At 32.2% G+C, this 144,179-nt stretch overlaps 2 protein-coding genes across 9 annotated transcripts in view; both read right to left on the bottom strand.

Annotated features, from left to right (window-relative positions):
* Positions 1-62,904, bottom strand: part of LOC143224916 (serine/threonine-protein kinase PLK2-like) — a 69,746-nt gene extending 6,842 nt beyond the window's left edge. Inside the window, exons 1-13 of one of the 7 annotated variants that reach the window (XM_076453399.1) lie at positions 62,622-62,899; positions 54,828-54,906; positions 50,378-50,606; positions 42,309-42,416; positions 41,266-41,382; positions 38,321-38,538; positions 35,685-35,780; positions 22,005-22,061; positions 19,523-19,798; positions 16,773-16,878; positions 13,128-13,233; positions 888-962; positions 355-520 (exon numbers count right to left, since the gene is read on the bottom strand). In XM_076453399.1, coding sequence (XP_076309514.1) covers positions 355-520; positions 888-962; positions 13,128-13,233; positions 16,773-16,878; positions 19,523-19,798; positions 22,005-22,061; positions 35,685-35,780; positions 38,321-38,538; positions 41,266-41,382; positions 42,309-42,416; positions 50,378-50,581 — 1,529 coding nt within the window. In that variant the 5' untranslated portion in view covers positions 50,582-50,606; positions 54,828-54,906; positions 62,622-62,899. Of the gene's footprint in view, positions 1-354; positions 521-887; positions 963-13,127; positions 13,234-16,772; positions 16,879-19,522; positions 19,799-22,004; positions 22,062-35,684; positions 35,781-38,320; positions 38,539-41,265; positions 41,383-42,308; positions 42,417-50,377; positions 50,607-54,827; positions 54,907-61,764; positions 61,897-62,621 lie in introns of those variants that run through there. The other 6 variants (XM_076453419.1, XM_076453390.1, XM_076453408.1 and 3 more) reach the window with 6 other exon arrangements.
* Positions 62,905-75,631: 12,727 nt separating this feature from the next.
* Positions 75,632-143,853, bottom strand: LOC143224907 (A disintegrin and metalloproteinase with thrombospondin motifs 6-like). Of its 2 annotated transcripts, XM_076453371.1 has the most exons (20): positions 143,261-143,838; positions 129,736-130,094; positions 128,147-128,291; positions 122,952-123,118; positions 116,272-116,355; positions 106,124-106,266; positions 102,705-102,748; positions 98,488-98,593; positions 97,325-97,471; positions 95,265-95,412; positions 92,906-93,013; positions 91,600-91,745; positions 88,046-88,109; positions 86,012-86,114; positions 84,063-84,196; positions 83,014-83,143; positions 82,714-82,794; positions 79,930-80,093; positions 78,602-78,674; positions 75,632-76,337 (listed from the first exon to the last, which is right to left on the bottom strand). In XM_076453371.1, the coding sequence occupies exons 1-20, from the start codon at positions 143,412-143,414 to the stop codon at positions 76,309-76,311; spliced, it is 2,529 nt and encodes an 842-aa protein (XP_076309486.1). In that variant the 5' UTR covers positions 143,415-143,838; the 3' UTR covers positions 75,632-76,308. The 2 variants fall into 2 exon arrangements, with proteins under 2 accessions (XP_076309486.1, XP_076309493.1); XM_076453378.1 differs by lacking the exon at positions 82,714-82,794 and having other exon boundaries at positions 143,261-143,853.
* Positions 143,854-144,179: the final 326 nt, after the last annotated feature.

Genomic DNA, 144,179 nt, shown 5'->3' with positions numbered 1-144,179 from the left:
TGTCTACATATAATGTACTGTTAGAATTACGTAATTAAGAAGCTTTATTGAGAAGTTAAACCAACAATTACAATTACTTATATATTCTTATTCAAGTATTGTCAAATATTGATTCCATTCTCTTAATCTAAATATAAAAAAAATTATAGTTTATCTATAACCTCTCACACAATCTAAATTAAAATTTTATGAAGTCTAAACAGCTATAACCTAAGGTATATAACAGTTGTTTCATTTCACCTGCAACTACTCATACAGCCACAATACTGAGCTATCTAAATATCATTATTCATGAAATAACTATTACAACTATTCTTAACTGTGTACTATCAACTGATTTAATTTACAACTTACAATTTATCAGCAGAGAGACCAATCTTTGTTGTATCATTGAACAAAACTCCCACACTGTTATCTGACAGCTGGAAACCAAAACCATACTTATTGGAGTAATCAATCCATTTTGTGATAAATAATATTGTGCTTCCAGTCATATAAGGAAGGTTGGCTCCAGTTTCTTCTAGTAAATAAGAAAAAACATTACAGAGGAACTCAAGGAATATAGAATTAAGCTTAAAATTTCCTACATAACAGGCTTTTCCAAGAATAACAAAAACTAACCTGTGCAATACAATCTGTTGAGTATTACAAACTTAAAATTACAATTTACAAAATTAAACATGTAATTTAACAAATCTTAAAGACTATGTCTAACAACAGCTAAACAACCTAAAACATCTGTATAGTGTATAATGATTTTAATAGAGAAGCAAGTAAATAAAAAAAACCAATGACATAGACCCCATTTAAAATTCCCTGGCACTGTCAAATAAGGGATATAATGTAATACCTTTCCCATTTATTTTCAGACCTTTTTCTGTACATACCTTTAGGCATATTTTCCAAACAAGACAAAAGGATATTATACAAGTATGCTGATGTACAAACTTTCTTCTTTTTAGCTGCAAGAAGAAATCAAGAATCACCATCATTCTTAATGAGTAAAAACAAGTAAACAATAACATAGATTTGTTTGTGAAATATAAGCTACTTATAAATAATGTAACAAGCTCAGAGATTAATAATCTTCAGCCTGCAGTAAATCTCTACAAATATTTTCCTAGGTTAAGCAGGCATGATACATCTGGTATGTATTGTTTTCCAAACAAGACAAAAGGATATTATACAAGTATGCTGATGTACAAACTTTCTTCTTTTTAGCTGCAAGAAGAAATCAAGAATCACCATCATTCTTAATGAGTAAAAACAAGTAAACAATAACATAGATTTGTTTGTGAAATATAAGCTACTTATAAATAATGTAACAAGCTCAGAGATTAATAATCTTCAGCCTGCAGTAAATCTCTACAAATATTTTCCTAGGTTAAGCAGGCATGATACATCTGGTATGTATGTATGTATGTGTATTTTTTAATTTCAAGATTAGTTTACCCACCAACAAAAGAAGAATTCAAAAATATGATGGCCAACATTTTGTTCTTCAGCTTGTTCATCTTCCTGATGACATTAAATAAAACATTCTGGATGTATAAATATACTTTCATGTAGTCACATTATATACTGCATATTGAATTTAGATAGTTTTTCCAATCTAGGTTAATGTATGTAGAATAATTCCAAATTTTAGGCCTACATCTTCCTTTTCAAAGTTGTTGACAGCACACTGCTTTCCAATTTCATTTTTAAAACAAATACAATTACAAATTTACCTATTGATAATTCATAGAGATGAAAAAACTTTGAATAGCAACATCAGTAACTGTTGATGTCAACCTAAGGTATTTTTAAGCTATTAAAACTGGAATAAGTTGGGTAGGCATGTTCCTACAACTGCATCTGTAACATACTGTATCACACAGTGTGCCTTAGCATGTTAGAGTAGAGCCAAAACAATAATTGTTCTACCTAAAGCCAGGATTTTGAATAAAAACATTACACAAGATGAACACTTGCATGTAAATGAAGTTTTTAGTTTGAAAAAATCACCAAAATTCAAATACTTAAAAACAATACGCTTTTAACCCACAGTTTACACATCAAGGAGACACATTTTGAGGCCTTGTTTCCAAATAAAATTTTCTGGTACTCTAACATTTGTTTTTACTTTTGAATAGATTTAAGAATAAATTAACCTAAATGTTTCACTTAATCATCTTTGGTTAAATCTGCAAACTAACAGACTTGGCAACGGTTTTAAATTGCCCTCTTTTTATAGGTTTATTACTTTCTTTCAGCACATACTTCTTAATGCTTGAAATAAAGATAAATCTTAAATTAGCACATTCTTGTATGCAAAGTGTCAGTTACTTAGTAGTGGAACCAATACAGCTTGAAGCATTACTAACCAACCACTAGGTGATTAACAGTATTGTTACCAACCTATCTGGTGAACTCAGTATAACCCAAATCATTACTAGCTGCTACATGATTAACAGCTCATATTTAAATCATTTTCAAGTATTAAGAAATATAAACTGCATAAAAATAATTACCATATGAATAGAGAACTACATAATACTTTGCTAAGAACAACTGTGAATAAATAAAAAATTAAATCAAAATTGAATAAGCAAAACAGATAGATTCATTTATTGTTAGAATAAAGACTGAACTCCTAGTAATATCTGGAATATGAATTGCCTATCAATGTGGATTGATTCATACTAGCTTACAAGGTAGGAAGGTGTAAAACCCATTCAAAACACAGTAGTAGTAACAAATATTGACCAATACAAGAGTTGGTTCCTCAGCTCCACAAGACCATTTCCTTCACTGTTTTCATGAATTCTATCAATAAATATGACCAAGAAAGAATTAACAAAGCTTACTTACTGCCATAAAGTAAGTGTAGTAGTTGCATAAACATGAACACTACTATTTTGTGCAAAATGAACAAAATGAACCTAAACTCTGCATTTTCTTGGCCAAATACTACTCAGGAGAGTTCTTTTAGCAATAAATTATTTTTAGTTTAAAAGATTAAGCTCTTAGTACATTTCTGCTGGATATTGATTGAATATTATAAATCATAATATATTTCTACTTCCTACCCAATCTCTCAAAACAATCTGGCATTTCCAGTTACATCAACCATCACTAAATTTTGAACTACTCATGTCAGAACCAAAAGTGCAACTTAACTGTCAATATTACAACACATCCACAGTTGCAATATGTGTGGCAAATTTTTTCTTTTGGTTGTAACTAGACACAAACTATGGAACCTCTGCCCCAGAGTTTGACACATCAACCATTTATGGAACTTCTTCTAAATACTTTTTTTTACTGTACATTCTAGGTATATGATAAAAGCAGCATAAACCAAATAAGAGGGGAATGAGCATTTATCTATATATGTAACATATACTTCAAACACTTTGCCTGAAAATAACAAAATAATATAAACATTTCATGAATATTTTGTTTCATGTTCAACTTTCTCATGCAACCATCAATTACACAAATATCGCTGCTCACCAATCCTAAGAATAAAAACTTGTACAGTAGAGCCTCAACATTAAGGGCACTCATCCAATTGCATCCAAATGCCCCCTATAGTAAGGTGCACCTAATATTAAAAAGTGACCCAAGCAAGGCTTCATTTCATACTGACGATACTATATTTCTGAATTATAAGGCCTTCTATTTTGTTTGGTGCATACAGGATACAGGTGTTCATGAGTTGCATGTTACCATGACACGGAGTATTGTCAATAAGTCTTATGGGTAGATTAACTGTGCCCTTTTTCTTTTTTATTATTGGTCACAAAGTCTCAAAGTACATCTCTACTGGGTTTGACCTGCTAAACATTTTACATTTATTTTACTATTTATTATTCAATAACTGAAGTAGAAATCTGCTAAAAATAAAGCAATAAATCATAGCTTGTGTCATTAGACTGTTTATGTCACACAATAATACAATATTCTTATGAACAACAAAGTATGTGCACAGAAATAAGTCAACTCGAGACCTGCTCAGAGAACACAATGTGAAATTTATCTATTGAAGTATTCTACACTGTTTACGATGAGAATTGCTCATAGTAATAAGATTACACTGTGAACCTGTGAAAATGATTATTACAGTGTATGGTTCAGTGTGATACAAAAAAAAAAATAACGTATTTGAATACTGATCATTTTACTGGCATGTTTCCTATTTATCAGTACACTGTACAAGCATGCAAGAATAACTGCCCACTTTCAGTGCTTGCCTATATAGAAAATAAAACTGAAGGCACTGCCTTCAATACAGAATACTGAGGTTTCTGTTACTGAAAGAGTAATTTTTGTTACAAATAGCAGAATAAAGAAAGAGGCTGAAAAGGTCTGTCCTTAATGGAGAAGCGCTCATTTTTTGAGGTGCTTATTAACAAAGGTTCTGTTGTAATGCTTTCATAGTAAGTTACAGTAAAAATTCTTTATGTTCAATAATTTAGTAAAAAATATTTAAAAAAAAACAACTGAAAATAATTTAGCTTAAAATTTTTACAAAACTGTTGCCTAAAACAAAAGATTTTGCTAGAAAAATAAAACTCTGGAATAAAATAACTAACTACAAACAATTGTAAACATCAAGCCAATAATTAAAAACAGTTATTTTCTATTTAAGTCACAAAATGAATACTTTCATGAAGGGGTGTACCATTACATATTTTCTTGACCAATATTAAAAGCTACTGAATACCCAACCACTTTACCTAATAATAATACCATGTATTACTTATAAATATTATTTCAGGCAAAATTTAATCTATAGTTCTTTTTCTGGCTGCATTTAATTCAGAAACATAAAAAAAGTTCAAAAATACTTTAAGATCACTTTGCAAAACAAAAACACCTACAAATTACTTTTGAATTGTAATTCTCATTAGCTTAAAGTTGCAAATTGATACACATAAACATAATTATTACCTTTACTACAAAAAAAAGTCAGCATAATACTATTCAATTAATTTTACAAAATTCAGCCAAAAAAGATTTGCTACTTTAGGGAATAAATGATGGCTTTCAGTTTCAAAACATAATGTGAATAAACATGGAATAAATTCAGCATAGTGTACTACAAACATGCTTTTGTGCATTTTAAAGTCAGAAAAAATGAACAAGAAATCAAATCTATTATTATTCAATGGTTACATAACTTTGAATTATGACATGAAAAAAGTATGAAAAAGTAAAATTTGGTATATCCGTGGGAATATTCTTATTACTGAAGAGTTTCTTTAAATTATCAAAATGCTTATAATTTTAACAAACTAACACACAAATATTACTGTACTAATTTAACAAGTTTAACATAATAAAGGTCAGTATTTGGCACACTTAACAATATTAAAACTCATGGTCTTCTAGGTGTACTTGACAACACAAAAATGATGGTCTTCATGGAATACTTAAAAATATCAACCCTCTCGCTACAGATTTGACCAAGTTGAACAAGTTCACAACTCCAAAGTGATTATCAGAATTTCCATAAAATAATTTTTAATGTTTTGTGCATTTTCAACATTTTTCAAGTTTACAGTAGGCCTTACAAATCTTTTCTGGACAAAAATCACAATTTTTTACAATTTATTTTTGCTAGAAATTTATCTGTGAATTTATGGAGTCAAAGTGTTGAGTGCTTATAGTGCAAAGTGATTTCCATGTTAAAATTGAAAACATTTTTCATCATCTGAAAATTGTCCAGTATCATTAGCATCATCCCTAAAATATGTTAAAGTAAAATTTTATATTTCATCTGTTATTTTATCTACCCTAACTGTATACAAATTCAGTCATTAATCACCTCATAACAACCACAAAAAATACAAAATAAATCCAAATTACCCTTTCTTTCCAGAATGACTACAAGTTGTAACATAAAGATGCAACTGTACCTTAAATAATTTAAAGCTTATAACGTTATACATGTGTTTATACTTAATTTTATTGCTTTATTGCCATTTGAACTGTTTCCAACTAATAATCCCACCAAACTAGTTTTAAATAACTCAGTAAATGTGCAGGTCATGTTACCCTTTCGAGTTAAAAAAAGAATGAGCATACATCACAAAGAATTTTTATTATATCACCTTATCTAATATACTTCCTAATTTTTACATTTCAGTTACTTTTATAATAATAAAAAACAACACATGAAAAGCTAGAAGTATAATACTTCTTTGCAACTTATTTTTTAGCTGTCAACTGTTGATGAAACTTAAGACTACTATTTCATACTAATGGTACTACAACACTATTTTTTATTTAATTAAGTGTTGCACCTAATAATATAAAATTATTACACATACAAAAAACACCACCATATAACTATCACATTTTTTATCGTTTTCCTACCGTATTTAGAGCCTTTAAAAATTCAGTTAGGTTTATTGATGTGATTCCAATGATAAGTTTTTTTCAAAACTGGATACAAAATGTATATTTCTCTGCACAGAAAACAACATAATATAATACAGTCTTCAATAACTTAAAATATGGCTCTCTACTGATTATAAATAATATAGCCTGAAACATCAGAGAGAACTCTTGGCAATTTGTTGAAAATTATGTGACTGATAGGGCATGGCAAGTAGGTCTGATTTTCTACTTTATGATTCCATACACAAGTAAGATTGAAGGTCATAAAAAATTATGTTTTGCCCAAGTAACATCTATACCGAGTAACTTACAATTAATTCTGTACTTCTCAGAAAGGAGGTAAAATAAATCCGAGAAAGATGTATCTAGAGAGCAAATGCCACAATTGTCAAAGTAAGGAAAACACAGTAACACACCTGAACTGAATTTTTTTTAAATAAAAAAGTATGGTCAGAGGATACTTTAAAAAATTATAACTCAAAAAGTAGGTTGAACACCATCCTGATTTTTTTTGTAGATCATATTCAGAGATGTAAGAATATATGGTAAAAATCTAAAAAGCCTGAATAACTGGTGACATGGTCAAACTGTGGCCTGAAGTAGGGATATTTTTAGCTAAATCATAAAAAGTTGCATGCGACTAAATGTTTTTACAGGAGATCTAACAGACTTTTAACTACAACAATTGCAAACTTATCAACTGATATGTTATAGAAAATTAGAAAAAAAATGCAGCTTTGTATTATATTAAGTCTTAGAGCTATGGCTTATTACATAAACCAATGTTTTTTACAATTTGAGGTTTTCAGGTGATTTTACAGCCTCACTATGAAAATCCTAAGAAAGATAAACTTGGTTTGAGACTATTTTTGAATTTTGTCAGATTAATTTAGTCAGTGTAGCAAATTTCAGCCTTCTACCACCATTACTCTTGCAGCTTTAAGCAGCCAAATTTGCCCAAAAATGAATTTGCCAAAAATACAAAAAAAACATTAACTAAATTTTACAGGGCTGTAAATCAGAAACTATTAAAGATATTGATCTACTATTTGGCAATTTTTCATTACATGGGTAGATGAGCACATGTGAATTTTTTCAAGGCATTCTGTGGGGGTCACCTGCAGCCCCCTAGATGATTTGACATGGAATGACCCAATTATTATAACTCACCAGGTTGACTAATAGGTAGTTCAAACAGCAGTGTTAGTCACCTGAAGTTGGTCTTTCCAGTCTTGGTTTAGAGTTATTTGATGTTATGGCCATTTTCTAATTTCAAATCAAACTTGATGGACTGTGATTCTTAAAAGAGAATCACTTTAAAAATGGTTTAACGTATAAATTAAAAACTTAAATGGCATTAAAAAGAGTAATGGCCTTTAAAAAACTAAAAACATTTCTAAGGTGGACTAAAAGAACAGAACCTTCCCTGGAAGGTCCCTCACTACATAGAGGAATCCACACTGAGAGGCTATCAGAAGAATCAGTGATGATTCAGACAATTGATCTGTTACTACAGGCATCACTCTTAAAACATGGCAAGCTAAAAGTGGTCCTAAGAAAATAGATCCAAGATTTGAAAAAAGAGAATAAGGAGTCCTGGACCAAATACCTCCTCTTAATGAGAACCACATGACACCACCATGGTATAGTCAGAGTGAAACTGTTGATTTTACCCTTAATTAGTTCAAACCATGAAGCATTTCATTTTTAAGAGCATTAAGGACCAAAACATTATGTAGGGAATCCTCTTCATCCTTGCATAGACCCTGGAATTCCTTACTGTTGGTATACATATACCATCTGTGAGGCAATGCATTTGTGAAAAGATGGGACTCTGGACAAGGTAACAGTAGAAGAACCAATGTCACAGCAGTGTCACAACTTAACATCACCTCAAGATTGAATAATGATCCAGATTAAGGAAACTGGAGAAACCAGTGTAATGATGTTTATGATCAGTTGGTCACAAAAACCTGTAAAAGGATCACTTGTATTCTTGCCCCAAAGACATAAGAGATTCAAGTGATGCCCACATTTTTTTAAGAGAAAGAACTATGAAAGTCCCATGGGAGAAGAGATGAGTAAGAGTTTGACATCTCATTTTATAGCTTTGAGCAAAATGGGAATCAAATGAGCCCAACTGAGAACCAATATGAAAAAAATATATACAGACTGATGACATTTGGGATTGAAACAAGAAAAGATATCTGAAACTTGAAAAGTTTGTCCTGGTCATTTCTGAAAGGAGAATCAGAATGCAATTAATTCTGGCAATTAATGATATAGTGGTAGCAAAAACCATGGAGTGGTATGTGCACAATCTGATGGAATGGGAGTGATGAAAAAATTTGTACAACATAGCACAACTCATGAAGCCAATACAAGTTCCAAGATAAAACCTTGGAAAAATACCCAACCCTTGTGCACAAAAAATGCCAATAGTGGTGCAACTCCACCACCATATCAATGTGCAGATAGGAGCTGACTAAAGCAAATGTGTACATCTATAATCCTATTAAAATATTAATAATCTGGATCCCAATCTCCAAGCTACACAGGCCCAACAACTGACAGGAATAAAACCTCAGAAGATCTTGTATGACTCATTACCTACAAACCAACCAAATTCTGATAGCCCATATCCCACTCATCTTGGAGAGATGAAAACCCCACAAGACAGGTGGATAATAGAGGAGAAAATACGAACTGAATGATAAATAATGACTTAAAATAACCTGCAATGTGCTTCTATGTTCATAATAAAGGTTACCACACATCCAGAAATTCTCAGAGCTGAGCTCTCACAGACCCTGAAAGTATACCATAATAACCAGTAATGCTGGCAATCAGACCAAACAGTGGATCTCCTGGATATAGAGAGAATCTATTTTGGGTACCAATGTACCCAAAGGCTGGTGTCATGGGTCAAAAACCCCAAATAGAGGTGTAACTATGATTCCCTGAAAGATTCAATGAAATTTAACCCTCAAAGACAAGGATGAATGCAGAAGCTGAAAACTGAAATCAACACGCATGTTAACAAGTGATTCAGTTCATTATTAATGAAGTTAGTGAACCTGAGTCTTCCAGCAAAGTAAGTGAAAGGAAAACAAAATGGTGGATTTTACAGTTAGAAAACTTACCTTGTCCCATCAAGGAACATAAATTTACTCAGGTTACCTACAAACTTCACATCAAAACCATGAAATTCAAGTAGCAGAAGTATTATTTAATAGTTGGAAAATGCTTCCATTTGGCAGTGGTGGGCTAAAATTCTCAAAGCTCCAACAACATGTTAAATAAGGCATGACTGTTCATTCACGTGGGCCTGGCATGGCCTAGCACGTAAGGTGTGCGACTCGTAATCCGAGGGTCGCAGGTTCGCGTCCGCCTCGCGCCAAACATGCTCGCCCTCCCAGCCGTGGGGGCGTTATAATGTGACGGTCAATCCCACTATTCGGTGGTAAAAGAGTAGCCCAAGAGTTGGTGGTGGGTGGTGATGACTAGCTGCCTTCCCTCTAGTCTTCCACTGCAAAATTAGGGACGGCTCGGTGCAATGGGCTAACAACCTACTCACTTAAATACTTGTTGAAGAATCCACAAGCGATTGCGGCCCTATGTTCCTTGATGGAATCGAGAGGTGAATGAATGAATGAATGTTCATTCATGTACATGAGAAGTAAACCTTCCAGCACTAATCACAATATTTGGATGGAAAAAGAAACTAAAATTTCACTCTGAGACCTTTCAACCATTAAGCAAGGAGCAGGTGTCAAAAATAACCAGGAAAAAAACTCAAAACATTACTCTCCCAAAGAACCAATGAAAGAAAACAAATAAGACACCTTTTCCCAAATTGGCATTTTTTTTGCTTTTTCCGTTATAGACTATGTTGATTAACGCTGAATGGAACAAACATTTTTGATGTAAGTTTCTTTGTTAAAGAAAATCAATGCTGTGCCATCTGCCACATCCACTCATAGGAAGCAAACCTGCTCTGTGATTCCATAAACTAACCACTGTCACACAGGAGGACTAAAACACCAGACTAAAAGATGTAGGAAAAGGAAAATCAAAATTCTCTCCAGAATACCTAGGATCACCCTCAAATGGAGCCTCAATTACAAAAATTAACTAGATAACAATGATAATGGTCAAAGTTTCTCCAAAAATTGTAATACTAGGAAACACATTAGTGACATCTTGTCAAGAAAAAGCGATAATATTATCTGAAAGAGGTCTTGTATACATTACTAGGATAGAGGGTGCATTGATATAGATGAAAAGTCATAAAAGAAATATTGCCAAGGGCAATTAAGTGGGGTATAAAAGATAAGAAGAAGTGAGGAAATCAGACCATTGCTTAAAGGGGCAAAGGAAGAAACCATGAGAGTCAAGTAATAGCCTTAAGTGAGAGTAATGTACATATTTGAATGAGATATTCAAAACATAGATGTGTTAAAGAATTAACTCAGCTTTAAGGTCCAGCTGAAAAACTCTAAATTACTTAAAACTAAAAAATCCAAGTGGTACACATGACAATTAGCATATTTTATCTTAACAGCCAGTAATTAACCTATTTATGATAGACTGGTGAATACAAAAAGAATGGAATGATTCAATATTAATACTAGTATAATTAAAACACCACTGCACAAAGAGTAAAATCATATCTTTAAGGACATGTCGATCTTGAGTGTATCAATTATATTTACCTATTCACAAAATTCTAAGAACAGTTTAAATATTTCATTTCCATTAGTAAAGATACAGGTACCCACAAGCATGTTAAAGCTTTAAGATTTTGGAAGCCGGTGCTAAAAACACTGTTATAATAATATAACTTCTAAAATATAAAAGCATGGTATTATAATAAATACACAAGACAGTAATGAGAACATGGTAAATATTCATTATACAAACTGGCATCATATACTTGGAAAAAAATCATCACTTTTTTGAGTACATCTTGTACTACACAAATGTGCATGCTTGCATATACATGTACTATTGTCATTCTGCAAGCCTACAAGTACACAGAACAGAAGATCATGCCTTTTCAAAATATACCAAGTTATGTTCCTTTAGGATCAATATAAAACTTACTGAAATGTTTTCTTGAAATATGAAAAAATATAAAAAAAATTGGGATGGAAGGTTAGAAACACCAGAGAGAAGTTCAGGGGTTTCACATTTTCACTCCTAAAATAAAGATAATCACTTTTACAAAATATTTATTTAAAACCTTTTTTTTTTGTTTAGGATACCAATATATAAACTGTACTCATAGTTGCTGATCAACATAGGACATGTGGCTTTCCAAATTTAACAGTTTGTAAAGAAACAATATAACAGTGTACAAAATAGTTAGAAACACAAGATTAAAATTTTAAACTCTCATACTTTTCATAAGAAATACCAAACCAGAATCGTTATCATACCCTTTTATATACATTTATGTAGCATACCACAAAATCAAGCCTTGAATTTCAACTCTCTCTTCCACTTTCTCCATACATACTTAAGTCAAAAAGTGTTGAACAATTTTTCTGTAAAAACTAATTCTAAACCTGTTGTTTTGATGCATGAAATTTGATGAGATAACATTTCTTTTGTTGAATTGTGAATAATAAATATATATCTGAAGCTGACTTTTGGTTTCATCATTCCTTTGCTCAATCCCATAACATTCAAAACAATGTTTGTTTTACATGCACTACTTTCAGGGTATGTAATACTAGAAAAAATATCATGAATTTCATGTTGATCACATTATTTTGAACACGTTACTTCACTAAAACCAAAAAAGTCATTTTTTGTTAAGTTCATCCCTCAATACATCTACTAAACATTCACTCAAAACAAACTTGTTTAATGGAATTTGCAAAATCATTTGCTTTTCAAGAGATTTTTTACTATACTAAAACAGTTACAGGTAGCAGAAAATACAGGAAAAGCACATAGAATGTTGAAAATCTGTTGTACGTCATGAACTGATGACGTAGCAAATGTAAAATTAACAAAACAAGAATGAAGAAAGTCTAATTGTAGTCAGTACATGTATAAGTTGAGCAGTTCATGAAAAATTTCCCAAAATCTCAAGAAAGCTTCTGTAACATGATACATCCACTCTGAATGACTATAGACTACGAAATGGATCCTCAGTTGTCTTCTGTAATAACATATATATACAATTATTTCTTAAAAAGTCAGTGTTTATAAAACCTACAGAAATCACTCATTGTGAAAATCATAGTTTGAGTTTGATTACCCTGAAAATTCATATATGAAAGTGAATCAACTATACAACAACAAAAATATTCAATTTTTAAGAGTTTTGTCTGTTGTCTCTCAAAATATTGAAACACTGTAATATCAAAATCTGAAGGAACCGACTATTCTTTCTCATACAGAATATATCCTGTGTCTCAGTTAGAAAAATATACAAAACTAGTGAACATTTCAAGTCATGCCCAGTTTAGAAACCAATTCAACATTTTCACTTAGCAACTTAGACTAACACCATATGGCAATCAAATGCCAAATGTTTATCTTTTTTTTTAAGTTAGAAAGTATAGATAGTAAAAAGGTAAAAATGTACTGCTAGTGCTATCTTATAAACAATTAATATCTAATTTCAAATGTAATAATTCCTACCAGTCACTAAGTGTGTAGAGCTTCAGAAATTGCTGTGATTTTACAAAAAGTTGGAGTTATACAAGTACACAGTAACATACTTTTTTCAGAACAGAAGAAGCTTGCTAGAGAAGACTTGAAGCTTGCTGCCACACCATCCTTTTTGGGGTGTTCTGCTTTTGATGATTGGACACCATTTGCTAATTGCTGGATAGAGAAAACAACTAACATTATATAAAACAACTAAAAAAATACTAGTTGAGCTTTTTTAAAACTATTATAATTTTGTTTTCATAATTAATACATCTTTATTCCTTCATAGCTCAAATACCTGAAATTCTGAATTATAAACAATAGTGAAATAATGAATTTGTACAAGAATATTCAATGTTACTTGACCTTCATTGGCAAGTTTTTTCTAGTGGTCATCAACTAGCTATAGAGAGTCAATCCCACTTTGTATGAATAATTTAAATATGCTATTGCAGTGACTTGCTACCATAGATGAGAGTAATGATGAAACATGCATCCTGTTTAGTACTTATATTTTTGGAAATTCACCTACCAATTGACAGTGCAACAGGCAGAATTATAGCTGAGAGTTTAGACTGAAAAAGGATATTTGAAAAATGAGATTGTTAGATGAAGTGGGCTCAAAGAACATAAATGTTTTTGAGAAGGAAGTCTTCCAAGTTCCCTATGAAAACAGAAAAATTCCACAACAAATAATTTGGTATAGGCTACAAAACCACAATATTTGCATAGCAAAACTTACAGTTACAAAAGAGAAGTTTCCAAACAAAAATCCATTTAAAAAAAAAACTGTGCATACTTCCTGGGAAAATTAATAAGATAATACACATTAGAATTCAATCAAGTTGATGAAAACGCATAAGCTTCAAACCACATTCAAAATTATTAGCTGCTTTTGTAAGAAAGATGAAGGAAGAAGTTGAAATTACAGCACTCCCATTCAACTACATTTCTATCAAGTCCCAAAATGCAGTTCCAATGAATGTATATCTCTTTGTTCTATTCAAACTCAGTTTCAGTTGATGTTCACAAATAGTGAAAGACCTTCACAGAAATTGTCAAGATGTGTAGTCTGAGAATTACCTCACCATCCTATTCTGAAACCTATTATAACAGAAGTGTGTTACAATAGTGCATAAACCATTGCATCAATAGCAAAACAACCTGGAATATTTCTCCTACAAAGTGCAACTAACCTCAGTATATGTCATGTTTGTTTCAAATACCAATTTTCAGTAATATTTATTAATTAAATATTCTTAAGATGAGGCCAATCCTTTCACTTTAAACAAGGTTCACACACTTTCAGAATATTATTTTCCAGGACATTTTGCTCCACAATAATTTTCAAGGACACTTTGCATTGTTTTCAAGAAGTAAATAGTTGAGTAGCGAAGATTATAACATGAGAACTAGATTTACTATTTATATGGATGAACTTGTATTTTTAAACAGAAAGACCAAAACAATAATGACACAGGCACTGATCCTGATTCAGTATCTTCAGACAACCTGGTAGTGAATGACATATGCAAGGATAATTATTATTTTTTTAATTTCAATGAAAAATTAAACATGTACACAGTGTAGCACATGTATGCAATTTTACTACTTCAATTCTTTTAATTTTTCATCTAATTGGTCTTTTAACTCAAGTTCTTTTTCTTTAGCAGTGTGCCTAAAACTGTTGGATTTGGTAATGAAAGTATTTTCTTGATACTTCTACCTGTTGAGTAAATTCATTTGTCAATTTATACAAAACAGCAATATTGCTTTGTATACATTTTCTTCTATATCCATCACAGCCTTTTGTCCATTCTTTTTTGGTTTCTACTGTTCCTTCCATATACCTTTGCCTTGTAGATTCTACTGAAGTTAGAAGAAAACTCTCAATAGATTAAGGTTAAGAACTCCACCAACAATATCAATATGGTCACAGATTAATCTATGCAATATGAAGAATTGTTCTCTTAACTTTTCCACTTCAATTTCTTTGTTGAAATGAAGCATTTACATGAATAGTATCTCATTTTACAGAGATTAATTGTGAACATATTATATCCTCCTTCTACAGTTGATTGTTTATGTGAAATTGGGAGCAAATTTTTTACTATACTCAGGTTTCGTTGGAGTGGAAATTTTTACACTGAAATTTGAACAAAAATTTATCCAATCTGCATTCCTACTGTTACAGACCATCACCTGCTTATTTTGGTCTTGTAACTTATGCTGTCAAAGACCAATACATATCCATCGTAGTGAGAAGAGATTTCATGTATGATGCTATTCCCTGATTATACAAGTAAGCATATTTCTTCTTGACACATGAAAACTGTTTTTCAATTGTTGATTCTGAGAAAATTTCAGCAAAAAGTAGACTGAAATCCAAATGAATTGAAGGAGAAGTGGTGGTTAAAACTTTTAATGCACACAAAATCTGACCTTGATTCAAATGATATCAGTGATTGCAGTGAGGCTCACGTAACTGTGGCTGTGTCAACTTGGGGTAGATAAATGAAGTTAGTTTGAATAGCACTCTTATTTAAAAAAAGACAAAACAGATTTTACTTCATATCAGCAGCTTGGGTGTTTAAAGCTGCTTCCCAATCCCAAAGATACAAAATTCCTTCCTGCACAAAGTGCATCTTGCGTTGTATTTATCCACATTTCAGTTCAACTACATAGAATATTCAGATTTCTTGCACCACCCCTAGTTAAATATGCATTTGCCCCTTCGTACTGTCAATCAATATGCAAGTCTAATGTTTTGCTTAACAGCTCATTGATTCATGTTACATGCACTGAATGAGCTACATATGTAAATCGATTGATCAACAGAGACTCCTTTAGGCAATTGAAAATAAGATTTGTGGTGTGCATTGTGTTCACTATGACAAATGGTCATAATGCTAACACATTACTAGCCAAAACTATGTCTTGCATAAATTGCACCTGATTTGAAAAGGTGTGAATGGTTTAAAAAATAATAATAATCAAACCATTCATGTTGAGATTAGATATCCATTAGATACCAATGAACATTTGACTGTAAAATGTATAGTTTTCATTTTTCAAAGTGTAAATTTAAAAAAAAATAGGACTTTTCCACGGTTTTCCAGAAGTAAGTTGAAATTTCAGAATGTATACACCTCCTGTTAAAAGTTTATTCCTAAACTGACAGAGAAGCAAGTGAGGGTGGATGAGTTTCTGACATTCAGTATTACTAGCATGACCATTCATGTTTAAATTTCAAATACATTTAAGTGTTTGCATATCTTGTAAGAAATATTTTCTATTTGCTTTTTTTCTTAATACAGAGAAATAAAAAATTAAATCTTCATAGCACAAGACAGTTGTGCCTATGTGCCAAATATCTAAGTTTATGACATTAAAATTAAAAACCACACTATATTTTTTCTGTTGAAACTAAAACCCTATCACACAAGTGCTTTCAAAAGGTGGACCTTTCAAAAATGCTTGGGTTACAGAGTTTTTATTTCTTTTCTATCAATCTTGAACTTGTTTTTGTAACATCAAAAATAATTTTCTTGTAAAAGGCTTGTCACACTTGAGATTTATACTGCTTTATAAGGACAATATTTCTATATTGAAAGTGGCAAAATACAATTCTAAAGGTACTGTTTGTTGCATTATAAAGATATACAGACATGTTCAAATTTTAACACTGTCATGATGTATTTCTTAAATCTTACCTTTTCATTTCCATCTTTTGAATTAGCACATACCCGTAATGTTGACACTGTGTGTGTAATTTCCTTGAGGTCTTGGTTAAAACTATCACACTCTTCTAGGCAAAACCTGAAACATTCAATATTTACATTGTCTTATACCAGAAGCATCAAAGCAAAAATGTGTATAAAATAACCATTGAACACATACTTGGAAGAATCGAGAAAACTTGATACAAAGCTTTATATATTAATCATAATGTACTATACAAGTATAGCCATTTCATATTTCTGTTAAAATTAACATTATCATGCTTGTTTCTTCCTTCATTTAAAAAGACAACTGATATAATAACTAACAATAAATTAATTACCATTGTAAAGCTTTAACTTTCATGTTTCATTAAATTAAAACAAATTAAACACTAACTTAAGTAACCTCAGAGACTAGTAGCAAATATCTCCCACACAACATGGACTTCAAACATTATGCTAAACAACAACAAAAATAAAGTGGCAGCGCCGAGAGGGGGGGTGCTGGCTTAAGCCCCCCAAAATGAGCCAAGCCCCCCTCAGCCCCCCAATATTGTTTCCTACATATATATTCATAAAATATGGAAAACACAATCATCATTGTTACTTAACAATTAACATCAAAGACACACAGATCTGTAGAACTCAACGTCTTCATTAAGATGGAAGTACGTGTCATGCGTCCCATAGCAATGTACTGAAAAATAGTTAGCCTAATAGTGACCTTACTTTTCCTCAGAGTGCATTAATTTCACATGGAATAATTTGTTTCTACTAATGTAAACTATGTCTTTATGTTATATTTCTTTTGATTTGTAGCTTTACTCTTAATGGTATATTAAATGTTCAATCTAAGCTAATCTTGATTTTCTTTATTATTATGTATTATCTTGGGTGGAATTTAGGTGAGCTTCCTCTTTTACACATATGCATATTTGCATAAACAGATTATTTCTAATTTGTAATAATGAATTATTAATCAGAGTATGAGTTTCCAATGAAAACTGCATTGAAAACGCAGTTCAAAATAGCACACCTTTCTGAAATGTACCTTGGTATTTACATTATTATAATTTACCATCTATACTTCATATTGATGGCATTTTGGGAAGCTCCTCCATAGTTTACCTCAGCCCCCCTCAGTGAAAAGATTTTGGTGCATATAAAGAACATTATGAACCAAACAAGCTATTTGAAAGATGAGGTAAGACTTGTATCAGAAATCTAAGATTTTCATGTATATGTTGACATAACAATGGATAACTTTTTCTACCCCACAAAAACATCATCCAATACCACTATAATGTGATACTGGCATTATAATGGCAGCAAAGAAAGAATTAATATTCCTTGACAAGTTACTCGGATCTTTTTTGTACAATTGTTGTTGGAGCTTAGGAAAATGGCAAAATACCTAAACTGTTTACAAAGTACAGTGAAGGACAGGTGCAAAAAAACACAACAAAAGTCCTGTAATATCAGAGAAGGTGAGGAGTAGAGAAAAAAGTCCTTAAGAAGAGACACCATAAAATAAATTACCTTAAATACTTAAAGATAATGAAACATCTTCCTTATAGCATTAACAAATAATGCTCAGATAAAAGTTTCAAGTAGAGACTCAAAAATACTACAAAAATGTGGCCTTTAGAGAAAAGTAGCAGCAAGAAAACTCTTACTGCACAAAGATAATACAAAAAGAAAAAAAGAAAACTAGATTTCACAAGAGGGCATTTATCCTGTTCTGTTAAAAAAAGTAATTTGGATACACAAATTCAAATTTCAATTATGTTCCAATTAGATGTATATTTTTGCCAGACAGTAACTGAGGAAATACAAAAGTGTCTCATACCAAAAATCAAGCATATAGGAGGCTCTGATAGTACGGGGCACAATATCTCTGAACTGTGTTTGCCATCATTATAAAATTGAAGGAATCACAGATCAGTGTAAACACTAGAGTATATTAGTTTATTTGGATATACCTTCTGGAAAGAGACTGAGTAGAATTTCATTTATCAAGAAGATATATATCCCAAACACAATACCAATAAATTTCAGGTTTATGTGACAAAGTAAGAAATCTCAAATAATCTTCAGGAAATTAAATGGCTGCCACAAAGTCCAGATCTAAATTCCAAAGAACAAATCTTGGAATATGCTGGACTTTGTTACTTGACAACTATGCTAAAAAAAGCCTCTAAAAAAAATAAAATTAGACAACAAAGATGTTACAAATATCCAGAGCCAATACTACAAAAATGCAAACCATTCATACAACAAATAGCCACATTATATATTAACAAACATATTTTAAAGGCATCACTTGTGTACTAATTTCACAACAGTTTGTGTAATTACTTATAAATAATAAGTTTATTTCTATAGCAAATCAATAACTAATTTATGTGTAATGTACACAAAATAACAATTATTGACGTGTTCTAATTAATTTGTACGTTAATATAAGTATGAAAACATGGAACTATTAATCAATACAATTCAAAACAGGATAAATCTTTCTTGATATTACATCATTTGCTTAGTAATTTCAACTTATTACTTATTAAGAGACAAATGTAATTGTAGTGAATATTACAGTAAAATCCACTGATTATTAGAAAGTTCACTTTTCAAATTTAATCTGATATTTTCCTTATGGATGTCAATGGTCTTTTGAGTTACATTATTAAATGAACTATCTTTACATAGTTTAAATATTTGTTTTCCTTTATTTGACTTACCTAGGGAATAAGCACATCGTAGGAAACTTAGGAGGACTTGAGCAACATGATGAAGGAAGAAATTTGGGCATGTAACCAGAATGAAAGAACTGATCTTGAAGAATTACACTAATTTCAGGTCTGTCTTCAGGTTTACTTTTCAGCATGCTAAATATCAAATTACGGGCACTTTCAGAGATGTTCATAGGCATACAATACGAATTGTTGCTAATACGCGAGTATGTTTCATTGAGTGTTGTAGTCTCAAATGGAGGATGACCTACCAACATAGCATACCTATAATGTAAAAACAAAAAATATGTCAAAAACCAGACACTTCACAATTTCACTGGTATTAAATGAAGATGCTACATAAAATTTGTAGTAGTAAATGACAGCTGTATGTTCCAACTAAAACCACAGTGTCTGGAAATGTGTTTCTAAAATACACACATACTGTATTAAAAGGGAGAATGGAACAAGCTAAAAACAATAGTACTTAATACTAGTAAGAAATAATTTTATAACACCAAATTTGTTTTCTTAAATTGAACCATTCAACATTTAATTTTTGAGGATAATTCCACTTAAACACAACCAATAATGGCTTCAACAGATTGAAATAATAAATTATGTTCAAATCTATAGTGTGCAATTCCTACAGCATGCATTTCACATATTACTGTAAGATTTGTATTTATAAAACAAAATCCTTCTACATGTAACTGAAAGTTCAAAGTTGTACATTGAAATAACAGAAAGGTAGATGAAGAAAAAGTTACAGACATCATTTTTTGTTCCTATTCACAAATGGTTGAGGTAATTCAATAAAAGAGTTTCTTCACATGTTCTAGCAGTGTACTGGGTAGGTTTGGTGGTTTCATGTCACAGATTATTTGTCTGTGAATAGTTTTAAAAAATCTGCAACTATGCTTCTTTGGTGTTGTTTGTAAAGAAAGTTAATACATTTGTAGGCCATTGTTTCAAACATATACATAAATAGCAGCAACTATTACACACTCAGCTAGGGATATAGTGTTTTTTAATCAAAATATCCATATTAAAGGATGAAATATAATATTTCTCTGTCAGTGTCTGTTGTGAGTTCATACATCTTCAACTTATGTGATTTGATGTGAATCCCCATATTACACCCACACCATCTGAAAAGACGAGTAGAACTACAGTGTCCAATGTAAAGAGTACTGTGCTTGTCACTAAGCAAGATACATCCTTGATTTGTGATAACAGATCTTTGTGTACCACTTAAGTGTGTTGGAACACAATTTAGAACTAGAATTAAAACTATATGCATAAGCCAAGACAGACTTTCAGTAGCATTGCTATATACCAAGATTGTGGGTCTTAGTGATACACCTGGTTTACTCTTTGATAAACCATGTAATTCTGAAATGCTACTGTAAGAGGGTTTAAGCTCATTTTGTCTAGAAGTTTTTGCAAGATCATAAATAATCTTTTCAGCTTTCCTCTCATGGAGCCATTGTTAATTATTTAATTTTTTTTTCTTGTTTAAGTGATCAAATACATATATTTTTTTTTTGTAAATGTTTCTGCTCATAACCACAGAACCTTTGTAATTGTCCAATTGTTTGATGATGGTGTTATTATCTTTAAATTATTTTAAGGGTTAAATGTTCTTGGAAATACAAGTTAGACCTGACATGATGATTTGTGTGTCTTTATAAACCCTCCCCATTGTGTTACAGTATGTTACAGAAAGATGTCGCTTTCTACTATTGTTTTTCTTTAGTGTTGTCATGATTTTTGTTTCAATATCTATTAGTATGGTGAAGTTGCGCTTCTTGGTATCAAAAGGGTCTTTAATGAGACATTTGAAAGCTGCATCATTAATTGCTTTAGTTGTACAAATTTCAAAAATATAATTAATGTCTGAATCAATTTTACAAGTTTCAATGTCAACTGTAACAAAGGTTAAGTTTGTGATATTGTGCAGTATATGACAGTTGCTTTCACTGTTGTTCATAATTTATAATAAGAGGTTTAGTCATTTCTCCATTTTCAAGAAATGGTTCTGTCAATTAGAATGAAAAGTTTGTTCAAGGGAAGCCAATGTGTTTAAATATACATAGTTGTAAAGTTTAGTTGTTACTGCAGATTCAGGTCTTTTGGCTAGTAGATTAAAAAAACGATGAGATTGGGATGTCGCTTTCTACTATTGTTTTTCTTTAGTGTTGTCATGATTTCTTTGTCATTATTAGCACTTGTAATGAAAGTCTCAGATTTGTCGGTTTGTTCTTAGTATATACTTCTCCATTCCTTTACAAGTCTGAAATCACATTCTTCCTCTTCTTTATATGAGATGCCTGACCTGATATTCATTATTCAAGTGTAGAAACTAGAAAACATTTCACGGAAGATATTTACAAATACTTGGCCTCGTTGCATTAGTCTTAGATGTTTATTTTTCTTTGCAAATATCATTATTAATTCACTTGTAATAGAAGCAAGCAAGCCAACCAACCTTTTCTGTGATGTCTGATTCACTTTTAATAGCCACATCCTTGGATTATAGGGTTCACTAAGAGAAAATAAATTAGGAATACCACTAAAATCCATGGTTTCAGCATATGGCAGTGTCACTGGAAGTCAATCTTGGCTTATGCATACAATTTAAGTGCCACTACTAAATTATGTTTCAGCACACTTGAATAATACTCAAGACCTGCTGTCATAAATCAAGAATTTATCTTCCACAGTGATAAACACAATATTCTACAATGAGCTTTGTAGCTCTTTACTTATCTATACAGATAGAAGATAGTGTCAATGTATTGTTTGAATTCATATTTAATCACAATTCACAGTTGTTCACACAAATAATAAACACTATCAGGAAAATCTCATGTTTTCATCCTTCATCATGGATATTTTCGGTTTGACAGAAAGCTATATCCCAAACTAAATGGTGTCACAATGGGTATTATGATAATGGTTATTCATGTACAATTTTGAAACAGCACTCAAGCAACATCAAGATATCAACACCAGCCCAGATATCTAGATTAGATATACCAATAATACATTTGGCCAATGGAAACAAAGCTTTTATCTTTAGTCAAATTCTTAGACTTTGTAAATTCTGCAGACTAATATCAAATTCACCTGGTGTTATTCAAATGATGAGAGGAGTATAGATTTTTCTTTTTATGTTACTTTAAGTATTAATAATGACAATAATATATAATTACATTTTTCTTAATTTAAACTCTCATCATTCCAGAGCTTCCAGGAAAGATGCAATAACTGGAGAACTAAAAATAATTTATTACGACTATAGGAAAGTAACAATACATGTTCATTCCATTTGAGCAGCATCTGCCTTTTTAGAACTTTTCAGAGACCAGGAAATGCAAAAAATAGTAACAAGCCTCCAACATGAAAATACAAATTAAGCAGGATGAAGAAAAACAATTTTTGAAATATAACAAGAAGATTAGTTTTATCATACCTTTAGCTAACAAAATTATCACCACCAAAATAAAACCTCTAATTACGAAACCCAAACTGTTAGAGTTATGGCTAGATGCAACCTTTAAAAGCCAATTTTCAAAATCTCATTACATTACCCTACAACATAAAAAGGCCAAATGTCTTACAAAAACATCTTTTGCAATCTGAAGGTGGATGTGTTGTTTCCAATGTTGATAAACTTGCATGTAACATCCACCATTATACGTACATTGGTGAAACAAGAAGCACCTTACACACAAGGATAGGAAAATGTATTTCTTTTTATATACAAGTACAAAAAAAAGTGCTGGTGCATATTATTTTTTTAAAACTAATCATGGACAAATAATACATAATATAAAACCATTATTTTACAAACACATCCTTACCAAGTACAATGAAAAAATTTAAAGAAGCTCTCCTCATATAGGAATTGTGAACACAGATAAACAGAGACAAAGGATGTTATATGTTTTCATCTTTTGTTATTTCAATTTTTAACTTGGATAGAACTTTATTACAGGTAATTATTATTTTAACAATAAGCTTTATTATTTAACATGTCAAATGAACAGTACAGAGTTGCACATTACAGATTTGAGCACAATTTATTATTTAACCCCAACATGGGCTCTTTGTATTCTTAGTCTTAACAGCATTGGTACTACAAACTTACTATAGTATATACAGGAAGTGGACAAAAAAGTGTCCCCCCTTGAAAATGTTAATTTATTACATCTTCTGTAACAGAAAAGTGTGTACATGTTTTTAGAATGCATTCAATTAGATCTGTTCAAATACAATCTCAAATCCTAATTTTAACACTAGATTTTGTAAATTCCAAAGCTTTTAATGATTTTAATTACATTTTCTCATAAAAAGTGTTGTGCACCTGGTGTGGTTTCTTAAATAATATTCCAATTAGCCTACAAAATGATCAAACAAGTTTCTCTGGACTAATTGAACATAAAATAAAATAAACCAGTTTCACAAGTTATTATTTAGTTGTCATTCCTTTGGATTTCAGTATTGCTTCACATCGACATTGCGTGGTGTCAGTGAGTTTGTGCAGATATTTCTGAGTAACTGACTGCTATCTTTCTTTAGGTACTTGAAGTTTATCTTTCACATTTGGCTTGCAATATTTTATTAATTAGTATAATTCAGCCCATAAATTTTTAATTGGATTGATATCAGGTGATTGAGCTGACCATTCCATAACATCAATTCTCTTATTTCTAATATAACTTTTAATGACTTCATAATATACACTAAATAAGTTAATAATAACAATAATACATAATAGACTAATTCTAGTACAACTGAAAAAGACCTACTGACTTGGACCTACATTCCATAAATAACTTAAATGATATTTACCAAGTTTGTATCTATTTCTCTAACAATTTAAATATGAATTAATAATGAGTAAAGCATTCACAAATTCTAATAACTTCTACAAGGTAACAATCAGTTTACCAGGAGAATTGACAAAATATGAACTACATATTTAAAACTGTCTACTTCAGTACTTTATGAATATGAAATATATACAATTAATAAAAAACATTGCCATATACAACAGTTCAAATACCCAAGGTTCATAAAATATGCCTGGAACTCAAATTTTCTTGATTTTTAAGTCTCATGGGTTTTCAGTTTTATCAAACTAAGTAATTAATAAATACATAGAACACCTTTTGTTTATACATTACATACAATTAGAAAATACTGTGCTACGATACAAACGAGTTGAACAGAAAATTGGTAATTATGAAACTAACTGCTTAATGCAAAATTCTGTATATCAATATGATGTTAACAGTACAGTCTTGTGATGATTTTATTGTCTTGAAATTTTTACGTGCTCAACAGTAATTCCTATACACTGGATCTGAAAATATATCCATTTATCTCCATCACGTAGAGTTTTCACAAAACATCATTTCACACAAATGAATCATTTCCAGTGAAGTTTTGTTATGCTTGAAATATTAACAGCTGGCTATAGATTTTTCTAGATCAACTGCAAAGTGGGAGTCTTATTGAATGTTCTAGAACACATAAGAAACAAGCAATTTGTATATAAATGGTTAATACATGATGTATCATTTATGGATAATATTTGTGTGCACACTTTGATATTATGTTTCTTTTCAATATTATTCATTCATCACTTGACAAGATGTCATGTAAATGACCCAAATATTACATTTGTGGTAAAGAAACAAAGACAAAACATCACAGAATTAGAGAAAAAAGCCTATTACATGTACTTTGCAATAAAAATTATGGACCAAGACAAATCATAGACACTGCACAGTTTGCATCGAAGAGTTGAGACAATAGACTAAAGATAAGAAAAAGACTGCCTTTAAGAATTATAATAGTCTGGCATGAACTTAAGGAACTATGGAAAGGACTGATATTTTTGTTCACATTACATCCAAAGCTACAACACTCAAAATAAAAAAAATTTCTTATCCAAGCCTTCAACCTGCTATTTATAGACCCAATATGCCTGGTACCTAAATCCATCAGAGACTCTTCATACAGTTGCATCAGATTCTGAATGTGATGTTAACAGAAATGACAATAAGGACTCTTTTCAACCTGAACCATCTGGTAAAACATAATGTTTCACATGTGGTGAACGTAGTTATTTGATGAAAGTTTTGGGCCTTCCATAGGAGTCTTCCGAGGGCTTTGGGTCCAGATTTTGGGCTAAGAACATAATATTACTGGTACAGAAACCATTATAAATAATTTATGGTATACTTTTCACAAAAAAGTTAACATTTATTGTATCAGTATTGCTGAATTAATACCAATGCTATAAGATTCTTCCAGTCTAAAAGGTGTTCTTTTTCACAATGTTAACACAAATGCATCTGTTCCTATTGCTTATTCAGTTCACTTGAAGAAAAAAAAAGAAATCTCATACTTCTCAATAAAGTCAGATACAAAGAACATTGTTGACTCCTTTGTAGATACTTTAAAAAGTCCTTTTGTATGTCACTGGATCAACAATCTGTTTATACAAGGTTTCCATATTTTTTGTGCAAGTGAGAGGGCACAGCATTAAATCAGCACTGGATAAGAAAGCAATGGCTATACAGAGCCAGACTGATAACATGATCAACCGATATTATATGTGAAAGTTTGGTTGACATAAAGAAAGTCTTATAATCTCCAAATCATATAAAACTGAGCTTGATGAAGCAGTTTGTAAAGGCCTCAGACAATGATGGTAATTGTTTCAAGTATCTTTGTGGGCAATCCTCAGCTCTTTCAGGAGCAAACCTTAACCCTTTTGCAACAGGCTCAGTATGACAAACACAAGTTTGTCTACACATATGCACATGTTAAGTATTTGTGTAATTGCACTGTAACTTTTGATAACATGTATCATCACAAAAATTTGGAAAACTTTTAGTAAATATTACAAGAATTTTGTATTAAAAAAATCTGATTTCATGTTATGATTAAAACACTTTTCTTTGTCCCAAAAATCTCATAAACATCTTGTGAAACATCCTGTATACATTTCAAATGTTTATTTTGAGCATATCTTTATATATACTATTATTTTCTATGCTCTAATTACATAAGGTCTGTAACTTGACCAGACTCATATCCATCATAAAAAATTAGGAAGTACATAGAAATTTTTTTTTTCATGCTAGAATGACTACATAAAGTACTTAGATTAAACATGTATTTTTGTATTAAGTCTCATACACTACATATGAACATATTATTATACTGACCTTCCAGTCATGCCTACCTAACATTACATAACATGCATTAATGCAGTGTACATGCACTCAGGTCAGTATCCAGTAATATAAAACTGACCTTTAATCTCCCCTGTCTTTGATGTGTTTCAGTGTACTAGTATTTTGTAATATAAAAAGTCACATTTCAATTATTATATGATTATTACTATTTAAAAATAATTTTTGAAGCTTATTTTTCTTAAAATATAGAACAATAAATAAAGAAGTAAAGATGGACATAGGTTGCTAAACCTTTTAAAATATCACATGTGGAAGATATATATAAAAAATTTTTTTTAGGTCATGCATCCACACACACACACATACACACACACACACTTCAGTGGTCAAAAATAACTACACTGATACCATAGAATTCCACTATAAATTATAAAGCAATAAGCTTAGTAACTAATATTTAGAAAAATATGAAACTTCAAGCAAACTAAAGACATCTCTTTGAAATCTTGAACTGAAAGAATGTTGTAGCATTTTCAAAGATCAGAATGGCAGAGAAAACTACTCTGCAGCTATTTTAAGTTTTTGATTGGTTATTCACATGTCATATATGTATTTAAGTGTATATAAGAGAACATTCCAAAAGATGGAAAGATTTGAACACGACCACCATGCGTATTATTCAGTACATTAGAGATATTTCAGCAAAATAAAAAGAGGTTTTGATTTTATATTCTAGCTTGACAATATTAGTAATTTCAGCTCCAAATTTGTACAAAACTATAGACTTAGTATTTTGACATCACAAACATCTAGTTTTAGATAGTGCTGCATTCAACATACCATGTGTCTCACTAAAATCTATATTTAAATGTATTCTTTTAATATTTACTTTTAAACTAAGAAATTAACTCATATATAATATTAAAGTTATAATTATGATATACAGTTTGATTCCAAATGTAATGAAAACTTTATAAAATAATAGCTCAATAAAATTTTGTATGCAAGTCAACAAATGCAATGACATGGCCTTTGAACCCCGACCAATTGCAAAAGGATTAAGAAAAGAACTTTATTAAGCCTCACATTGGCACACTGACTTCAGATGGAAGTTTTTTGCACCATTTTCTGTAAACTCTAGAGACTGTTGTGGGTGAATATCCCAGTAGGTCAGCAGTTTGATATGCTGAAACCACCACATTTGGCACCAATAATCATTCCATGGTCAAAGTCACTTAGATCACTCATCTTCCCCATTCTGATGTTTTGCTGAACAACAACTGAACCTCTTAACCATGTCTATGTGCTTTATGTACTGAGTTGCAGCCACATGATTTGGTGTTTGACTACTTGCATTATGAGGTGTACCTAATAAAGTGGCTATTCAGTGTAAAATTATGCACAGTCAGTTTGGAGCTCAATGTTGAATAACACAAATATAAAAATTAATTCAAGTCAATCATATGATAATGGTGAAATATGCTGGCTTCTTTGGCTACATTTTTTTTGCAGAAATTATGAAAAGACTGAATTAAGAATTAAGAAAAAGAATGAGAAATAATTAAAAAAAAGGATGAAAGAATACTGGAACAGAGCAAGACATTAAAATTTCCAAAGGAAATACAAGTATCGCATTGACAATCCACATAATAAGTTGAAAAGAATACATCTTCCACATCAGGTCATGATCAACATTATGAAAACTTCACAAAAAAAATCACAATCAGATGAAAGATGCAACTATTTTTGTACTTCAAAACTTGTATACTGATTTCAGTGCCTTTACCAGTAAAAATGGTAGTTATAACAGCTCAATTCATAGAAAAATTATCAAAAACTAGTCTGAAATAGTGCAGATAAAATTTCTAAGTGGTACAATGACTTGAGAAAAAGCAAGAAAAAGTAGCTACATTAACTCAAGTCTTAGAAAGAGATTCATCTAAATCTATGAAAAAAAAATTAAAGTCACGAATCAATGAGAAGTTGGAAAAATACAGTTATGCAAAAAAAATACAAAATTATATACCTTCTCTCATGTAATGAAACATCAACGTTACTGTAAATTCTTCTCTTTTTGTTTTGTTTCAATGAATATATTCCATTTGACTTTATTCCACACTCTACACCGGTCTATAGAATAAATTCTAAATGTATCTATAACCTGTCACACAAGTCTAGCAGTGTAAATAGTAAGTTGCTCATAAAAAAATGGTAGAAATAAACTGAGTAAAATAAATATAACCTTTTTCTGAAGCTTAATCATTTTTTTAATAAAAAAGTTTTACAACACAAATGGTAAATGTGAAAGAATAAAACAGTAGGGTGTGTCAGTAGGCTAGTATGGGTTTTAACACTTTTACTAAAAAAGCAGAGAACAATGTTTCGACCTTTCTAGGTCATCTTAAGGTTAACAAAGAGAGTTAGCAACTAACCATTGCAAAAAGACTTGCATCATCAGAATAATTTACTATTGTGGACCATACATTATTTCCTATACTAATAAAACAGCCTGTGTCAATTATGTGTCATTTAGTCAGTGCCATGGCTTGAAGAGGAAATTACCAAGAAACCTTGAACACATATTAAGGGAATTTTGAACATGTGTATCTAGGCGTTATTTTCTCCGATCAATTTTGGTAAATAATTTTGTCCTATAGCTATAAAAAGATCACAGCACATCCTGCTACCTGAAGCTGAGTACAACAAATTGTTAGGGGATAAATGTTTAATAACGATAAGTTTTGTAACAATAGGTTTCTTTACAAAATAGAAAATATGTATAAAAGTACTAGAATTGATATCATTGGTAGAAATTACTGTAATTAAATGTTTGTTAATCTGCATTTCTGATTTTGAAATTGATAAAAACTATATCTACATGGTTCACATAGGCCATATCATTGCATCCAAAATTAGAAACAAAATGGTAGTTGAATATATACAAATAAGTTTAGAATCCAATTGAAAATTATAATTTAAGTTTTCATATTATACATTAGTTTTGTTTGTTTTTATATTTCAAAAGGTAAATACTAATACAACACACCTAAATATCATATTTTGTGTGTCACATGGTATGTTGAATGCAATATTGGTTCAAATACAAAATCTACAGTTTCTAATGAATTAGGAACTCAAATTACTAATACTGATTATTCTATTTACTGAAATATTGCTCTCAGTGGTCACTCACCTCTTCCCATTTTTGGAAAAGTTTTCTTAGATACACTTACTTCCATGACATGTAAATAACCAAATGAAAGCTAGAATATCTCCCTGGTGGTTTTAACAGCCATTTTGAAATCTCATAACACGAACTCATTCTTTCAAATCAAAATTTCAAGAAGATAGGTTGCCTCTGCAGTCTGTTTGAATTTTATATATATATAAATATATATATATACACCCAAATACAGCTTACTTACTAAACTTGATAAATTATAGTGGAATTAGATGGTATCAATACAGTAATTTATGATATTTTGGTTATTTCAAATGTATGAATTTAAAATCTAAAAATATTATTTCTTTCCATATCCTTCATGTGCAAAGTTTTGAAAGACATAAAATACTACAGCAAGCAGCAAAGTAAACAAAGTTATTATAACTAGAAGATATTATCACTTCCTATATTTATTTACTGTTCTATATTTTAAGAAAAATAAGCTTACAAACTTGTTTGCAAATAGTAATAATGTATATACATATATAACATATTATAACTGAAACATAACTATCTCACAAAACAGGTCACTTTTATACTCTTCATAACACGAATGGATATGTCACATTGCAAATTCTGTAATGCTAGACCTACATGGCTGAAAAGGTCAATATAATGAAAATAATAAATATACATAAATTCATAATATTAAAAGATTTAAGCAATCTAAAATAAATATTTGTGTTTTCATGTAATATGTAGTGACAAGAATGAAGAAGAAACTTAACTTTTATTTAAAGTCAGTTCATCAATATAACCAACCTTGCAACAAACAAAAAATTAGGACATAAGTTGTGCTTTGTTTCTCCCCATTCTAGACTAACTACATATGACACAAATTAAAGCTTTTTAAATTTATTTAAGTTTTAAGATTACACAAATGATATCCGAGATTTTTGAAATAAAGAATACCTTTTTAATCATAAAATCAACTTTACACTCAGACTACTAATGAAACAGACTTCATATATTTACTAACAAATATTTAATAACAAATACTATTTTAAAAATAGTTTTTCTGTATAAATTACTTGTCATGTTTACTAAAGGTCTACAGAAATGTGACACAATACATTGTGCATTAAAATTTATATTTATACATACTTAACATGTACAAAATTATATATAAAACATATATTTTACACTAGTACTGTTGTGAAAAGATTTAAATAAAAGTTGTTACCACAGTGAAGCTGCAAGTTTCACCAGAAAGTTAGAGAAGAAATGTCTATTCAGGAAGAGTATTACAAAAGTTAATCATTTTTCCATCATGCTCAACTAGCCCCAAATTAAATGTTATTTTAAAACTTATAATGCAGGTAATCTAACATGTATAATGAAACACAAACTTTTATCCAAGTCAAAATACTTTTATTTGCATGCTTTTGGCCCTCTTATTGGGACCTTAATCAGGCAATAATGTACAGATTGGTAAAAATTAGTTAATTGTGGAACTCAGCTTTGGAATACAAAGGCTACAGCCATAACAATGACATCTGATACTAAAGTTATTAAATACACAGAATTTTGATGAATACAGAATATAAATAAATTGCTTCAATATAAAAAAAAACATGAGGAAAATACAGTTATTAGGTATAATGTAGAGAAAAATAAAGGATTTTTTATATTTCAAATAATGCATTGTAAAACAAAAGTTTAATTTTATATCAAAATTACATGGATACTGTGTAGATACTTTTAACTGCCTATCTATCAATACAGTGTATTTATATTTTAAAAAATATGGCAGTTTTTCAGATAAGTCTTTCACATACAAAGTCATATTTTTCAGTGAAGTACTTTTAATAAACTAAAGATTTGGTCATGAACATAAAGGATTTGTTTTGAATACTCTGTATGCAAAATCACCCATACTGGACTATACATTTCTTGGGACTCAGCACATGAAACAAAACAAAAACTCAACATACTAAGAAACCAAATAAACACAGCCATAAAACTATGCTCACCAGATAGAATTAACGATGAATTAGACAAAATAAAACAATACTTCATCAACGTCAATAAGTTTCCTCCACAAACCGTAGAAAACATTATACGCACACACCTAGACAGAAAGCAAAATCAACCAACAAAAGTAAATATATCTCACAAATCAAAAAATCACGAAACCATATACTGCTGCATACCATATATTCCCGACATCAGCAGAAAAATAACCAACATTTGGCAAAAACTTGTAACAAAATATGACATTCCAGTTAATACCAAATTTATTCAAAAACCAGGCACAAAACTAAGGTCTATACTATGTAAAAACTACACTGACAAACACCACACCAACATTATTTATAAAATACAATGTGATAACTGCCAGGACTTCTATATTGGAGAAACAAGAAAAATGGAAACCAGATTCAAAGAACATAAAAAGTCACCTTCCCACGTTTTCGAACACTGCAAATAAAATAAAAACAACATAACCATAGAAAACATTCAAATACTAAATAAAGAAACAAACGTAAACAAACGCAAAATTAAAAAGGCCTTACATGTACAACAACTCAAGCCCAAAATAAACTAATACATAAGAACACCTTCATACCAATATTAATAAATATAATCAAACATCTAAGCACGCCCTCTACATTCCTACACTCAATTACACAACCCCCTTCAAACATGTGGCCAGCTATCGGTCAGTTACCTCTTTCTTTCTTTGTGAACCTGACAATGACCGAAAAATGTCAAAACGTTGTTTGCTCCTCTACATAGAAAAATTTTCTCAACCCATACCAGCCTTTTTTACATATATACTTAAAAACTAATCTAAGTTACCCCTTTTTTGCTCCTAGAATAACTTAATATTGTAACATGGAACTATATTTATTTATTCTTAGTACCTTTATACTTGTAACAGAATGTCTGTTTATAATTAAGTTTCATTGCCCTTTGAACCATGTCTTAACTACTATCCTTGCCATTATAAAAAAGTTATAAAATCACTTGGAAAACATACAATTCACATTACGTCATTAAATTAATACAAATGTTTCACATGAATAATGTATGTTATTATAGATTATTTTACCTCATATAAACAAAGTCCCCATTTTTACATTTTACTTACTTTTATAATAAATAAAGGATAAACAAAAATACAAGAAATAAAGTACTTACCCAAATTTTTTTTCTTGTTGTTGATGATACTTAGCCAAACATTTTAAAATACTAATGGGAGTAATGCAGTAAATTTATGCACAATTAAATAATGCACCATAGAACATATACAAATAACATGCGAAAAGTAAACAACTTCCCCAATTCTCAATTTTTCTGGCTTTTTAACTATACAGTGAGAGTCATTACAAAATCATCAAGCTAGTTATTAGCTTTCTCACAGGAACAAAGCTTGCATTCCAAGTGAAATTGATGCTTATCTGTTCAGAACACAATATTACACAAAACACTGATAGATGAAAAACCTGACTTTCTATCAGTTACAAGTAATATATATTTACATGTAAGAGAGAACTATTAACAAATCCTGATAGAGAAGATATGACAGGTGAGTGTGGCAGGAGTGGTATTTTCTACTGAATAGCTCTGTTATCAAAGAAAATTGAAGGCTATAAAAAAATAAATCTAGATTTTTCTAAGCAATGATGATTTTACAATGAGTAACTTACATTTAATTCCATACATTTTCAATGGGTAATGTACAAAATAAAGATGTCTACAGAAAATGTGTCATGTAGGGCAATTTAGAATTTAAGTACTGCTTTGTAGAATTCAGAAATTGAAATTTATATACTATTCAAACGTGAATTAATAGCAAAGATATTATGCTATAATAATTGAGATAGCAAAAAAAAAAAAAAAAAATCTTGAAAGCAAAACACTAAAACTTTGTGCCACACACAGTAAAGAATACCCAAGGCAAGGAAGATAAATGCCAGATGATTTCTCATAGAAGAATACTTCAATAACTTTCAAATGGATATAATAAAGAGTATTTAATACATTATATCTAGACAATTTTGAATAAACAACTTAGCAATCACTGACAATCATGACCAATACAATGTTGTAATGGAACAGCAAGTGTCAGAATGACATTTTGAAATTGTATGGGTTTTTAGGTACTAGGATGTCATCAAAAATTTACTGATTTTTAGAAAGATACTTAACAGCCACTTCTAAGCAAACAGCCATACAATCAGATTTTTAAAATGTGTTCAGGTTTAAATTTTAGAACATAGATCAACTTGGAGTACCCAAGACCTTTAAAAAAAACTGCAACCAATCACACCTTGCCATGCCAACAGTGTTCAATGTTAAAACTTTGTAAAATGGACAGCAAATTCCTGTTGTGGAGACAAGTGTAGAGGACGATGTTTTGAAAGTCTTCCGCCTTTCACCTTCAAGAAGAAAGGCATAAGACTTTACAAACGCCGTCCTCTACACTTGTGTCTCCACAACAGGTAGTTGCTGTCCATTCTACAAAGTTTCATCATAAATACTCTGCCTAAACAATTTATCAAAGAGTGTTCAAAGTCTTGTTCTATGTCAGAATCAATAAACAAAGGTCAATAGCAAAAGTAATTCTCATGCTCCAGGCAACAGTATACAACATAATAAAGAAGAAAACCCATCTGAAAATAAGACCAACAGGATGTGGATTTACCAAGAAAAGCCTTACATCAAACCTCCCAATCAACTAACATTAACTCAAGCAGCAAAAGAAAACAAGGAATAATGTTGTTCCATAAGAAGACAAACTTATAAAGCTGTCAAGTGCAGTGCCAATAGATTTCTGTGCAATCTGGCAGTTTATACAAATACTAAGAAACAATACACAGATGAGAGCCTTATGACAGAGCATTTTGCAATAGAAACTATACTACAGGGCAACAGTGAAAATACATGATCATCATACAAACCATGAACAGTTGTGAAAGTGTAGACTATAAAAAATGTATTAACCTTCGTGAAAAACAAAAAGTTATTCACAAAATTTCAAAACTATTATCCTCAATTACATACAATCTCAAATTTCCAAAGACAACTACTTTATGCACTATACTATTTGATTTTAGATTATGTAGCACTAAAAAGTTTACCACCACCCTTTCTGACAACGAATAGCTAACCTGTTTAAATCTGACTGAAGAAATAAATATAAGCTTAGAAACCAACTTTTTTTAAAATTTAGAAACTTAATAAATAATTACATTCTAATATTACTTAATAAGAGGAATGAATGCTTTTACTTTTTCTTTTATGAAATAAATTATTACACTACATAATACTAAGGTATCAATTTTGTAACATCTCTGCATGCAAAATTGTTAAAGAAAAATAAGTAAAATTATACTGTTGACTATATTTTGAAAGCCACCCTTGAATGTGCACTCAGTGATCTAAACATTCATTAATCTGAAAATAGTTAATTCCTATTCATATTTCTGCTGAACTGCAAAAATAAATGTTTACGCAGAGGATTAAAAAGAGCTTCAGCTGAGGGCTAGTTTTAAGACAGTTGGCTAGAGGGAAAATAAATATAATCTGAAACTAAGGATTAACTATCAGTAACAACACACCCACAAAACAACTGAAAGCACTGAGCTTGTTCAACCATTAGTCATACACCATACCTTCAATTTCATAGCCTTGCACATTAACCACTAGGATATGGCTAGCCAAAAAAACAGGGTAAGAAAAATATAATAAAAATAAAAAATATTTATCAATTAGAACTTACATAATACATCCCATTGCCCAGACATCTGATTCCTTACCATGCCCTTCCATGCTGAGAACTTCAGGAGCAATGTAATTTGGTGTTCCACATACAGTTCTAGAAGTATATAGAAAAACTTAAATAACAAGTGGAATATGAAGATACTTACTCAGGAGCAAGATTTAAAACAGCTCTACAAAATCAAATTAAATATATTATCCTGGATATTCAACCTTTAAAACATTTCCTGTACTTGCTGATCCATTAAGTTATTCTATAAGCAATTTTAAAATGCACCATAATACAAAAGTCATATCACAGTTCAAGGGTTTAATAACAATATTGCTTATAAAATACTAATTTGAGTAAAACCTACAAATAAATAATGGGCAAAAAATAAGATTTATGCAAGTGATTCTTCACCTCATATAAAGTTATTTTATAAAAAACAAAACATGGTTATAAAAAATATACATCAATATACCTTAGCCTAAAAATGCTGGATAACATCACAAACTAAGTTAATTTATACCATTTACTCATTAAACTTTACAATTTGTAATGAAAGGGGAACACCAAAAGCAATTTATAATTTAGGTTCAAAATAGTTCATTTTTAACACCTATATCAGAGCACAAATCCAAATAAAGTGTCAAAGTAAAAGTAATGTAACTCTTTCTTATCTAGAATTTAAGACTATCACTCTGTTCAGTTGCTAATTCAGTAATATTACTCAAATAGCTTTCAATGTATTAAACCACTCTGTTAGGGCATCATTTATTGCACATCATGGGCTTAAGGAGACTTACATTAAAACTTTTATTAAACTACTCTTTAGCTCTTTAGACATACCAATTGGTATACCATAAAATTGTAGCTAATAATCCATATTTTAATAGCATACAAGTTTTACATTTTTACTTTTAAAAGAAAAATATTTTTAAAATCCTGAATTTCCCTCAGAGTGACAAAACATTTTCTCCAATCATCACCCCTCCAATAGGTACAAAAGTTAATGTAAATTACTACTCAGACAATCCATAAATTTTGCATCACAACAAAATGTTGATTTTTCAGAGCTATCAAACAGAGAATTAAACCCCTCTCCACCATATACACCTGTCACACACTCTCTTCCAAGATTTGTTAATAGTTCTCTCTCGCATTTAATTGTATATTACATATATAACCAATAAAAAGCCAAGGCTTCATCTGTCAAATTACGTACTATTTTACTTTGTTTTATGAATGAAGAATTCTCAATTACATTGTTAATATAAGCTCCTTTACCCCAGGATAGATAACGACTAGCTTAGATGAATTTGCAAAGACTTGTCATACAGTTAGAAAAACAGAAAAATTGTGATAGTGGGGGAAACTTTGTTTTTTGCATGTTATTATTCTATGTTCTTTGGTGCATTATTCAATTAAATAATTTTTATTTAGTGTATTACTACCATTGGCATAAAAAAACAACATGGGGTTAATTGTTAATGACTGCCAACAGGTTAAAAATGATGAATCCAACAAGTACTTTATTTTATTTATGTTTATTCTTCATTTATTATCAAAAAATTAACTAAAATCTAAAAATATGTATACCTTTGGGTTAGATTGGATAAAATAATAATATAAAGTGTTTCGTAAGGCACACAAGTGAGCAGCTTTTGGGTAATGTAATTCAATATCATAATGACAGTTCCATATTTCAAGTGATTTACAACTTAATAGTCAGACACATATCAAAGGGCAATGAAATAATAAAATATTAGAATGAATAGACTTATATTGCTATGAGTCTAAAGTTATTTAGGATAAATGAATGTAGTTTCATGTCACAATTTAATGCCATTTTATAAAGAAAAAAGGGAAGAAATTTATTTTTATTTTGTTTTAGTGGCTAAAAATCTGTGACATTGACTAATATTGCATAGAATTAGAGGAGACAAATAGAAAAAATTTACAGAAAACATTAAGGAGGTTTCACAGAGTACACAAATAAAATTTGAGATTTTTGAGATGAAGAAAAGCATTTTTAATCTTAAGATAAAAATCAGTTTGTACACAGACTATTCAAAACAAATACTTGATATATCTATGGACAAATATTTTTTTAGTTTGTTTAAAATACTTCACTAAAATTAACTTTTTTTTTCTATGCAAAAAAGCTATCATTATGGCTAATGAAAGACTGTTAGATTTTGTGAAGATACATATACTATATTAAAGATTAGTAGTATCAAATATATAGACTTTAAACAGGTCTAAAGAGGTCATGCATTCAATGAAGTCAACTAAGCTCATGTTGAGAGACTTGATTGGTACCTGAAATTTTCATCCTAGAATTAACTAATTATCTAATTTTTTGCAACTTCTGAAAGTGTCATCTAGTGTGACAGCTGTAACACAAGTCATTTTTAAAGTTCATATTCAAATGAACACTGGAAAACATCAATTTGCAAAAGCTTAGTCATTTAACTTTCATGTGATACTTAATAGTGTTAATAACTACTATGGTGTCTATTAAATAGTTTTAAATAGCAAAGCTATTTTGGAAATAAATTAAACATTTATTTCCAAAATTATAAATTTAGACATTCTTATGAATACTTTTGGAAATTAACCAGATATAATGACACTATCTTCACTTGACTTACATTTTCCTAAAACCTGCTATTTCTATATGGCTAGCTAGTCCAAAGTCTCCAATTTTCACTTCCATGTTTTCACTTAAAAACATGTTTCCCAACTTCAAATCTCTATGGATAACTCCACGACTATGAATGTACTGAACTCCTTCAGCCAACTGATGAATGTAATATCTAACTTCTGGTTCAGTTAACACCTTCCTATTCTTTAAAACATGAACTAGAGACTGAAAAATAAACAAAATATTTTGAGACAGTCTCAGCATAATACATTCGAACATAGCAAGTACAAATAAGCACAATATTAGGAGTTTTAGGAATTAGTATGAAATTAAACAAACAAACCAAAAACAACAAAACTAAGCATATATTTGAAAGTCATAAACCCAATACATTGTTTCAACTGTTGCCAAGAATGGAATCTACACACAAACAAAACAAAAAGATGAAAATCCATAATAATTCATACAAAGAACAGAATAAAAACTTAAAAGATTTTACAATTAAACAGGAAGGTACAGATTTTCTTTAACCCTTTTGCAACAGGTTTGGTATAATATACACTTTTATGCCTTTGCACACATTAAGTACTTACCTTAAACCTTTTGATACAATGTGTACCTTCACATATTTTGGCAGACTTTAAAGATTACATTTTTTGTACACAAAGAAGTCAGATTTTTTTAATGAAATATTTTTACTAAAGATTTATTTGTGAAAATAGAGTTTGTTTAGTTACTAGTCTGAGTATAAAGTGATTTCATGTCGTGATTAAAAACTATTCATTTCAAACATTATTTGTGTAGTCTTTAAGATCTCCGAAATACATTTCAAATGTTTGTTTTCAGTAAAACTTTTATATTCTATGTTATTTTCTATACCCTGAAAATACAGTCTGTTTGGTTACTAGTCTGGGTATAAAGTGATTTCATGTTATGATTAAAAACTATTTTTATCTCAAAAATCTCAAATATTATTATTTGTGTAATCTCTGAAACCTCCTAAATACATTTTAAATATTTGTTTTAGTAAAACTTTTATATTCTGTGTTATTTTCTATAACTTGTATAGGGTGTATAAAAAAAGGGAAACATATGAATTATTTTCTTTTTCATACTAGAATTACTACATATTATTTCCACAAAAACAAGGCTCATAATGTTATACATTTATTTTCTTATTATATTGACCTTTTAGGCATGCCAAACTAACATCACATAACTAGCACAGAAGCAGAGCATGTCCACTCATCTTACCATATCAATAACATAAGACTATTTTAGTGGACTAGTATTTTTTTATTATACAGAAATGTTTAAATTATTATACATTTTATATATTACTATTTAGAAATAAATTACGAAACTTATTTTTTTTAAAATATAGAATAATAAATAAAAAAGTAAAGCAAACAATTATCACTTCTAGCTATGACCTTTCTACTTGTTTGTTGCTGATGAATATAGTTGCCAATCTTTTTAAAATTTTGCATGTGGAGAATATCAGATTTTTAATTTAGTATACACACACACACACACACACACACACAAGTGAATAACTAAAAAAATTATAAATAAATACACTGATACCATTGAATTCCACTATAATTTATTAAGCTTAGTAACTAGGCTGTATTTAAGTCTAAACAGTTATGAAACGTTGAGTGAACTAAATACACGACCTACCTCTCCTTGATACCTTGGATCAAAAGAACATGATAGTCTTTTCACAGATTAAAATGGCTGAGAAAACCACTAGGGAGACATTGAGTTGTCGATTGGTTATTCACATCATATAGTGTAGTAAAAAGTATACAAGAAATTGTTTCTAAAAATGAAAGGTGAACAGGACCACTGTGTTTGATTCAGTACATAAGCCATATTTCAGCAAAATAAAAAGATACGAAGTACTTATTTTATATTCTAGCTAGTCAATACTGATAATTTGAATATATAATTTCTACGAAACTACAGATTTAGTACTTTTCCATCACAAACCAGTGCTGCATTCAAACATGCTAAATGACTCAATGAACTCTATATTTAGGTGAATTATTTTAGAATTTACTTTTAAATTAAGAAAATAACTCGTATGATATAAAAGTATGAATTATAAATCTACAATTTGATTCCACTTATTGACATAAATTAATGAAATAAACAGTAGTTCAATAAAATTTTGAATGCAAGTTAACAAATGTAATGACATTGTCTCCACCCCATGACCTGTTGCAAAAGGGTTAAAGACTGCTTTCTCCAAGTTATGATTAATATAGGCACATTTATTATAAAAGATATCATGGGAAAAAAAAAATCTTATGGACACAAAATTTGAATTCATTTTAACAATTTATAATATAATTATTCTTTCTCCTACACAAAAACTTTATAGTAGTGCACTTTCAAGTACATTATTTATATTTTTTCTTTTTTTAAAAAGAAAAACAACAATATCATGTCCTATTTCTGCTGCATAAGCTATTAGCACGGGTTATTGAAATACCCAAGCTACTTAAACCTATTGATGCTTGAGTACTTTCTTCTAAACCTTAGATCTTTGTGGCCTGATAAAAGGTATTTTATGATAAATTTATGTTTTACATTACAAAATATTTAAGTGTGACTAAAATAATATTGAATTACAATAGTACAGAAGTTCAACAAAAGTTAATGCAGCACATTTCAATAAAAAAATTGACCATCAAGATGAAATCATGGTAAAAACTTGACAACCATCTTTTGTTTCTTTTTATTACCCCAAAACACATTTTGAAATGCATTAAATTTAGTTTTACTCCTACATGTATTTTCCTACTTTATGATTTAGCAATGCATCTTTCTTAAGTAAAACCACTATGCAAACAAGTTTCTTTCACTTATATTAGTAAAAAAAACTAAGTGCTATTTTATTTATCAAACCTACTAGAATAAAAAAAAGTGTTAAAATCAAAGTACCTTTCTTGGACAATTTTCAAGAATGATATAAATGTTATCTTTATCTTCAAAGCAACAGTGGAAACCAACAACATTTTTGTGCTCTAACAATTTGTGAACTTCAACTTCTCTAAGAATCTGAAAATATTTCACCAATGAAGAATTTCCTTTAAATATGTTGAGCTACTTTGATTCTTTCAAAACTTAAACACTTTATGGTAAAACAGCAGCTAAATAACATTACTGAATAAATTATCAATCCAGTGGTTACTCCTTGACAAAACACAACAGGAGTAGAATTTACTACACAGTTTAATTTGTTTCACAATTCATCACTAAAAACAAATTTTCACTACATAGATATCAAATAGTTTTCTTGGAATCATAAACTTCAAAGGAATTTTTAATGGTACAAGCAATACCATTCAATATACATGAAAATAAATATTCTTAAGTGTGATTGAAGCTATGAAAATAAATAATGACCAAATAAAAAATCACTGGACTAAAGAATGATCTTAAAGTATTTAATTCTAATGATATGTAATCACTGGAATTAAAAAAATTACTTTTTGAGAGAAGAATATTAAAACTTTCTGTCAGTTACGACAAAATAGTTACTTTTTTTTCAGTTGAAGGAATTAAATCTAACAGCAAACAAAATAATTTCACTATATTTAATACCATGTCACTATAATACCATGTCACTGTTTTATAATAAATTCTAAATGCTGATATACATGTTTTATATACAGATATTGGAGATATTAATGTTACAATTCATTTTCCAAATTAACATTTGAAATACTGCTTTACAATGTAATCTACAACTTTATTTTATTTTTAAAATGTTCCATATCTTATTCATGTGATGTATAAGAACAATCTTTTATCATGATTTTCCAACTTGTTTCTGCTCTAAGTGTTCTGCAAAGGATTTAAATTTGATTAATTTATCACAACAACATTCCAAACTCAATTCTTCATGTCACATTCTTAGCTTAAATTATTTGTCTAAGCAGTAGAATATTTAATCCACTCTACTGTATAACACAACCACAAACCTTTTCTCTTTGATGAATCTTTGTAAGCCTGGCTTTTGGAATTATCTTACCAGCATAAAGTTTATTTGTAGTCAAATCAGTCATCTTATGAACATGAGCAAACCCTCCCTAAAGAGAAAGACAAAAATATAGAATTCATAACATATGTACTGTAGCAGCTAAAAACTGATTAATTGTAAATATTCAACATTAAGAGCACAGTGGTTTCCTAAGAAAATGGGACAGGAACAACAGGCCTGCAGAACTACAATTCAAAACGTTAATCAATGACTCATTTTCAGCACTAGTTAGCAGTAGAGCAAAGCATCATAGCAAGATCTTTATAAAGTTTCATAAAATAATAAAAATGAATCACTTACTTTAAATATAAAAAAGTCAGAAGATAAAGTACTGAAATTAAATAAAGAAAAACAACTAATAAAAAATCATGTAAAAGAAAACAAGTGATTCCTTTTATGTTGCTCAAACATTTCTCTAATACAATTGAAACTACAGATCAAAAAATGAAACCTCATTGACAACATTACAACTATATATTCCTTGTCACCACTGAGCTTAAAAAACTAAGAAGCCAGCTCATTAACTTTATAATAAAAATAAATTTGTGGTTACCATTAAGTTTAAAAAGAAGTTATCAACAACAGTACTTGGCCTGAAAACAGTAATAAATTTTGATATAAAGATTAAGTTTAGATGCCTAAAATGTTTACTTTTACTCACACAAGTGATAAATTTTATCATTAACCAGCTAAAACAATATTTACTGTTTTACTTGACAACTTAAGAATATTTTTTGCTATCAAGTTTAAAAAAGAAAAACACACAAATGGTTATATATTTTTTACTACTAGTCAGCACAAGTAAAAAATTTGGAACCAGATATCCCCTGTAAATAATAGAGAAACTAGACTGTGTTTGGTTACTAAGAATTAAATACTTGTATTAAATTGATGTTACATATCAATATCTTCAAAGTACAATACACAGTTAAACACAACACACATTTCTTCTCTTTAGATGTGCACATTTATATATTCTTTTAGTACTGAAAATAATAAAAATAAAAAAAACAGATTGACAGATTATTAATACTGAATGATTTCTATATTGAGAGCTTCTTTTTGCCATCTACTGATTACTTTCATTTTCTTTAAATTCTCAGTTAAAATTTTGCTACACTAAATAAATATTTTGAACAGATACTTACCTCTACTCTTGTAATAATAGCTTTTCTTGTTTCGTACTGCCCTCTATATGAATACATTTCTCACTTGCTACCAGTCTAAATACTCCCACTCATACCACGAGTTTAACACAGTACAGCTGCATTGTAGCATGAATATAATCATGAAAAAACCATTCACCAACATAAGTGCAACCCACTGTCCTGTCACAGCTGGTTCCCTCTATAATGTAGAACCCAATCTTCACTACTCAATTAGGCACATAAATAAGCACGAGAAATAGGGATATATGGTAAGAAATGCAAGAGGAGGGAAGCATCTATTCGAAATATATTTTCAGGTTAAAAAATTTTAACTTCTAATATAACACCTTATCTCTGCTCACATAACAATTAGAATCCCACAGTGACATAGTGAAAAGACAGTGCAAAAGTTACTAAAACGAGTATCTTTCAACATCTGAATGAGACCACACAACAATTTGTGAAGATGAGTCTCTATCTTGGGCAGAAAAGGAGCACATCAAATATTCGGTTTAACATGCCAAATTTTCTAAAGAGGATAGGGTATATCAGGCCAAAATCTGCAAGTCAACTCTAATTCAAAAGCAAGAGAATCCAGTTCATGGTAAAAGATGGATTCCCACTATTTTCATCTAAAGATGAGGAAGCAAAAGCAGAAAAGAGGTTCCATCCTGTTATCCTAATCAATGCACATGTGTAAACCTAGTACACAAACATCAGACCATGCAGTAATCTGACAATTGGGCTCCAATCAGAGGATGGCAATTGCTGGTATGCAGTATACCAATAAGGGCAATGGTCACATGATGAAATGAATTCGATATGAATATGTGTTCTGTGATTCACATGCAAGCCTGAAAGACCCCCTTCCCTCTTCCATGGATGATGGAAGCAAGCTACCAGGGAGAAAATAAGATGCTGTATATGATGCAAGAATCCAAAAAAAAGATTTGTAAATCAGTAAAAAAGAAGGAATAAGCCAACCTTACAAACTATCAAATTCAACTTGTAAAGGTAAAAGGAGAAATATCTTGGGTGATGCAGGGTTCCAATGAATAAACATGTAAGAAAAGAAGGAATAAGCCAACCTTACAAACTATCAAATTCAACTTGTAAAGGTAAAAGGAGAAATATCTTGGGTGATGCAGGGTTCCAATGAATAAACATGTAAGAAAAGAAATCACAGGGAAACTGTAGGGGTCATTCCATGTCAAATCATCCAGGGTGCTGCAGGTGACCCCCACAGAATGCCTTGAAAAATTTCACATGTGCTCATCTACCCATATAATGAACAATTGCCAAAGATAAGATCAATATCTCCAATAGTTTCTGATTTACAGCCCTGTAAAATTTGGTTACTTTGTTTTTATTTTTGGTGAATTCATTTTCGGGCAACTTTGGCTGCTTAGAGCTGCAAGAGTAAGAGTGGTAGAAGGCTGAAATTTGCTACACTGACTAAATTAATCTCACAGAATTCAAAAACAGTTTCAAACCACGTTTATCTCTCTTAGGATTTTCACAGTGAGGCAGTAAAAATCACCTGAAAACCTCAAATCGTAAAAAACATTGGTTTATGTAATAAGCCATAGCTCTAAGACTTAATATGATACAAAGTTGATTTTTTTTTCTAATTTCCTATAACATATCAATTGATTAATCAGTAATTGTTGTAATTAAAAGTCTGTTAGAACTCCTGTAAAAAATATAGCTGCATGCAACTTTTTATGATTTAGCTAAAAATAGCCCTACTTCAGGCCAGTTTGACCCTGTCACCACTTATTCAGCCTTTTCAGATTTTTACCATATATTCTTACCTCTCTAATATGATCTACAACAAAAAATCAGAATGGTGTTCAGCCTACTTTTTGAGTTACAATTTTTTAAAATATCCTCTGACCATACGTTTGTTACTTAAAAAAAACATTCAGTTCAGGTGTGTTACTGTGTGCAAATATATCCATACAATTTTGAAAAATACCTATCAGAATTTTACGAATCCCACCGAAATATTCTAACCAGCCTTTCACAACAATAAATAATGAAGTTTTAAGAAATAGGAAAGAATTAATTCATTTCTGAACAAATTTATTGGCATAACTAGTTAGATCACATAGCAATGCAAATATATTGTGTATGCATTACACTTATGCAGATATGGCCGAGTTCAAGATTCATAATTTAATAAATACAAAGGTAAATCAGACACAAAGCACAGTGCTACAACGGGATAATTAAGAAAGATTATAGTCACACCAAACTACAATAATCGCGACAATGAAATATTTCAAAAACTACTTTAGCAATAAATTAGCCTTAATAATATCAAATAAACATTGCTTTGTTCATACAGCTTGAATAAATTTCTGAAATTTGAGTTTGATTATGTTGAGATCACTTTGACTTAAAACATAGTGGCAAGCACTACTGCCTTGCACGGAAGGTGCACTTATCTGACAAAGAATATGTTGGAAAATAATCCAGCTTTCATCTTTACGTGACCTTGCAGGCCATGAGACCAGTTCGTTTCTTGATTTCTTCACCAAAGACACCAACACATTGGAATGTTCATCTGATCTATCTTTTACGTTTCCCACATACCATTCATGATCTTATATGCATGCCACATGCCCTGGCTGATAATTGTCATTGCTATCATTAGACCCTAAGAGAGATAAACTTGGTTTGAGACCATTTTTGAATTCTATGAGATTAATTTATTCAGTGTAGCAAATTTCAGCCTTCTACCACCATTACTCGTGCAGCTTTAAGCAGCCAAAGTTGCCCGAAAATGAATTTGCCAAAAATAAAAAATTAATTAAATTTTACAGGGCTGTAAGTCAGAAACTATTAGAGATATTCATCTACTCTTTGGCAATCTTTCATTATATGGGTAGATGAATACATGTGAATTTTTTCAAGGCATTCTGAAGGGGTCACCTGGAAAATTTTCCAAAATCTGGATGATTTGACATGGAATGGCCCGTAGGCAACATAGCACCAGAGAGCACATATAGGACATGAAAAACAACACAGAATACATCAGAAACAGAAATGGAAAGGTTAAAAAAAAAACTAAGTGTGACATTACATTCCAGAGTCATCAACTTCCCAGAAAAAACCATGATCCAGATAAAGGAGAAATATAAAGGTGTGGTGGTAAATGATACATGAAACATCAAGAACAAAAAATCCCAGACTAAACTAACCACCAACAAAATAGAAAAAACGTCCAGGACAAGTAGTATATTAAACAGATAACCAAAAATTAAAGAGAACGTTGGGTAGGAAGCAAGAAAACTACTTGATGTTCCCAAACTGGAAGGGGCATAGGATAAGGTGAACAAAGGAGATGAAATGAGCAAAGTAAAAGGGAGAGGACAAAAGTGGAAAATAGTCTACAGGAAAGATACTGAATAAGGCTGCCAGTTGACCAGAAATGATAGTCACAGAAGAAACACTGTAAAATATCCAGGTAAAATTGTCAAAGGTATGAGACATGCTAAGATGAAAAGGTAACTAGGGCACAGAGATCAATGGTGAAAATGCAGCATTTACTCTGATACAATGGCAAAAAAAAGAACAGATTAGATTGGGAAAAAAAAAATGCTACATGTGTGGAAAATCTAAACTGTTTTGCAAGGATATAGGCAAATGCCACACACATGGCTGGAGTGTAGTAATGATGACACAAACAACCAAAGTTGTTAAAACAGGAGCAGAAGATAGGAAGTGGTAATGGAGAAGATTGAAACAGAGTAAGTAGAAGAAACAAAGTCTGAGAAGGCCAAAAAGGTGCAATAAGAAGGACTAAGCATGGAAGAGAATGGGGAATAAATAAAACCCAAATTAGGAGAAGAAAATAACAAATAAAAAGAGAGAATGAACCAATCCTGACTGAGTACATTATTGTCAAAGCAAAAGATATTGATCCAGGAACTAAAGAAGGGTTGACTTGGAATTGATCTGAGAGGCTAATGCTTCCAGAAATGGAGTAGTTCATTGGGCACTTGACTATTCAAAAACCCAAGGAACATGGAACCACTTAACAGGAAGAATCTTGTTTGGATGAGACATTGATATGTAACAAGATTCAGAGCACCTAGAACATGACACCCTACTAGGTGTGTGAAATGTGAATGGGTGCAAAATAAGAGTTCTAACATTCAAAAACAAAGTTTGTACAGGTACTCCCACTGTTGACTTACAGAAGACACATCAATTGAAATGTTTTAATGTAGCATGATCAATTTTTACCTCCATGAAAAGTTGAAAATGATCCAATGTTCGATAAAAGCCAAAAAGCTGCATAACATCGATATGCAAAGCTGACTCAACCAAAGACTCATGATTTCCAGAAAATAAAGAATCACTCCCCAATCTGACAAAAAAGAATCTGTAGAAAAATGCAATCCAGGATGGGGAAGCAAAGAGGAATGCCTGCTATAGTGTTGACCTCCTTGTTTGAACCAACAGGCTAAACAGAAGTGTTGGTAAATAGGGAGTAAATGAACTGAGCAAGATTACTTTTATCATGTACCACCCACTAAAAGGCAAGCACATAAGCATGACCCTAGAAAATAAGGGTTTCGACAAAAGCCCAAGTACAAAACAGACCAAGAACTTTGCATGTCGTAAGTTGAGGATTGAGAATTGAGAACCAAAAGCTCCATTGATCTCAATGGAAAGAAAAGCTGGAACCAACTGAAATGCAAGTTGAAAAACCCTCTCATGTAGATAATATAGCATCATATTCTGTGTCCAAAACATTTCAGAGATGCTTGCAAGAAAACCAGATCCTGAGGAGGACAGAAAGGAATAGGATTTGAGGATCAGGAAAATGGAGTGATAAAATAAATGGAAAGAGCTTTGAATAATCCTGGAAGCATCTGAGTAGCCAAGGTAAAAAATCACATCATAGGTGCATAAACCTAGCCAAAAGTGCTCTGAACTCACCAGAACCTATAGTACAGTTCCCAATATTGTTAAAAGTGGGGTATTAAGCAATGAGTAATTTGACATCAAGCAGCCAAGACCTAGGGCAAGAAAAAAGAAAAAGGGCAGAGAGGGAAAACAGGAATGAGAACAGATGAATACCATGGAATACAATAGACCATGGAGAAAAAGGGAGAAATGTTGACGAGCAGCCCTCACCCTGGATTCCAGTGAGTCAGAAAAACCTGCAAAAACCACTTGGCATAAAAATGGGGCCATAAGAAGGTAAAAAAAAAGGAACTAAGGATGGAGGGAAATGGCCAAGAAGAAACAAGTGCCAAACAGAGAATATACAAGGAAGTAAATATCCACCAAAAACACCTATGAATAGAGATGGATAGCCACAAATGTGATACAAATAAAGAAGAACTAGTGTAGGAAGTTGGACAGAATCAAAGAGACAAAAATTTTGAGCTTTGGAAATATTTTACATTGGTATCAACGACAGATCTCCACACCAGAATCAAAAACTCCAAAACCTGGCAGTCCATAATTAGAGTGATAGTACATTAATTTGTAAATATCCAAGGGTAGGAAGGATATAAGGCATGCTGATCCCAGAATATAACAGTGCAATAACTAGGCCTGCATGTACCCCGACTTCAAGAGAAGGGGTAGAAACTAGCTTATCTAAAGAAGTGGAATTCAGGAGAAATGGAGAATAATCATTAGACACCGGGGATACAGATAAAAGATAATATTCACGTGACACCATGTCGAGAAAGCTGAAAACAGTCTTGAAGCATTCACAAAAGGATTTCAAGACTGTATAGCAAAGGAAGGAGGAGGAAACAGACTATCTGAAGTGAGGACATCCTGTAAAGGATCCCCAAATAAGAAAATTTTATCTGTGAACAGGAGGCACAGCAGGCTACATAATGGACTCCAATTCATGACACACAGAAAAGCAATACCTCATCACCAGTAAGTCTGAAGCTAAAGAAACTACAGATTGAAGTGCAGTGAGAGTATTAACAATAGTGGTTGTGAATTAAAATTCAACTGGGAATAGAGAATGAAATATCGATCTATAGTATCATGAGTCACCATAGAGCAAATAACAACTGCCAAGAAAAGTCACAAACAATTAAGGTAATTATTTAACAAATTAAACTATTCATGCAAAATAATGACCAGGCCCAAGCAAACTATTTAAACATCTGCACTCTACTGTGCCAAATCAATAAATGAAGCTTATTAGGTTCTACAGTATAGAGGAACCAGTTGCAATACAAGAGTATGTTGCACTTCTATTAGTGACAGGTGTAGCATGATTATTTGCAGGCTACAATGCAGCTCTACCACTTAAGATTGTTGGAAGTATCAAAGCTAGTAGAGTGTGAAAAAGTTGTGCATATAGAAGAAAAGCTATTATTACACAATTATAATTAATATTTATATTAACTGATATCTGAATAGTAAAAAGAGATAAGATTAGACAATTTAAAATGAATAACCAGATTTTCAAGTTCCCATGCCAACATCTATTTTCATGTTAAAAATGATTTAACTTCAGAATTTTATATTCAAACCATAAAAATTACAGAATACAGTTGCTACTCATTAAGTATAATTAATAACACTTTTGCAAGAAAACACATTGTACTGTGAAATTAATGTAAATCAAACTTAAGGCATGAGTTAAAATGATAACACTTTGTTGTGTTTCAGCTACAACTTCCATATTGAAGAAGTTTAACAAAAGTTATGTTTCAACAAAATTTTAAAATATTATTAATTACTTTTGTCTGTTAATATATCTAGAAGGTAAAACTATTAAAAAGCTGACTTCTTGTTTTTAATATCAGAGGGCACTTATTATTAATTAATATTATACATAAATAATAATAATGATTAAAGACAATTTCACCTTTCCAATAAATTTTCCTTTCAAGTATGTAGTTTTTGTGCTTGGATCCACAATATATTCTGGAAGTTCTATAGTGTTGTTGTTTAAGCTAGACTTTACACTTTTCTCCATACCTTGAATTATTTTCAGATTTTTTGATTTATGGCTAAACTTACAGATGAAGCTTGATTCTTCATTTTGAATAGGGCTTACGTTTTCATCCATTGCATGTAATTAGCTGAACATGCCCCTATTGAAAATTTTTAATATTTCAGTTATTAAAAAAGATATGAAAACAATATCAGTTTACTTGTGTGCACAATATTTTTCAAATCAAAATTAAGAAATAAATGTTAAAAACTAAAGTTATTTTATTGCAGATGCTGCTAAAATGCATGAAGATACATCTCTACATCTTTTGACTCTCACATTATGCAACACTGTAATCTAACAGTATCAGTTAATATATAGACAAAATATCTTACCATGGCTTATGAGAAGCAAGTTGAATTTGCAATTGCTAGCATGAATGCTTATAACAGACATGAGTGAGGTCAACCTGGCATGAAACCCAAAGCTATTGATGTTAGTTTAAAATTGTGTTGCTGTATAGACAAAAGGATGGAGCTCTTCGTCACACTACATTCTACATTTTCATTATCAAAATCAACTTTAAGGCACTGAAATACAGAAAAGCTTTCCTTGTTGAGTTTGAACCTCAGTTGTTGACAGATTATGTCATTAAAAACTTAGATTTTTTTTTGCATTGCAAAGCAGTGTTAATTCCCATAATTTTTCATTATCTCACTTTCCATGTACCTCATTACACTGCACAACAAAGTTTTTGCTTCTTGAACACTTTTGGGTGTTCCTTATAGATTTTTGGCTGCTGATCAAGAAAATCACAACCAAATTTGCCCATTATATACCATTTCATCGAAATTTTCAGTTTCACCAGAACATTGCTACAATGGAAGAACAATATCAGGGCAACTGGAATCCGTCAATGCTTGCTGACTACTGTTGGACACTGCAACGTGATGCACCAGACATTGAATACAAACGAAAATCAGGAGCAAAACACTTTTAATTATGTTGAACTTAATAGCGTATTAAAACATAAACACAATTAAATCGTCATTGCCGGTAAACAGTTAACTGTCTATTTCTCAGGAGTTCCTACATTGATAAAGTAAAACCAAAACTATATTTGTGCATATCCACCAGGTACCTGACACAATCGGCAAAACTTTTCAGGAAGCAATACTTTTCAAAACAATTGTTATGTAGTGTTATGGAAGCATCAGGGAATCTTAGATAAACTCTGTTCTACTGCCATAACTTAGGTTTACTGGAAATTGTAGTAATTATGAAAAGTCTGTTGAGGGGAGGGAAGGTATTACCAAATTAAGTACTTGGGTGAAATTCACTTAACTTCTAAAATGCAAAATTCAAATCAGGTTGCTTTATACTTCTGAAACACTGAACACCAGAGAACCCACACTGTAAAAAATAGGTGGGAACCAATGAACACAAAGCTAAACATAAGACTGTTCTGCAGGCAGAAAGATAATTATGTAGAAAAAAATAATATATATTTATACCCAAGCACAGCCACATTAGATATGAGAACCAGAAAATTATTTCTAGAACTGGCATGAAGGGAAAACTAGTGAAATAACCAAGCCCCATAAATATACATGTAAATATATCCAAAAGAAAGTATTCTTCTCAGCAAGATACCTTTTGGCCCATGATGCTTTTAATTAATGCAAAGAGGTTGATTTTACAAGCAGTAATGGTATATTGAACATTTAAGTCAATATGATAAAGGTATTGTCATAAACATGAAAAATGAGTACTATATCATACTCTTCATATAGTATTAAAATACATACTACATAAGCAGAAGCTCCTTGTCATCTATTTCAAAAATGGTCAAATCAGGGAGGATCTCAAGTGGGGATAAAGAATGATCTAAGCAGCACCCAATAAGATCAATAACAAAAGTACAGGGGAATGGTGAAATCAAAACATAAACAAAAAACCAAAAAACACGGATAACCTCCTGAGAGAAAACAAGATATTGAGTGATACGGTAGTCCCTTGTCAGATATCTCTAACATCAAACATGGATGTGCACTTAAAGGTGGGAAAGGTACCAAAACAAAACATCAACTGTCAGATGGCAATCTTTGTCCATTTTCAAAGGGCATCATCTTCTCATGGAGCTCCAGCACTGAAGATGGAATTACTGTCTAAAGTAAAAGTTTGGGTATATGTGACATGCAAAAGTCCTGACTAGATGAATCTACAAATGGAGTTTTACAAAAAGTAGTGTTTTTTTTTAATAATCAAATAATTTCTCAACCATAGCCATTCCTAAATATGTGAACAGGACTGATGGGTCATTTTTTTCCTGTAGCTACATTAAAGGTTGACCTTCATTAACAGTTGTTCAGACCACAAATTGTAACTTCATAAAGTGGTGGAAACGTATGCCTATAATAAAACAAACTCAAAAGGAAATGAATAATCCCAAGAAGGTGTTCTTTAGAAATAAATTTCTTAGCAAATAAAAAACCTAAAACATAAGATGCACAGTAATTCAAGTTTTAACATTTTTTATTTTGTTTGTAAATTACACTAAATGTTACAAAACAACAAAATATAAGTTGTAAATCATTTCAGTTACAAATTTTTAAGTAGGTAGAATTATTTTTATCTGCTTAAATTTTGAGTTTGTTTATATAAGTATGTACTCAGCATCTGAACAGTGCTCTGTAGTCCAGAATGTTTTAAAAACACTGTCAGATTACCTCAACTCTCCAGGGGAAAAAAACCAGACCATTTTGTCTTTTTTCTTTAATCTTCAACTGTTTCAAACAAGAATAAGTTTTGAGACACAATGAATTTTTTCAACCAAATCAATGTTACTATGGTAAGGAGACTAAAAATTAAACAATACTTATAAACTCAATTTCTATATCTCATAAATATTTGCTTTTTCACTACTTCCAAACATCTAGGTAAAGGTTTAAAGGCTTGAGACTTATCAATGATCACACCTAAATATCTCTCTCTCTCTCTCTCTCTCTCTCTACATCAGTATTTCTCTTGCACACACACAAAAAATGTCTTTCCACATTTCCAGTCCCTATATTTATCAATGTTGAAATTAATTTTCTACAACTTAGCTGTTTCAGCAAGACTATTTAAGAAATTTCGCATTAACAAAGCACTTTCTAGAACAATCTTATCCAGCAGTTCAGTAAAATCATTAAATGTAAAAATTATACTGATTATACAATAATCTACATCACTGCCTTAGTATCTGTAGATAAAACAATAAACATCACCAGAACACAAATTTGAGGAACCCCATTTGTTACATTTTCCAAAACAGCACAGCCCATTTGTCATAATCCTATATTTTCTATTTTAAAGCAGAATTTTTTCTCCAATTCTTAGGTTTTTTTCAATTCTTGTGGAATCTAACATACCAATTAAGCTCATTATATGGATACCTTTGAATAAATATTTGGAAATCAAAATACACAGTTATGAACAGAGTTCCATTCAGACAAGCAGAAGTCCTACCATTAGACTTCAATAAACATGCAAGGTTTATTGCCAAGTGATTCTTGCCAGTCAATGTCAGTAATTTAGAGAGAACAGAAATCAAACTGGTTTGTAATACTCCCAGCTCTTCTCACACACACACACTTAGCCCGTAGGACTCTTACGGTAAACATTATCAGAGCCACCAGCCTCAGTACTGTTTCTACTGAATCTGTGCTTTTCCAATACATGATGTTTTGTCAATAATAAAACTGTCTAAGAAGCATTCCCCTCTTCTCCTTTAAACAAATTAAATAACTTACATAAAAAAAAATTCACTTTTTTTTTAGAATATTTGCTAAAAGGTTGTTAATATGTCAACATATTCTTCCCTCAGAACAAGGTTCCTACTTAAATAACAACATTTAAGGTTAACCACTATGTCTAAAATAAAACTGTCTAAGCTGAAGATGGCTTCTAACCTGATAAAAGTTATACTTGCATTCTCCTTCACCTACTGTGGTATAATAATGTAAGATTTAGTACAATTCACAAAATGATACTAAATGTAACTTAAGTGACTGAGTAAAACACAGAAATTAACAGAATGGATATTGTGTTATATAAAATGAAAGCAAACTTCAGTCAAAACAATGGACAAACATAGTGTGTATATTTGTATAAAGAAACTAACTTGCTTTTTCCCTCCAGATGTTTTTCTGTAAACCAACTTCCACAAAAGTTTATGTAGTTTTTTTTTAAATCTAGTTTCTTATTTTGCAACAAAAAATAAGATTTACCCAAAGTGACTTGCACTACCCAGGGTAGACTTGCACTATCATTCCCTATAGGAGGGGTTGTAGCATCAACATTTTACTAATCTGAAGATGTATTTCTAATAGATGCTCACCTACACACACAGAAATGTTATCTTCCTTCCATGTCTGCCTACGAGCTTTTCATATCATTAGCCTTGAAATAACTCCTACCTAAATTCACATGTGACAAAAGACCACCATCAATAGAAGGGCAATATAACTTCCATGCAAAGTAACTCTCCTTATGCAATTGTGATAATGTCATTAATTGTTGAGGTAAGACAAAAAATATGCACCAGAGGTGGGAACATATGTGAAACTTTTTAACAAATTTTTTTTTGGATTAGGAAAATATTTACTTCCAAGATAACTCCACACAAGGAAATGCTAGAATTCCACAATGACATGGTGGAAGATCTTACACTAATTTCACCTTTATCAGTTCTCTTCAAAAAGCACCCAAAGCCCATGGAATGTGGCACCCATTGGCAGGGACATAATAGGAGCACACACGCAGGGAACTGTACTTTGTCTCAACCAGGATGCACTCTTCACCCATAAGGAAGTAAGAAGCAAATGAGCAAAATGAGACCATGACCATCTTCAAACAATTACATACAATCAGTCGGTAAGTCAACATGTACAGTGTGGTTAGAGCATATTAGACCTTATAAAGTAGGCCAACCTCAACAAGTGAACATATGTTTGCTGCAGGATGAGACCACATTAGTTATATGTTAAGTTTGTTAGGTGAGACCTGTACTACAGTTACAGTGTCACCATTTTCTCACTTTTCACTGTAATATGCTAAGTCCAACCAATGAAGATTATCAATGGTCCATCACCTCAGCAAAAATTGGTAAGTGGCCTTGGGTTCCTGTGCTCCACTCGAAGAAAGTGGGAGGGGAATTTGCGCTGCAGTGACCTGAAAAAGTGACTAAATCTCCATTGAACCATCAACCAAAAATGTCTTTTTTACTAAATACAGTTCAATGATTGACCACAAATGCCTATCTCTAAAAACCAAGAAACATAAGCCAAAGAAGTAAGCAATCACTTATCTGGTACTGGCTTTTTCCATTATAATCAAAGAAATAAGCACAGACTGGACACTTGAATAAATTTGTATAACATGACGATACATGAGGTTGTCTTATGAAACATCCTATCTTGCAGGGAGTGCCAGCAGAGCCAGTGTAGATGGCATGAACACTTTCCTTTATCTTAGGAATGCCTACCCAGATTTAATCCCAAAGCCAGTGAAGATAGGAAATTAGAGAATGAAAAAGGTGATGAATTCAATGTGAAGACATGCAAAATAGCCTGCAAACATCCATATCCAAAGATGAATATACCAACTGGAAGAGTTAATGGATCTATCCAATAAAGGTCGAAGGAGAAAGAAGGGTCCTGGAATAAGAACAGATGAGAGCATGATATCACCAAACATGATACAGGAGACAAGCTCAGTGTGAAAAATCACAGAGATGTGATATATGGAAAGAAAGGAGACAAGAGAAGACAGAATGATTAACCTCTTAAGCTGCAGGTGTCTGAAGCAGGAAAGACTGGTACAGATAAAAGGTTGTGTGTCATTATGGCCAGTATCAAAAAGTAGAGTAATAAAAGTGTTAAAAGACATGCAGAAAAACTGTAATAATAACTCGCCAGGACAACTTACGAAGTCACCTGAAGTTGGCCTTTCCATTCCTGGTGTAAAGTTATGTAATGTCATGGCTGTTTTCCAATTTCAAATTGAACTAGAAAGATTGAGACTCTTAAAAGGGAACCACAATTAAAATGGTGTAATGAATAAATATCAAAACACTTAAATGAGATTGAAAAGATTAATTGTCATTAAAAACTAAAAACTTTATCAAGGTGGACAGAGTCACCGTCACCAATAACACTGTCTAATGTTACGGACAAACCCTGGGACAGAGCATGTTTAAAATAGTGCCGTCGTTGAGAGTTGCAACGATGGCAAGAAAATAAAATGTGGCTTACAGTGATTTGAGTGTTACACAAACTACACACTGGTGCATCAGTTCCAGATAAAAGAAAACGATGACTTAAAAAACTGTGACCAATGCATAGTTTAGTTAGAACAATCTCCTCCTTCCGAACCTTATGGAAGCTAGACAGACAAAGTCCATTATAGGGTTTTATTTGGAAAAGCTTGTTGTCACGTCACTCACTCCAAGTTGACCGCCAGCTAGCATGGAGCAGAGCCTTGAAAACAGAACCATAGTCCATGTATGGAACAGGCACAGTGGTGATAGTGCCAGAGCAGATAGGTTTAGCTGCCGTGTCTGCAAGCTCGTTCCCACGAATACCAACGTGGCCTGGTATCCATAAAAAACTAGATAGAAGCAGATGTTAATGAAAAATGGGCCAGTCCGTTTTGAATATCAGGAAGAACAAGGTGAGAGCCAACGTGAAGCAATTCCAGGGCCAGTACAGAACTAAGCTAGTCAGTATAAATAGTGCAGTTGGAGTACTGCTTAGCTTCAATATGATCCAGGGCAAGAGAAATGACATACAGTTCAGCAGTGAACACAGAAACTGTAGAGGGGATTCTGTGTGAGAAGAACCATCAAACCGCAACAAACCATGGCAAAGCCCACAGAGTTACCTGATTTGGAACCATCCGTATAAATTGGAATGGAAAAATGGTTCGAAATATGTTAAGTAAATATAAGATGGTACTTCCAATCGGCAGTATCTGCCTTTCTCAGATGACTTAAAGAAAGGTCGCATTTGGAGACTGTAATAAACCATGGTGGGATCGGCTCACCAGTGGATTCTGCAATGTTATCCACGGACAGACTAAGTTCATCCAACTGTGCCTGGAAGCGAAGGCCAAAAGAAGCAATGCCAGATCGTCAGTTCTGAAAAGGTATGGCCCAACGAGGAAGGAAAACACATCCACAGGTGGGATGCTTTGGTAAGGAATGAAGTTTTGAAGAATATAGTAAAGACAGTTGCAAACAGCAAATAAGAGCACAATATATCTTTAACATAGAATATCGATCTGCTCCCCAACTGTTGGTAGAGAGGACACGGAGAATGATCAGTGCTCTTGTGCATTTTACTCTTAGCTGCTTTAAGTGTGGTATGAAGGTCAGCTTATGGTCAAAGATGAGCCCCAACTTGGTCTCAGGGACCACTGGCACTGAAACTTCACTAATACGGAGTTCAGGATCAGGGTGAATACCCCGTTGGTGGAAAACAATTTTAGAGAGAGAGAAATTAAAGCCGTTTGCCGTGGTCCACGTCAGTACACGATTGAGGGCAGTTTGTAATTACCTTTCAACATATCTCATGTTCAACAACTGACACAAGATGTGAAAGTTGTCGACATACAGCTTGTTTACAACAGTGAGAGGGAGTTGTTCAGTGATGGTATTAATCTTTATACTGAAAAGTGTGACACTCAAAACACAGCCCTGAGGGACCCCAAGTTTCTGTAGAAAGGAACGGGAAAGTGTCAAACCCACATGAACTTGGAATCTCCTGTCCATTAAAAATTTTTAATAAACATGGGTAAATGGCTATGTAACCCATGTATAGAGAGGTCTCAAAAAATGCCATACCTCCATGTTGTGTCATAAGCCTTCTCAATGTCAAAGAATATTGATACAAGATGTTGTCATTTGAGAAAGGCTTCTCTGATTGATATTTCAAGTCAAATTAGGTGGTCCATGGTGGAGTGCTGTCATTGGAACCCACACTGGGTGGGCAAGAGGAGGTTGTTTGATTCCAGGAACCAAACAAGACAAGCATTAAGGTCTTACAGAGACAGCTCATCAAAGCAATTGGACAGTAGTTTGAAGGAATCTTGGGATCTTTCCCAGGCTTAGAGAAAGGTAAGGTAAAAGCCTGGCACCAGGCATTAGGAAAAACTTTCTCCTGCCAGATCCGGTTAAAAACAATTAGAAGAATATCAAGAGAAGCAGGAGAGAGATAGCACAGCATGTCATAGTGTACATCATCAGGTCCAACAGATGTACTGCCAGACCCATGAAGGGCCATTTTCAGTTCCACCAGTGTAAAGGGACAATTATAGTCAAAGAGACAGTCATTTTGAAAAGAAAGAGGTGAACGCTCTGCCTGAGTCTTGATGGCCAAGAAGGTGGAGGAACAAACAGAAGTGCTAGATACCCAGCAAAAGCTTTCACCAAGAATATCGACAATGCTCTGGACATCAGCTACATCTTGGCCATCATAGAGTAAGATCGAGAGGAGGACAAAATTGTAGTGCCCACTGACTTTTTGCACCCTGTCCCATATGACCTTGAAACTGGTGGTAGAAGATATGCTAGTTGTAAACTTTATCCAATATTCCCTCTGGCTTTGACGTCTTACCCACCTAGCGTGTGCACGGACCTGTTGGAAAGCGATGCAGTTTGAAAGTGTGGGATATCTACAGAAAGTATCACAGGCCTGTTTTTGAGCCTTCCGTACCATATGGCAGGCAGGATTCCAATGTATTATACAGTCAGTTACCGCTGTCACACAGTCGTCTATTGATGGCTGACTGACGATGGCAGGATCAAGTTCTACGAGAGCAGTGAAAGTGGATAAGTCTGCCTGATCCAGCTTACACCAAGGCATGCAGGTAGGGTGGCATCGACCATGGCCAGTCTCTCAAAAGTATAGGAAAATGATCACTGTCTGGTGGATTATTGTCAACCCTCCAAGAAAAATGGGAGAATAATGAAGAGGAACAAACCAAGAGATCAATAGCAGTAAAAGAGTGACTAGGTGCATGAAAATAAGTGGAAGAACCTGTATTAAAAAGAGAAAGATTGTGATCAGAGAGCATACTCTCTACAGAGTGACCCCTCCTATCAATAACAGCACTTCCCCAGAGGGGATGATGTCCATTAAAATCCCACAGAATTAGAAAGGGAGACAGCAACTGTTCAATGAGAGCATCAAGGTCTGATTGATCATATGTCTCTCCAGGGGACAGGTAGAGAGATAACCAATTTAGATAACCTGCCTTAATGGTGGCAGGTACACGCGGTGATGTAAATGTCAAGACGAGGATATTTATCCGCAGTGTAACTCCATATTTGCGAGTGGAGATGCGCCTCACTGCAGAAACTCCTTGAGTGGAGAGACCAGCGAGAACCTCTGACTCAGGGATGTTCTTCAAATCCCTCTCAACAATAATTCCTTGTGATGAATTCAAGGTAGCATGAGGGGTAACCTCAATAGGTACATCCCCAATTGCCTTTGAATTCAAGAGGAGTTCACTGTGTTGGGATATGGATGTTTCAACCAACAAGTCTCCAGATAAACACTTCTTTACTGACTTTGGAGAGCCAGCAATTCCCTCTAGTCCCTTCTGAATAAAAAAGGGGGACATTTGCCCTAAAGGTTTTTCTGAAAGAGAACGTAATATAAGAAAATGAGGTACGTGTGTTAGAGATGTTGAAGATTGCTGCTCAGAGTCTTCAGGATGTGATAGGTTACGTATTGACTGTTCTTTCACTATTTTATTTAAAGTTTTCGTAGGAGGATCCATAGGAAAAAAATAAATTTCAATACCCACTGACCCCACCACCATGGAACCCTATAAGGGGACGCACTACAATGTCATGCAAGGACATTGCAGCAACACTAGGGTTTCATGAGCACTATACCCAAACACCAGCATCAGGCACAATATTCACAACACCAATTGAGAATTTCCAACACTGGTACTTGGTTGACTATAGCCCAAGGGGAGCCACCCAAAGGCTGCTACAGGAATTCAAGGCCAAAGTGGTGTGTTAGGGTTGGACCCCTCAACCACCAGGATCCTCTCCTCCCCTTTACGGGTTGCCACGCACGGCAAACATGTGGGTGGATGTTTAGATCCCAGAGGAGGTAACCAAAAAGAACAGAACCTTCCCTGGGAGGTCCCCTCACCACGTACAGGAATCCACAATGAGAATCCATTATTTTGGACTTTTTAATTTCTTAAATGAAAACATACTTCTCAAAACATAAACTAAGTATATACAATTTATATTAGAAAAGGCAAGAAATGCCTGAAAAACAACAAAATTTTGTCATCAAAAGACTAATACTTTTATCTGGAAATAATAAATTTAATCTTTGGATTCTACAGTGACATTTTTCCATCATGCAATTTATGTTTTTAATAATTGGATGCATAATGCAAATGTTAAAATTTTACACGCAAAACAACTGGCAAACATAGTAATCCAATTATCACGAAGATGTACCAGGTCGAAAACCAGAAACTTAAGATGGCAATGGATAAGTGTGCCACAAGATTAAATTGAAAGGAAGAGGAGCTTCATGTATATCTTGGTATTTTTGTTCTTTGCTTCCACTTCAATATTTATTCCAGAAAACCAGTCAGTAGATATATATACATGGCTATGTCTGATGTGTTTAAAAAAAGGTAATGTTGAATGATGTTTCACAGTTCTTTTCTTGGATTAAAATAGTATTTTAAGCCACAACATTTCTTCTGTGATTAAACGTTTTGTGAGCATAAAGGGTTTAGTCTGTTGTCAAAATCTGTATTCTGCATTTAGCCCTTGTTAGAAGTGCATGATCTTTTCAGTTTTAACTTTAATTTTAGTGTTAAACTTAATGTTTAGAATTAATAGTTTATTGCAGATTTGTTTCTGTAACTGTACAAGTCATACATTGTAAAGTGCAATGTTTGTGAATTGACACTTGTACTATTATATCATGTTATTGGTACCTTCTAAGCTTTTCACATTGTTTTTGATTAAGTATTATGTATCATATTCTTATAGTGTGTAGAATATTCTAGATGTTGATCAGGCTATAATTATGTGTACAAAACGAGTTCAAGTTAGTTAGATATACATAAATCTAGACTATGTGATTGCGAGTTTAGTCATAGAGAATGTACTATGGTGGTTTTTAAAAAGTGAAAGACTGTATTGTAATTATAATAGAGTAGAGAATAATAATTCATCTTATCAATTGCATTCTAATTTAACTACGAATGGGGCAAATTACAACACCAATTACCTGCTTTACAAGTTTACTGTCTTCAGTAACCAACACTCTATTCAACTCTGTTCTGCTAACTGTGGGAGAATATCAAAGTGACTTCAAGCTCCAACAAATACTTATGTGTCTTGTTGAACACCTATCAGTCCCAAAGTTGTTTATATTATTCAATTGCCAAGTGTGTAATATTACTAAACTGGTAAAAAATAAATTATTATTAGTTAATATTAATAACACTAACAGCACAAATATAAGAAAACATGCCATATAGTCAAGCAATCAGCAAACTAGCAAATACCAAACCAATAACTTCACCCATCTGTGATTATAACCTGTTATTTAATGTTAAATTTTTCAGTAGATATAAAGATAACTCAGATGCCATGTGGATTTTAAACTGTCTTATTCCACAGTTATAGCAAGTATCATGATACCATTGCCTTTTAACTACTCCTAAATGTATTATACTTTATACTCAAATAATAGTATTACTATTAAGTCCTTGAGTACTCTGATTCATGTATAAAATCGAAATTTATTTGATTTTCGCGATACAATTGCCCGTCGTAATACATCACGAAAATTGAAAAAGTCAATCTGAAACTAATTAAACGCTATTAATTACTTTTACTCAGTTAAAGATTTGCAATAGTATTACTAGCGGTATTTCTACTAATATTTCAATTTTTAATTATTTGTGTAGTAATACTAACAGCAAACGAACTGAAACTCACATAAGGTAGAAAAACAACTTTCACTTTTTTATTCTTATATATTAAAAATTGAATAAACAAAGATTCCGATAATATTACATGATACTCACTATCCTGTCTTATCCTCCACTTAGTATTAAATTAAAATTTATATAAACTCACCAAGTGCTTTTGTTCCTCTATTTCAAACCTTTAATTTAAATCAAAATCATGCACAAACTCGAAATTCTTAGAGATATTTGTATCCACTACACTAGTGCCACTAACTTATTCCTGTGAAAATAGCATGCAAATCTCCATCAAATAACTTTTGGCATCACTTCAATATCTATATTTCTTATATATGAAAATAAATTAATAAATTTTTAATAATTTTTAGCTCTTAATATCCACTTAATATTTATTGCATTGTGCAATGATAAAACAAAAATATCTTTTTACTTAAGTAATCAATTTCATTAACATAAAATTCACAGCTTTATTAAACCCACAAGTGACTCAGCTTTAAGTCTGAGGGCTAAAAAACTTTAAAAATCGCGTTTCGACGCTTGTGATGACCACAGCACAGATATTCTACTGTGTAATTTTGTGTTTAAACAAACAAAATTTTATCATACAGTTATATCATTTAAAATTTAAAAGTGGAAGTTCTCGCAGTGCCTTAAGAAAACTAAATGCTTTTGTGACAAACTACTCTCACTATAAATAAGTTTCAAAATTTTCTTGTAACATGGAAACACTACCCACGATTATCCCGAAACATTTAAAGAGGTTTACAAATTCTCTAATAGAATTGAGTAATGGTCCCAAATAATAATTCCCTACAAATAAATTAACATTATAAAATAAAGTTGTAAGATGAAAATAAAACAGTTTTGTATTTTTGGTATAAGAAATCCATAATTTTGAGATGCTGATCATGAGGAAGGCAAACAGTCAGTAGCGCCCTGCATCCCCTCCCTCCCGATATGCATGCTAAAGGGTTGACTTTAAATCTTATAACTCAAAAAGAGTAATACAAGGAATATTTTTATAGTCTCACACCTCTTAGAACCCGACTCATCATCACCAAAATTCAAAGGTTTGCCTCAGGGCAAGCCTGCACTTTGGAGATAAGGAGTTGCAAAAGCAAAATTTATTTTCCCATTTAACTCACTTAAACCCTTTCAGGAGCTGGGTGTGGGCTAGTGTTTAGCATAATCAAACTGTGAATCTGAGGGTTCATGGTTCACAGCCCTTTATTGCAAAAACAAAGCTCCACTATTCGGAGTTTTGTGTGTGTATAAGAGTGACGTTCAAATCTCTTTTTTTTTTATCAGATTAGAATTATCCAAGATTTTTTGAAAGCATTTGGATGAAATTTATAAAATACATGGTATATTTTCACTATCAATGCATTGAAATAGGCCCAAATATGTATTCTAATTTTTAATATTTATTGGGAAGATTTCCTCTACCTCCTCTCGAAGTCTCGACACATAGCTTACTTCTAACGCTTGTTCTAAAAGGAAGTACATGGTTTAGCTTTCTTTGCTATGTTTTTATTGTTTACAATTCAATATTAAAACTTCGCTGCCAATATAATACGAATTGCAATTAGACTGTACTTTTATTTTAAAATATATATATTTATTTTTATGTGAATTTAGAAATAATTTGAAAACTTTTTTTACTATCCAATCTCACAGATATGAACTTTTGTGACGCACAATTTCAATAGTACATGTGCTGAAAATTTTTAAATTCAAGCTATTTCCAATGAGAAAATGACTGCTGTCAAGAAACAGTTACGGATGACATGGGTTTGGTATTGTTATTATCTTTCTTTTTCGAATACTTGCTCTCTGGCTAAATTCATTATAAAAATAACTTAAATCCTATATCTAAATGCATTTCTATGTTATGAAGTAGTGCATACTTTTGAGAGCGTCTGGACAAGTAGGTAAAACCTTTTTCTTAAGACTTAATAACGAGTGGACTAAATTACAGAAATTATTTGGATGTCGGAGATGAAAAAGAGATATATTTGCAAGAGATTTTGCACTCTACATGACTTTTATTTAGCAGTTTGCTTTCTTGGTTTTACTATAAAGTAATATGTACAACACAATGGTCATGGTTAAATAAAATCTTTATTATTTTTTAGCTTTCTGGATTTGTTGACTTCAATTGGTAGCAACAACTGTTTGTGAATTAAGTTTGTTTTGCGCGGTACTCTATACTTAATTCAAAAGTATAATTCCGATTTAGCTGTTTGAGTTATGTTGTGTGATTTATAGTCAGTTTGTCTAAATTACTTTATTATGTAGTAATAGTCCAATTTTATTCAGTGTAGGATAGTTTGGAGTTTTTGTAATTGCGTGATTACGCTTTGTTGGCATAATTCGTTTATTTTTTGTATTTAAACCAAATTTAAATAAATGTTGCTTTTTTTGTTTATATCCACCTTTGATTCTTGATATACATTGAAACAATTTTTAAAGCAAATATAATACATTAAGAAACATTTTCAGTTTTGCTTAGTCCAAGAGGTTTTAACATAAATAGTCCTCGCGTAGCTTTGCGCGAAATTCAAAACAAAGAGGTTTTAAAGAAAATTAAATGGTAAAAGATATAAGACATATACTCTATGTTACTTGGTTTGAATTTCGGGTAAAGTTACATCAGGGCTATCGGCGCTCGCCGTCCCTAATTTAGCAATGTAAGACTAGAGGGAAAGCAGCTAGTCATCACCACCAACTGCCAGCTCTTGGATTATTCTTTTACTAACAAATAGTAGGATTGACCATACATTATAACGCACCCATGGGTGTAAAGGGAATTCGAAGCCGCGGCCCTAAGATTACATATGTTGTTGATTTCTACTCTTGAGAGTCTTTTACAAATTTAGAGAACAGGTGGAACTTGCGCAGTAAACACTTAACAATATAGGTGTGGCATACATTAAACTAAAACATAGATATTAAAATAAATGTATGAGAGTAAATCCATTACACCTCCTAAATTAGTGAATTAAAATTTGGCGTTATGCAAATTTTAACTAAGACATTTTATATATCTATCTATATTGTCTTAGTATATGTATATACAGGGCCGGCATGGCCAAGCGCGTTAAGGCGTGAGCTTCGTAATCTGAGGGTCGCGGGTTCGCGTCCGCGTCGCACTAAACATGCTCGCCCTCCCAGACGTGGGGGCGTTATAATGTGACGGTCAATCCCACTATTCGTTGGTAAAAGAGTAGCCCAAGAGTTGGCGGTGGGTGGTGATGACTTCCCTCTAGTCTTACACTGCTAAATTAGGGACGGCTAGGTGCAGTGGGCTAACAACCTACTCACTTAAATTCCTGTTACGGAAACCGCAGTGATTGCAGCCCTATGTTCCTTAATGGAACCGAGTGGCAAATGATGATATGTATATACAATGTATATATATGTCATACATTGTGAAATTATTATACCACTTCAATAATCATGACAATATACAACAAAATGAATACAAATATCTTTATGATAATAAAATACAAAGCACATAAAAGTGCTTAAACACAAATATTATTTGTTTGGCTAAACACACTCAATAATAACACAACTGAGACATTTTTCGAAAGTTGGGATAGATTTTAAAGGAGTAACAGGAATTTTCTGGTTAAGTTTTTCAACGAACTGTGGCCAGGTGGGTTAAGGCGTTCGACTTGTAATCTGAAGGTCGCGGGTTCGAATCTCCGTCGCACCAAACATGCTCGCCCTTTCAGCCGTGGGGATGTTATATAATGGTGGTCAATCACACTATTCGTTAGTAAAAGAGTAGCGCAAGAGTTGGCGGTTGGTGGTGATGATTAGCTGCCTTCCCTCTAGTCTTACACTGCTAAATTAGGGACGGCTAGCGCAGATGGTCCTTGAGTGGATTTGCACGAAATTCAAAACAAATCAATCAACCAACTGACCGTTTACTCCAGAAGCTGGTGTTCATCAGGAAGGGGTGGTTAGCCCTATACTCTTCATCATGTATGTAAACAATATGCCATTGAAGGATCCTAATCATGGAATCTCCTCACAGTTCGCTGATGATGCGGCAGCCTGGAAAAATGCCACAACACCAACAATAGCAGCCACAAACATACAACCGCAACTAAATAGAATAAGCGAATAATGTCAAAAACACAGAATAAAAATAAATACAGCAAAAACACAACTTGTCGTCTTTACAAAATTGATAAAAACAAAATAACTACAGCCTGAAATATATATGAATGGAACACTATTTCAGACTGCTACATCGGCAAAATTTCTTGGTCTAACCTATGATTCAAAATTAACATGGATTAACCACGTAAACGAAATTAAAAGTAAAGTCTGGCAAAAAACCAACTATGCTGGAAGTTAAACTGGCAAGAACAGTGGAGCATCAATAGACAATATATTAAAAATTTACAAAAGATACATTATACCAGTAATCAACTATGCAGCTCCAGCATGGATAACTGTAAGTGACAAAACAATTAAAACCAAACTACAAACAATCTAAAACACACTCCTCACAACAGCATATAGAGTTCCCAGAGCATCATCATCTCAATTTATACATAAATATTCAAACTTACCAACCATACCAGATAGACCCCTGCATAGTACAATAACGTATTATTTTGATAAAAATTGTAAGAAAAACTAATTACTATGCAAACTAGATAGGTACCTCATATATGATGAAGATAATCCTAAACACCTCTCCCCGATCAACACATATTTTAAACATAAGAATAAATACATGAAGACCTGAGCTAGCCACCGAGCAAGTTAGACGTGCCAATATGATATTCAAAACGAAACGTTCATCCTCGCCAGTCAGGCCGTTAGTGCCGCCTGTAATCGTCGACGGCTTACCGCCGAACCTCACGCCGTACCAAGTCGCCACGTTGATCGCCCGAGCCAAGCCTGGGGCAACCATCGAACCGTCCAGGACCCGTATTTTACGCCGGGGAGGAATCCTCATCCAACCAGCCACTATTGCAGACCAAACCTATCTGTGCCAGCCATGGAACACTGAATTTAAAGTAAGTTGTTCCCCAACGAAAAGTCCAGTCAATCTTTATTCTGTATTCCTCAGGGGCGTCGACCCATCAATTCAACCTGAAGAAATTAGACAAACCATAGAACCCCAAATACAAGCCAAGGTATACGCAGTTCATCGAATTTATTCTAAGAACAGTAATCATCCCACACACTTCATGAAGATAGTGACAACATCGAAGTACAGTGCCGACTGTATTTTACGAGATGGCTGCTATTATCATATATTTCATTTTAGAGCCGAACGCCCACATCGACGACCACTCAAGAATGGTTCAAACCAAGCACCCAGATATCGTAAACAACCAACGGAAATCTTCCAACAGGAAAATACCAAAATACCGCCGATTCCAGACCGTATTAGAAGAAACACGAAGACAGATTCAGACAACCCGACTCAGAAAAGACAACACCCATTGTTGGCAACACTCCAAGTTGCAGTAGTTCAAGAAAGAAAAGGACAGTTCCTGCCAGACTTCAATCCCAGTTCCACAGAACTCAACAACCAGCCAGACTCAAACCATTACGAAGATAACCATCGACGCGACAGCACAAACTGAAAAACAATCTACCTCCACGCAGAAAACTCAAACCAAAATCTCGAGAAGAAACAAAGCATCACAGACCAGCGAAGAACAACTCACCGAAGAACAGCCAGTAGTTCCACCACCAAGGCCACGTTTCTCAGTTGCACCAATGGGCTTCAAGTGTGGAAACAAGTTCATGATGAAGTTGCCACCCGATCTACAAGACTGCAGCTAACAGTTTTCACGTACACCATCAACGTAGTTCATCAGTTTTTTTTGTTTGTTTTTTTATTAATTTTGTGTTTTGTTTTTTCTTTCCCAGCTACTTCCGGGCACGGTCTGGGTAGACTATTCGGCGCCCAGGCCGTGAAAGTGGGTTTTCTCGGGGTACTCCCGTTTCCCCCCACAGCAAAATCTCTGGCATCGGACCTGTAGGTCCCAGCCTCATTCTGAAAAGGGCCGTTTACCCAGTCAAGGGTATCTAATCAATTACAGTAAATTTTAAAAAACCAATTCGCCAGCCGCCAGGGTTCTCCATCGTCGAGCCAAAGTCTGGCTCACTTCACTTTCGCTGCTTTCGTCCAGTTCTCCCGTCCTTCCTCTCACTCACAAATATTTTTGAAATGTTAAAAATAAAGTAAAAACTCCATGGATATTTTAAAACATTTCTCACGTAAGGGGACGAAGAGGAACTATAAAGTTCCTGAACACCCCAGTTGGAGAGAGAACTCTTCTGATTTCTCTCTCTCTAAACTGAACCCCTGCCACGTTAGTTTAGTTTAGTTTGAAGAAAAAAATATATAAAATAATAAAAATATAAATAAAAAGTAATAAATATAAAAAAGGGCCACCAACAAACTATACATCTTACTGATAGGGTAAAAGAATATTTATATATGTACACCAGTAAATGGACATTGCCCTGAAAAGGATTGGAGTAATTAAGCCCACTCTGACCCAAAAAGCAGTAACTAACACCATCAAACATTGCATGACTACATAAGTAAATCAAGGAGGAAGAGGACAAAGAGCACCAAACCCTCCAGGGTACATATGGTACCCAAGTCCGAAAGAGAGAGAACCATCTGACAAGTATTACAAGTTTTACAAAACTGAGAATCATCTTGTCTATTCTTTGAATCAGATCTCTTACGTTTATTATTGTCATTTACTAATGAAAATCACATAAGAGCACACTTTGAAAATATTTAAGATGCACAATCATCTTCTTTTTTAGCATTAGTGGAAGCACGAAACTGTTTCTTTTTAACAAAAGTACACTTAAATGAAGTTCAAAGTTATTGCTCCCTATCTTCAAAAGTAATTGCAAATGCTCGTCAGATAAAGCTTATCTGTAACTATATTTTACGTACTTTATCTTTGAAAATGTCTTTTCACAAAAGCATGTAGTTTCAAAAACTGAAATAAATCAACGAGAAAAGTTTATAAATGAACATAATGATTACTTGAAATGCATTGATAGAACTCTATCAGTTTTTCTTCTTGGTATTTGTATTTCAACATGTCGTTGGACTGCAGATCAATTACTTTCATTTGAACTTCAGATGGCAGTTCAACAACAACACAATCAAAGATCAAGATCAGAAAAATGCTCCTTGAACTATAGTTTCAGGTCAAAAAGGATATCTTGTGCAAACCTACATGGAAATCTTGCTTCTTGCTTGAACTTTTCACAACATCGAAAGTGTGTGAAGCAACTCCTCATAAACTGTGACTCAATAGGAATTAGTTTTACCGAAATGCTTTCACCTTGGTGTACATATCGCAAATAAGCGCGGTTTCGCCTGTTATCTAAGATTGAATTAATTCAAGTACATGGTCAAGTTCACAGAAAACGCTAATTTCCAAAGCCACTCAGTGTTTGTGAGTAACGATTAAGGGTGGTTTTTTCGTTTAGGAAAATTTCGATCTCAGTTCTAAGCTCAAAAATTGCGATATCAGGTTCCCACAGATAAGTCATCAAACTGAAGTATGGTAGGGCAAGTCGGGATTTGTTGTTTTTTTTTCCGCCAAAAATTCACGGAATTGATGATGATTAAGCCCGTGAGAACAAATGAAGTTTACTATTGAAACTACAGGTTTCATAACATATGCCAGATCCAGATATTTTCTACACAGTGCTTGCTGATGAATAATGCAGTGAAGAACCACAGATTTGGAACAACCCGCACTTTCAACAGCTTTGTAAATTTGTCCAACTAAACCTTTTCCTGCTCCACACATATTTTTACCATCATCTGTCATAACGCATTTCAGCCGTTTCCATTCTATTTTGTACTGAGTTAGTGGTTTTTCGACCTCTCAGAAAATATCCTCGCCTGTGGTTGTTCGATGCATACTGTGCACAGAACCTAATTTTTCAATTACTTCACAATTAATATTGACTTCGCAAATAAACAACAGCAACTGTGAAATGTTGGACACATCTGTTGACTCGCCAAGCGTGAAGGAAAAGCACTCGAACTTTTTACTCTTATTTATTTTCTCATTCTACAGCATAGAAAGGCAAAAAGTTACTGAGGGGGATGTATTAGAGACAAAATAGTTTGTACTGTTCTAGTGTGAAGGAATAAAAACTGTAGTCTTTTGTGCTTTTATAATTATTAAGGGATATATCCTTTTTAATATATGTATTCAGATACATTTTTTTTTAAATGCAGGTGTTTGTCATTTATGGTATGTGGAAAGCTGTAAGCTTGCACTACCTCCTTCACTTATACAAAGGTTAGATACCACAACAATCTCATTCCTATACCATCTCTTCCTAAAGTGAGGTCACACTTATTTCGAGAAGTGTATGGAGGCTTCTGCAAACATGTTTGAATTAGTGGGATAATCGCCCTTGAATTTATAATTGGAATAATCTAGGACTGTAGAACATCATGTTGGAACTTTCTTTTGCCATGAATATGTGTCATCATTAGCATTCTCAATCTTGTCTCATGGAGATCTGTTTTTACGAGGCCCATCAACTAGAAAGCTTCTTAACAATAAACATAAGCCATCCAGCTTTGTACAGGACTCTAATTTAAATTCACAATGTGATTTGTAATAATAAAGATTATATTTTTATTCATTTTATCTGTTTGTCCATGTTCTTTCATTGTTAAAATTTTCAAAACCATCTGTGTATTAGGAATACTTTTAACATTCTGTCAAACATAGTGTGCCTGAATACCACAAAAGTACTTTAATGTCTTAATATATAAAATATTGATAAGATAATAATAATGATAAGACTTTTACTTTCTGATACTGTAGCATTACAAATGTGGGCATGCATTATAACTGCTTTGGGATTTTAACATTAATCTGTTACCAGTTTGAATAATGTTTTTAAGTTCATGATTTGTATATTTATACACATTATTCAGCTGTATAATTGTTTGATTGTTTTGGAATTTCGCACAAAGCTACTCGAGGGCTATCTGTGCTAGCCGTCCCTAATTTAGCAGTGTAAGACTAGAGGGAAGGCAGCTAGTCATCACCACCCACCGCCAACTCTTTTACCAACGAATAGTGGGATTGACCGTCACATTATAACGCCCCCACGTCTGGGAGGGCGAGCATGTTTGGCGCGACGCGGGCGCGACCCTCGGATTACGAGTCGCACGCCTTAACGCGCTTGGCCATGCCGGGCCCGAGCTGTATAAAATCCTATCATTATTTAATTGTAAGTAATCTGAATATTTAATAATTATTCTACAGATTTCACAGTCATCTATACTTTTCTTGGTGAAACTAACCATGAGCAATTACTAATCAACTCCGAGATGTTTTTTAAAAAATAAATCAGTTTGAGTTATAAAATTAAATTATTCATTGCATAACTATTGAAGTTAATATCATTACATAATTTATTATGGCATTACATTTTGTTGTGACATAAATATACATAATTATAGGTCACTGTTTTCAATACAACTTTCCAGTTTCTCTGTAGTAAATTAATTTCATATCTCACACAAATATATTTGCACTATCATAAAAAAGTAAATAACTGTGTCAATTGCATAATTATGGCATATAACCGAGTGAGGGTGAAGTCATTTTAAAACTATGCTGGGGAGGTGCACTAGATGAGAATACAAGATTTTATCAAGATCTCAATTATGTAGTAATCCAAAGTCTCTTGATGACCGGTTCTATGTAAAATGAAATAACTTCAAACATTGTGTAAAGCACACAATCTTTATTATCACAGCAAAACAAAACACTATATATGCCTACTGTTTGGTCAGACAGGTCGATCACTTGTACTGGTTTTTCAATTATAACCAATCAAGCTGAAACTATATTAGAGACTGTCTAAATGTGATATTCCTCAGTTCATAAAATATCTTGAATTTATCCAGAATTAAATGCTATCCACATGACTAGTCATTTTCATGACAATACAGGTGGGGTCATAACCTCTAGACATTACATGAAATATTATTAAAGGGGATTGCTATTATATGAAGTCTGCACATATTGTTGCAAGATATCATTGAGCAAATTCTCATCCAGGTTGGTCAAAAATAAAAAGTGTGTTAGATATAAAACCCTAATTTTATAAATAAAAATTCCACTTTACCCTCTATGAAACCGCAAAAAAGATACAAACGTCACATCTATCTGATTCAGTCTATTAGAGCTGTTGTAAGGCATGTTTGTGTAAAGTCTCATTTGTATTGGTTGAAAGACCATAATATGTATCTTTATGATGCTTGACCTTGATTTCTTACAACAAGAATGAGGTGGAAGCTGAAAAATGAAAAAGGTGTCTTGGCATATTAGATCAGGATGTGCACTCTGCAACTTTCAAAAGAATGGCTTAGAAGTAAAGGAGTGGTGCACAGTTGTAATTGTTGGTTGGAAGAGTTTTATTATGGTCAAAAATGCAATTCCACAGAAGAAAAAGAAAAGGTTGTTCACTATCTGGCCAGTGAGATCCCTTAGTGCTGTACACTTAAGAATTATAACTTTTGTTTAGTGTCATCTTTGTGTTTTCTTTATATGTCTATATACAAATAGTGAATCCAATAAAAATAAGAATTATGTGGCAGAATAATTCCAACTTATCAGTTTTTTTGTGACCCTTAAACTTTATCACTTAAAATTATTTAAAAGGTTTTATCTTTTTTACACAAATATATTAGGTATATTAAAAGAAATTATTTTCCAGTTTCTTTCTTCTTTTTTTTTCAGGTTTATATTCCAAGTCATGATGGAAGAGTCTTTAAACCACCTGATTGATGAAATTGGTACTTTGAGCATTCAGTCTTCAACATGCCTTGCAGAATAAATACTTTCACTTTCAGCAGTTGTTTAAATTGAAAGTAATAACAAAGTATTGTAATTATTTGTAATAAAACTTCCAGTTTTTAGAATATTTTTAAAGCTAATTAATATGTAATACAATCTGAATATTATTTGAAACTTTAGTGTATACACAAATATATGAAATAAAAATATATTCCTTTAAAGTTCTATAGTGGTAGTTTTTGCCAGATTTTTTTTTATATTACTTATTGTTTTCAGTGTGTTCTCATACTTCAGATTTAAAGTTTTCAAGCTATGTTAAACTCAGTCATAAGTTTTTGTTTTTTCATTTCTAAAATTTTTTAACTAATATTTTATGAGTTTTAACAGTGCTTCCATGGATCAAACACCCAGGATTTTGCAGAACCTAATCTGTCAAGTAATTCCACATCATTTGTTTATTGGTTAATGCTTTTATCAAAACCTAATTGGGCAAAAGAAAGGCAACTGTCACACTCTTTGTAAAAGTTGGATCCACTGCTGGGCACAAAATAAATTTTGATATACTATCAACATTCAGTGAGTAAGTATACTGATCGTATATTGATAAAGCAATGTTAATACAGGAAAATAAGAAAATGGCTTGTAAGTTCAAAGTACATATTTGTGGAAAATGCCTTCATTGTCAGTGTGGATGCAAAGGTTTAGACCAAAAGGTCAAAATAGCAAGAAAAACAGTTGGTAAACAGCTGCAGAGCAAATTAAGAGTATGAATAAAGAAAAAAAAGAATTTATAGCTCTATCCCATTAGAGGGTAATGAAGATTAGGTGTCTATTAGTACTTATTAGGGTCCTTTGGATTTTGTGACACTGAAGAATGGCACAGATCATCCAAGAACTGAAGTGTGAAAACAAGGCATTGTTGTAGTACTCCTAAAGGAACAATGTCTCTTCAATTCTGTAGTTATTGGTATCACACCTGCAACAACATCAAGATTTCCAAATGAAGAATCTTAATGGAAGGCATTGAGTTTCAGTGCTCTTGACAAGAATAATCAATTGCTTTCATTCTGTGTGACTGTATTAAAGATTCTATGCACCAAGTTACTCTCAGGAGATCAAGATAGTTTTATAAACATGAGTTGAAACGATATTTGTAAATAATCTGATAATACAAAACTATTCTCATCTGCCAATGTTGTGCAACAAACTCTGCCAGAGGAATGTATTTACATAAAATTTATGCTAGCACTGCTGTGTCAGTTGAAGACACTTGAAGACGTGGAAAAAAGATTGAAAATTGGAGAACAAGCTTTTGAAACAACTAGGTGACACTTTCATCAACTGAAGCCTGGGTTTCAGCAAGAACCTACAGTACAATCTGTCTAGCATTACTGTAAGTGAACTGCAATTAAAGCAGTAGAGTACCATTGATCAAGGTGATGAGTTATCCCACTGACACCAAGGTCAAACTTTCATATCTATTCTGGAAACGAAGAACAAGAATGTAAAAAAATAGCCAAGAACACAATAAACTATGATTGATCTGATAAATACAACACCACACTTATATCTTCTAAGGCAGACATTCACCAAAAAGAGACTAAGTTTACTACTGTGTGCTATGAGAAATTAAAACATGTGTTAGCATCACTAATTCTGCAATTTTTTTATTGTAAAAATTTGTGCAGAATTTTAGTTTAACCTAAAAATTCAAAAATAGGGTTTTATCTCATTCTGTAACATACTAAGGTCTGTCATACAGCCCAAATCCCAAACATTCTATTCTACATTTTTTCACTCATTATTGGAAAATAGTATATTTTAATATGAATTCTGGTATAGGTTAAAGAATTAGTTTTGTATTAAACTTGTTAGAAAACAAAATAAATATGTATTGTGTAGTTTTATTACATGCATCTATGCAACTACACAGTGATCATAAAGAAAAGTCTTCATTTAAAATTATTCTACCTTAAAAACTGTTCTCCTCCAGTGGGTCAGTGGTAAGTTTATAATTTACATGGGCATCTGCAATGGGGGTACTTGCCCTTCCTGGATTATCTGACCAAAATTTACAGGATAACATAAAAGAAAAAAATGTGTTTCTTGAGTTATAGCTTCAATATCATTTTCTCACGTTTCCCTTTCTGTAATATATCCTCCTGATTTACATTATTAAAATATCCAAGATTTGATTCCCTATAGTAGACAGAGCACAAGCAGTCTGTTGCATAGTTTTGTACTAAAACAATAGCAACATTAAAATAAAAACTATTTACCTTAAAAGAACAAAATTTTATCAGGTGCATTTATTGTGAATTATAAACTTTTATTGAGAAATTTTGGACATGGTATAAGGCATTCCAGAACCATATATACATTTTACTTTCTCTCAAGCTGACATTGCAAACTACTAATCTTGTGAGCAGTATATTGTAAGGATCTATGAAAACTGCTAAGAATAAATGATGTTTTAGTAGCTTTATTCAGGAATAGGCTTAAGAGGCTGATTAGAAATGATAGGAAGCATAGTGATTACTTTTCTGACATTTTTTTTTTTATCATTCTGTATTATGTCCACATTTTCTTGAATAGAATTGGATTCTCAGTTTTCATGCAGTGAAATTTAGTTTCCATTGGTCACGTAGTTTTTAAAATACACTTCATAATTATTAATATGGGTTTTCTTTATAATCACATCATACATAATATTAAAAACATCATAATTTTGAGTATAATGTGATATTATTTTATCTTCAACATTCAACAGAGTCCTTTACATTAGCTGAAATCACTGAAATAGCAGAATATTCTAAATTATTTAAAACTGTATCAAATACTTTCCAGCATAAAACATGATATTCTAACAATATTTCTAGTTATAAAAAAAGCAGTTTTTAAATTTTAGGTTTAGTTTCTCAAGCCTAGTTTTGATCTTAGTCATAAATCCATGTACTTTTAGTATATCTTATCTCCTGTAATTTTTCATCCAAAATGTCCAGATGTGGTGTTTGCTGTAGAAAAAAACAAAAAGAAAAATGATAGCTAAGAGAACCCTTGTTTGGATGAGAAGTATTCTGAACATTTGATAGTTGAAGAAAACATACCCTTAAGAATTTTGTTTTAGTTTAAAAAATTATGTTGTAGCTTACAACGTGTGTGTGACCAATTGATACTGAAATTACATTTGAGTTCTAAAGCTGTCATTTGAGAACACAAGTATATAAATTAATTTAAATGGCCACAACACACTATACGAGTAAAACTATTATGTTTTTATCTTGGATATATTAAAGTGATGACCATGTTGGTATACACCATGTTAACTAATAAACTAAAAATATCAATTTTTTAAAAAGTTGTAACAAAAAACTGTCAGCACCAACAACAAGGCCTAGTTTAGTAAGTTACAGTCAATAATGTTGTGATTTGTATTCATCTGATATTATTAAAGAAACATTTAATGCTCTGTCTTCTCTGGTAGTCTGTTTTTCTTAATTCTGTGTAATGTCTGGAATCTGAACTGCCAACCACTAGTTTCCATGCTATTAAGGGGTAAAACTCAAATCCTAATTTAAACCATAATAAAATACATGATAATGGCTCTACATGTTTGGCAATATAAGTTCTGGATACTCAGTTCTATAAAGATTTTTTCTGCAGTTATGTAAATTTTATATATAAATGTGGCTGAAGAATGTGATATTGACTAGCTGCCTTCCATTTAGTCTGTTATTAGTAAATTAGGGTCAGATAGCCCTTGAATAGGTTTGTGCAAAATATGAAACATAAACAAAATCATTCTTTATGTAGGTTTATAACAAAATTCACTCAAATGAAGCCATAAAATCTCTGAAAGAAATATACAGTGTTAGAAGGTCAGCAACAAGACAAAAAGTATGTAAGCAGCTGAACATAAATAATTTCACAGAGTTTAATTTGTAATTACCTATCATACAAAACTATAAAAAACAACAACAAAACCCAACACACTTAATCATTCTTAAAAGAAAAGCTTTGTTAATTACTTCAGTTTAAAAACAATTCATTGGAAATGTCACTGAAACTTGTATTGTTCATATTATTTTGAAAGACAAAATATCAAAGATATCCTGGTTATTGTAAAAAAAACACAAAAGAAACAAGTATTTAGCTACTGAATAGTATCTATAACAAAGTTTATTCTCACACTTGTAAGGTTTGGTTTGTTTTGAATTTTGCACAAAGCTACACAAGTGCTATCTGTGCGAGCCATCTCTAATTTAGCAGCAATAGATTAAAAGCAGTCAACACTGTTAACTTTTGAGCTACTCTTTTAATAACATATAGTGGGATTGATCATCACATTATAATGCCCCATGGCTGAAAGGGCAAACACGTTTGGTGTGACGGGAATTCAAATTCACGACCCTCAGATTACAAGTAGAGCGCCATAACCACCTGGCCATGCTGGACCTTTCTGTGGTGCTATCACCACTCAATAACCATGGTATAGTAAAGATAACATACCCTGTATTACTAAAAATATCTTATTTTGTATTTACACAAAACTGCCAAATTTTCTGTGACTAGAAAATACTATATCTTTATTCAAGTATGCTCATAAAAAATTTTAAATCTTTCATGTAAGTATTCTACACTAAGTTAATGTCTACCTCTAACTATAGCTACATGCTAAAATGGTTATTTCAAAGTTCTTTACTTGCTTAGTCCAACTTCTGTACTGTCTATCTTCAGGAATGTTGGTCACATGCAAGACAGAAGCAACTAGTTTGGTTTATAAGACTTTCCAAGATCTGGTAGTTAACACTTGAAAATGTGTAGTGAGAATGATCATTAACATAGATAATCTAGGTTTATGGGATACTGTACTTGGACTTTGGTTTCTCTTAAACATGTTGTACAGAACATTAGATTCTTGGTAGAGGGAAGACATATTCTCCTCCTGTGTTTAGTTAGTTATAAATGTTGTTTGGTATCGACCTGGTCAGCAGTTCTAAATTAAGGTTCCTGACTTAGATGTTTAGCTAATTTATCGCATGACTTTCCATTTAAGCTGAAATTGTTAAACACTAAAGGATCTGTTGTAGTTTCATTTTTCCTTATTTAAGAGTTTACTACAGTCTATCCTGTGTGTATAAAATCTATTAACTTTTATTATTTACTTTTTTTTTTTAACTGTTGAGGAATTTCTATGTTTAAAAAAGTCTACAAATCAAATGCAATACAAACAGTATTAAAGACAACAGAAGCATTTTATAATGCCTGTGGTTCTTACCTTGGTCAGAAAGTGCCTCTAATGGTATATTGTAGCTAAAGACAACACCTTTGTTAGGTTCTTCTAAGAGGAGCTGTTAAACATCCACATGAATGAAATAATATATTTTATAGGATAATTTAGACATTTAGTATAGTGGTACATGGTATCTGTAATTTGCTGAATATTAATAACCACAAAACATCCTAACCAATCAACTGATCAAAAATAACAGTTCAATGTTATTACTGAAATAAAAACCCTTATAACCCAAGCACATTTGAAAGCTGGACCTTTCTTCTTCAGGAGCAATCTTGGAATACTCAGTATAATATAAATTTTTATATATCACTTGTTCATTTATAATGAGCATTCCCAGATTGCTCCTGAAGAAGAAAGGGACACCTTTTAAGAACACACAATTTATTTCAGTTTTATCAAGACTTCTTGGACCTACATGTTTTTATCACATCAGTTCAATGTTATTAATGTTAGAGTGTTTCTATTTTTAGGAACTAATGTCAATTTCATTCTGATGAAAACAGTGTTTGATTTTTAAATGTAAGAAAATATACTAACTCAGAAAAATTTGATTTTGAACATTTTAGAGAAGCAAATGGTAACGAAAATAAAATGTTACATAGGTATTAAAAAAAAACACACATTTTAGGGAAATTTTAGTGCTATAATTTGATAGGCAAAACATACTTCAAACAATCCAACAGAAAATAAAAGACTGATTATACTGACTATACTTTTTATTTGAAAAGAAAGTCATTTTATCTTCAAAACTATAGTTGATTTACAACTTAAAAAGGAAAAAAGTATACATTTAATTGTGAAATAAAATATTCAACCCTTCAGAAAATTTGAATGATATCATTGTTTGTGGAAACTAGCCATTTTTGAAATAAAAATATTACATAAATTCATCATTAGTGTACTGTTCAAATTATAAAGTAACATAAGAAGAAAACAACATTTAAAATTGACATCAGGGCAGATCAATATCAGATCATGCAAACTCTTGTGATATCTGTTTCTTATATTTTACCAATAATAGAGCGACCTCAAGATCCTTGTCCATATTTACCAAGACAAAAGGTTTCTCTGACCAATCATCAATTGCACAGAAAAATTCAGAGAAACCAAACTGTAATAATATTTATCATTTACACCTAACAATGACAAAGATACATCAAGAAACTGATCAATACCCACTGTGACTACAAGTTACTCTGACAAAGGATCAGAAGCATGGAGAGATTTAGGGCATTCAAATTATGGAAATATCTATTTTTTACACCCAACAGTAACAAATGAATTTCAAAAAGCTGACTCATACTTACCATGACTATAAGCTCCTCTGACAAGGGACCAAGAGCATGAAGAAATTCATGATGTGACTTTGTTCTCATATAATGAAATCTAGTTCCAAGAATGGCATATGTCATTGGCCAGCTTACTTCCTTTTTGCCATTCAAATGATAAGAACCATTGGTTGTTTTCAGAGCTAGGATAAGGATGTTGATTATAACCCTTGCACATAACCAAGAAATGTTCAAAAATTATTTACACTGAAATACAACACAGCATTTGAGGGGTAAAACATATGAAATAACATTGTCAAATGTACTAAGTAATAGAGAAATTCTTTAACTTCTTTATTTGTCCGCTAGCACATTTTACAAAATACAATTCCTGGCAGTGAAATAAGTCTCGATGACCTTTTGATAGGTTTTATTTGGTTTAAATTTTGTGCAAAGTTACACAAGGGCTATCTGCACTAGTTGTTTTAATTTATCACTGATAGTCAATCTGAATATTTGTTGTTAAAGAGTAGCCCAAGGGTTGATGGTGGTTGGTGTTGACTATCATATTATAATGTCCCCAGGCTGAAAGGACAAGCATGTTTGGTGATAAAGATTTGAACTGTAACTCTCAGGTTGCAAGTCAGACAATCTAACAATCAGGCCTTGACGAGCTTTTGAACAAGTTATATATCATCTTCAGCTCTTAAAAGGCAATTTAAAAGTTGAGAAGTGAAGCATATATTGACGTATGTATGAGACAGAGTTTGAATTTAAAAGGTAGAGACTATTCTCCATTGCTGATTGTTGGATTTCTAAGAATGGTAACAGTTTCCACTTGCATAACATAAGAAAGAAAACACTTCATAACAAGTATTCACAGGTTTAATTTAACTGTATTTGTAAATCCAACTAAACTAAAACCTTTACTTTCACTTAAGAACATAACTGACTTTATGCACAAGTACTTTGAAGAATGCATACACAAGTTGCAAACTTGAATACTCTATTTCCATGGTCAAGAGGCTTCAGCAGAAATACAAAGCATATTGGAGGATAAAACTCTGTATCCCACTAGTATTGAAAGACACATGTTGGAATGCAATAATATTCAACCATTTAAACTACAGTTGACCTTTATTTCATAATACAGGAATGAAAGTGACCTACAGAGATGAGCAGATTTTACAAGTCTTTGAAAGACATTTTTGGTAAATAACTCATTCATATCCTCCAAAGTATGAATAATAATGCTGAAAAGATGTATAAATATAACAGATGAATTTTCTACACCAACTCTTCTGTAACTCACTTAAGAAAGCAAATAATAAAATATTCAATCTCAGCATTATTAGATGCCTGCATTTCTAAACTTTATGATAACCAATGAAAATTTCTTCTCTCTGACTGCAGTTACTTCGAGTAAACCATTTAGCATAGTCATAGAGTCAGAAAGAAATACTGGACATCCTTTTCCTTAGATTATTGATAAAATATTCCCAGGTAGGTCTTAAAACACTAAAAACTGTGGTTCGATCTCCCCCTTCCCCAACAGACACAACAAATAGCTCACTGTGACTTTGCTCTGAAAATAAACAAACAAGTCAATAAGATAATTTATTTATTTTGCAGCATAAAAATGACAAGCACTACAAAGTCATTACCAATAATCTTAAGAGTGTAGACAGAATGCAGTATTGCATGCAGCTTCTATTTTTTATTTATGATAAGGTGTTTTTAAGAAAAGTGTAGCCTGAGCTATTTTATAAATATTTCATAAAATCTGTTATTTGCATAAGTAAGCTATAAACATTTGCAGCAACATGGTCCATGAAGTGCACAGTAACAAACATATAACTTTTATGGAATACTCTGAAGTAAGGTGACTTGTTCAATTATTGAGACATGTATTACTTATTTCACAGATTTTGGTACAGGGTTATGGTACTGAATGTGAAACTCAAATTTATCTCATGCATGCTTAATCTGACTGAAAAACAACTGAATTACTACCAGACGATCAGAGCTTGTTGAAGTGTTGTATTACAATCTTAGAAGAGTTGTTGTCCATATCAGTTTAAATATAACATTGTGAAATGGTGAGGGTCATCAGTAACATTTTGTTACATTCAGAATATTATTCATCCTTTATGATAAATCCTTTCCTGGCACAGAACATTCATATAACATTTCTATAGAATTTTCTACAAGGAAGGTTTGATGTTTTATGTGGTTTTTTTCAATATAGTTATTTTACCTACATTACAGAAAAAGAGTAAAAAGTAACTCATCAAATATGTCCCTTATAAATACCAAAGTTTTTTGTTTTCTTTCATCGGTATCTTACATAAGTGGTTCTGGTACTGGTGGTTAATGTCTATATGAGAGCTTTGTAATGTCTATCAGTTGGAAATAGTTGAATCCTGAGAAATGTGAAATGAATTAGTTATCTAACACACAGATTGACTTTATTGCATTTAATAAACCTGTTAATTTATATTTAATTTTAATCAGACATTGAAAGTTTGCAGTAATTTTTCCTAACAACATTCTTTTTTGATTGCTATTATTAGATGGATTTTAATTATGTTAACAAGAAATTACCAAGCTGACACCAAATTCTATTATGACAGAACTGAAAAGAATATAATGGTCCACCAACAATGAGTCAGCTACATATAATTTGTCCCCCAGTGAGTCAGTTGCAAGTCTGCAGAGTTACATCCCCAAAATTTGTTACTTGATTCCTCATGGTGGATATAATGCAGATAAGCCAATATATAGCTTTGCACCAAGAAGACAACAACATATAATGTATCTTACCAATTAAGTTGGTGGATTCTTCTTTTTCTCTAATATGAATGTGCACAGCTCCTTTAGGAAGTCGAATAATTTCTACATATTCTAAATTAGGGAAAATGAGAAAATAACTTAATCATGCATGCAGAACTGACTATTTCAAATCTTTGCAAAAAAACAACAACAAAGCAGTTGATTCCAAATGAAGGTAATGATTATACAAGTGAAGGAATTTTTTATTACAGTGGCATTTGCAGACAGTATTGGAAAGGTTTGTGTACTGTATTAACTACCATATGATCAAATATCATATTAGAAGCAAACCTTTTTGTCTGTTTTCAAATGAATCATTCACAAATCCTAAAACCGTCCTACAAGCTGTACCGTCACCTTCACAAACACGGCATCTGTCTTCTATAGCCATGGATCCTAAAATACCATCACAGCCTACATGCTAGAAACAGATTGAATTTAAAAAAGCAGAAAATTAGTACTGTAGCAAGGACTACTGAGCATTCAATGAACAATTTCTTTCCACTTTTTTGTTATTAATAGAATAAAGAAATATCAAATTTATCTTCATATCTTCATGTCCAAGTGGAGCTTTAACAAGTAAAAAAATATTTTGATAAAAATTGTATTTCTATTGGGAGTTAATTTCTTTTTGCTCATGGAAAAACACATATGCACATACTTAAACCCATTAGCAAGGGTTTGAAAAGAGAACTTTCACATACAAAAATGTACTGTTTACTATTTATGATCGGTCATGAAATGTAACATAAAATACATATTAGACTGATTATCATCTCTGCCACCAAAGATGAATGGAGGTTGTTTTCACCCCTCTGTGCATGTATTTGTCAAAATGATTTCTCAAAAACAGCTAAATAGGTTTATTTAGACTAAAATTGGTATACATTTGGATTATGATGCAACTTGGAAATTATTAGGTTTTGAAAAGTACAGGTTAAATTCACAGCAAGGTTATAACAATAAAACAAAATCCTATCTCTTAACATGAAGATTGATTTTTCAAACTATATTTGCTCTGTAACTCAGTCATAAATGACTGTATTTTGATCAAGCTTGTTGGAGACTTATGTAAAATCTTATTTCTCATTATCCTGCTTAAAATTATCTGCATCTGTTGATAACTACAGACATATGGACACATTTTCGTGTTCTCTCTCTCTCTTTTTTTTTTTTTTGAGAGCCAAAGATCATCAATGCTGAAATATGCTCTCTATTGGGTGCTGGTCTAGTTTCCTTGATGTGTCAAATGTGTAACAGTATTCTACAGACTACACCATAGCAAAAATATGAAAACATATTGGAGTACAAGGACCAAAAATGTCTTCATTTCAACTCACCTCACACTGGCCGTCTATACAGATATCACTGGTGTCGGGGAAGCAACGAGTCCCATCAATAACTTTCAGTGCTTTCTGTGAGTAGAATTTATAACCAATAGCTTGACAATAGAGTGCACAAGGATTCAACTGACCTAACAGAAAATACCATTCAATTAGTCAACAAAAGTTATTTATAATACATTTTCTTCAGGCTTTTCCTTGTTCATTCCATGTTGTAATTTTTAAATTACTGCCCAATTAAATCTAAAATTTACTGTCCCAAATACCATTTTGGCAATTAATTCAATTCTCTACAGCATTAGAATTGTGGGTAACCTACTTGTAAAATTTCAGTAGATATTACAGTATTTGTTACTTTTACATTAGAATAGTAACTAACACAGTGTCATATTACAAATACAATAACTACAAATTTCGAGACAATTAGCTCTATAGTTGTACTTAATCAAGTTTTGCAAGCTTAATCATACAGTGTAAAAGTAATGGTTAAGCTGATTCCAAATTTTACTAGCTAATTCTACTTCAAAGCCTCGGTACTATATCATATTAATAGCTGAATGAGCTCCACAACACTGATTATACAATCACAGAGTGTAATAAACCTTCATGGAGACAATGTAGCAAGTAGAAAGGGCTCTGGAAGGGCTCATATAAAATTGGGTATAATAAACTTAAAGTTACCAGTTTTCATTATTATTTACTTAAATAAAATATCTAATCCAAAACAGTTTTTTTTTTTCTTGAGAAAGTGTTCAGACAAATTTATTATTTGTTTAATGGCTATCTCTAACTTTCTGTGTATATAAATGAAAATATCAATATGAAGTACGTTATATAAAAATTATTTTGGAGTCTCATAATGTCATTACAATCCATATTGCCATGTTTACTGATGCTCAATCTGACAACCATGTATTCTAACAATACCCTAAAGAGTGGTTTATATAATAGAAGAAACTGTGTCAAAACACATCCCTATACCATATTGGCTCTTCCTAATCCATATAATGTATGAAAATTGTGGTTTTCTGCTCTCTTTTCAACAGTCCAATCACATAGAAATCTATAAGTTCTGAAACTGACAACGTGACAATATTTTAATGTGGAATCAGATAAATATTTGTTTTACTTACCAGTTGGTTCTGGTATGCAACATTTGAATGGTTATATTGCAGAAGCAGCTTGTATGCACATGAATTGCACTGGTTTTCCAGATGAAGATCCTTCTTAGTTATGTTACATGATGATGACTAGGGAATGTTGATGGCTTCTGCCACTGACCTTTATGTTCATAGATTCTCACTTATTACAAGTCATATAATTTACTTACCACAGTTGGGATACCATTTGTTGAAGATCTGTTTTCGGACAGCTCTGGTGCACCTAGCTGACCCATATTCCTTTGTTTTACAATGTTATTAAGTGCAATGGATAGGTTTGTCTTCAAAATTATCCAACCTTGATTTTTATGATTCTAGCATACAAATATTTTGCATTGGAAATCACTGTTACATACCCTTCACAAAAGTTTTCACTTTTTGATGGAATCACACTACTCATGAACAACAATCAATGTCACATTATAGTTCTGATAAATCTTGTTAAAAGCAGTGTCAAAATGTATTTCTAATACATCACACTCCACTGCAACATTTCATCAACTGTGATTCTCTCGTAACTTGGTGATTTGATTATTCATACACATTTTAATATAATGTATTCATCCATCTATGACTAAAATGTTGCATTTTTCTGTACTTGCTGACCCCTCCCTCACTGGCTCAGCAGTAAATCTGAGGGTTCACACAACTAAAACCTGGGTTTATACTCTTGGCAGGTATAACATCAATAGTTGATCATGTAGCTTTGCACTTAACAACAAATAAACAAACTTTGCCAAAAATACTATGAAAATTACACAATTATAAATAAAGAGACCAACTTACCATTTGTAAAAGGAATCCATTCATAAAACTTCCCACGAAATTCAACCATGTTGAATTCGGAGCACTGAATTGCTCGAAAGTCTTCAGAATTAGAAGGGCAGTCCTTTTAAAAGAAGATGTATACATGTAACATTACAGTGAAAATAAATACATTTTAATGAAAGTAAACAGTAAAATAAGTAAAAATCATAAGGAAGGACTGCATTAAAAACAGCAAACCAAAACCTCTGACTAATTATACGAGATTGTCATTTTAATTAAAAAAAAAACCGAAACAAAAACAATCTCATATAATATTATATATGAGTGTGTTTAGTTTTTGATTAATCAAAACATAAAAATGTGTTTATTTTAAACAAGAAATGTACTGTGTACATAAAATACCTCGGTTTATACAATGTAGTTGTTAATTATAATTGATCATTGTGTTATTCGTCTTAGTTTCATTAGAACGTGTTAATTTAGCAATTTTAAATTTTCAGTGCAGTCACAAAATAAGGTATTTAAAGCCACTTTAATGTACTTTTAGCTATGATATTTGCTATCACATTCTAGCTCAGCTGAAAGTTCTGCTATTGAAAAAAAGACCTTTTAGACAATGAGTTATAATAGTTAAAAGATAAATATGAACTGCTATTTCTAAACATATGTAATTCAAAAATTTAATGAACTAATTAAAAAGAATTCTGCAGTCAAGCATAATGGTTAATTGCTCTTGTATATCTTCAAAAGTGTGGATAAAAATTTCCTACAAGACTGATAGAAGTTTCCTTTATGGTAACTGATCAAAGTGTAATACTATATACACATAATTCAAGAACATACTAAGACAAAACCATATAAGGATGAAACTAAATGTCAAACAAATAAATACATAGGTGGTTCATATACAATGACAAGCTTATAAACACATAGCCATAACCTATTTCAAAATAACTAAATGTATGTTTTAATTCTTTATCTAATGTAAATGCTTTAAAGGAATAATAATTATAATATTTGAAAAAGTCATCTTAAATGAAAATGGAAAGCAATCAGATGATAAACATGATGATAATTTTATTGTCCAAGAAATTAGGGCTAGTTATCCATCTCATTTTAAACCACTCTCATTACCAAATACAGTGGAGCGACGTTAAGCCGCGGTATTTGGGGGGTCAACCTGCTTAACCGCGGCTTAAACCTTTGTGACTGAAAAGCCGAAGTCGCCAACAGTTCCACCAAGGAGCCTCATCCGGACCATTGCGTGATTATTATAATATTAATGTATAGACTATTCAAATACAATTGACAAGTGCCATTTTAACACAAACGACCAATGCATTGCGATGGTTCGCTTTTTCTCTTTTTAATAAATAAAAAATACAATGTCATATGATGCATGTTTACGTTAGGTACTCATGGGGTAGGAATTTGTCAATATGATATGCTCATTATTAATTCAGAAACTGAAGTGATTTCTATTGGGTTTGTGGCCAATATTTATACAATTCCATAAAAATATCAGATTATCGAATTAAAAATAATACTTTAATTATTGATCACTTTTTTCACGGATTTACTGTGCATTAACTTTAATGTATGGAGAGGTGTGATTCGGTAACAATGGCGGCCTCCATAAAGCTGACATAGAGAGAGGATAAGGTAGATTAACGGTCGATTTCTATTGTAATATATTTTATTTATTTCCCAAATTAAAGCAAATCCTTTTTAAATATCTCTTTGAAGTTATAAAGCCAGGATTAAATTCGTAAGCCGCGTTTTTACACTTCTTAAATTAGCGGTGAGCCGCGATAATCCTCGCTCACAAGACTTGCTACAGCGGCTTAAGTGATTTCGCGGTTTACTGGTCCACGGCTTAATTGGTGCTCCACTGTATAGTTTTTAGATATTGAAGGGGAGTGTCAGATACTCAACTAATATGTTACAAAACTGCAATAGTTAAGTTTGGTTATTAACAGCTTATAAATAATTGATTTAATCAATATTAATTAAAGCAAAACCCACGTTAATCTTCATTTCCTCATAGTTTACCTGATTATTGCAAATCCGAAATCTCTTCCTATGGCCAATGCAGTACTCTCCACCATTCATAGGCCTGAAATTATATGTACAAAGTATTACATATATAAGATAATGTTCTGCAAGATCTTTAATATTGATAATACTTTTTGTGTGTGAACTTGGATGTTCTATATATTCCACACAGATTTGTGAAACGTTTTTTGCAAACTGTTTTTTTTTAGGTTCATTGTTTAATATGAAGAGACTAGAATAGAAATCTAAAAAAAATACAAAGTAACATGTTAATAGGTAATTAAATATTAGGATATCAATGAACTAGAACATATTCTAACATCATTTCAATATGTGAGATATTGGAAATAAAGTAAAATAAAAATACTTAATTGGATGACCAGTAATTGAACAATGTGATGCTCTTTCTACAAGTGAGTTTTTTACTACATGCTTCTACAGAAAATTATTACTATACACATAAAAATAGCAATTAACTCACCTGATTTCTGTTTAAATATTTTTATTGAAAATGTTTTTACAACCACATCTTAAAAAATGTATTTCAGCACTAAAATATGTACTGAAGCAATTACTTTAATTATAATCTAATTTTCCTTTGAACACATCAACTCAACCCATTCTTGAAATAAAACTACTTCATAACAGTACTGTGTCATTATGGTGCTCCAGGTTTCTGAAACGTGAATTTCTTTCAATTTAGACTGGCACTGCCTGGAGTTTAGAGCACTTGACTTGCAATATGCGAGTCAGGACCTTGAATCCTTGTCATCAAACATGCTTATCATTTTAGCCATGAGCATTATAATGTGATGACCAATCTTATTATTTGTTAGTGAAAGAATAACTAAAGAGTTGGCAGTGGGTAGTGTTGATTACCTGCCTTCCCCCAAGTCTATTACTGCTAAATTAGAGATAGTTAGTACAGATAGCCCTTGTGTACCTTTGGACAAAATTCAAAACAAACCAAACTGATTATTTCCATTCATTAATCTCAGCATTAATGGTTACATTTCTATGTCAATTAACTAAATATATAATTCACAATAATATTAGAATTTAAGCAACAGTTGTTACATGATTTAAATGTTGATGACAAATGAGTGAATTTTATTACAATGATTTTTCTCACTTCTCATATGTAAAAGAATCAAACAAGTTTTGTATTAGCAACTTAATTTTATCCCATTTATTGAAGACAATTTATTGGACAACACAAGTAGCATAAAGTGTTTCGTGTGTTCTACAGATTCACATTCTAACATCAATGAAGCTAAGCTTTATTGAAGTCACAACTTTCTGTTTGCATCTGAGATAAGTTATTTTCGCAGTGATGGGACATTAGTGAAAAATAAAGTGAAAGAACAAGTACTCAAGCCACACCTACTGAAGCTACAGTTTTCAATTTGCACTTGAGATAATTATTTTGGCACTGATTTTGACATTAATGAGAGATATGGTGATGATTATGTACTCAAGCCACATCCAATGAGATAAAATCTTTCTTTTTACATTTGAGATAAATGATTTTAGCAGTAGCATGGTTAGAAACTTCAGGATTTAGTTTTTTTAATATTTTAAAATTCACTCAACATTGTGACTTCAAGTGACATATTTTTTGTTTATTTGTTTGGACAATGCAACATAAACCCCAAAAAAGTACCTCCAATCAGATGAAACCAAGAAGTTTTGAAATAGCATCAGTTTGGTAATTAAAAAAAAAACACTTCTAAAAAAATCAAATATATCTCTTTATTTTGCATGTAACAACACTTTACCCACTTCCTGATTTAATCTCAATCTGCCTCACCCAATAAAAAATTCTAGAAATGCCACTGGGTTTTGAGTGGATTGGTGGTTATTATATACAAGTTTGTAATTTCCTTCAAACAGTATGATTGAAAGTAGTCACATTTTGACCACAACTAAAGAAATCAGTAAAATTAGACACATGTCACATGTTGCACTTTATAATCACATCTAATCGCTTCTGCATAGTTCAGTCACCAATAGCTGGCAACTATCTTTTTTCTTAGTGACGGACCTCTACCCATTTGACTACTATTGTTGATTAATTTTGATGGCAAATATTTTTTTCAAAACATCAGTGAAAAACCATCTTTGTTAACAATGTTCCTGCTTGTCATTTATACTTTTATCTCACATATGTTAGAGAAGACCTTGCTTGGACACACTGTCTTACAAACTAGTCGTGACATGATTACATTTACACAGTTATGGGGCAGCAGCAATCACCTAACACAATTGATTTTCCACTTGTTAATAAATGCAATGTGCTATAAAAGCCTTTGTGAAGAGGATGGGTTGAAATAAAGTGGTAGATAGATGTGCATACTAAAGTTTATTCACAATTATTCTCAAGTAAATAATTTAGTTTTGTTCTGCTGTGAGTTTTAGTTATTGTAACAAATCACAATTAAGTTTAATCAGATTTTCCATCACATATAAATTCCAAAAATTATGCAAAGACATTTAACTGTTATAAACCTATAATAAACAATCTTAAGCAAGTTTTTCTTTTGTTGTACCTATTTTTAGAAGAAGAGAACAACTAATCATTTCTGCTACAGAAATATATATTAAATAATTTGTAAATGCTTCAAGTCTTTTTTTCTATTACTATTGAAAGCAGTTATTTCATGAACTTTGCTAGTAACTCCTGGTGGGCAAATCAGTTTTACTATATTTCATAAAAAACATTTTCTCAGTTACTTTTAAGTGTATCTTTAACTTAATACATTCATCATTATATTTATATTAATACATTTAACATAAAAGCACCCATAGTTCCTCCTTGGAGGCAAATAATGTACATAGTTGTTAGGTACTTTCTCAATTTTACACATCAAATTTTCAAGTATAATTTAAAATTTCCCTAGTTATAATAAGTACAGATTTTTTTTTCAGTACTAAGTCTTGTTAAAAAGCAAGAAATTGAGTGGAAAAATGAGTAGCGCTCACTTCCACTGACGAAAAATTACAATCATAATTATAGTTATTAAATCAATGTTTTATTTTGTCAATTTAAGTAAGTAATGGATCACTTTAATTTGTGATAGTAGATAACAAATGCTGTATTCCACAAATGTTAATTAATACATTACAATAGTTTTATATAAAACTCTATAAAAGCTATCAAAAATCATATTACAGGTAATGATAATTAACAAAAAAATTAACTTGGTGTTACCACAAAGTTATGCCCAAAATTATGTTATTTTACTCAATTGTATATATCACTTTATAAATATAAAACATTCTGCAAATATTCTTCTATGAACAATAATCATTTTAGCTTTACCAAGATAAAATTTATTCTCAAAATGTGAACAGCTAGAGTAAAGTTTGTTGTAAGAAAAGGAAATGCTCTACATACTTGAAATAAAAGTCTTAAGACAACTGTTTTTATTTACTTTTTAACTTTATAGCACATTTTGACCACTCATGTTCATCATCAGGTAAACTGACATCTATAATACAATATTATACACTGATTATGTGCAACTATTTAAACCAACACTGTCACTGACCTGGGATCATTGCAGAGCCGTTCACTGAACTCCACTCCACCTCCACAACTACGTGAACAGTCTTTCCAGTCTGACCATTTTCCCCAACTCCCATCCACTTTCTCAATTTTAGTACCACGAGTTACACACTGTCCACTGTGGCACCACTTGAGATAAAAAGCATAAAAACATTGTTGAAACATAACAATAGACTAAAGTGATATTAAGTAACTAAAAAAAAAGAGTATAAAAAAAACTATAATTTTGTTTAGAATTGTCTCTGAAATGAAAAAGCAAATTTCTAAATAAATTAAAGAAACAAGGACAAGACTGAAATAGATAAAGAAAAATTATAATTAAATTCAAACAGCTATGAGATCATAAGCTGAAATTGCTAGTTTGTTTTTTTAATTTGCAAAAAAAAACAAAAAACATGTAAGAATAGTGTTTTCCAGTGTTGAGGATAGAAAAACTCGATGATGATGAGCTATTTGTAAACAGCTTTGTTCCTGTCTTTACCTCTTTGTTATGGAAGCTCTGAATAAGATGAGTTTACAGGTGTAGATATGCATATGTTGTCAAGTAAATGCCTTTCAATGGGTGCATTTTTCTCTTAATTAAATAACCAAAAGTAATTATATGGTGCTTTAAAACTGGTATTATAAATCCACAATAATAAACAATTTTTGAAATAAAAATTTAAATATCTGTTTTTACATATATGTTATGATATCTTTGAAATAATCTTTTTCGGATTTTGTTAAAATGTTCTTTCAGTTTCTTAAACTACTGCATTGGATGATTATTTTGCAAATTACTTCATAATGAGATAGTTTTGCTTTAGCAACAATTTAAATAACTTAAATGGCATATTCAAGAGTTCAAAATGACTTTAATAAAAGTTGCGGTTTGAACATCGAAAGCTGGTGAAAACTGAAAACCAAAAACCACGTAACTAGCAAATATTTTTCAGAAGTTATTTTTCACACTGATTAGGAACATGAAATAGACAAGCTGAAAGGAACATAAAAACAAGTACGTGCAATTTACATGATTTTTATGACAAATATCAAACCTGCTGGTTTAGAAAGACCTTTCTAATGCTTATCATTATTGCATATATTTCAAACTGTTTTTGAAAAGCACAAAAATAAAAACAGTATATAATTCCATTTTAAATTAAATATATACAAAAGCAGCTTGATCAGGATCGTGCTTTTGATTTCCAAATGTTTTTTTCTTCTAAATATATACTTTTGATTTCATTCCACACACTAATTTAATGTTATTTTGCAGAGAAAAACAAATATGTTACAATGAAACTTACTCCACTCATCACCTTTGTGTCATTACAAGGTGTTCCATCTAGTACAGGTATGTGATTTGTTGCACAACCTCCTTGTGGCTGTTCACACCACAGAGCCTCACAGGGTTCCTTTAGATCACAAAACATCACAAACACATTTCTATCCTATTATTAATAGTATTCTTGCAAAAGATATACCAGCAATTAGCTACTGTTGTGTTTGCTATTAAAAGATAAATAATATTTACACTTCATTTGATGTGATGAAATAATAATCCTCTTTCAGTGATAAATTCTAAGTATTCCAAAAACTTATGATGATCTTTCAAATTTTATAGATACATTGCATTGTATCATCATGCTTCTTAACCAATAAAAAGTCTTAAATTTTAAGCATTATGCAAAACGTATAACTCGACACGATTGTCATTCATATCACTTTCTTGTATTAGTTACAGCACAAACATATGGTATTAAATTCAGTACTTACCTGTATTAGTAGAAATTTGTATTGTTTTCACATTCTATTAGGTTATTGAATAAATTATTTTAATTTCATCAAAAACAAAACAGCTGTTTAAATCATGAATAAGCTAGAGATCTGTCAACTTAACGATTAACTTTGATTAACAAGAAAACAGTAGTTGGTTGTAGCATTATTTCAAATTCATAAGGATTATATACACAGAATAGATCACGCTATCATTAAATACTTAATTCAAATTACAAAATAATATAGTTTAAGATGGAAATACAAAAGCAAACTAGGTGTTGATTAGTTTTTAAATTAACATAATTTACTATCTCTTTTGAACATATATGAATGTCAAGCTGTTTTATGTAACATTTGGATTGGTTGCTCCGACATTGACAAAATTTATTAACAGATATTCTGTAGTATCTGGATGTACCAACTAAGAGTATACATCTGCTACAAAGGTATTGGTTCTTTGCTGATTATTAAACTAACTAGATTTCCAGCTAAGTAATTAATTTGTTATTCAACTAATTTCTTATCAGGTAATCTCAATTATTTAAGCACTTGTTAGTCCTATTCCATGTTAGTTGTCAAATGACATAGAAAGAAGCAAATGATTTTAATTGAGGGTCTCAAACTTTCAAAGAGGATAGATTTTAGGAAGAAAAACTACAGCATATGTCAAAATAAGATAACTGCTTCACAAACCAGGTTATCTTGGATGTGCTGTAATACCTAAACCAATGATTTCACCAACTAATAGTCGTAAACATGGTCAATAGTGCAATGGTCACAAACACTGAACCCAAGAATTATTGTCTTGCCAGGCAATTTTGCATTTGCTCTTTTCATAAAACAGATGTAATTACTTTTGACATCAACAGAAGGAGTTATACAACCCTGAATGCTTAATTATGACAGTTCTGTTGCTTGGAGCACTACTGTGACATGAATTAAATTATAATGGTGCAGAAAGAGTTTCATTACTCTTCTGAATTGGAAAATAACAGATCATTTACTTGAAGATTATAGTTTATCATTTCTTACCCACGATGCACTGTGTTTATCTAGCTGAATATAGAACATTTGAGGATGACAATGCACTTTACACATAAAGAATTTTAGTTGGGTCATTTCAAGAGTCTGGCTTTATTCAACTCTTCCAGCATTCTTATTTTGACTTTAAACATCTGGCCTTCACATTCTGTCTTTACCCATTACCTCTAGACTTCTCATTCTCTAGATCCAAAATTAATCAAATCGGGTTTTTTCATATTCCAAACACCTCCATTCCTCAAGGAGTTAGAAATATCTCTCATCCAGAAATAACACCTAATTCATCAGTAAAATTTTCAAAATTTGTAAACAGATGTTTTACCACATTAAACTGGAGTTGTTCTAGCAGGAAAAGGTGAGCTATACACATTATTATGATGTTTCAGTTGGGCATTTTCAATCATTACTCCAACCTCTGTGCATATGTTTTAAAAGCAAGTATAATTCAATATTATTCTTCATTAATTAATATGACAATTTGAAGTTATTTATTCTAGCAATTAGTTTATAATAGTAATTAGCAACTTAGACTTACAAGTTTTTCCTCTTTTATAATATTTAAAACATTACTTATGATAGCTGGAGTAAATGCAAAGAAAATGAATAAATTGTTCTATCCATTAATAGTGACACTTTTGTCCTCTTCTAAAACATGCCAAAATAGATATGTGTAATTAAATATTGTTTATTCTTGTGCTGTAAATATATACTATGTATTGATTTTGAAAACTTAATTGATGCTATAAACATGTACATCGTTCTACATCTGCTTTAAGTTATTTTTGCTCTAGACATTCATCAATACACCAGAAATCTAGATCAACAAAACACAAATTCCATGTCTACCTCCTGCGCTTCCTCACAAATTGTCGATAATGAGCCGTACTGAGATTGGCACTGTTCATCAATACTGTATAATTCTCCTGGAAGAAAACTTGGATAGTCAAACTCTTCAAACCTTGGCTTATTCTTCAAGCATTCACCTTGTCCCGAGCTAAAATTAGAAATATCATTACTGAACATCAATCATTTGAACAAAATATATGAAATTGCATAACTTAGTCAGACTGTTAGCACAATATCTGTACCATTTCTCTTAAAATGATAGATTATAGCAGGCAAATCAAAAGCTTACATACATCAGTAATTTGTTTAATTATCTGATATAATAAAAATAGATCATCTATTACATTTCTAATGACATTCCTTCACAAAAGTAATAAGTTTTTGTTTGTTTTTAAGTTAAATACAAAAGCTACACAACAGACCATCTGTGCTCTGCCCATCACAAGTATTGAAACCTGATTTCTAGCGGTATAAGTCCACAGACACACCACTGTGCCATTAGGGAACATTAATAAAATGGCAATCTCATTAGTGAGTATCACAATCTTTTAGTTTCGAAGTCACAGACTAGAAGGAAGACAACTAGTCAACACCACCAACCATCAACTCATAGCCTACTCTTCTTTGGAAAAACAATATGGTATGACTGTCACTCTCATACATTGCTCAAAATTGTGGAACAAGTTTTTGGAGCAGTGATCAGCAAACCAAGAAATGTTGGATTTATAGTTTGTGCACACTAACTCATTATATCACATCTGCCAGCATTGCTTGATGGATAGGGTGCTCAACTTGCAATCTAAGGATCAAGAAATCAAATCCTCATCCCACCAAACATGCTCACTTTTCCAACCATGAGGGGTTTTATAATGTCATGGTTAATCCCACTATTTATTTGAACAAGAGTAGCCTAAAAGTTGCCAGTAGGTGGTGATGACCATTTGCCTTCCCTCTAGTCTCACACTGCTAAATTATGGACAAATAGTACAGATAGCCCTCATATAGTTTTAAGCAAAATTCAAAACAAACCAAACCCCAATTGGCATATATGTGAAGGATTTCACCATTAAATATTATTGAATGGCCTAGCATGGCCAGGTGGTTAAGGCACTTGACTAGCAATCCAAGAGTCACAGGTTCAAATCCCCATTAGACCAAACATGCTCGTCCTTTCAGCCAGGGGCGTTATTATGTTACAGTCAATCCCACTATTCGTTGGTAAAACAGTAGCCCAAGAATTGCTGGTGGGTGGTGATGACTAGCTGCCTTCCTTATAGTCTTACACTGCTAAATTAGGGATGGCTAGTGCAGATAGCCCTCATGTAGCTTTGTGCGAAATTGAAAAACAAACAAACAAGTATTATTAACTGCTTCAGTGTCCATATTTTTCTTATTGAGCAGAATTAACAAAGCTGGTATAAATGAAAATAATCTGATTATTAATAATATTACTTTAAACCTGTGGTTACAGACTTGTGAAAAACATAAAAAATATGCACATTGGTGGTAAACAACGTTACAAACTTATTAAAGTATCATGCAAAAACTGATAATTTATGCCAGTAAAAATAAGTCTTTTATTTAATTAGTTTCCTATTTATTTATACCAATAATTCCTCTTAATGTTGTTTCCACAACTGGTTTTGTACTTCAGCTGTTTTTTCCATGGTAAAGCCTGAAGAAAAATGCCCATAAGAAACAGTGTACTATTCTATTATCATTACTGATGACATTTGTCATCTTATGGCAGCTCAAGAAAGTTGATAAGTGCAAAAATGCAACTGTTATTGTTGTCCGTAATTAAACACAAAGATACACAATGGGCTGCCATCTGTGCTCTGCCCACCACAGGCATCGCAATCCGGATACTAGCACTGTAAGTTCCCAGAAATACTGCTGAGCCACTGGGAAGAGTAAAAATAGAATTATTTGACAAAATCTGTTTTAGAGCAATCAGTGCAAATAAGCATGTTACAACAACACAAAATATGTGCTTAAATTGTGAAACTGTTATAACAGATAGATGGATTTCAAAATGATAGTTTCCAAATTATACTTACTCTAAAAAGTTTGTTATATAACGACGACTACAAGGTGACCATGTGATTGGATGGACCAGTTGAGAAAGCTGAGTGGTCATGATGTGTCCAGATCTATTTAGTCCCACAGCACAGTTGTTTCCAAATCCATCGTGCTGCATTCCAAAGCTGTAAGTGATGAAAGTTACTATAATATGTAGAATCATTGTATAATAATTAACTCAAATGAAGCAAATCTGAGTGCCAAGAGTAATTATATTATAAAAATATGAAAGGCAAATGTAGTGTTTCAGACTATAAGTTTTATTTTGACTATGTTAAAAAATTGAAGAAAAGGTTTAATACTTATCAGTTCACCAGAACATTCAATTACTGAAATGTTCTACTATTAGTAGTAAAACAACATAAGCCATACCTTATCTGTGAAATGATAAACTAGAGGAAAGACAGCTATAAAAAGGGACTTTACCACAAACTCTTGAATTATTCTCATATGACTGAATGGTAGAATTTGATCCCTCTGCCTTATATACCATACCTATGGTCTCAAAGTTACGAGTGCATTTTTTGAAGCAACACCTAGTACATTAGCTAGTATGTCACACTTGGCCCTCTACTGCCAGAATAATGTTAGAATCTATATAATACATGATCTCAATTGTCATAGAACTCATAAAACAGTTTAAATTTTCAATAATCTCAAAATAAAAAGCTAAGATTTTATTTACACCCTTTCAAGTTGTCTTTGTGATAAATCAAATCTGTGTCAGTGTAGTAATAAATTGTATTTAATTATTTGTTTGTAATTAAGCACAAAGCTACACAATGGGCTATCTGTGCTCTGCCCACCACAGATATTTAAACCCAGTTTCTACCAGTGTGAATCTGCAGACTTATTGCTGTTACTGGGGGGTAAATTTTATTTAATAATACCAAATATCTAATTTTCAATACATTAGATATCAGTGAAACAATTAAAACATTATCTCATGAAAAACACTGATATATACAAGATAAGCAGTTACTATTCCTGCACTTGCATTATTGTATAAAAAAACCATTATGCACTTTTATATTAAGCTGAAATTGGTAATCATTAATAAAGATAATAATAATTGAATAAATAAACAAATAAAAATGAAAATCTAACAATAATGGGTATTTTGAAATTGAACAAAACATACTTATGTCCCATCTCGTGAGCAATAGTGAATCCAGAAATTAAACCAATATCCTGGTTGATATTGCAGCTTCTACTAGGTTCACACATCCCTGACACCTGACCTAACCCTGATGACAAAATATGTAAAACTATTGTTTTAGGCAAGAACAACACTCAAAAACTGCTATAAACATGAAAGAAAAAGAAAAGTAAAGCACAAAAATGTCTGAAGTAGCTTAAAGTTAGTGAGAAATACAAAATAATATCAACAATAAATCACAACTTTATTAACGAAATGCAAACACTGAAAACTGTCAAAATAATGAAGACATGCTTTGAATCTTCATGTTAGCTTTACTGATTAGAGTTACAAAAGCCTAAATAAACATAATCTTGGACATATTTAAACCTGATTATATGATCAGATTGAATATTGTAAAGCCACAACCTCAGTTGTTTCTCAGGCAAAAACACTGAACAAAAAGTAAACAGCTATTTTAGATTTGAAGTGAAAACAATAAATTTGCTTCTTAATTATCTGGCTTTCCTATAGTAAATGGTACAGCTGCATTCAAATACCTAATAACTAAATTCAGACTGTTTCCTGAAACTGACACTGTTCTGGTTATACCGTATGTTTTGCTCACGTATGACAACCTAACAGAAGTTATTGTTGTTGTTTGATTAAACTGTATACAGGATGCTCATTTAACATGCAAATTTATGACAATCTTTCTGATTTACTAATTAGTTATATGGATGAAGACAATTCAGAAAAGTGCCAGTTTTTGTTCTAACTAATCAAATACATGAACAACATTTAGATAAATATCTGACCTTGTTTTTTCACTCTCTAGGCTGAACAACTGGCTGTTTGTATGGCCCAACACTGCTGCTGTACTGAGCATATAACTAACTTCAATTTGTTAACTAACAGAGACCTAATTCAATTAATTATTCTGGATAGAAAGTAGACCTGGCTTCAAATAGTTATCAGACAAAATATTCCCAGTTCTGTTTGCCTAATGTCCATTCTCACTTTATTTCTCATATACCCAGCAAAGACGTTTGCTTTAATTATTTATTCTCTGACACCATAACTAGCTTATAATTTGTGATAAAAGCAATGTAAAAGACCAATGGTTATTTTATCTGATCTTTCAATACCAGAGCTCAAAAGCTCTTTTCACTCCCATTGTCTTGCTCAGCTGGCAAGTTCTGGTATTTACGAAAAGCTTTTTGGGCAGTGACTTGTGGGAGACAAAAAATATAACCTGAGAAGCTATTTCTACACACTTATGATTTTGAAACTGAAATGAATAAAGTAAGAGAAATGTGAGAAAAACATACACAGTTTATGTTTTGCTAAACACAATTTTTAAGCCTACTAGTTTCTAATGCTTTGCCAACTTCATGTTTAAACTGCAAGTGTTACTACCTATAACTATATTATTTCTTCATTTTTATTTGCATTTCATTTTACAACAAAACATTTTGTTATTACCTCCACCATCTCTGGTTGTGTCTTTGTCATCATGATTTCTCTACAACAGCTGAATGGATATGAATGAAAGTTAGTACATTTGGATTACATTCCAACTTAAAAGTGAGTAGTTTTTAAGAGAGTTAAGGTCATAGCAATGTCACAAAAAGACAAAATTTCTCCATCTCTTAACATGGGAACTGATTTTTCAAACTACTTTTACTCTATAACTCGAGCATAGTGGACATTTATAGAATGTCATTTCTCACTATCCTGTCAAAAATAGTTTGGGTCCATTGATAATGATAAACATACAGACTCATTTTTGCATTTTTTGAGGGCCGAACATGATAGTACTTACCTCCTCACTTAAGACATACGTGCTGACTGGTCACCTTAGAGAGGGAAGAGGATGAAAGGTAGAGACAATTACATCTATGAATTGTCACCAGAGGATGCACTGCCAAAGAATGGATTACTAGACTGTCATGATTTCACAATTTCTCAAAATGGAATCACAATCACGATGTGATCATCATACATATCTCAACATGTAATCAATGTTAAGATAGATATTTTAGTCAATTTGAGTACATTTCTTGACCTTCTATTTACAAATCACTTATGCTCCTAAAAGGATGCTTATTCATCATGCAAACTTAAGGAAAGCTTAATGTTTCACTAGTTTGTCTTTATCCATATAACTAATTACTAAGATAGTGTTTCTATATTTGGAAGATGATAAGCTTCTTATCTCAATGTGTCAATAATTACCAGATTTAATTACACGTAAAACTATTACTGATTTCAACAATAAAAAGTTCTTCACACAATATTTCTTTTTATCACTTTATTAGTTAGTAATTATCTCACAATAATGTTTCAGCAATCTGATCTACACAAATAATTATACCTATAAAGTATGTATGTGCATGCAAACTTTTTGCAACAAAATCATGAACAAATGTATCATTAATGTCTTTGTGGGATCCAAATTTAGATAGGAATTTGCATTTTGACACATGTCAAAATGAATAATATTCATAACATAAATAATATAGTCCATACACAACAAATATAGTTATTGTAGTCTTTTTTTTTTAAGACCCCATTCAACAGTTTGTTTTTGATGAATTTTCTTATGTGGAGGCTGTCCTAATGGATCAAAATATTTACCTGTTTTCATTACAACCAAAGTAAATACAGACACAGAGGATACCAGGTTTATAATGCAGATCCAGATTTACAATACACAATTGTTTTTTTACATGATCAGGTAGTTGATGACTAGCAATTACTCCTCCAAACTTCTTTTGCATCTTGAGAAAGTATTAAATAAATTACTAAAGTGTTCAAACTTTTTTCAAACAATGTTCCATGAGACATGTGTTATTTCACTTTCAGAACTCAAAAAGACAAGTATTATAACATATATATTATCCATCACTTGAACGATGCAGTTATTATAACCTATAATTTATTTTTATCATTCATGTTTAAATTTCTATATAATTTAACATACTGTTCCACTTTATGAGTATATATGTTGTAAGTGATTTAATTTTGTTACAATTTAAAAATTTATCTGAATAAAGTCCATACATTTGTCTCCTGACATGAGTCACATGTTGATATCAAAGACCATTGACTGGCTTGATAGACTTTGGTTTAGAAAATATACAGGGATGTCAAGTTTAAAAAAGCTTTTGACCTTTTGTATTGGCTATAACAGATATAGCTTTAATTTGAATGTATAACACTCTACATGAATCACTATTTTACTAAAAACATAATAAATAAAATGATAGAAAGAAATATTGTGTCAAGAGCTTTTTAATACATTAAATCAATAATAATTTTACATTTAATTGAATTTAGTAATTGTTGACATATTTAGACAGTAAGCTCACCATCCTCCATTTATACTAATTCATTAGTTAATATTTAATCATACCGTTTACCATTTCCTAACCTTTTATATGTAAATCAGTTATCTTGAAAAGGATGCTCATTTAACATGCAAATTTATGACAATCTTTCTGATTTAAGCTTAAGAAATGGTAAATGGTATGATTAAATATGTAACTAATGAATTAGTGTTTTATACATAAATTGGCTGCATTAAATCTAATCCTTGATTACACATTATGATTATAGTTCCACATCTTAAAAGTATAATGTCAAGTCCACCTGTCATGGTGGCCTAGCAATGCTTCCTTTGGCAACATGCCCTCCGGTGACATCATCACCATCTGCACCCTATTCCTCTCCCTTGAGGTGGCTAATCAGCCCATGTGTCTGAAGAAAGAAATTAACTGCTTATGATCAATGCTGCATGGCAGGGTTATGCACTCTAGAGAGTGTCTTTATAGTTTATAATGTATTGGAATAATATAATACTGTCATTCTTGAGTGCTTAAAAATATCTTATTCTGTTAGATTCAGTGGAAAATGAATATGATGTATAATCAGTGCTGCCAATTTTTATGGAGTGAATATAATAGTGGAGCTATGAATATTATATTCTCTTTATTTTTTTATGTACTTTGATGTTTGTGAACCCATTTCAATTCAAGGTTACTTTTGTGCACCTCAGCAAGAATATTTGATGTAGGATACATTGATGTTTGTGAACTCACTTCAATTCAAGATTACTTTGGAATTTTTTTTCTACTCACTAGACTATGCTTAAACATAGAAAAGTAATGACTAATTTGTTTGTATCACAGAAGAAGACTAAGTTTTACATACTATACCTAAGGTATCACAAGGCTCATCTTTGTCATAGCAAATATCATTCCTGAAAAATAAAATGACACAAATTTTAATATACACATCAAATATTTGGTAATATACATGGTGAAACAAAGACTATTTATGATTAGAATGATACAGTTCCTATATTCATTATGTTAGAAACACACATAGGTTCAAGAACTCTTGATAAGAATGAATAAAAATTCTGTTACCCAACATTTTTTTTTGAAAGGTGTACCTTTCTTCTTCAGAGGCAAAGTGGGAATCACAGTTCCTATATTGATTTCATGACAAGCATCTTTTGGTCACTTAACAAAATTCTTTACTGATCATACTGCACCAGAAAAAGCAGATAAAAATTAACAGATAGAACACAAAAGCAAAACACTTACACCATATACAAAGAATTAAGTGCATTATTGAATATGCAAGTTAGTAAGTTAAAATAACAACTGCAAGCCATATAAAGTCAAAGTGAAATGGCATGTAGCAGAACTACATTTGTCTTCGTTTGATGGTTTGTAAGTAGTGTGACAACAACTAAAATTGACTGCTTAGGGGAAGGCATACAACAGCCATTTCCAATGCAAATTATTTATAACTCAGATCATAACGATGTGTTCAGATTTGAAGGGGATAGAATTTCTAAGATAAAAACACCCATTTTACTTAGTGGCATTGGTAAAAGAAAAGGATGATAGAAAATGTTCAGACACAAATAATGAGTCATATTCAAGCTGTAGTAAAAAAAAAGTGCAGTGTTGTGAAACAGATAAGAACCAACTAACAAAAAGATCAGTGGCAAAATTCATAAATGTGCCTCAAGTTAAAGTGCATGAAATAGTCAAGACAGATACCCATCTGGAGAAGCAATACAATTTGTGTATATGCAAGCTGATTTAACAACATATTCTTGCAACCATTGCATGCCTTATGCAGACAGAGAAAGAAAATAATTTTCATGCTATTTTAAATATGCCAGTTGAATTAGTTATGGCTTTCTATATAATTGGACTGTTGACACTGGAGCTGGGAACCTTACCCCTATTACACTAGATGAATTTAGGGAATGTCAGCAGGAAGAAGTTGTATGCTTTGGGTATGAAATTATTATGATGGAGCCTTTCAAAACAAAAATTATGCTATATAGCCATTGAGAAGGTGCATGGTCATCAGACAGAGTATAATCAGATACTGGGGACATGAGCTTTAACAACTTGGTGAAGCTCCAAAACTGCTTGCATATAACATATTCAACCTCTGTATTCAAAAATTTCTAAAAAAGATTTATTTTAGAAGTTTGGATGTAATTAAACCCTGTCTTAAGGAAATTTTTATTTGAATTTATGTTTTAAATTTAATATGCCACATAAGATCTGCATAGAGAGAAAACTGATTATATATATATATATTTTTCACTCTAACTTCATTTTAAGACTCAAAGCCTTATAAGTATGTAATAACGAGCATTTAGTACAAGAGATATTTATACACTTTATGAAATAAAAGATGTTTTTCAAAACATCCTGGTATGAGCATTAGAAATTTCTTGTTTGGTAATCCTTGAAAGTCTCTTAGCCGGCTGTTGGATGAGTAAGCATATTAGAAATATATTTTATTTAGTCATTGCACTGAAACATAATGTTTTTACCATGCAATGTGTTTATCTTAACATATACCACTAAAATATAACTAATTACAACTGCCTAAACAGTATAATTAATGTACAACTAATTTACACACATTTTAATTGAAGTATTAAGGTTTGTGTTAAGTGATAGTCATTTTCTGATTTAATTCATCATAATCTAGTTGCTCTAGTTAAAGATATTAATAAGACAATGACTAGGACTGGTAATTTGGCCATCTAATAAACTAACATGGCCAGGCATGGTCAGGTGGTTAGGGTGCTTGACTTGTAATCTGAGGGTTGCAAATTCAAATCCTGTCACACCAAACATGCTTGCCCTTTCAACCGTGGGGGCATTATAATGTCACAGTCAATCCCACTATTTGTTAGTAAAAGAGTAGCCCAAGAGTTGACACTGGGTGATGACGATTGGCTACCTTCCCTTTAGTCTTACACTGCTAAATTAGGGATAGCTAGCAGAGGTAGCCCTCGAGCAAAATTCAGAACACATGAACTAATAAAATATGGTACATTATTGATCATTCTTAAAACTACTTAGTTAAAAAGCTTTTGAACCATAATCTAATGGCATTAGAATAATACCAGTTGACTTCAGATTGAACCTCAGCTCAGAGAAAAGTACTGAAACAGGTGAGACACAATAACATGATGTGCCCCACCTTAAACTTGCTACCATTCAACAAGGAGTCCACAGCACAACGTGACTCAACTATGCCACTCGTCTTCCTTGTCTTCAAAATAGAATGTATACAAGTATCACATCAAACAACAAAGTTTCTAAATTAACATATGTTGACGGTACAGTAATGGAGTTTTCAGATGTTTCTGACTGCCAGATTTCAATAGACTGTTTCAAACTAAATGTACACTATCAACATAAGAATTTACTCTACAAAAGGAGGCTGGAATTTGCCTGGAGGGGTCACCTGTTTTAACTATGCACATAATGATACAGTAGTAAGTTGTCAATCAGTCATTACACAATAAAATGATATCACATAAGGGACCTTTAACATTCAATTTGTGCTACTGTTGCAACATCAGTCAAATGTTTGCATGCAAAGAATCAAGAGAAGAATTAAACACAGTATAGGTTATAACATTGTATGATGTATAAACTTGAAAAAACAATACAATATTTTTCTTAATTTTTGTTTTATTTACTTTTGAAACAAAACATTTTCAGGGACTCTGTGGAAGTACATATGGTACAAGTATTCTTTACAAAAGTTAAATATATATCCAGGTCAATTGTTTGTTGAATTTCCCATTTAGCAACTTCTCAAATAGTTACTCACAATAGACAAAAACAATGAGTTTAAAATAAAACATATTTTACATTGTTTAAATATTTTAGTATAACATTAGTGAAATATTTTATAGCATGCAACTTTCAATATTCTATAGAATATTAATACATATACATGGTAATAGTTTTTGAATCAGAAATGCTCATAAGCTTTAAAATTTTTAACATGGTTTGTTTTTGTATACAAAAGAAAAATACCTTAATTCTCACAGGAACTTGTTGATGTTTGTAAGCACAATATGATAGTAAATACTGATTATATGTTCTAAGCAAAACTTTCAGCAAAACAGATATTTTCCCTGACAACTTACCATTCTGGATGTAGTACAGGACAATAAAACTGATCTTAAAATGAATGTAACAAAACAGTACTAGTTCAGTATTAGAAACAAAACAGTACTAGTTCAGAATTAGAAACAAAACAATTTATATACACAACATTCACCAGATACTTATACCTGGTGATTAAGATGGCATTGTCATGATGAGCAATTCCTTCCTCTTGCTGCCTGTATGCCACTTCTCTAGTGTTGATTGACTTTTGCCAGTTGCAAAAACTCTCCAGCGTATCACTTGCATGATGGGTAATATTGAGGTCTGGCTGAAAACGAAAGCCAATTTTGTTTCATTTAATGTTGAAATAATGTTAATATATTTTAATATATTTTTGTGGACCTGCTGAGTTAACAAATCACACATAGTAACTGTTTAGAGAACATTCATAATCCAATTTCTAGCATAAATGAAATATTTAATCTGCAGCAAAACAACAGTGTCTTACAAGTTGTATTATTCAAGCAAAAGTTATATAAATGACATGTCATAAGAGTTTTTCACTATTAAAATTTTAGGTCTAACAGACCACCTTCTAAGTACTGTTATTCACTCCACACTAATATTTCTTATATTTTCAATAATAACATTCCATGACATTAAAGCTACAATATTAGCTACACAACCATATAATTTCTAACTGCTGCTTTTGTCTTAGCACAACTTCTATATACATTGTAATGAAAAATTATAGATTATTCTTATAAATAACATTTATACAAATCTAAACTTTCTTGAAGTATATATATTTTCACTAATATCCCAATGATCATACTAATATCAACTGACTAATGAATTTATTTCATCAGATATTCTTCTAACATAATTCTTACGGAAGTCATATGATCAAACTTTATTTTTCCTCTATTTTTTATATCCCATGAATTCTTCAACTTAACATAATTTCACAGATTAATATAAAGCAGATTTAAATGGCTTCCAACTTAATCATGTTAGCACATAAAACCAATTACATAATGTATATATTGTTTGTGCAATACTCATATTGCCTGAACGCTTGTTGCATGAGATGTCACCTGTGATGAATAAACACTATGCCAAATAAAAATAAAGTTTATATTCCATGTTATAAGCATATATTAGTGTCTATATACATAAATGAAGACATTTGTTTTTGAATATATGATAAAAATTTGCTTATAGAATTAACTGGAGAACAATGATAAATAATTTATTAACAACAGAGGAAACCCATAAAAATAATACATTTCAATTTATGCTACTATTCATAGGAATAAAAGCTAAAGTTTGACCATGAATTATGTATCTATACCAATAATTTACTTAAATTTATCACCATCTACAGGTCAAAGAGCTTTGAAAAAACCCACAGAAACAATAGAAATGGAAAAAAGAACACACATTATGTTGCACATACTGTTTGGTCCAGATTTAGAAGAAACAAAGAAATGGGCATATAGTTTATAAACTCTTTGATGTGTTTAAGTCTAGATAGTGCTAAAAGTATAAAGATAATTTATATTGTTGAAAAGGTCATGATGGAACTTAATTTTTACTTCTGGGGATAGCAACATAGAACACTAAGGTATGTAGTTTTCATAGCAATGGGAGGCATTTTTAATAACTTTTTTGTTCAGTTATTTTTACATTGTACTCCTTTTAACTGTATACAAATGCACAAGTGCTATTGTAATTTATTTAAGTTTGGCTATACAATGATCTGGAAATGCAATGCTGACTTCATCTTTTTACTTAATTTGGATGGAGTCAGTGATGTCACAATGTGGAATTGAATGTTTGTTCAAATCGGTGGTATTACCACGATGTTTCAAATCTTAGAATTATATCACACTTGTGTTTCTAAACATATCTAAATACTCTTATATCTTTTAAATATAAACTTTTTATCTGCTTAAGAGATAATTAGCAGTCAAAGAAGTTTGAAATTCTGCTTCCTGTTTTTGAAGTAGAAAAGCAGTGAAAAAGGAGGACCAGAATGAAACATGTTTCCACTGTGGTTCGACAACTTCAGGACATATATTAATATATCTAAATACTCTTACATCTTATAAATATAAACTTTTGATCTGCTTAAGAGATAATTAGCAGTCAAAGAAGTTTGAAATTCTGCTTCCTGTTTTTGAAGTAGAAAAGCAGTGAAAAAGGAGGACCAGAATGAAACATGTTTCCACTGTGGTTCGACAACTTCAGGACATATATTAATATATCTAAATACTCTTACATCTTATAAATATAAACTTTTGATCTGCTTAAGAGATAATTAGCAGTCAAAGAAGTTTGAAATTCTGCTTCCTGTTTTTGAAGTAGAAAAGCAGTGAAAAAGGAGGACCAGAATGAAACATGTTTCCACTGTGGTTCGACAACTTCAGGACATATATTAAATCTATCTTATTAATATTATTTTAATAATTTTAATGGTGAACATTTTCCCCCAGCCACTATATTAAAACTGATTTCCTAATTAATTACCTAGAGACATAGGAAAAATCTGAAATGAGGGAATGACATATGATTATAAAAAACTATTTGCTTTGATAGTTTTCCTTAATAACTGAGACAAGGATCCACTTCAGATGTGACACTATTCTTAATTAATGTTAAAATAATAATCATAAAAGTATAATATACACAAAAACAGACAAGTTAAATTCAAGGGATCATTCGAGTAAGATATGATGCTAAACTAAGACCTAAGTTATATATGAGGGAATCCTGTAAAGTTGTATCTTAATTTAGACAATAAAATAAGGAGAAAATTGGTGCTATTTCTTTTTTTTTTAAATTAGAATTGGAACTTATTATTGCAACTGGAACTATCAATAATACGAATACAGCCAATCTTTCTCATGCAGGAAAGATGTGTTAATGAGGCATATGTTTCATTTGACAGAGTTGATATATTCAAAAGAATGTGAAACTGTCTATAACAAGTGAAAACACCTCATGTTTTCATTGGATTTAGAATTGACATAGTTCAACGTGTAATTTTATTGAGTATTTTCTTGTCATTTATTTTCAAACCATGTATATAAATCATCCCATAGACTCCATTTTGGTTGAAATTTTCCATTTACAACATTCCAACTTCAAATATATATATATAAATACAAAATATTATGAATTACTATTTTTATATGCTATCCCTAAACTGCATAATAATTCTATAAAATTTAGTAATATTACCAATTCTTTAAATACTGTTGCTAAGTCCATTTCCATCATTTGTATAACATTTCAAGCTAGCAAAAAACAAGCTCTAAACAAAGATTTATGAAAGTACCTACAGAATGTAATGATTATAATTTTTTTCACAATAATAATTATTAAACATAACTATTTATGTAGATCCTTTAAACTTTAGCAGAATGAATCAGCTTATAAAAGTTAAATATGAAATTACTGTATAGTATTTAGAGATTTAAATGAGTATCATTTTCAGAGGGAATAGATGTTATACAAATATTAATTATAGATTGTGGTCAAGCATAAAGCTATACAATTGGCTGTCTGTGCTCTGCCCACCACTGGTATCAAAACATAGTGTTTTAAGTCTGCATACATACTACTATGCCACTGGGGACAGTAATTATAGATATTAAATGTTTTACATATGAAACATCGGGAAATGCAAAAAGTATGTCATGCAAGTTAAAAATACAAGCAAAACTATAATCACTATATTAAATGTATAATAAGATGATAGTTAAAAACACAATCAAATACAAAATAATAAAGTAACTGTCTCCAGTAAATATTTATAAAAATGAAATAATAGATGTGATGAAAACTTTTCAGGATGCATGTTATATTGATAAGAAAAGTGAAAACTATAAAACTAATGAATTAGCAAAGTGTTTTATTCATAAAGCAGTGACTAATTATGAAAAGGACTGTGTTAAAACATTTGCCTCATTCAAATAATGGATAAATTATGATGTTACTGGTGATAAAAATTGGCATGTGTATTATACTATAATACTCATCTTGTTAAATAATAGTTTTACTTGTCTTCAAAACTTTTATGGCACATCCAAATTTATTATTAATTGAAAACACAATCAGTTATACTGGATCGTTCAAATAAAAGTTTTACATGCAACTTTTTAAGGCATATAATTAAATCTAGACTGCAATGTTGATGACATAATCACATACTGAGACACTGCAAGGTGAGCTCATCACCCAACTGGACTATCCACCTTCAAAAACACCCCAAGTACACAACCCGTTTAATAACATCTTCTGTGTATAGAAATATTATCCTTTGTAAGACTATATACCTGTAGAAATTATACTTTAGTAACACTCAAACTAGGAGATTATATCACACCTAGAAACATGCCTTTTGGTGTCTAATGATGATATCATGCCATTAATGTACTCTCTGGTGTAACTTCATGAATATATTACATCATTGTTCTCTGTTTCCACTTCGTGGACTATTTATCCTTCACTTTCTCCTACGGCATGAGATGGCATTCTTTACATAGAAAAGTACTGCTCTTACTACTATTATAAACATATTTACATCAGGTAAGCAAGCTAAAAATATATTACTAGTACTGATATGTATTAATGTGAAAAAACACTTTGACTTTCATTTTTTCCAATAAATGTCTAAAATACTAAGCTTCTATAAAATATTACACTAATTATGAAAATATATTTTCCCTTAGATTTTTATGGTACCTTCAAATCTCCCCACCTGTTTGGTGATTGAGCTTTAAGTTTGGAGATTTACAATGCTAATAAGTAGGTTTTGATACTCATGGTAAGCACAGCACTAATATTCCATTGTGTAGCTCTATGCTTAACAAAACCAAAAAAAAAAAAAACATATTTATCACTCTGTTTTACTTCGTTTTAAAGACCAATAAAAATGTCTTAAAGTTTAAGTTAAACTACAATTAATGTGCTTTTCAGTAACTTATTTGGATGAAAATACCCTCAGCAAATGGCAAGCATATCTTCATATTATCCAAATATGTATTAGAATGTAATCTGGTACACTGTTATATCGTTAACCTATTACAGTACTTACAATAAATCCTGTCAATAATGTTAAGTTTTCAATCCTCTATTAATGACAACATACTTCTGCAAAATTAACTCTGACTTCATATATTTAAGACAGATAGTGACAACAGATACTTCAAGCCATAAAACAAACATGAAGAAAATAAAGTATATTTATGAACACAGGTGACACGACTTCCTGCATAGTGATAAGACAAAAAGAAAAACCTTTATCCCTTTAATGATCATGACCAAAAACGTTAAACAGCCTTCACATTATACATTAAATGGAAAGGCTTCATTGGTTTCAATTTAACCTTATTTGATGTAAGTGGTTTGGACCCCAAGACAGGCGGCCAAAATGGTTAATTACGCCAAAAATTAGAGAACATGTTTCTCGGCCATTAAGACCTGGCGGTCATGACTCCTACAATACATGTCTCATCATGTCGATAATTAATTAATTCATTCATCAGGAAAAGGATGCTTAACACTAATTCATTTATAACTAATTCGTCCTAAAAGATGGTTAACCCTAATTAACTTATAATCAGTTAGTTAATTAATTGAAACACTAATGGAAAAGACCTATTTTCTCTTAAAACTTTGCTTTTGTGATCTGGGTAATGAAAATTTCAAATGTACCCACTTTACAAAATATTCCAGATAAATTCAGTGCTGAGTAGCTGATAGAGAATTTTCTCGAACTTACAAGAATTTTCAAGAACTTTCTAGAATGTTGTAGATCTTATGAAAATTTTCAAGAACCTTTTAGAATTTTTTTGAATTTTCAATAATAATATATATACAAGGGATCACCACTTCAGTTTAATTCTAGCTGCCTAAGTAAACACATAGACCTATCTGATTTTATTAGAATGGCATCAAGAAGCTGCAAGCATTCTCCAGGCGCATTCTGCTATGTATATGGCCAATGTATCAATACAAGAGCGAACAAGTACTGTGACAGCATCTGCTAAAATGTATGAAGCCTACAAGGCATATTTCGGAATGCCTGTTGGGGATCAAAACAAACCATAGGCACCTCATTTTACCTGCGAGCACTGCAAAAAACTCTAGAAGGTAAGACGGACAATTTTTGCTTGCTAGAATAGTAAGGTTTTATATTATACAAATTTTAGACCTTTTAAAATTTTTAATTTATTTTTTTAAATTTCCAATGGTATAGAAACAATATCACATATAAAATATTTTGCTTGAACATCTTACACATTAGTTGTGAATGAAATAAATTTATTCTTCATAATAACAATTTTATTTTGCTCTTTTGCAGGATGGTACAAGGAGAAAAGAGAGCCATGTGGTTCGCTATTTCAAGAATTTGACATGAATCCACTGACAACTCAAGCAATTGTTACTTCTGCATGGTGGACCCTTCCAAACATCGGGCTGGCAAGATTGCATCTGCTGTCATGTATTCGGACCACAGTGCCCTGAGCTCCCTGTACCTACTTCACCAGAGAGAAAGCAGCCATCCTCTAAAGAAAGGAGAAAGTCAGAAGAGGAGGTAGACGTTGAAGATCCAGATTACAATTTCAGAGGTGCAGCTGGTGAGAAAAACCTACACTACCCAAACCAAAGAGACCTCAATGACTTGATCAGAGATCTTGGTCTAACAAAGTCGAATGCCGAGCTTTTGACATTTAGGCTCAAGGAGTGGGATTTGTTAGATGAAAGTGTGCAAGTCGCAAGTCACAGGAAGTGTCACCAACATTTTTTAAGCTTCATCACTCCTTAAGATGGCCTCTGCTTCTGCCACAATGTATCTAGTCTGTGGGAGGCAATTGGAATTGCCTGTAACCCGAACGATGGGCGCCTCTTCATTGATAGCTCATCCAGAAGCTTCAAAGCTGTACTGCTCCATAACAAAAACAAGTATTTGTCTCTTTCCCTGACTGGTTTGGTGCACCTCAAAGAGAAATACAACAGCGTCAAGACCTTGCTAGAAGCCTTGAAGTATGATGAGTATGGTTGGGAGGTTATCAGAGGCTTCAAAATGGTGGCATTCCTGATGGGTCTCCAAGGAATCTTTACCACGTTTCCCTGTTATATTTGCCTTTGAGACAGCAGGAACACTGTAGCACACTACAACAGGAAGCACTGGCTACAACGGACCACGTTTTCTGTGGGGAGGCACAACATCAAGTGTGAGCCACTATTGGACCTCCAGAAGATGTTGTTCCCATCATTGCACATAAAATTGGGTCATATGAAACAATTTGTCAGAGCTATTGGTAAGGAGTCTGCAGCCTACAAGTACTTACCTTCGAGAATTCTTCCCTAAGCTGTCTGAGGAATAGATCAAAGCTGGTGTCTTCATTGGACCACAAATAAAGAAGATCCTGGGGTGCACAAAATTCCCCAAGAAGCCCAGTAGGAAGGAAAAAAGCTTGGGGCAGCTTTGTCACAGTGGCTTGGGGCTTCTTGGGCAAACACAAGACTAGAAATTATGTGGAACTGGTGAGGCTCTGGTGAAGAACTATGGCAAAATGGGCTGCAGGATGTCCCTGAAAGTCCATATCTTTGATGCTCACCTTGAGAAATTCAAGGAGAACATGGGAGCATACTCAGAGGAGCAAGGGGAGCGTTTCCACCAAGATATACTGGACTTTGAACGTCGCTACCAAGGAGCATATAACGAAAACATGATGGAAGACTATATTTGGGGGTTGATACGTGAAAGTGATTTACATTACAGTTGTAAATCTCTAAAAACTACTCACTTCTTAACATTTTTGTATAACCTTAGTATAAATTCATGTAAATCTTGATTCATATGTTGTTTTATTCAGACCTTATGTAAATGAAAATGTCCAAATTTGCCCATTTTTACATAAAAAATATTTATGTAAATATTTAAATTCTAAATTTAATTATCCAGGTCACAAATGCAAAGTTTGAAGGGAATAATGACCATTTTCTGTATTTGTACAATATAAGCAATTAAGAACTAACACATTCTATCCAGGAACAAAATTTGTGTCACGTAGTGTTATGTTGTCAGATAGCGAATCCTGTTGTTTTGTTGTTGTTACTGTTATGGTTTTGTTTATCGTTCATTTGTTATTCCTTCTATCATTTAGTGTATCTATGATTTTTTAGTTATATTTAAAACGCTAACTCATTTCCAAGATTATTACGTTTATTTTGAGTAAATACGCCTATATTAAAAGACTGATATTAGTTTCTCCTAGCGGTGACTTATAGATATTATTAATATTAAGCTGGATTTTGTAAATTATGTTCAAATATCATCCACAAGAGTATGGAAATTACGATAATTTGTGATCACGTAATTTTACAAGTGCCCTATATTGAGCTGTAATAAGTTAGTTCACGAAACGTCGCTGAAGAGTGTTATGGGTGATTATTACTCGATGTTGGTAGTAATCTTGCAATTTAAATAAGAAGAAATAGTTGTATTTTGGAACTGAGTTTTTGTCTGTCTGTTTCTCCACTTCTCATTCCTTTATGCATTTAACAAAATAATTAGTAACCTGGCTCTACATATTGTACTGTTTATGAACGTTAGTTTCAAGTACTAGCCAGGCACATATTTCTTTACTATGGTTTGGTAAGTTAACTCTGTATTCCAATGAGTTGAAAGTCACTTTGGAATTTTGTGAGTATCACTATATAATAAACTTTTTTGTTCAACCCTGGTTGTAACTAGGAGTTAGTTTAAACTGTTAAAATGTGAGTTATTGGAATATTTATTAAATTCCTCTAACTTGTCTAGTGAATATGGCCATATTCTAAATGTATTATCAACTAAACGAAGCCACACTTTAGGTTTTAAAATTACTATTCTGAATCTTAACTGTTTTATGTTTCCCTAATTTTACTGTAAGATCCAAATTTGCTGAAATAGTTGTAAATAGTGGTCATATAAATCCGTCCCTCTGTCATATTAAGTGTGAAGGATAATAACAAAAACAAAATTGCAAATAATTAATGGTATAACAACATATTGCAGTATTGGAAGGTAAAGAGTATATTATTTTTATGCATCACCAAGTTTTGTTTCATTAGTTTTAATTTAGTTGTGATACTTTTATTGTTTTGTCGACTAATATATTTGTTGCTTTAATTCTTAATCATTATGACTTTATAGGGCTCGGCATGGCCTGGAGGTTAAGGCACTCGACTTGTAATTCGAGGGTCGAGAGTTCGAAACCTCGTCGCACTACAAATGCTCGTTTCTTCAGCCATAGGGGTGTTATACTGTAACGGACAATCCCACTATTCATTGGTAAAAGAGTAGCCCAAGAGTTGGCGGTAGGTGGTAATAACTAGCTGCCTTCCCTCTAGTCTTACACTGCTAAATTAGGGACGGCTTGCGCAGATTATTCCTCGTGTAGCTTTGCGCAAAATTCAAAAACAAATTAATAATGACTTTACATTTGTTTCATTAAATTGTGGCTCGCGAGTTTTTCGTCTAATAAAGTTACGAGATAAAATGTTTCAAACTACATTAACTATGAATACATAAAACGATAAAATCCCTGTAACCCGAGTGCTTTCAAAAGATAAACATTTCTCCTTTATGGGAAGTTTTCTCTTGAAGAAAAGTGTGTATCTTTTTATTGCAAAACTATATCGGGTTGTTTGTTGTGTCAATGGGGAATTGAACCCCTGATTTTAGTATTATAAATGTAAAGACATACTGCTGTCCCACCAATAGACCCTTGAAGAAGAAAGATCCACCTTTCGAAAGCGCTCGGATTACAGGTTTGTGATCGTATTATATTAAGACTCTTGAAGCTACGCGTTCTTTTCTGAAATCATGTACGAAAACACATAATAACACTTCAGTTCTCAGCTGTTCTTTAAGTCTCACAGCATAATGCTTACCACTTTCATGATTAAACAACTTTGTACAACATTTCTTAATATTTCAATACAGATTAACTTGTATGTTATGTAACTTTCAACGAAACAATGGCTGAATTTATACCTAAACATGATGTATAAGTAAATCTTAAGATCAAAGTCTCGGTAACAATACTATCACGTTTATAGAATATTAACATATATCTTGTCTTACCTCTCACTGGAAATCAGCAGGTACTATATTTAGTAGCAACAAAGTTGGATTTTATGTAATTTTCAGAGTAACTTGCAACACTCTAAGTATTTCCATGAAACCACAGCTAAAGTGAGATGTGTAAAAATTAGTTACGATCAAATGGAGAGTGAGAATATATTGTCCCTTGTTTCTAGTTCAGCTTACCTGCTTCTCTGTAAGGAGTACTAATCGTGTGACAACTACATCAATTGCATTTCCTATTGATTGATCCCCGTATAACTTGGATACCTGCAAATAACAAATTAATAAAAAATATTCACAGGTTTAAAATAAAAAATATCTTGATCTATGTAGAAATAAGTAATCTATTTTTCTTTCAAAAGCTAGTAATTTATTGCAACAAGAACTAGCAGCAACAGGAACAAAAGAAGATAAGTTTGTTACAATTGCGTATTGTTTAACTTAGTCATTTTAATATCACATCATGCACACTTGACCAACTGGTTAAGGCGCTCGACTCGCAATTTGTGGATGCAGATCCCCGTCCCACCAAATATGCTTGCTCTTTAAATCGTTAGGGCATCATAATGTAAGCATCAGTTCCATTATTCGTTGGTAATAGAGTAGCTTAAGAGTTGGCGGTGTGTAGTGCTGGCTAGCTACTTTACTTCTTTTCTATCACTGAAGAATTGAGGACAGCTAGCGCAAGCACCCATGTAGCCTTGCGTGAAATTAAACACAAATAAGTTACATATTCCTTCATTTTGATATAACTTGGCTCTTTATTTTTAGGCTACGTGCAGAGCTTGCATTATGCGTGAATTTGCACTTTTTGTAGATATTTCTTAATATGGCTGGCCTCTTTATTATAACTTGGCTGTTTTGTTACACGCAAAATATTCTGATCAGATATCATTACTTGTTGTTTAAATCTGTTTTCTACAATAAAAAGCTCGATTTTCATTACATATATTATTTGTTTATATTAAATTTGTTTTTAGCAAATTATGGACTTCTTATATACATATATATATGTTGACCTATGTTGATCCAATGAGCGAACTAAGCATTTAATTCGTTTTACTTTTATAATATCCCCGGTAGTACAGCGGTATGTCTCCTGATTTACAACGCTAAAATCAGGGATTCGATTCCCCTCGGTGGGCTGAGCAGATAGCCCTATGTGGGTTTGTTATAAGAAACACACACACATACTTTTATAAGTATTTACATGTTTTTATTTAAGTTAGTCAGAAAATTATGAAAACATTAAAGGAAGTGTTTAATAAATAGTTAACTTTTTCAACAGAATTGTGATTATCAGGTCATCCCAAAAGTAATGTCCGAAAATTTAATACAGAAAGTGCATCACTATTTCCGTCTTTGTAGAAGGCTTTAATGGCTAACATATGTGGCAGGACGTGTATAAAAATGTTCGGACAAATAAAAGAAACTAATCAAACCTCACTTTTTCAAATCATTAATCAAATAAACCCTTATGAAGATGAGTGTGTCTGAGGAACACATTAGGCATATAATGCTTTATGAGTTTAAAAAAGGCAATAGTGTAGCAGAAACTACACGAAACATTCGAGATGTTTATTATGCGGAGTCTCTCAATGAAAAAAAAATGTCGAAAGCGGTTTCAGAAGCTCAGATCAGGTGACTACAGCTTTAGTGATGTGCCACGTTCAGGTCGTCCTGTTGGGTTTAATGATAACTTGCTGCTGGCTGCACTTGATGAATATTGTGCTGCAACAGTTGAAGAACTAGCACAGAAGCTTAATTCAACCCATTCAACAGTTCACCGTCATCTGCAACAGCTTGGAAAGGTGTTAAAACTTGGAAAATAGGTCCCCTATGATTTGAAAGAAGCCAACCTCGGAGCAAGAGTGGACATTTGCACTTCTCTGCACTCTCGTGAAGGTAATTCACCTTTTTTTGACAGGTTAGTGACTGGAAATGAAAAACGAATATATTATAAAAATATTAAGTACTGCAGACAATGACTCAGTGCAGGTAAACTGGCTAAAAAAACAGCCCAAAATGGATCTCCACCCTAGGAAAGTCTTGTTAAGCGTTTGGTGGGATATTGTTGATGTGATCCACTTTGAGATGCTGCCACTCAACGTAACAATTACATCAGACTTCTATTGTTAACAGTTAGAGCGTTTGAATGCTGCACCATAAGAAAAGAGGCCTGCTTTGATCAATCGTAAAGGTGTTGTGTTACATTAGAATAATGCACGGCCCCATACAGCAAGGATCACATTGGCAAAGATTGAAGAGCTAGACTGAGAAAACTTCCACATCTTCCTTATTCTCCAAGCCTAGCCCCATCTGATTATCATCTATTCCGAAGTTTGCAGAACTATCTTGATGGAAAAGAGCTTGGAACACATGAAGATGTCAAAACTACCCTCTCTACATTCTTTTCCTCCAAACCCCAAGAATTTAATAGAAGTGGCATTCAGAATCTTGTGAATCGTTGGCAGGAAGTAATTAATAACGATGAAATATACATTACTGATTAAATAACATTAAAAGCATTTGAAATCCTTTCTTTTTTTCTGAACGTAAAATCGAGCATTACTTAAGGGATGATCTGATAACTATAACAATTTTACATGGCGTTGAAGAGAAAACAGGCTTTGGTATTATATTAGTTATTTCAATACATTTTAATATTTTGAAACCAGTCGCATTTCGTAGTTCATGGCGACCTATATAAGATTATGTGCTCATAGAGTAAGTATTCGTTTGGCTTATTATATGTTTTGTTTTCTCAAAGAAAAGAAAAAATAACACTAATTTACACTTTTTTAAGGACCGACATGGCCTTGTGGTTTAAGGCACTCGACACTTAATCTGAGAGTCACGGGATGGAATCCCAGTCACACCAAACATACTCGCCCATTCAGCCATTGGAAGGTTATAATGTCACGATCAATCCCACTATTCGTTGCTAAAAAAGTAGCCTAAGAGTTGGCGGTGGGTGGTGATGACTAGTTGCCTTCCCTCTAGTCTTACACTACTAAATTATGGATGGCTAGTGCTGTTAGCCCTCGTGTAGCTTTGCGCGAAATTAAAAAACAAACAATATACTTTAGCCATAGGAGATGTTAAGTTGCTTTTTTTAAGGTGATGCTAGTGTAATTGACTTGTTCAGAAATACGATAATAGTGACAACACAACATTTAGAATAACGGTTTTAGAATTTCGATTATTGTTGTGATATTTGTTCTTCTAAAGAAACAAATAGTTTTGTCGGATAGCTTTGATATAGTCATTAAATTATTATTTATTTTTCTCACCACTCTCTCATCGCATTTTTTTTCTTTTGTTCTGGTAGGTGTGAATGCAATAATTTCTTTCAGTTATATTTCTTGGAAAAACTATTGTTCTTTTTTACCGTGTTATACCGTAAAATCACACATTTGTTAATTCAGAGTCGGACCTATTGTAAGTGGTTTAGGTATTGCGGTACTGTATACAGTGTATTTGGACTCTTGAGCTTGCTAACCTTATTGATCGATTCTTTATTACTAAAGCCACTTTTTGTTTCTTTGAAATATCGAAATCACAGTTATTCAATGCTTTCTTTTAAAGCTTTTCACAATGCAGTTCACTTGAGCCACTTTAATGACAATAATTTTTCTCTGCCACGATCTCACCCTTAATCCAGGTCGGTATGTTTCATTCAGTTATTTCTGCCTAGCACGTAGTTGTTCTTTTATTAGTTACTCTTCTTATGTATCTATAGCTTTTTCCAGCAATAGGCAATACTGAAATTATTTATTTCCAATGGCTGAATATCGGAGGATGCGATATGTTCAAAAACGTTGTTACTTTTCTTAAAAGGCCTGGCATGGCCAAGCGCGTAAGGCGTGCGACTCGTAATCTGAGGGTCGCGGGTTCGCGCCCGCGTTGCGCTAAACATGCTCGCCCTCCCAGCCGTGGGGGTGTATAATATGACGGTCAATCCCACTATTCGTTGGTAAAAGAGTAGCCCAAGAGTTGGCGGTGGGTGGTGATGACTAGCTGCCTTCCCTCTAGTCTTACACTGCTAAATTAGGGACGGCTAGCACAGATAGCCCTCGAGTAGCTTTGTGCGAAATTCCAAAACAAACAAACAAACAAACAAACTTTTCTTAAATATGTTTGAAAGAAATTGTAAATATTTAAGTAACGTAGCACTTTGAAATAAATATGCTTAAAGACATTTGTAGGCGGTATTATCTATACCCCGTTAAATGTTATAACTATTATATATACTGCTCAAAAAATTAAAGAAACAAGTACATATTTTAGTATATTTTTGTCATAGCTAAATTTATATATGAAAAACATATCCGTTCGTCTACAAGCGTATTTTTAAGCTTACGAGTGAAGTTTGAAGCAACTCAAATGAAACGCACCTCACTCAAGGAGAATACAACTCAAGGTACCCTATATAAGGCTGTTACGTGAAACTATGCATTTCTCATTAATTCTCGAAACAAACACCGACATGAATCTTTTGCAGCTCGTTTTGTCAGTGTGTACCTTCATCTTGTGTACCCAAGCAGCCAGGCGCCATCCGACAGAGAACGAGGTAGCCAGAGCGGTCCGGATGCTGGAGGATGACCAGACCCACAGGAGGGGCACAGCGCGTCGGTGTGCCATCAATCGACTTTGGCGACGCTACCAGGAGACGAACTCTTATGGCAGGAGACCAGGTCAAGGCCGTCATCGCTGCACAACAGCCAGAGAGGACCGCCACATCGTGACTACCGCTCTGCAGGACAGGTTGGTTAGCTACGACTCGGTTACTGCGAAATGGCCTTCAGCGTTCTACTGGAACCCGTGTGTCGTTCCAAGCAGTTCGCAATTGTCTGCAGAAAGGACGCCTTAGGGCCAGACGGCCTGCAAGACGCGTTATTCTGACAGCACGACACCTTGCAGCCAGGTTGGAGTTTTCTCATCAGCGCCTGGACAAGGAACTTCGTCAATGGGACACCGTGCTGTGGACAGACGAGAGCAGGTTCACTGTGTCTCATGATGATGGACGTGCGAGAGTGTGGAGACGCCGAAAAGAGCGATTTTCCGCTTTTAACATTGTGCAAGTCGACGCTTATGGAGGAGGTTCTAAAATGGTCTGGGCAGGCATATGCTTGGGTGGCCGCAAGGACTTACTCATATTCGACAGAGGTGCTCTGAACGCACGACGATATAGATACGAAATTCTGGAACCCATTGTGAGGCCTTTTGTCGGTGCTGTTGGCGATGGTTTCATTCTCATGCAGGTTAACGAGCGAGCCCACCTTGCTAGACTGTGTATGAACTTCCTTGACGAAGAAGGAACAAAGACATTTGAGTAGCCCGCCAGATCTCCAGATTTAAATTTGATTCAACATTGTTTGGATATGTGGAAGCGTGTTAGTGAACGCCAGCACCCTCCTCAGAATGTACAAGAATTCCGACGAACCCTGATAGACTGTCATACCCCAAGATAACATCAATAGACTGATTCGAAATGTGCCAAATCGGTGTCAGGAGTGTGTCACAGCCCATGGACGTCATACTAGATATTGAATGTTTCAAACATTTCTTGAATAAACGCATGTAAACTGTTTAAAGTATTGTTTCATATGGGATATCAGTTTTGGTGATATTGGTCATTTTTTAAAAAATATTTATCCATGTTTTACCGTTCATCACACATTAAAGGTGGATACAGATAGAACTGAAACGAAGCAACTTACCTAAAAAAATAAAAATATTATGACATTTGGAACACTGAGATAAATTATATAAGAAAACGTACTTGTTCCTTTAATTTTTTGAGCAGTTTATATATTCCCCTTTCTTTAATTACCTATTATAGATCTATAACTTCTCATGATGGTGAATAGCTAAGTAAATAGAATGGTTAAATTAATTTATAAAAATCTATAACATTGCCCCTTAAACTATATAACAAAATTGAGAACTATCGTTATGTATTTAAATAAACAATTCTCTGATGTCTCGGTTGTTCTAACAGTGGCGTAGCTAGGGTAGGGGAGGGGAGGGGAGGGGCAGGAGGGTACATCAGTCCACGGGTGTAGTAGCATCGGGGGTGGGGGCGCCAAATTGATGTTACATAATTAGGAATTATAGCTTACATTTTGTCATGAGGGAGCGCGAAAACTGACTTTGTCCCCGGGCGCTGAAAACCATAGCTACGCCTTTGTGTTCTAAAAATCACTTAATTTTTCGGACGAATGAATAGTACGCCAGCTTTTCTCGCAAAATTACTTAGGATCATAATACTTGTCTTTCTCTGAGAACTTGTCTGCTGACGGTAGTAGATTAATAATCGAAAGAAAGGACATAAACTGGATATTAATTTGTACCTTCTAATAAACAATAGTAATTAATTAATAATTACACTTAAGTAAGCATTTAGGATACTACACATGAATGATGACCGATCGTCTCAGCATTACAGGAAGTTCTAAAATTTTGCTACTAATGCTAGAATTTCATAAAGCAATAATCAAAGAAAATTATACAAGGATTTTAAAATTTTGTTGTAATCGTACACTGTGTTCTAATATAAGACTAAGACATCATACTAAGCTAATAGTTTTAGATGATGTAAACACAATGAAGTTTTAATTTGTGGGCATTTCTTTTTTCAGTACAGTGATAAAGCAAATGTGTTTTTAAGCACAAAATGGAACCACAATATTTTTTCTTTGAATAAATATTTACATGAACAGAAGAACAATAACAAATTGCTTTCAGCTTGATATCAAAGATCCCGACACTATCAATGGGTTATCAGGTTGAAACTAAAATTCTGAATTGAAACAGTATCGGACTCAATCTTAAAAAGTAAAAATCTGCACAACACTTACGATATTCATAATAGTTAGAATGTACGGATCGATTTCCTTTTCTCCATAATAGCTGAACATTTTATCGTCCGCTACAACTAACGTTTCAACATAACGTTGTACACTAGTGGACTGTATCTCCCTCCTGACTCTCTTGCGTCTAGTCCAAAATTGTTTCACGTTTCTGTCTATAATATAAAAGTACGTATACAACATGACTGTCAATTTACTTAACCAAAATACTGCTGAAAATAATGGCACTTACATATAGACATGAGGTTAACTTAGAGGAAGAACTTTTAATATGAAAATTAGTTTTATTTATAGCTTGCAACAAAACAATCATTCACTGGGTTATAAATAAAACTTTATCATCGCTAGAAAATGAAACATGATCTTAAATACAATCAGTTATTTCAAAATAAAAATCTTTTTATTGTGTTATACAATATATATATATATTAATTTTCACATACCACCCAAAATGTTTGGTTAGAAACAATTAAAAGAACATAACACACATTTCGATGTAACTTTTTCCTTCCTAACAGTAAAAAGTAAGTAATATTATATCGCATACATTTGTTAGTAAGGGCATTTTAGGATTTCTGCGACAAATTTCATGTATATACTAGAAACTTGGACCTTGGAGAAAATTTACAACAAATGTCTTCAGGATTAAAATAACGTTTAACAACACTTTATTTTGTGTTTGAGCACATGATTCAAAATGAACAATCCATTGTTATTTCGAATGTCGAAATATATGAAAACATAATATAAATAGATTTGATATCAATGAAATTATCTTTATTTTTTAAAAAACTTTAACAATTCAGGTGTAAAATTATTTTAAATGTTCACGATATAACAGTTGTGACTGACTTGCTTTTATTTTGTTGCATAGCAGTGTAGTGTCGCTGTTTTACTGCAACAGGTAACGATTTTGCTCTGTTAATCAAACATACCCACTTCATGATGTTAGTTAGACAAATCATACGAAACAGTGTTTATTAAAAATAAAATAAAAGTTGTAAAAACATAATTACGTATTTTACCATTAAATAAATATTTAATATATATGTAGTATTCTTAGAGCCGTTTATTGAATTAAGAAAGATAACCGATATATTAAAATTCGTTAAACTTTTAAATCAACAAAGTCAACAAAACTAAATATATCTGAAAAGTGTATGAATGCCGTACAAAAGTGAAACAATATCGTAACTTGGTACCAGTGCATAAGTACACAAGCAACACTAACGAACCCGTGGATCTGTGGCTCACATTTATTGAACAACAATAATGCAGATCTAATGCTTGAACTATTATTTGCACATTTTCAGTTGAATGATCATTGTTGCTATAATACAAATTTATTTTTTTTAACCAAGTTACGAACGGTAGTTAGTGAAACTGCTTATGTACGTGTATCAAAATCTGATTTGGCATCCGCTTTCGAGAAATCTTCGTACAAGTGTTTCCACGAAATATCAAGGTTCTTTAAAGTTTTCCTTTATGCAAACCTCGGGCCAAATCGATTCGTTTAGACACAATTAGAAGTTGGTGAGTCCAGCAGTTTAGGAGAAGATATTTTGGGAAACTTGGTTAACCAAGGAGTGGGGTGATTTTTTTTTACTTTTGTGCAACCCTCGGGACCGAAGCGTTTCGTTTAGTATCACATAAAATCCAATGCGACCAAGTGATTTAGGAGGAGTTACGTAACACACACTGAATCTCATTCTATAGTTTGTTCGCAAACATTTTGTTTTCTGTTATTAATTTTAAGTTGTGAAGTATAAAATATGTTTGTCGTCTGAGCAAATATTTTACAAGAATAATTTTAGTGTTTTTCTTTAAAAATAAAATTTAAGGCGTATTGACAGTCGACGTAACTATTTACGTTGCCATCTTTATAAACTCAGTGGATAAATAAATAATTTAACTACTGTTTGTTTTGGTTATCTGTGCAACGCCTACCACGCATATTGAAACTGGTTTGTAGCGTTATAAACTTTCAGACTTACTGCTGTGTTCCTGGTGCTAACCTCTGTACAAAAATTAGTTTTTGGAAGTGATGTTACTGCCATGATACTTTTTTAATAGTTGACATTTAAAGTATTAATCAGTTAAGTGAAAAGACCAATACACATATACATGGCCGGATTAACACATAAGGGTCATGAAGTCTTGACTTAGGGTCCCGCGCTTTCATGGCTATGTTTTATATTAAATTAAAAGGAGCTACAAATTCTGAACCATTAAGTAATAAATAAATTTATAAGAAAGTAACTATTTAAAACGTCATCATGAAATGTTTGATGTATATTCAGCAGAAGGTTAAATGAAGTTCGCAATTTCATTATATTTTTATCATCTTATTAACGTGTGCACCATCATAAATTTCACTTTGTAGTACTGTGCCTATAAAACTCTATAGAGACGAAAACGTCGATAACTCGTTATGTGAATAAACAAAATAAACTGAGTACGCAGGACACCATTTTATTTAGATAGTAAGACAATGTAAAATAAATAAAAGGTATTAAATATTTATAATGTAATGAATTTATATAAAGTTTGCAAATAAATATTAGTTGTGTGCAAAAATTGCTTACATTTTAAAAATAATAAAGTGCTGAAAACAAGTATTGAATAATACTAAAAAACTCTCGATAATTATTTAATCGACGTGAAATTTCGGTATCTTATCGATTATATTATAGTAGGTAGTTTGCATTATCAATTACTGATAAAACCAGTCGATAGAATAATAGGTTAAACATCCCTGATTTCAGACAGTATACTCATGAAACCTCAAGTCAAATGTTCTTTTTTCGTGTCTACTTATTTACAGTCATCAAATTCTTAATGCTTATATGGGAATTTGCATAACACCCAAATATATTTATGGCATTCACGCAATGCTGCAGAAGTCCCCTTCACAGTGGCCCAGTGGGATGTTTGTAACTTACAACGCTTGAAACCAGGTTTTGACACCCGTGGTGGGCACAAAAACTGTTTGTGTTTACCGTCCCTAATTTTCAACTGAAAGACTAGAAGAAAGGTAAATAGTTACCAACATCCACCGCCACTTTTGAACTACTTTAATCGAATAGTGAAGCATTACCACCGTTCTTATGACGCCCATGGCTCCAAAGTTCGGAACAGGAGTTTACTGCAATGGTACATGAACTGCAGTTGAAATCACAGTTCAACAATGTTGACTTGGCACCATCTGACTTATTCCTAAACGAAAAGCGATAAAGATATATATTGCACATATTCTAATTTTTTTTATCAAAAGTGTGTATCTTGTTTTGGTAGAATTGAAATTTATTCAGTGAAAAAATTGTATTTACTTAATTTTATCCATAATATTTTGAATTGCAAATTTTGATTTGGCTCAGAAAAGTTTTTTTTTTTTTAATTTCGCACAAAGCTACTCGAGGGCTATCTGTGCTAGCCGTCCCTAATTTAGCAGTGTAAGACTAGAGGGAAGGCAACTAGTCATCACCACCCACCGCCAACTCTTGGGCTACTCTTTTATCAATGAATAGTGGGATTGACCGTCACATTATAACGCCCCCACGGCTGAAAGGGCGAGAATGTTTGGCGAGGATGCGAATCCGCGACCCTCAGATTACGAGTCAGAAAAGAAAGGACCCTTCAAATTTGTGAATTTTCTGATTTTTTTTTTCTGAACCATTATAGCTCGTATAATTAAACACTCACTATGTGACTACAATCGATTAATCTTAATATAATGAGCAGTATTGACGGAAATTCCACTGAATATAAAGACTTAATTATCTGAGTAAAGCAACAAATTGTGTATTAGTTCGCTAGGATAATAGTCATAATAGTGTTGAACAAAATAACGTTAATTTGACCTAGCAATTTCAAGAAAAGTACAGTTTTTCAAATTACGACCAAACTGTTTCTAAACCTCAGCTCTTAGGGTATAATATAATTACTTCTAGATTCTAGTAATTTATAACTAGTGACTGGAGTGCCTAGAGCAAAATATTCTTCTGTTACTTTAAACTGTAAAAACTAGCATGGCCTGTAGTTAAACGGAGATTTACGTAGAGATCATAATCAAGTATTCAAAGCTTAATAATATGTTCCTATAAGAAGATATGTGTGTGAACAACGTCCGCCGCAGTTACAGCCTTGGTGTTTTACGTTTCTGGAAAACTTGTTTTATCATTTCATATTTCATTTGAATTATGTTGTTGTAGTATAATAGGAAATGTTTTGTATTGATCAAACCAAATAGGCTATGGTAATGATTTTGTACTCGATCATATTAAGTTTTGTTTCGTCATTAACCACTGTTCCAGGTTTTCACGGCTTGGTATTGTTGACTGGATAAAGAAAAAAGAGAAAAGAAACATGAAAATGTATATGAATATAGAACGGGTTTTAAACGATACCCATATTAATTGAAACCTAATTAGTACTGTAAAAAAGTCTACTTGCTAGTTTTTTTATTACAATGCAAAAGTTATTTCTTTCTCATATCAGTGATCGTAAATACAGTGAAACTGCGGTATTCGATTGAAGACAAAAACAATTTTCTAGTTTTATAAAGTAAAATATTTATAGGAAGTTGAAAATGTGTTTGGAAGCATACAAATCTGTAACTTATAACAACGATAAACATTTTGCACTGTTTCATTATAAAACATCGTAATGAAATCTTTAGTGAAATTACAAAGTTACGAATTCCTACAAATATCACATATAAAAGTAAGATTTTATCTATAGAAGCTACATAATTCGTGCAAATCCTTCTGAACTTTTAAATTATTTTATTTAGTAATTTCTTTCCCACAATGCAATGAAATAAACTGTGCACAAAGTTCATCGAAACAACTTTCACCAAGGCCTGGTAAGTTACACATCTTATTCTAAAAGATTGGGACAACCCATGAATTTAACGCTAAAAACAAACCAGTCTCAGAGAATAAAAGTGCTGCATTTTGACTGATATTACTAAAAGTGCCACTTTATTATAAACAGAATGTATATTCACATTAAAAACTGCAATGCTGTGTTAAGAACTGGAATACGTGAATGTTATTGAGTAATGTTGTCTATATTCGTTCGTAGACACGAACGCTTACCATTCATCAAAGAATTAATAATTCTAGATATTGTTGCTTAACTATTCTATTAAAATGTACGATATTTTTATAATTGTTTACTACCATTATTCAGGTAAATTTCACTAGGTACTTTGACATTGGTTGATTTAAAAACAATGTGTGGATATCCTTCTTTGTGAACGTTCTTCGTATGGTTCCAGTACGGTTCGATGAAGTAGAAGTCTTCACCGAGTGTAAGAATCCCATGCTAAAGTAAGAAAAAAATATATTATATTGTAATGTAGCTACCTAAAGGATACACGCTTTAGTTACTACTGTATCATTTACAAGTATTGATTATTAATTTATTGTTATTACCTTGTCTCAGTTTCTATGGACAAGTTATTTTTATTTATGCGGAATCTTTAGGGAATGTTGCTATGATGTTTCAGACTTAAAATATTAACTAAATCATACTGTTTGTTAGAAGTTTTTAGCAGTTGTTAACACTCGTAAACTGCATCTTAACCCATTCAGACTTCATAAACGATTTTAAAACATTTATCAGCAGCTGCGGCGTAACTTCTATTTTTTAGTTTATTTATAAATATTTTTTAAAATCTATTTTTAGTTTCCAAATTACAGAGTTTTCTCAAAATCACAATACTTTGATTATTGATAGTTTATTTTGCATAATCCAAAAAAGTTTAGAAAAAAAATAAAATAAATCGAATTAGATTTAAATTTGAACTTATGTTAATCTTTTTAAACATTCTGTCAGTCAATGGTAGCTTTTATTTTAAAAGGCTTGGAGATCACAGTCAAACTAACATTCTCAAATTACGTAAGTAAATGATTAAAATATTCAAACCAAGAGTAAACAGATACTCGTGTTTGTTTCTTTTTTTTTGGTTTTTTGCTGAACTCTGTAGCCGAAGAAATAATTGTTACATATTATCTTTAGGTTCAATATTTTCATATTTCAAATAGGTCTAATAAAACAACAAAATAAAAAAAAACACTTCGTATTTGTCTGTTTGTTTCTGATTTCGCACAAAGCTACACGAGGGCTACCTGCGCTAGCCATCCCTAATTTAGCAGTGTAAGGCTAGAGGGAAGGCAGCTACTCATCACACTCACCGCCAACTCTTGGGCTACTCTTTTACCAACAACTAGTGTGATTGACCGTAATATTATAACGCCCCCACGGCTGAAAGGGTGATCATGTTTGGTGCGACGGGGATTTGAACCCACGACTCCCAGCTTATGGGTTGAGCGCCTTAACCCACCTGGCGATGCCGCGCCTCGTATTTGTCATTAACTTTGCTAAGATATGCTGTTGTCCCTAAAATGAAGTTTAATTCCAGCAAAGTTGTAGAAAACACACAAAAAAATAAAATGAAATAAATAACAAGACACTAATAAGTCTTTCACTTTGAAATGGAACTAAAATTACTAAAATGAAGAAGTAATATTAGGGTCGCGGGTTCGAATCCCCGTCACATTAAACATGCTCGCCCTTTGAGCCGTGGGGGCGTTATAATGTGACGATGAAACCAACTATTCGTTGGTAAAAGAGTAGCCCAAGAGTTGGCGGTGGGCAGTGATGACTAGCTGCCTTCCCTCTGGTCATACACTGCTAAATTAGGGACGGCTGGCGCAGATAGCCCTCGTGTAGCTTTGCGCGAAATTCAAAACAAACCCAAACTTACCAAGCCATAGCAGTTACTTAAAGAAACAACGGATCCCGGAGAACTGAGAATACGTCCGTGGAAAAAACAAGATAAAGGTCTTCGGCGTTTACGCACTATCCCTTCATTACTCCACTCTTCCACTTCAAAATTTTTTGACGTTAACTTTACATTTGCTGCAAGCTCTAGTTGAAGAAGACGGCTTAGTATAGTAACATTATAATAAATACGCTGCAAACCATGAAACATTGTGGCAGTGTTTCTTCGCCTCCTCTTCAGAACTTCAGGGTACGTTACGTCATAGCTCAAGAACTTCCCCGATTGATTTACTAGTGTCGGAATAGTTATCTCGTACCGCTTCGTTTGAGCCAATGTTGCTTCTAGAAGTGGAGTAAGAAATAATATGAAGCATAAAAAGTATTGATGTATTATTAATAACAATAAATCTGTCAACGAAAGAATGACTTATCAGACATAAATTTTAATATCACTACTTGAATTTGCATCACGGTTACCAGAGAATATTAATTATTTACCGTTTCAGTTTGGATAATGAAGGAAGGTGTTATTCATACAAATACTTTGCAAAATTCCTACTTTTCATGTAAATGTTCTTGTTTTTCCACAACTTTTACAAAAATAAGTTTTCTCTGGAATAAGTAACTTAGTAAACAAAGAAAATTATAAATTACTAACAGATGATTTCATTTAAAAGTAAACGTGTTCTTATGCACACATTACCAATATTAATATCAAATTTTAAATTTCAGTTACTTAAGGAACTGTATGTTACTATGATGGTTAACTGTTTTCAATTAAATTATATCAATTTTCACTCTTAATGCAGGAGATTACGCTTTCTTGTAATCATGAACTAAATTTTAAGTAATTAGAACAAACGTTTTCTTTGTTTTCGCACTGTGTAAAACAAATGCATCAACAAAAATCAAATAATAAAAAAATATTTTTCCTCGAAACTCACAGACAACATTGCTGTAAGTTTTTATACATATTTATTCATTTAAAAAAGTGGAATAGAAGGAAATAAATTCAGCGAGTACCCTTTCTCTCCTTCTTCGCTGTTGTTAATGTGATGCATTACGAACTTTTTGTAGTCAACATCTTTCTCATTAAGCATTTAATTTACAATATAGTTTTATGAACTAGAATGACATTTTAAGTATTTTTCAAGAATTACAGAAACGCAAAAAGGGAAATTTAAGTTTCTGTGGGATTCAAGCTTGTGCAAGTAGGCTAATAGAATAACATAATGTGTCTCAAATGCACTGAACTGTAACATTTTCTTCATCTGTTGATTAGTGAAACGTAAAAATAAATAAAATTACAGGGTGTTTAAGTTATGACGGCCGAATTCAATTTATTGCCATCTACTAAAGCTCGTTTGGTTATTCTTCACTGTATCTTCATTCAATGTTTCCACATTTAGTCATATTGATAGATTTTTAAAAAAATATAGTTGATTTCTACTTTGATAACTTGAAGTCTACAAATGCAAGCAGTTACTTTCTAGATTTACTATAAGAAGTACGATTTTGCTTATATGAAATACTGGTCATAAGTTTAAATTCGAGACATTAAAGTTTAAGTTTGAAGAAAAAATATTGCTAGAGAAAATAACTATTTTGATTTGCTTGTTATATTCATATTCATTATTAAAAAGTAAAATAAGATGATTTTGGAACAAAATAAACTGAATAATTAATATTTAGGCCTGGCATGGCCAAGCGCGTAAGGCGTGCGACTCGTAATCCAAGGGTCGCGGGTTCGCGCCCGCGTCGCGCCAAAACATGCTCGCCCTTTCAACCGTGGGCGCGTTATAATGTGACGGTCAATCCCACTATTCGTTGATAAAAGTGTAGCCCAAGAGTTGGCGGTGGGTGGTGATGACTAGCTGCCTTCCCTCTGGTCTTACACTGCTAAATTAGGGACGGCTCGGTGCAGTAGGCTCACTTAAATACTTGTTGAAGAATCCGCAAGCGATTGCGGCCCTATGTTCCTAGATGGAATCTAATGGTGATAACTAACTAATTAATATTTAGTAGTTATTTATCTAACATTAATTATACTATGACATCGATTAAACATGAATACCATACGTTTTTGTCGAAATTATCAATTAAAGTTTTCTCTCACATTTTTGCTGTTGAATATTCTAAAGTTGCTGTAGATTGGACTTTCTGCTGAACATTTCATAACTTTTAGTTCACCAAGTATTTTTCTCTCTTTCAAATATCTCTTATTAAGCAAGTAATATGTTTTGGTCAATGAACCGCTAAACTTCAAAGCCAAGACCAAGCAAACGCAACTAAATGGCATTTCTGAAATTTTGTAATGCTGAAAACCTTATTTCAATGTTTAAATTAGAAAAACAAACAAACAAAAAACACATTGGTCTTTATCCGGATTTATCATTGTAAGTCTGTAAAGTTACCGCTGTTTAATCGAGGGATATTAACGTCAAACAAATAGTGTTGTGACCACTTCTGTTTCTGTTGTATCCTAGCCAGCCTGAAGAGTTCTGGTGACAAGCGTCACCGGAAACTAATCAAAACTTACCCGAGTCTATGAATAATACTTATAATATATATGCAAACAAGAGTAAATACCGTTTCCTTGAGCAGTTCGTAACAAATCTAAATGTTATGGGCATTTTATAATGAATCTACATGTTGTGGTTATACTTCTCTGTAATATTTCATCGTGTTTGATTTTAGTTTACACTCCTGCAGCAGATAGAAACATGTGAGAAATTTAAGAATTTAGAAACAGACAATTATTTTCATCCTGTAGGTTAAAATAACTTCTCTATCAGACAAAACTTCACGTTCTAGTCAGTTCACCACCATGTTTCAATGTTTTGTTAACACATCTTGCTTGCCCTTCTTATGGTCACGTCTCTTTATAAAACTTTGTTTTCTCAAATCGTAGCACTTTGACTCAATGTTTTTATCATTTGAAAAGTGTAAACAGTTAGCAGTGTTCACAAGTGATACTTAAGTAACGAAGTGTATTATGCTAATCTATATATATATATAAAGACGAAATTTATGTTTGTTTGCACCATTACTATTCTAGGCCCATTTTAACCTAAATCTGCATGTAAACACTGTGAACTATAGGAAATTTCCTAAGGTGTCAAAATTGAAGTAAACCTATTTATATTTTTAAAGCCTGCTGGTTAGTGGCTCCTAGTCTATTGAGTCGACCTCAAACGGTTTTGACAGAAGACGTTCGTTAACTTGAATGGCTCTTTTATCTATTTTTTTTCATTCTACACGTTTTCCTAGTATCGTTATTACTATCCCCATATGCAGAATGGGATGCTGCAGACTCATACTACTAGAATCCGGGTTTTGATAAACGAAAAGCTGTGCTAGTAAAAGTATAAAAAATATTGTATTTTTAAATACGATTAATTTACTCATCTTACTGATAAACATATTGAACCATTGAGAAGTGAGGCATTTCCGTTTGTTGGTGGCCTTATTAGAGTACTTTGTTACTCTTTCTTCGCTACCTTTCGACAACTACATAATTCAAAATTTTAGATAATTAGATAATAAAAAGTGATTATTATAATTTTGTCTTTTACTCATAAAAAAACAAAACATGTCACTTTTACTGGAGCACATTTTGGTAATCTTAATGGTAACGTTTTCTGGTTAAATTTTTAACTTTGAAGGCAATTTTGTGAACTCTTAATCTCAGGTTGCTGTGAACCATAATCTGAGTTTAAGCTCTGATTACTGTCTCACAGTAAAGTAAAGGGAGTTACCAGCATTTTAGTTTAAAACTCTCTTTTCATTAATTTTTATCTTGGGCAGTGTATACACCATAGAGAACACTCGACAGATTATGCTTGTAGGTTCAGACTATTGCATCACTTTCGTTGCTCAAGACTTGGTGCAGTAGTTTGCACTTATTTGTGTAAAAAGGAAAATTATCTTGCTTTAAATGTGAAATGACTATGACTTCTGGCGTAGAAAACTAGAATTATGTTTTATTGAAATATAACTAACGTGATGTTTTAACCTGACTGTTATTGTCCATAATTAACTTAATTTTTTTTAGCTCTTGGTCTGCACAAAATGGATTTTCTACAATTACAGCATAAAGAAAATAGGAAAAGTAGAAGGTAACCACCAGATAATAATTCATCTCTGAAACCAGTAACCTGAGCAGTTTTACCTCAGCAAATCTTATTGTGTACGTGTTGTAAATAAAGATTGTTTTGCTTCTAACAATTGTACCTTGTCTGTTTTTGCCATTAACGTGAATTTGATTTATTACACGTAAAGGTTTACTTACCAAATCCCCTAATATACGAGGATTTACACATTAAATAACTATTCTTTAAATAGTTAAACATGTTTGCACACAAAAACAATACAAAACCATATTGAAAAATATCCCTTTTGATTTAACTACTGAAATGCAAATATACTAATCCATGTAATTAACAAGGCTAATAAATAGCTGTTATCACAACATAAACTTATCAATACGAGTAAAGAAATTAAACAACATACAAAAATATTGAACATTAAAAGATGCTGGCGCTTTAGACAAAGTTGAATATTCTATATGGATTCAAGGTCAAAGCACGAAAGTTGATGGATTGTTCCTTAAATAACCGTGCTTGTTTCATGATCAATGAAATGTAGGGATGCCCGGCATAGCTAGGTGGTTAAAGCGCTCGACTCGTAATCCGAGGGTCACGGGTTTGAATCCTCGACACATTAAACATGCTTGCCATTTCAGCCGTAGGGGCGTTATAATGTTACGGTAAATCCCATTATTCGTTGGTAAAAGAGTAGCCCAAGAGTTGGTGGTGGGTGGTGATGACTATCTGCCTTCCCTCTAGTCTTACACTGCTAAATTAGGGACTGCTAGCGCAGATAGCCCTCGAGTGGCTTTGCGCGAAATTCGTAAGAAACAAAATAAAATGTAGGGTGTTTAAGTAAAACTACAACTTGCATGTAAGCAAACAACTTTGTTATTCTTATTACACCACTTTATACATCAGTGGTTTTAACGTTTCGTAGTTAAATAAAATATTTAATTCACAGTTTTTAAAATTTCTCGAGGTTTGTTAATTGTGGATATAATTTTGTACGTTTATTTTTAATTTGGCTATATGTAGTTAAAATAATTCTACAATCACTTGTATAAAAGGAATAGTTTATATACTGCTTACAACTGATCACTGTATCAGCATCCATTTATAATAGAAAAAACAATTTATAAACAATTTCATGCATACCTTTCGTTTCTATGTAGTCGTTAAATGTGTAGTAAACCAGCTTTTGATAAAATTGTATTTCTTTCTGAAGGAGTTGTTTTTCTTGGTAACTGAGCAACATATAACCAAGGACGTTATCGTGTCAATTGTTCTACACTCAACAATTTTTTGATAAGTTCTAATTAACTTAAGTACTTTTAGTATATTCAAATGAAAGATAATTATCCGGATATTTATATCCATTAACTATGGATCGCAGTTAGGGTCAATCCACAGTATGTAAGAATATCCAGTCCTGTTATTAAGTTAGGATATAATTAGTTTTGTAGATACTTTATGTTAGAAATACTCTTATAACACGTCTGTCTAAAACATTTGCAGAACCTCTGTGATGACGAGAAAACCCACTTGTAGAGAAGAATATATATGTAAAAACGGCTGGTATGAGTTGAAAAATTCTATGTAGAGGAGCGAACAACCTTCTTCGGTCATCGTAAGGTTCACAAAAAAAGAAAGAGGTAACAGACCGATAGCTGACCACATGTTTGAAGGGGGTTGTGTAATTGAGTGTAGGAATGTAGAGGGCGTGCTTAGATGTTTGAATATTTTTTTAAATATGGGTATAATTGATGTTGTTGTTGTTTTGAATTAAGCACAAAGCTACACAATGGTCTATCTGTGCTCTGCCCCCCACGGGTATCGAAACCCGGTTGTTAGCGTTGTAAGTCCTCAGACATACCGCTGATCCACTGGGGGGCAATATAGGTATAAAGGTGTTCCTTTGTATTGGTTTATTTTGAGCTTGAGTTGTTGTATAAATAAGGCTTCTTTAATTTTGCGTTTGTTTATGTTTGTTTATTTATTTAGTATTTGGGTGTTTTTTATGGTTATGTTGTGTTTAGTTTTTGAAAACGTGTGAAGATGACTTAAACGATTTTTTCAAAGAATTTTCTCACAAAACCATCAACATAATTTCACAAAACAGAAAACTAAAAAACAATCTTACAAAAAGAGACATTAATTCCATTAAAAACCTAAATCAACACAAAAAATAAAAACTGTAAAAGCAGATAAAGGAAACACTATAGTCATAATGAACACGAATGAATAGATTCAAAAAATGAAGAACATCCTATCAGACACAAACAAATTTAAACCAATACACACAAATCCAACAAAGACACACAAAACACAACTAAACAAAATACTACTAAAAATGAAAAAAAAACACAATTTAAAAAACACTTTATTCCTACCTACGTAAAACCGACTCACGCACACCACAAATATACAGCATCCCCAAACCTCATAAACTAGATTGTTCATTACGATAAATAATGTCCACATATGAATCGTTTAATTACAATCTCAGTAAATACATAGCATGGGCATTCTCCAAATATGTAACATCAGCCAACTCATTCATCAAAGACTCTTTTAATTTCAAGTCTAACCTTAATCAACTTAATCATAAAGCTTTAATGGCCAGTTTCGATGTTATATCCTCTTTACAGAAGTCCCAGCCGCTGAAGCCTACAAGATAGCCTTAGAGCTCTATATCCGAGACCCTAACACATCACTAGACATTTCCAGCAACCAATTAGCAACCCTTATAGAATTTACCACAATGAAGACAAACTTCATGTTCAACAATCACAACTATATACAAATAAATGGCCTGAACATGGGCAACCCAGTATCACCAGTTCTAGCCAATATTTTTATGACATAAGTTGAAACACAAGCAATTAACACAGCATTACATCCACCACCATACTGGTACAGATATGCAGATGACACGATTGTGGGATTCACATATATAGAACATACTTAATTTTTTCAATCACATTAACTCTATACATCCCAACATTAACTTCGTAGAAAGCAATTAAATATTATTTTTAACCTCAAAATTACAAGAACTGATACACAATTTGAAACAGAAATACACCGAAAAATCACCCATACTGGAATATACATTCCTTGGGACTCAGCACATGAAACAAAACAAAAACTCAATATACTAGGAAACCAAATAAACATAGCCACCAAAACTATGCTCACCAGATAAAATTAACGACGAATTAGACAAAATTAAACAATACTTTATCAACATCAATAAGTTTCCTCCACAAACCATAGAAAACATTATACGCACACATCTAGACAAGAAGCAAAATCAACTAACAAAAGTAAATATACCCTTCGAATTAAAAAATCACAAAGCCATGTACTGCTGCATACCGTATATTCCCGACATCAGCAGAAAAATAACCAACATTTGGCAAAAACTAGTAACAAAATATGACATTTCAGTTAATACCAAATTTATTCAAAAACCAGGCACAAAACTAAGGTCTATACTATGTAAAAACTACACTGACAAACACCACACCAACATTATTTATAAAATACAATGTGATAACTGCCACGACTTCTATATTGGAGAAACAAGTAGAAAAATGGAAACCAGATTCAAAGAACACAAAAAGTCACCTTCACATGTTTTCGAACACTGCAAATCAAATAAACACAACATAACGACAAAAAACACCCAAATACTAAATACAAAAACAAACGCAAAATTAAAAAAGCCTTACTTATACAACAACTCAAGCCCAAAACAAACCAATACAAAGGAGCACCTTTATACCTATATTAATAAATATAATCAAACATCTAAGCACGCCCTCTAAATTCCTACAGTCAATTACATAACCCCTTTCAAACATGTGGTCAGCTGTCGGTCAGTTACCTCTTACTTTCTTTGTGAACCTGATGATGACAGAAGAAGGTCGAAACGTTGTTCGCTCTTCTACATAGAATCTTCTCAATCCACACATATATATATATTTGCAGAACCTATCCAGATTCAATGATTTAGTAGTGCGGTTCACATTGACTACGATTAATACGTCAGTAAGGTATTAACTCAACACATGCTTTTATCCTAATCAACAGTGTCGGTTGGTGGTTACACATCTGTAACTAATATGCAAGTAAAACTATTTGTGATTCTCATGATCAACAGTGTTAGTTGGTGATTACACAACTCTGTTCCATAAACTTGAACCACTTTTGTGGTACTTCAGATTAAAAGGGTCAATATTTTACTTTCTGTGGCAACAAAAAAATAGTTGTACGAAATTTAAGTTTGTTTTCCATGATTTTATTTTTATAATGAGATCCAAGGATTTAAGATATTTATTGATTAATAAAAGGTTCGTTCTAACTCACAAGTGGGTTTTCGTGTTCGTAACAGCGTTAGTAGAAAGTGTTTCTAATTAATAATTTTTTTTCCAGTTTTATTTTATAGGGGTCATTGACATTTAATTAGAAACTGTGCATAGAGCAGTTAATTTGATCTGGCCTGGGTTGTAAACTGTCTGGCTAAAATGAAACAGATCTCTGTTTGCACAATGTCACGTGATAGCGAGGCCAGGTTTTGAGTATACTAAAAATTAACTTACGTCAGTAAGCCACAGATTTTGTCTTTAGAATATAGTGTGTTTAGCGACTGAATTTGAATTATTTGAGGATCTTCTTACTTAATAACAAATTACTTATAATTGGTAAGCGTATATTTACAGTAAGAGTTAAGCTTTGTTAGTTAACCTGGAGATGACGTGAAAATGTCGAAACGTTGTTCTATACTTTATTTTAATTAAAGTGCTAATACCCATACCAGTCGTCTTGAGAATACATTTTAACTTTAAGTGGGTTACTCGTTATCACAAATAATTTTAGGTTTGTATTGTATTTGGCCCTATTATGTCTCACGCCATCACCTTGACTCCTGTTAAGAAAATTCCAACTCGAACTGCAGATTGTTCTTTTGTCTTTATTCCTGAGCAGGACGCTGTTTCAGTCTCTATATTGAAGAAACAAGGCATGGGCAGCCAATTCGAAATTCTAGTACAATATTTAAGCCACTTAAAATACCAACGAAATAAGCAATGTGATACATAATACCTTTTTTAATTTGCTGTCTTTGAAACTGATGCTGTCATGTGTATTTTCTATTGTGTTTCAACTATAAGGAGAAGTCATAGTTTGCATAAGGTTGAGTTTAATTACTTCACTAACTGTCGCTTATGTATAAACAAGATGGAATCCTCAACAGTAACAACACTTGAAGTTCTTTTAGGCAAAATTAGAGTAAAATAATCTATAAGACCGTCTTTATCTCCTTTTTGTTAGCTATATTTTTGTGCGCCAGTAACACCGAGCGTGGGGAGAGAGTATACCCGATTCGAGTTTTTTTTCTCATCAGAATCTCTACCACTTTATGCTCAAATTGAAAATCTTTTTAGCAGGATTAGAGTAAAATAACCTACGGGAGTTTAGACATGGTCAAATATATCAATCAAAATGAAATTCAAGTGAGAAAAGCAATTAAATCTAAACAAAACAAAGATTTTTGTCTATGTTAAAAAAATTCAAATGAGAGAAAAAACGAGAACTAATTGAAACAGAATTTTTAGGGAGTATTAGGAGTAATATTGAACTTATGTATTTGTTTTACATGTTTGAAAAATAATTGTGTTGGAGATAAAATAAATATTCAATATATGGCTTATCTGTTTTGGAGCGTTCTCTGATGGGACAGCGGTAAGTCTACGAACATAGCAGATAGTTTAAAACAGTTTTACTCTGAAATAATTTGTTTGTTTTCTAATACCAAAGCCATATCGAGCTATCTGCTGAGCCCACCAAGCGAAATCGAACCCCTGCTTTTAGCGTTGTAAATCCGTAGACTAACCTCTGTACCAACGGGCGACTGTTTGATAGGTGCATAAAATCAACCAATCCCGGAAACAAAAGATACATTTAGTGGCGGATTTAAGGTTGTGTGACCCAGGGTCTAATCATTTATGGGGGTTTTATATCTCATGTAATTTTACATAAAATTATCAATGGGCTCTTATTAAAACCACATGCCCAAGGACCGAGCCCCCTCTAGCCCCTACCTAAATACGCCACTGAATACATTTTGATATTACCCATACAGATTTACCATCAAAATTTACTAGTATATAGACTTTCAAAAATTACGGGGCAAGTACTACCACCCACACACAATAGTATATTCTAATCTCATATTTAATAGCTAACTGAAATAAATAAATTTTGCGAAATCAGTCTTGACCAGCAAAGAGACAGAAAGGTGCAGTCGAGACAGTAAAATCCTTTATGAGCTGATGAAAGTTAAGATCATTTATGAAATAAATTCGTGACGTATTGATAGAATAGTTATGATAAAAATCAGTTAGAGTAACAACCGATGTGTTTTGGCTTTTATTTTATGTTGCTTAGCAATAAAAGTATAACGTAATATTAAATATAAATTATTGGCGTTTGTGTATTGTCTAAAATGTAATACGTCAAAACATTGTACATGTATAGTGTATTTTTAAAGTGGAAGTTGTTGACGGCTTCAATTAAGATTTGAATATAGTATAAATATGAAATATTAGTTAAATTATTTATTACACTTTAACCTAATATTGTTGTTAGTCCATGTGCTGAAAGTATAAAATGAAATGTATGTACGATAAAACATCCCATAATAGTTAAAATCTACTGTATGACATTCCGTAACAGTTGAAAAAGTACTATAGCATCCCAGAAGTTGAAAAACCACTTTATAACATTTCAAAATAGTTTAAACCATATTACAATAACCCATAATAGTTTAAAAACCACTGTAACATGCCATAATAGTTTTAAAAACCACTATAACTGTGTTTGTCTTATAGCAAAGCCACATCAGGATACCTGCTCAGCCCACCGAGGTGAATCGAACCCCTGATTTGAGGGTTGTAAATCCGTAGACATACCGATGTACTAGCGGGGAACACGGCTATAACACTTAAATAGAAGCACTATAACATCTCACAGCAATAAAAAATTATTGTACAACACTTAATTAAACCACTTTGTAAAATCTCATAATAGTTAAAATACAATCAAATACAATAAAAATGACATACAATTTTGTGGATAAGCGACGATATATATATGTTGTTGAGTATTAACATAAAATGAAGCGTGGAAACGTACTCGGCAGAGTGACAAAGGGAATAAGGTATATTAATAAAATAATTAGTGGTAAAAGTCGGTTAGATTAACACTTCTAATATACAGAAAATGGATTAACTCAGTAACGATTAAAGTTTAGAATTGAATCGATATTTTTACTTTCACGATAAATGACATGCACTCGTCTCTAGGGGTAGCTGATCCAACACCGTGTCTTTACTTAGGCCTAATATACGAACTCAATATTTAAAAGGGTTTATGGCAACTCCCCACTCATAACCCTCTTGCACTCTCATCACTAAAATCGCCATTGGTAGACAGTAATTGGACAATTCTATCTGGATAAATGTATTTTGGCTTTTGTTCTCCTCCTATTTCAAGAAATCAAGCTTGACGTGACACATGGAATTTAACATATATTATTATTACGAAGGTTCTGTAATACGTGATACTCCTAGTGTTTTCACTTCACATGTTTTAGTTTATATATAAAGCTATGTACTGGTATTTGTAATTCAGAACAAAAGGCTTGTTTGGGTAGAGACTGTTTTCTTTTACTTTGCTATCGAGATTTAAACTTCTTTGACTCTGTTGCTAATCAAGAAACAAAACAGATAATATAGTAACTTGAATACAAAATACCTCATCAAAAGTTTTAAATAAAATATTACAGCGAAATCATTTACGTCTTCCGCGTAATTATGCTTATCTTTGTCTCTTTTATGATGATCTTTTCTGCACTTGTTTTATCTAACTGCCCGGTGGGCCCGACATGGCCAAGCGTGTTAAGGCACTAAACTCGTTATCCGAGGGTCGCGGGTTCGCATCCCCATCGCGCCAAACATGCTCGCCCTTTCAGCCGTGGGGGCGTTATAATGTGACGGTCAATACCACTATTCGTTGGCAAAAGAGAAGCTTAAGAGTTGGCGGTGGATGGTGATGACTAACTGCCTTCCCTCTAGTCTTACACTACTAAATTAGGGACGGCTAGCGCAGATAGCCCTCGAGTAACTTTTCGCAAAATTCAAAAAACAAAAACAAACAAACTTACTGCCCGAAAAACTCAATATTCACATGTTATACCTTAAATTCCTAAAATCCAGCTATTAAACTGGCAGCACCTACTAGATTATTTTTTAAAGTATTGGTTAACAACATAAAAGCGCCAGGATTATGAAATAGCATCTATACATTATCCACCTTTCTCGTTTTTGAATGTTTTGGGTATTCTTGAGCTCAAAACGTTAAATATAGCTATGGGGTCAAATTATTGATTTTTTCTATTTAATTTACATATTTTTAATACATGAAGCTGGTGAAAAACATTCCATAAATTCACTGTTCAGATTTAAAGGAAAACTTACAGTTCAAATTCTGTGATATTTGATCTTTTATTTTTTAATATACACGTTTCTCTGAGTTCAGTATGTGTTGTTTTTTCTTATAGCAAAGCCACATTGGGCTATCTGCTTTGTCCACCGAGGGAAATCGTACCTCTGATTTTAGCGTTGTAACTCCGAAGACTTTCTGTGTTTAACATTAAGTTACAGTAATTTAATCCAGATTGTATTTGCTATGCGTTAGTCCATGTGTAACACTCGCCTGTGATGTCATTCATTAATTGTTTAGTTTGATTGATATTACGTTAAATCACACTAACTACCTCTGTACTTTGATGAAACACAGAGTGTAAACGACTTGACACTGTTTGGTGTCTTTAAATGTATATTTTTACAAATTCCACTCAAAATGACTCTCGTTCATATCATACGGTTATACAACATTTTCATAATTTCCGAATTCATTGACTAATCTGGACTTCCACGTAAATAGCACTCCATCTCCACAGTTTGATGAATAATAATACTAATGTAAGAAACATTATTGATAATATCACTAACTTCTGGAAATAAAATATAACAGGAATTTAGCAATAAATTTAGTAAGAAATTATTTTAAAAGAAACAAGGATTACGTAAAATCCCCCCGCCAGTACAGTGGTAAGTCTACGGATTTACAAGGCTAAAATAAGCGGTTCGATTCCACTCGGTGGCTTAGCAGATAGCTCGATATGGCTTTGCTATAAGAAAAACACACATACAAACACACAGGCTGTAAAAAATTAAACATTATTTCATAATATTCGTAGGAAAAAAGTGAATTATAAAACAATAAGTGTTGCTATAACACGAAGGAAAAATCATATGTAGCTTGAACTAAAAACTTTGTAAAATTACTTACCTAACCTCAAGCTACGGCGAGTCGAAAGATCAATATCTTCGGCTATAGTACCGATAACAATTAAAGATAAAAGATCAACCACTACGAACGAAAACATAAAAGATTTTATCTCCCCATTTGCCAAACTTCGTGTACCAGAGTTAAGTGATACCATTAGTAACGTGCAGTGAGACAGTCATATATTTTTGACAACTCTTCTCTCTTTACTTAGTTTACTTGGTAGCAAGATTAAACACACAGTTAATCAGAAATACAAATATCATAACTATAAACACAAAAGGTAAAGTCACATCTGACGCTGCATGTGTAATCATTAAGAAGACGTGCCTTTTGCTACTTAATTATAAATAAAGTGCATAATCACACCGAGCCGCGATGCATCCAACTTTTCCAGACGGTTCTTCTGCACACTGTAAAGCATGTTAATTTCAACGGCTGTTTAAGTGGCGTTCTTATTATTAAAGTCAGAAAAAACTAGAACAAAACCAATAAACATAATCTGGGCCACTTGTAATCATAGTCGCTGCTCACTTTGCTGTATCATGTAACATAAGGAGCATCTTCCCTGAAATCCTTACTTGCGTTAAATTTGGTAATATTATTAAGCTATAAAAGCTAATAGGTGCACACAAAACACTAATGTATATTCAAGTCGAAAACCGTAATAAACAAGTTAAGATGAAATTTGTTTTGTCATCATGTATGCTTAAATGTCACTCAATTCTTATTTAGCAATAACAGCTAAATGTCTGTGTTGTCTGTATTTCAGAACATTTCTGATTTCAGAATTTTTTGCAAAGCTACGAAAGGGTTGTCTGAGTGATGTTGTTCCTTATTTTCAATTAAAAGACTGGATAGAAGGTAACTGATCAATAGCATCCATCGCCAACTCTTCGACTATTCTTGTCTAATCAAATAA

Source organism: Tachypleus tridentatus, chromosome 1 (genome assembly GCF_004210375.1).
Source record: "Tachypleus tridentatus isolate NWPU-2018 chromosome 1, ASM421037v1, whole genome shotgun sequence".
NCBI lineage: Eukaryota > Metazoa > Arthropoda > Merostomata > Xiphosura > Limulidae > Tachypleus > Tachypleus tridentatus.
This window is presented reverse-complemented; position numbering and strand designations above follow the sequence as displayed.

Coding starts and splice junctions, on each gene's coding strand:
- LOC143224907 (XM_076453371.1), bottom strand. CDS start 143,414: ATGGTATCACTTAACTCTGGTACACGAAGTTTGGCAAATGGGGAGATA. Junction 123,119..128,146: donor TGAAATTTACCTGAATAATG/GTAGTAAACAAT, acceptor TTTATATTATAG/ACAGAAACGTGAAACAATTT. Junction 88,110..91,599: donor CGGCTCTGCAATGATCCCAG/GTCAGTGACAGT, acceptor ATATAATTTCAG/GCCTATGAATGGTGGAGAGT.